This window comes from Balaenoptera borealis (assembly GCF_965194805.1).
Source record: "Balaenoptera borealis genome assembly, chromosome: 7".
NCBI classification, from domain to species: Eukaryota; Metazoa; Chordata; class Mammalia; order Artiodactyla; family Balaenopteridae; genus Balaenoptera; species Balaenoptera borealis.
Window position 1 is genome coordinate 103,319,135 of NC_138864.1, and position 121,896 is coordinate 103,441,030.

The 121,896-nt window shown below is 37.8% G+C and overlaps 1 protein-coding gene and 1 pseudogene across 2 annotated transcripts; one reads left to right on the forward strand and one right to left on the reverse strand.

Annotated features, from left to right (window-relative positions):
* Positions 1-68,922: 68,922 nt before the first annotated feature.
* Positions 68,923-94,825, reverse strand: GPR37 (G protein-coupled receptor 37). Its single transcript, XM_082399558.1, has 2 exons — positions 82,986-94,825; positions 68,923-70,205 (listed from the first exon to the last, which is right to left on the reverse strand). The coding sequence occupies exons 1-2, from the start codon at positions 84,009-84,011 to the stop codon at positions 69,387-69,389; spliced, it is 1,845 nt and encodes a 614-aa protein (XP_082255684.1). The 5' UTR covers positions 84,012-94,825; the 3' UTR covers positions 68,923-69,386.
* Positions 94,826-120,079: 25,254 nt separating this feature from the next.
* On the forward strand, positions 120,080-120,703 carry LOC309632496 (large ribosomal subunit protein uL22 pseudogene; annotated as a pseudogene). Its single transcript has one exon. The product of its transcript is annotated as a large ribosomal subunit protein uL22 pseudogene (transcript).
* The last annotated feature ends 1,193 nt before the right edge of the window (positions 120,704-121,896 follow it).

Sequence of the window (121,896 nt, forward strand, 5' to 3'; positions counted from 1 at the left end):
CCAATCCCCTCTACTGCTCCCCCCAACAAACATGAAATATTTTTTCACTCAACTGTATAAATCTTTACTTGATCATAGGTAAATCTAAAATTATGTCTGTAATCTTAGAAATCAAAAATAGTTGAACAGAATTGTGCATTATGTACGATAAGTGGAGGAGTCAAAGTCAAACCAGGGTCAGGGGTGTCTTCTAAAACCATGCTCTTTCCACCACAGAGAGTTGCTAGTAAATAACAGGAGTGGAAGGCTTCCCTGGTGGTGCAGTGGTTAAGAATCCGCCTGCAGGGGACACGGACTCGAGCCCTGGTCCGGGAAGATCCCACATGCCGCAGGGCAACTGAGCCCGTGCGCCACAACTACTGAGCCTGCGCTCTAGAGCCTGCAAGCCACAACTACTGAGCCTGCGCTCTAGAGCCTGCGAGCCACAACTACTGAGCCTGCGAGCCACAACTACTGAAGCCCGCGTGCCTAGAGCCCGTGCTCCACAACAAGAGGAGCCACCGCAATGAGAAACCCGCGCACTGCGACGAAGGGTAACCCCCGCTCACCACAACTAGAGAAAGCCCGCACGCAGCAACGAAGACCGAACACAGCCAAAAAGAAATAAAATAAAAAATAAATTAAAAGAAAAATAACAGGAGTGGGAGCGCTGTGTGAGGAAAGCCCACAAAGTCTAAATAAAACAAGCAGAAACCTCACCAACGGCTGACAAATATTTAAGGGCTTTCTGAATTAGATAGTGGGTGATAGTAAAGCTCCACTAGGGCAAATTCTGGAAATAGATACATCTCTTAGTGCATAACAGGTGTTGGGATCAAAATGTAGATGCAGGAATGTTTGTACATCAGGGCTGTAATGGAATTCTAAATGGTGTCTTCTGGCACAGCAGTTTTGTTTCAAGAGATGTTCTAATTTCAAAGCCATCATTCCAGAAGTCAGCAAATTATGAGCATGAATACAGAGAAACTGCACCAGAGAATATTGATGAAATCTTTCTCAATCCTCCCAACCACAAATCTTGAGTGTAGCTATCGAGAAAATGTTCGCTTGTAAAACACTTGGAGATAATAGTGAGAGTTCAACTCAAAACTTGGGTGAGGTAAGTATCATTGTTCACCATATAAATGATTGCACAAGCAAAACTAATGTGTTCATAAGAACAGGATGTGTTTGTGGAGGCTGTCTAAGGCCATAAATTGAAAAAGTGGGGGGCAGATGTGGTCTTCCATCACTTCAAAATAGACACAACAGATCTCAGAGATTAAGAGCAAGGGCTATATGGGCAGGCGGACCCAGAGCCATGTCTTTCACCCATAGCTTACTGGTTGTAAGACCATGTGTAGTTAATTATACTACTATTTCTGAATCTTAGTTTTACTATCTTTAAAATGAAAATAAGGGAATTACCTCATTGCATTCTTTTTGAATTAAGCTGGACAATGCATTGTGCATCATTTAGCATAGTGCCTGGCATATATTAAGAACTCATTTAATCTAGATTTGAATCACTTTTCAGTTGTTTCATTTTCAACCAGATAAATTAGGAAAATACAGCAATGATCATTTTGGATCAGATAACCTCTCCCTATATTCTGTCTCCACGTGTAGAATCAGAAGGTATTTTACTCACCTTCCATGCCTGAATACTCTGATAGGGAGCATTATAGAATTGATCAAAGCCCTTATTTTTATAATAGTCATTAAACGGATCTTGCTTGTCTTTCAGACTGACAGTCTCTATAATTTTTTCTTCTTTATGTAAATAAGTGTTTTCATTAAAATGTGTACCAGTGCTCACTTCAGCAGCACATATACTAAAATTGGAACAATACAGAGAAGATTAGCATGACACCGGCTCAACGATGTCATACAGGAAATTCAGGAAACATCCCATATTATTATGAAAAGAGCTCTGGATGTGGATGGCGGTGATGGTTGCACAACAGTATGAATGTCCTTAATACCACTTAACTCTTCATTTAAATTGGTTAGCATTGTAAATTTCATGTTACATATACTTTACTATGATACCGAAATTAGAAGAAAATGTATTAACACCGCTTCATTAAGAGAACACTGAGCTCTTAAAATACTGGTCCCTTGTCAACGATTTTATATATTTGAGTGGTCATAGAATAGCTAAATTCCTAGTCCACTGTTACTCAGCAAAGCAGAGGCAAACACAGCATTAAAATTCTGAATATTGCAAAGACTGACCAGAGCAAGCTGGGTTTTGTTTATTTATTTATGCTTACTGCAATACATAACAATTCAGAAGCATGATCATTTGTAGAATTACCTGTTATCACTGAATATTCCACTATTGTATTTTTTTTTTTTTTTTTTTTTTTTTGGCTGTGTTGGGTCTTCGTTTCTGTGCGAGGGCTTTCTCTAGTTGCGGCAAGCGGGGGCCACTCTTCATCGCGGTGCGCGGGCCTTTCACTATCGTGGCCTCTCTTGTTGTGGAGCACAGGCTCCAGACGCGCAGGCTCAGTAGTTGTGGCTCACGGGCCCAGTTGCTCCGCGGCATGTGGGATCTTCCCAGACCAGGGCTTGAACCCACGTCCCCTGCATTAGCAGGCAGATTCTCAACCACTGCGCCACCAGGGAAGCCCCACTATTGTATTTTTATACTTCTAGAGAGACTCGTGGGACAGAAGAGAGTAATCAAAGCATAATTTTATTTCATGTTGATGCCAAACAGCAATTTAAAATGTTCTTGTATTATTTACTTTTCTATACAGAATTGACTAGAAAGCTTTTCTGAAAACTAAAATGACTGATTTAAACAACTTGTGTATGAACGTGAAGCATGAAAACAAATTTACACCAAGTGAATATTCACAAGCCCTATTGCAGTTTTCATTCTTCTGTGATCTAACATCTCATCAGGCAACAAATATGGTGATGAACGCTTTTGAAAAAAATACAGTTGTTTTCCATTTTTCTTGTAATGTGAAAATAACAACTTCTTGTTTTCTAAATCAAGTCAACCTTTACCTGCATCCATACCCTTAAATTCCACCTTCCCTCCTGTTACGATGGGTGAAGCTTCCCTGTTTCTATCTACTGCTCCCTCTATGGCTAAAACTAGTTGAAATAGCTATTTCAGTTTCCTCACTTCTTACTATCCACTCAACGCACTTCAATTTATCAGCACCTTCATCTTGCCCTGCCCAGTGGTCACCTCTCCAACTTCACCTTTCTCAACCTGTGAGCAGCATTGGACATATTCTTGTTTTTGACATCTACCCTCCTAATGCTTCTGCTTCTTCAGCAGCCTCTCCTTCGCAGCCTTCTTTGCTTGCTCCTTTTCTCCTTCCTGCTTTTAATTACTAGAGTGCCATGAGACTCAGTCCAGGGGTCCATCTCCTCGTCTATCAACACTCTTCCGTATGGTCTCACCCAGACCCCGCGTGCAAATGCTATCTCTCTGCTAATGACTACTAAAGGTATATATCCAGCCCTGACCTCCCCTTGAATCCCAGGCTGATATCCAATAGCTTACTCATCACCTCCACTGGGTGTCTATTAAGCATCTGCCCAAAGCAGCAGCCTTAATCACCCCTCCAGAGCCTTCTCCTTTCAGTCGTCTTTAACTGACTCAGTTGCTAAGTCTGAAAACCCAGAAGCCATCTTTGACTTCTCTCTCCGTCTCCCCTGCAGTAAATCTATCAGCAAGTCTTGTCAGCTCATGTATATCAGAACATTTCCTAAACCAGTCACGTTTGCTGCCTCCCCTGCCACCATCCTTGTGTGTAATCATTAACTCTCACCTCAGTAAATGCAGCAGCCTCCCCGCTAGTCGGCTTGCTTCTGTGCCTGCCCTCCCACACTTCATTCTCCATGGAGCAGGCAGACAGAGCTTGTAAAAACTAAATCCGGTTATGTCACTCCTCCGCTCAAAAGGTTCCAGGGTCCAGGCATCACACTTAGAATAAAACCCAGCTGCTTACTGCCTCCTGATCTGGCCCAGGCCACCTTTCAGATCTTATCTCCTACTATCCTGTTCTCCCATTTTTTTTTACTGCTCTAAGCCAAATCGCCCTCATTATTCCCCAAACGTACCAATGTGTTTCCCACCACAGGGATATTTACTGACACGTAGTTAGTTTTGGATAAATATTTACCAAACAAATGATGGTAAGCTGGGCTGTTTCCCTTCTCCACTCTCACTATAATTTTCTGTCAATATATACAACTTCCTGTACACATTTTTGTACCCACTCTGCATTACATCCAGAGAAAAAGAACACTATCAGTCTTATTTTAGGGTTACTCACTGTGGATTACTCAAAGTGTTTCTTTTTTCCAGTGAGAGGCCTAACGGAAGGGATGGCTATCTTGATTTAAGGCAGCCTGAGGCATGTCTTAAAAAGCAGTTATGCAAGATGATTAAGTTCCATATATATGCTGTAAAACATTGTGGCTATAATTAGCAACACTGTATTGTATGCTTAAACATTTATTAAGAGGGTAAGTCTCATTTTAAGTGTTCTTATCACTATAAAAAACTTCCTACTATCAGATTTGTTAGATTACAGCATATCTAAAACTCAAGTTTTGGGGAGGGGAGCGGTGCTGCCTCTGTAACTAAGCAGATTATAGCCAGGGGCCAATAATTTGCATTTACACTAACATCATATCTATCTTTTCACCCTATTCATAATCTGATTAACTCTCACCGCTGTTTTCCACCCCTCTCCTCCGTGTATCTTCCGTAAGTTGAGTAAGGCTAAAGTCTAGAAATGAGTCTTGGCTTTCTACCATCCTCTGGCAGGCCAGTGGTCTTTTTTAATCAACCCTCTTTCTTCCAAAGCTCCAAGTACATCACGTCTTCATCCCACAAATAACTGAATTCTCATTTGATTTCAGGCATTATGTTGTTTCTGCTATAAAATTTATAGCAAGAGATTGACCTGTGCCTATATTACTGTAATTCCTTTAAGTTCCTTGAAAGCAAACTGCTATATAAATCTAAATATTTTACAATCTTTAACTTATTCTAAATGTCCCCATTTCAACTTGCTCCCTTACTCTCTATTTTCCTGTCTTATAAATTCCTACTACATTTTCATGGCATTCTGTAAGATCTCAGTAAATGATAGTGACTGGCATCTCTTTTGATGTCCCTTTGCCTACATTCTTCAAGTTTGCATCTGCCAAAATACTTTCTACCTCAAATTCAAAAGCCAACCCAAATTCTGATTAATGTAGGAAGACTAAGTGGCAGAGCCAGGTGTTAGAAGGCTTCAGGAATAAAAAACCCAAAGTACTCTGTTGTGAGCATCATGTGTGAAGTACTGAGGGAGACTGCAAAATGAATAAGGCCAGGCATTGTCCTCAGGACCTTATGATCTGATGGGCAGACAGATTCACCCTAAGTATCATACTATGACCTAAGGAAAATCATGAAATGTCAAAATCCCACGCAGTTGAGAGATCTAGCTTCCTGAAGGTGGCATGTGCCTCAGGTGGTTAAACGTGAGCAGGATTTCCACAGGCACAAATAATTGATCATTCCAGACAGAGAGGCCAGTACTGGGGAAGAGCAGGACGAGAGGAAGAATCCCAAATGATGATCCCTCCATCCTATGGCAGCAAATGTCAGGTGCAACCGGGCTTTCTGAAATCTCATTCCACGTGCAGACCAGATTATCTGCCAGACTGTGTTTAATGTTTGTTTGAGGATAATAATGACAGCTGAAAAACACAGACTCACTCTTGTGAGTCGATATATGAGGGGCATTGGCAATATCAAGACAAGGTATCTCTTCTGCAAAGCGAATGACAAGAGAAAAACCATATAAACACAGGTAACAGACATTCTTCAAGGATAACATGGAGCCACGGCGAGGGCAATTCTATCTGTGTCTAGCAAATGACAACAGAAGACAGACTGAGTTTCACAGAGTTTTCACCACAGTAACAGAGATATGTCTTATTTGAGCAGGAGGAGAAAGCCAACATCTAGACAGCAAGACACAGCTACAAACACACACAGAGAAGGATGTAGGCAGGTGCTTCTTACATTTCTCGTCATAAAGCCTTTCAGCCTCATGCACACAGAACATACTCTGTGAGATCCCAAATATGTGCAGAAACTCACAGTGCCAAGTAGAGGGTGAAGGAAGCAGAGTAAGTTTTTGGCTCCCTCTCACATCCTCTGCAAGAGCCCATCTATCCTTTCAGGAACCACTTCCTCAGTCTCTTTGCTTTTCTTTATACCCCACAGCCCCCAAAATTATATTTGGAGTTTTAAATATAAATAGAAGTAGTCCCTTTGAGCTCAAGTTCTTTCCCTACAGCACGCCAAATCAGCAACGGCTTCCTCTCCCTATTTCTACACTTGCCCTATAAATTACATGTAGCAATTTCAAGAGGAAGATTGTTTTAATTTAAAACAAGAAAAAGGACATAGAAAAGCAGCTGTATGCTTTAGCAGGGGACTGTGGTAAGGCCCATGGTATCTCTAAGTTGAATACGCTGATGTGAGTCACAGCTCCACGGGACCAGCTCTTAAGAGCAGAATTGCCCTCTGTTGTTGTAGGATACTGTGGCATAGTAAAGAGTGGTTCTTTTCATGGGAAGTGTTCAGTGCAGGGCCATGTGTTCAGGAGGCATTGCCTAAGAAAGGGGTCAGGTGAGGTCACACGGACTCTAGGACAAAGGTTCTCAGTCTGACCTGAGACTGGGGGTGGGATCTGTAGATGGACGGCAGAACGCCTGTGAACTTTGGAAATTGTACGTGAAGTTGTGGCTATTTGCATTTTTCAAGAGAGAAGTTCCATTGTTCGATTTATATTTTCAAAAGGATACATAAGCTTCAAAATTATGAAGGTCAGTGCTCCAGGGAAAGTATGTTAGTTTGCTAGGGCTGCCAAAACAAAGTGCCACAAACTGGGTGGCTTAAACAACAGAAATTAGGTTCTACCCAACTCCACTGTGACCCCAGCTTAAGTAATTACATCTGCGACAACCCTATTTTCAAATAAGGTCACTTTCTGAGGTACTGGGGTTTAATACTTCAGGATATGAATGTTGGGGGAACAGTTCTACCCATAACAGAAAGCATAGCAGTGGAGTGTAAAGTATCTCTTCTGCCATCCCAAATATCATCTCCCAACTTCCAACCTGAGAAGAGAGATAGTATTAATAAACCTACAAGAATGTTGTAACTTCTATATCCCGACATGAATGTCATGGTATGAACACCAGTCATAATAGGGCAAATGATTTAATTCATGTAAAGCTCATAGAGCAGTACCAAGCTCATAGTATATCTTCAATAAAAACTTACCATCATTTATACACATTCACTGTCTCAGCATTTTCATTCACATCTGAACAGAGATGTTCTGGATTTCTTTGTGATTTTCTCTTCCTTTCTTACAGCCGTAAATTACAGCTTTCTCAGGAGATGGGCCATCTGCTATGCTGTGTATATCACACTGGCCAAAATTCAATAGGCATTCTTAGCCCCAAGGATATCCCTTTACAGTCACCCTGTGGGCAGTGCTGCAAAGCCAGGCCCCAGACCTGATCTGCTGCAAAAAAGGTCAGCAAAAGGCTTTGAACCCCTTTTCTTTCTCTCTCTCTTTTTCTCCCCCATGAGCAGTGTCAAGTATGTATTTTGTAGTCCATTTTTCCTTGTTCCCTTTTCCTGATTCTAAGAGATAAAACTGATTCCATTTGACAACAATTCTTTTATCTATTTTTTCAGAGGACTTTTTGGCCTCTAAACACAGTTCACATTCTTTTTATGTTTCCAAATGGACTTGTTCTTGTAACTTTCTGTGGCATTTATTATAGAATAAATATTTGTACTCTTTCATTGAAATGTATTTACTATTTTCAGCCTGCTACTCTTCTAGTTCAAGAGTGAATTATTGACAAAACAGCTTTTCACTTCTAAACAAAATTCTTTCCCCCTATAAATTTTAATTCTTTTTATTTACATTTTCCTAAGTATGTGATGTTATATCAGAAAACTCATATAAGTTCCATTAAGTAATAATAAGCATATCAATTTAATTCCATTCAATGATTATTGAGTTTCCATCATGTCCTGGGCACTGTGCTTGTCACCAAAAAAAGAAGAAAAAAAAAATAAGTAAAACGAACAAAAAAGCAAGACTGAAGCTTCCTAGAAAGAGAGAAAGCAGAAAAAGAGAAATAATAGCTATTGGAAATTGGAAGTCATCATGCCACCCGATGAACTGTGTGAAAAATTTTACATGTTATATCACTTAATATCAACATGTGAGAAAATAGAAAGTAAAGGACAAAAAAGACTTATAAAGATTACACTTCTAGTAAAGTGGCAAAATTTAATTGCAAAACTAAAGCCCTTTCTACTTTATTGCACTGCCTTATTCATTCTACAAAGATTATTGAGAATCTACTATTAATGCCAGGCAGACTACTAGGCAGTGTGAATAAAATAATAACTAAAACACAGCCATGATCACTACACACGTGACTCTTAGAGTCCAATTAAGGAAGCACGTTAATCAAATAATCAGTCAAATTCATTTAAAATCTCTATTATAAACACATGCTAAGAAGAACAGAAATGCATACTTCTATGACAGTCTCTAATGTTCAAACGACTTAGGTCCTAAGGGAAGTGAGAGGATGTTTTGCAGGTGGAGGAATATTAAGCTAAAATCTAAAGAACAAAGGATATTTTAAAAAGCCAAGGGTCACTACCACTTCTGGGAAAATGGAGTAAACATGTTTTTCCCTATTATTCATGCTAAGTACAACTAAAATTCCTGGACATTATCTACTAGACAAACATCAGAAGGCTCTGAAAGGTATAGAAAAGAAGGCAGTGAGCTGGGGACCACAAGGCCCAAGGAATGACAGTAAGTTCCTTGGGTTTTCTTTCTTCCTTGTACATCTTAGACTTGGAGATGAGAAGCTGATAACCCAGAAACACCAATAAGTACAGACAAAAATCCCCAGTGAAAGCCTGATCTCTAGCGCCCCCAAAAAAATGAGGAAAAGGAAAAAGTAAAAAATAGAAAAATTTTAGACAATAAGCATTCTACTCTAGGCAAATATCACAAAGGAGCTGTAACCATGCCTCCATCCATGCTGACAAAGGCTGAGAGAGGCATCTAGACTTATACCCTCAAGAGTTTGTAACAAGTGCCGCAAACACATGCCAGGTTGTTGTCAGAAAAAATCAGATAGGGAGATAGGACTTTCATTCCCAGGTTTCAGTAATAAGTACCCACCCCCCACTCCCAATGGTGTCAGTAGAAATCACATTGGGGGCTGAGTGGAGGGTCAGAACTTTCACATTAACTCAGAGATAATGAGTTCACATCTGCTGATGTTAGTGGAGACAGCTTGTATCACCAAACTCTCACCCCTGCCCAGCAGTAACAAGGAGCCCACACATAAACACACACACACGCACATGCCACACCTATCAATGGAGGTTGTGTGGGAACCTGAATTTCTACCTCTAGTTGGCAGTAATGAGGTGGTGCCCCTCCCTTCCTTCTCTCTGGAGTGGTGTCTGAGGGAAAAAGTGCTTAAATAAGATCCAGAGTCTCAGAAGATAATAGGAAAATGTCCAGAGTTCAATTTAAAATTACTAGTCATGCCAAGAACTGGGAAGATCTCAAACTGGGTAAAAAAGACAATCAGTAGATGCCAAACAACGATATGACAGAGATGTTAGAATTATCTAACAACAATTTTCAAACATCTGTGATAGAAATGCTTCAACATGTAATTACCAACATGCTTGAATAAATGAAAAAAACTAGAAAATTTCATCGAAGAAATAGAAATATTCAATAAAGAAATAGAACATATAAAGTAGTACCAAATGGCAACTTTAGAACTGAAAAAAATATAATAACTGAAATTAAAAGCTTAATAATTGGCTCAACAGCAGAATAGAGGGAACAAAGAAAAGATTAATGAAATGGAAGTTAGAAAGATAGATATTATACAATGTGAAAAACAGAGAAAAATATACTGAAAAAGATGAACTGAGCCTTGAAAACCTGTGGAACTATAACAAAATAGCTAATATTCTTGACTGGAGAGTTCAAGAAGGAGAAGAGCAAGGGGTCAGGGCTGAAAGAGTACTGGATGAAAGCTTCCAAATTTGGCAAGAGACATAAGCCTACAGATTCAAAGCTGAATGAACCCGAAACAAAAAAAAACAAATAAGCGAACAAAGAAACTCATGCCAAGAAACAATCATAATTGAACTTCTGAAAACTAAAGACAAAGAAAAATCTTGAATGTAATAAGAAAAAAAATGACACTTTACCTATAGAGAAAAAAACAATTAAAATAACAGCAGATTCCTTATCAGCTCCCATAGAAGCCAGAGGAAGTGGCAGGATATTTCTCAGGTGCTGAAAGAAAAGATATGCCAACCCAGAATTCTATGCCCAGTGAAAGTAGGCATGAATGAAGAAGAAATCAACCCATTCTCATATGAAAGAAAACAGAGAGAATTTGTGGCTAAAAGAATGTAGGAGGGCAGTTGTATATTTATATGCTAGCAATTGAACATGTGGACAACAAAATTAAACATACAATACTTTTTTAAATAGCTTTTTAGAAATGAAATATTTTAGATGTAAATCCAACAAAACATGTACAAGACTTGTGTGTTTGAACTACACAACTGATGAGAGAGATTAAAAAGTCTAAAAAAATGAAGACATATACGTTCATGGATGGGAAGGCTCAACATAGTAAAGATACCAGTTCTTCTCAAATTGATGTACAGCTATAATGCAATTCATATCAAAACCTAGGCAAGATTTTTTTCATAGATCTAGACAATATTATTCTAAAATGTATATGAAGAGGCAAAGAAACTAAAATAGCTAAAACAATTTTGAAAAAGAACAATAAAATAGGAGGAATCCACCTACCCAATTTCAAGACATTATATGGCTACAGTAATCAAGATTGTGTGGTATTGCTAGACAAATAGATACACAGATCAATGGAAAAGAACAGAGGACACAGAAATAGATGCACACAAGTATCCCCAACTGATGTTTTGACAAAAGTTCAAAAGCAATTCAAGGGAGGATAGGTGGTCTTTCAATTTATTGCTGAAACAATGACATATCTAGGCAATAAAATAAACCTTGATCTCAGTCTTACTGCTAACACAAAATTAACTCAGAATGTATCAAAGACTTAAAGGTAAAATGTGAAGCTATTAACCTTTTAGAAAAAAAAAATGAGAAAATCTTCAATATCTTGGACTAGACAGAGTTGTTAGACTTGATACCAAAAACGTGATCCATAAAAGGAAAAATTAATAAGTGGACTTAATTAAAAATAAAAACTTTTACTGTGCATAGGACCCTATTAAGAAGATGAAAGGACAAGCTACAGAGTAGGAGAATCAAGCCACATATCCAACAAAATATCTAGAATAAAGAACTCTCAAAACTCACAAGTACAAAATCAAACAATCTGATTAAAACATGGGCAAAAGACATGAAGAAACATTTCACAGAAGACATACAGATGGCAAATAAACACGTGAAAGTTTATTTAACATCATTAGCCATTAGGAAATGCTAATTAAAACCACAATGAGATACTACTAAACACTTATCAGAATGACTAAAATTAAAATTAATGACAAGACCGAATGCTGGTGAGGATGCAGAGAAACTGGATAATGTTATATTACTGGTGGTAATGAAGAACACCGCAGCCACTCTGGTACTGTTTGGCAGGTTAAAAACAACAATAACAACAAAAGAAAACACCTTAACATGTAACTACCATGTAACCCAGCAGTTATACTTCTGGACAATTATCCCAGAGAAGTAAAGATCTATGTTTACACAAAAACAGGTACCCAGATGTTTATAGCAGCTCTATTCATAATAGTACAAAATTGGAAGCACCTAGATGTCCATCAGTGGATGAATGGTTAAAAAAACTGGCACATCGCAATAAAAAGTATTAAACTATTGACATCTTACAGCAACCTGGATGAATCTCCAAAGAATTATGCTGAGTAAAAAAGCCAACCCCAATAGATTACATATTTGATGTTTCCATTTATTCAGCATGCTTGAAATTACAAATCATAGAAATGGAGAACAGATCGTGGTTGTGGAGGTTAGTAGGAGGTGGGAGCACTGGAAGGGAGATAATGTGGTTATAAAAGAGCAACATTAGGGATCTTTGTGGTGATGAAAATGTTCCGGATCTTGACTGTATCAATGTCAATATCCTGGTTGTGATATTCAACTACACTTTTGCAACACGTTACCTTTGGGGAACTGAATAAAGGATTCAGAGAATATGTCTGTATTATTTCTTTAAACATCATGTGAAACTAGAATTATTGCAAAATGAAAAATCTAATTTAATAAAAGGCAAAGGGTGATGAATAGAAGCAGATTATTCCAAACATAGGAAACCATTTATGAAAGGGCCCTGGCAGGAGGAACTAATGTATCACTGATGAACCACAGAAGGCCATTGTGGCTGAAATGCTGAGAACAAGGAGTGTAGGATGAGGGGCAGGAAGGAGGAGCAGATATGTGAGGGACAAGTTGCAAGATGAATACAGAGAGGTGGGTGTACTGTGCAGGGCCATGTGGGCCACCTTAGAGACTATGGTCTTAATGTAAAAGCATGAGGAGTCGTTGCCATGTGTTAAGTAGAGAAATGGCTTAATCAGAGTAGTATTTTGAAAAAATTACGGCCTGCAATTTGGAAAATAGATTAGAGGGACAAAAGCAGATATCTCCCCAACATGCAGCTCACACTTCAATTATGCTGCTCCAGCTACAGAAGTTCAGTCTGTGATAGAGAAGCTGCCTAGAGAATCATGTGATTCATTAATCAGTTGCCTTGAGCAAAATTCTCTTCTGATGTGTCCACGGGAAAATTCCCATAGATTTAAAAAGCAGAAAGCATTTGAAAATTGGTTTGATGTGTTAACTATTTTAATTCCTCAACCAGGTAGGTATAATCAAAAGCAACCTGAGCATTCTTTGTGACCTCTACCAAAAGTAAGGAAACTCTTATTTTAGTTTCTAAAATAAATCATTTCACAGAAGCATTACAAATATCAGTGATAACAGGATTTTCTGTAGTGTTTGCTAGAGATTTAATGCATTCCCACACATTAAAAGAGTTGTCCATGAAAACTTACAGAACATGAAAAATGATGTTATGTTACAATTTATTGTGCCCCAGTAGGTCACGTTTTCTAAAACAAAACTATTAAACATAATTTTAAGATTCACCATCCTACTTGTTTATTGCCTACCACTTACCTAAGGAAACAATCCATGCCAACGATTGTAAATTAGGATTTATTTGTAGTAAGCAACCGATTGTTTCTATTTTCCATCTTTATAAAAAAAAAATCAGTTGGTCTAGTTTTCCTCAGTGAATTGAATAGATTGCCCCTTATTTTAGCATCATAAAGATAATGGCTAGATGTGCAAGTACCAGTTTTTCATACTGAACAATCCTTTATTGAACATCATTCACTTTCATGTACATTACTTCGTTTAATCATACAATGATGCAATGCGGTATTCAGAGCAGGCTGCCAGTTTATGGAAGATTTTAAAAGTCACCAAGACAAGCATCAGAGTCAGGATCTGAACCCACAGCTCCTCCAAATATTTAGCCACTAGCCATGTGTGGCTGTAGGACTCTTGAAGTGCTAGTCCAAATTGAAAGTTTTATAAGTGTAAATTACACTCTGGACTTTGAAGATTATTAAGTATCTCATTAATAGTTTATATATTGATATGTGTTGAGATGATACAATTTGGATATAGGGTTAAATTAAATATATCATGAAAATTAATTTCACATTTTTCCCTTTAAGCTTCAAATTATACATGTGGATCTCCTTATATTACTATGGAACAGCACCGACCCAAATTTTGTCAGCTGTCTCCTACATTCGCCTGAAATCCCTGCTCTTCTCTCCATCCCCACTGACAACCCCCCAATCCAGGCCACTTGTCTCATCTTTCTCTGAGAGAATGATCTCATTCTTCTCACATCAACTTTGCCCACCACTGCCCATCCACACTGTGCCCTTCAGTGTAGCCAGAAGATGTTTTTAAAATATAATCTGATCATATGACTTCCCAACTTCAACCTTTTCAGGGAACTCCTGTTGCCTTTCCATTTAAATGCTGTGTTCTTACCATGGTGTATGAGACTTCGTGACTCATTTTTGCCTATACCCAGCCTCATCTTTCCCACTCCCAGCCTGCTAAAATTCTCTCCGTGAGACAATACTTCAGGTTTCCTTCTGCCTTAGGCCCTTTATATATTTGGTTCACTGACACTCTTCTGCCAGCTTGGCCTATGACTTCTACTCATTCCTCAGACTCCAGTTTAAATATTATTTCCTCAATTCTCTACAGCAAAATGCACCCCCTTTGTAGAAACCTATATTCCTCACACTTACACTTACTTGCTTAGTATAAACAAATCACACTTATTTGTTTAGTACTCCTATTTCCAATAGACTGTAAACTCTATTAAGACCAGAACCCTTGGCCTCATCCACCAGTGTATTTCCAGCACATAGCTGGGACTATGCTTGTCAAACAGAGAATGTTAACAAAGTATCTGGTGACTGACTGACATTCTAAGACATTACATACAGCTACATTGATTGAGAAAGCCAAACTTCTCACAACATGGTTTATCAGTCAAATTATAAAATCTACATTTTGGTCATATGGAAGAAATTGAAAGGTTGCAGGTCTCATTTATATATTTATTTTTTCATTCTCAGCTCTGTCAAAGAAATACAAAAAAGAGATCATTTAAGATCTAATGATAAAAGAATCCATGCCTGAAATTGTGGAGCAAAAACCCAAACTTGTAAAGGTTTTTTTTTTTTTTAAAAAAAAGGAAATGTGTCTAATTTATAAATGCATAGACTTCTTTCTCTACTAAATAATTGACTGAATTCAATAAATACAATTACTATAAATAATATCTGAGAACACACAAGAAGACTTTGTATTTAGTACCTGTTGCCTTGATGCTTTTTTCTAGGACTGTGCTCCAGTGCTATATGAGGTGCATTCTTAAACGTTATTTATTTAAAAAGAAACCTTCATTGAACTCTGTTTTCTCCTCCAGGTCCCATTCTATCTGCAACCCTTCCTTGGCCGTCAACTTTGATATTTACTTGTGTACAGGGCTTGTGGTGTGCAGAGCCCCTCCACTGTCTGCACTAACTCCCTCCAACACTTCTCCTTCGAATTTCTACTAAGTGCACTGCTCTCCTTCCACATCCAGGACTGTTCACACTCTCACCTGAAAGTCGCCAATGACTTTCTTCTTAGGCAATCTACTCCCCTTGCTCTCTGTAGGACTTGACATCTTTGGCAGATGTCTTTCTACAATTTCTACAATTTTTACATGTTTTTCTGACTTAAAAACAGTGTATGGTTTTTCAAGAAACTGGAAAATACTGTAAAGTCTGAGCACAGAAATAGCCATCCGTAATCTCATCATCTCATTAACCATCTGAACCTTTTGATATCACTCTGCTTACTCCTTTTCTGTGCTTCTCTAAGACCTTTTTTTAAATTTAAGAAGATTTTACTAAATGTTGACATACATTTTTCTCTTGTCATTAAGAACATTTCGAAACATAATTTTAATGTTGCATGTGATATTATTTCATTTACCATTCCTTATTACTAGAGATTCACATTATTTTAAATATTTCAATATTATGAACTGAGTTGTTTTAAACATTTTTATACATGAATATTTTTCATTATTTCCAATTATTAACAAGGAATCATTTTCTAGAATTGGAATTAATAGATCCAACACTATAAATAGTTTTGGTTTTTGATGTAAGTTATTAATTTTTCCAATACACCCCCATTAACAATGTGGGAATGGGCTCTTTTATCTACACATTTATCAACATTAAATAGTATATATACATTTTAGTTACTGATTTTGAAGGCAAACCATCCTTTTAATTAACATCATACTAATATAGTTAAAATGTCAATATAAAACACTGTTTTTCCTCTTTTTAAATTGGCAGTTCATATCCTTTATGTAATTATTTATGGGGCCTTCAACTTTTTCTTATTGATTTTTAGAAGCTATTTACAGTTTAGACTAATTATTTCTTTTTTAAGACTTTTTTTTAAAGAGTAGTTTTAGGTTTACAACAAAGTTGAGAGGAAGATACAGAGGTTTCTCCTCCACCCCTGCCACCACACATGTATAGCTTCTCCTATCATCAACATCACTCACCAGAGTGGTATAGTTTTTACTGAGGATAAACCTACATTGACACATCCTAATCACCCAAATTCAAGTTTACCTTAGGGTTGACTCTCAGTGTTGTACATTCTATAGGTTTGGACAGGTGTATAGTGACATATATACATAATCATAATATCATACAGAGGATTTTCACTGCCCTAAAAATTCCCGGTGCTCTGCCTTTTCATCCTTCCCCCTGCCCTTCCCTGGCAACCACTATTGCCTTTTCCTCAAAGTCATATAATTGAAATCATACAGTATGTAACATTTTCAGATTGGCTTTTTTCACTTAGGAATATGTATTTAAGGTTCCTCTATGTCTTGTCATGGCTTAATAGCTCATTTTCTTTAGCGCTTAATAAAATTCGATTGCTTGAATGTACCATAGTTTATTTATCCATTTACCTACTGAAGGACATCTTGGTTGCTGCCAAGTTTCAGCAATTACGAATAAAGCTGCTATAAATATCCACTTGCAGGCTTTTGTGTGGACATAAGTTTTCTACTCTTTTGGGTAAATACCAAAGAGCATGATTGCTGGATCATATGGAAAGAGTATGTTTACTTTTGTAAGAAACCACTGAATTGTCTTCCATTTTGTATTCCACCAGCAACGTATGAGAGTTCCTGTTGCTCCACATCCTCACCAGTATTTGGTGTTGTCAGCGTTCCAGATTTTGGTCATTCTAATAGGTGTTTAGTGGTATCTCATTGTTTTAATTTGAATTTCCCTGTTGACATATGATGTGGAACATATTTTCATATGCTTATGTGCTATCTGTATATCTTCTTAGGCGAGGCATCTGTTAAGGTCTTTGGCCCATTTTTTAACTGGGTTATCTTTTAGGAGTTTTATAGTTCTGCATTTTTACATTTAGGACCATGATCCATTTTGAGTTAATTTTTGTGATGAGTGTAAGTTCTGTGTCTAGATTCTTTTTTTTTTTTTTAACATGTGGATGTCCAGTTATTCCAGCACCATTTGTTTTTGTTTTTTAATTTATTTTTGGCTGTGTTGGGTCTTCGTTGCTGCGCGAGGGCTTTCTCTAGTAGCGGCGAGCGGGGGCTACTCTTTGATGCTGTGCGTGGGCTTCTCATTGCAGTGACTTCTCTTGTTGTGGAGCACAGGCTCTAGGCTCGCGGGCTTTGGTAGTTGTGGCGCACGGGCTTAGTTGCTCCACGGCATGTGGGATCTTCCCAGACCAGGGCTCGAACCCGTGTCCCCTGCATTGGCAGACAGATTCTTAACCACTGCGCCACCAGGGAAATCCCCCAGCACCATTTGTTGAAGAGACTATTTTGATCTATTGTATGTCCTTTGCTCCTTTGTCAAAAATCAGTTGATGGCTAATTATTTCTTTGTTGTATATACTGTGGTTATACTGTCTCCTTTCCATCACCCCGGCCATTCTGTCAGCCACCAACCCTCTACAGTGTTCACTTCTGAAATTCTTATGTGTTCTTCCATCCCTTTCTTTTCTCATTGACTCAGTTTCAGGTCCTCACTCTCATTACCCATTTTCTGAATTCACAGTCTCTGAATCGTCTTCCTATCTCAAATTACTGAGCCCTTTCAATCCATTCTTCACATTGTTTTCAGTTTTCCCAAAGTTCAATGTTGAACATGCTCAGAACTTCAATTATTCAAACTCCACATTTAAGCATTTAGACTTCTCTACAATTTGACCTCTAAATATACTATGTCTTATCTGTTAACAGTATGTGCCTGAAACTCCAGTCCCTAAAGTCTATTTGCCCTTTGCTAGATTGGCATATGCTTTTTTCATAAGTTCTACATGATTCTCAATATCCACTTTATAATCCATGTCATCCACTAAGCTTTCAAAGATTCCCCATCTCTATAATTCCATAGTACTTTGTATATTCCTCATAGTACTTGGTGTAATTTTCCTTATGTGAGAACAGTTTTAACATGTATGAATAAATATATTTTATATATAATTACATACAATGTTATGCAAATTTATGTAAATATAATATTTTTTCTCATATATATTGCTCTCTATCCTTAGGCGACTATATTCTGTGCTTGTAGAAATGGGATTTTCGTATTTGTCTCAGTACATAGTAGTTGTCACTAATGGAATGAACTAGCAAAAAGCAATTGAGATGACTAATTCTGAGGAAGAGATTCTGATGGATTATTCAATAGTTCTCAAATAAGTGAAAGAATTGCAAGCAGATAACAATAAACAGTCGTTCTCCATTTTTGCTAAGGTCCAAACGAGAAGTAATTGAATGAAATTAGAGGGATGAGAAAGTTAACACATTAAAACTTTGCCAACTACGATACTCTAGAAGCCAATATATTTCTGTTATCTCACAATAGAGATATTCAGCTTAAATGAAGGCAAACTTGAATAGAGTTATAGAAACAAAACGGAAGTAGCACAGAGCTGCTTGTTTACTAACACTAATTTGGAGTAACAAATCCATTTTGATTTCTGGTTCACAAAACTTGGTCTTTGTGATTCATATGTGACAATTGGTGTCTTTTAGTTTCTTACCTGATTTGTACAAGAAATAATAAGAAAGCTAAGGAAACTTGAAGCCAAATCAAGAAATCTGAGTTGTTCATGAATACCTCAATCTATAAGTAAGTCATAAAGTTTTTGCTGTTTAGAAACATCTGTTTGTAAAAAGAAAACGAACTAGGTATAAGGTAGTGGTTAGTACACATTAACTTAAAATCTTTAATAGAAAAGAGTACCATTCATTTTTGTTCTTTTCATGTATTTAAAAATATTTATTGAGAACAAACTGTGCTAACTGCTAGAGAGAGGCATAACAGTGCAGTTTCATTGTACCTCCTTACATAAAGGTCCAAATGTCTTTGGATGTTGACAATGATTAAAAAGTACACAAAGTAAAGTGTTACCATACCAGTACTTTACAAAGGACGTTCTGTAGAAAATTATTCTGTGGAATGTAAATAGATATTATTTGGGAGAAAAAGATACAGTTCCATGGTCAGACAGAACTGGGGAATTCTAAGATAAACAAAGTTAAGAGGTCCATGTTCTAATCCTTGGAACCTGTGAATATATTACCTTACGTGGAAAAAAGGGCTTCTCGGATGTGACTAAGTTAAGAACAATTGAAATGAGTAGACTGCTGTGGATCTTCTGTGTGGGCTCAGTTAATCACAAGGGTCTTTAAATATGTCAGAGAGAAGCAGGAGAAGAAAGTCAGAGGGAAATATGACTAGGAAAGTATGGTCAAGGAGATACAACACTGCTGGCTTTGAAGATGACAGAAGGGAATGAATCAAAGAATGCTGCGGACCAGTAGAAACTCAAAAAGCCAAGGAAATGTATTGACCTCTGGAGCCTCTAGAAAGAAGCACAACTTTGCTAACACATGGTTTTAGCCCACTGAAACTTGTGCTGGACTTCTCATCTAAAGAACCATGAGATAATAGTTTTGTAGTTTATAATAATAAAATTTTATGAGATAAAATTTGTGTGGTTTTAAGACACTAAGTTTGTGGTAATTTGTTACAGCAGCAATAGAAAACGAATGCCTTCCCCGAAGAAACTCAGACCAGAGCTGATGCTATTTGGTGACATTTCTACAGGCAAACAAATTAAACAACAGAAAGAGTCAGGATCAGGAATTCTACTTGATATCAAGTAAGGTGGACCAGAATAAAAGGTGCATTACAATCCCCAGAAATACATTGCTCTACAACAAAGATATTTCAAAGTTTCATCTGGTGGCCAAATTATTTTTAGTAAAATCTGATTAAAAGAAAATGTAATAAAACCAAGGACTTCGTGATAAATGTCAAGTTATAGTAGAGAACGTGGGTTTGGGGATTACCAGAAAACTTTCCTATATCCCCACCTGAAACTCCGTTGCAGCATTTGATAAATACCACACTCCCACACACAGTGTTTAAAGTTAAATAGTCAACTCAGAAGAACCCAACTCTCTTCCCCTATAATAATTCCATAGTCTTCCAAAAATAATTTAAGAATCTCCTTAAAAATTTTCTCAGGGATGTCTTCTGAAATCATTTACCTCAAAAGGATGACTTCAAAGATTTATGATGTGTAAAACAATGTTTGGGGCACACAAAATTAGCCTCATTCTGTAGTGGGTTCACTTTGAAAGAGTCTCTTAAATACCCAACCAAATACTGTTTGTTCACCATGAAACAGCGCATGGTCCCAGGCTCCTGACCCAGACGTACCTTTCTCTTTCATCTCAGTAGGAAGCAGAACAGTTCTAAAACATTGATTAGGAAACAGAGAGCTATCTCCAGAATTGTCACTGATGGTGTAACCTCAGTAACTCCTTTACACATTCAAGATCTTTATTTCCATTTTCCTATAATTCTTTTAATTTTCTACTAAGAGGTCAAACAAAGGTTTTTACACTTTCAGCAGCATGCACTGTGGTGAATGAGGGAGATGCATGATTTCAATACCATTTCCTCAATTACTGCTTAACAAACTAACCCCACAGCCTGCATATTGAAGCACGGTTTCAAACAGATTTGTTCTTGTGAAAAAGGAACTCAGAACTAAGGTTCAGGATAGGTTTTGAAGTGGGTGGTAAAGCTTTATTTATCCTGCAAATAAGCATGCACTTATTAACAAAAATCCACATTCTTGTGACAGTAATTTAAGCAAAGAAGAGATTAAAGACTGAGTCCGTTTAGTCAGTAGAATGTATTGCCCACAATAACAAACATTGAGTGAGATGAAACTACATTAAATTACAAATTGCAGTAGTATTTAGAAGAAGCAAGATTAACAACAGTTGCTTCAGCAGTACTTTCCCTCAGGTAAAATGTATATTAAAAGTTTCCCCTTTTTTGGTTCCAAAGGGGATCTTTCTATCTTTAATAATATTAAAACCACCCTTTCCAAGCAGGCTCCTAAGTTCAGAATGAAGGTGGGAAAATAGTGCTTGTTTTTATCTTTTACCTCAAAGAGACCTACATTTTATTTTCTTTGATACGTTTCTTTTCTCTATCATAAGGTTTCTCCATAATATAACTGTCTACCATAAGATTCCCTCAAAATGTATGCCATCTGTTTCTCAAGTGAGTAAAACAATGCATAAAAGAAAAGGAAAAATCAGAAAAACCCAATGTGTTGAGTCACTGAGATGTATTCTAATTACTTAAGCCGTGGAAGAAATTTTAAAGAAAATAAAGACTGAAAAAGGTCAATTTACTTAATTCTTACAATTTCTAATGTTAATGAGCATGGACCATTTGAAAAATTTAATACATTTGTAATATACATTTTTTTGTAATGCGCGGCCTTGTCTTGTTAAAACTGTTGTCTCTTAAGCCCCTGCTAGATTTTTAAGCTTCAAAAGGTCAGTCCTATATCTTGTGTTCTTTATTCCCCCAGTACCTAGACTGATGTTCAATGCTAAGGTACCGAGATATTGTAAAACTTAAGCCTAAAATATGTCTAATCAAAAATATGGACAGACTGTTACAGGTATATTTTTTGTCTACTCAATATCTATTTTCCACTTCCTTGTAATTTACAGAGCCCCCTGTTTTTCAGGTTGGCTTTGTGTCCGTGGTAAAGGCCATATTTCCTAGTCTCACTTTCTGCTAGGAAAGTCATGTGATTCTAGCCCATGGGATAGGAACAAAACTGTGCTTGGAATTTCTGGCAGTGGTTTCTTTTCATTATAAAGGAGTCCATGCTTCCTACTCACCACTTTCTCCTTTTTCTGCCCACTGGAAACTCTGACAAGGGGCTAAAAGTAGAGCAGTCATATTGCACCAATGAGGCAAACCCTGATTCAGAGCCATATGGTAAGGATCACCGAACACTAAGTAAGACAGGAGACCCAGGCACCGTGACAGGGAAGTTACTAACTCTGCCTTGAACTACCTCCCTACTTCCTGTTATATTAGAAAATTAATTGCTATTTGGTTAGGCTACCATGTAGGATATTCATTACATGCACCCAAGATCACATAGTTGATGTCATGTATTTTGCCTCAGCCTTTGGGTTCAGGTGGATTATGCTATGGAAGCATGCAACATTTTCCTAGCTGAAAGCAGAAGCTTGTGTTCTCTAATTCAGCCTGATTCAGTGAATTCAGTCCAACATTCAATTGAGTCTGCAATTTTCATAGTATCCTGCTCCTTCCCCACCTCAAAACAAAAAGTAAAGTTGACTGCTTGAGTAACATTTTCACATTCAGCCGGTCTTGTGAACAGCATACCTACACTTCCTCAGCATGGTGTTTGTGACACCAAATGTCTACTTACACCTTGTGGCCTGGGTCAAGATTACAGAAGCCAGTTCCACGATACAGGGCCTAGGCTTTCTGCAGTCTGTAGACAGACCCTGTTTTTAAGCATCTATCAACATCCAACAGGAGTGAATATCCTACAGGCCAAACATGGCAGTAATAATAATAAATTTAAAAGCTGATCTAATACCAGTGGAATGGTTTGAATCCTGCTATCCATGTATTAGCTGGGGTATCTATGTACAAGTTTCATTAATCTCTCTGTGCCTCACATTTGTCTTCACAGGGTTGTTGTGAGGTTTAAATTAGTTGATACATGCAAAATGTATCACAGTTCAGTTTTGAAAACCTGAAATAAAGCAGAATTGCTTTTATAATAAAAATATACAGTTGACCCTTGAACAATGCGGAGGGGAGGTTAGGGGCACTGACCCTCCCACAGTGGAAAATCTTTATATAACTTACAATCAGCCCTCCCTATATGCAGTGTGGTTCTTCCGTATCTGTGGTTCCCAATCTGCAGATTCAACAACCTCAGAATCCTACAGTGCTGTATTTATTATTGAAAAAAATCTGCATAAAAGTGGACCCACGCAGTTCAAACCCGTGTTGTTCAAAGGTCAACTGTAGGGACTTCCCTGGTGGCGCAGTGGTTAAGAATCCGCCTGCCAATGCAGGGGACACGGATTCGAGCCCTGGTCCGGGAAGATCCCACATGCCGTGGAGCAACTAAGCCCATGCGCCACAACCACTGAGCCTGCACTCTAGAGCCTGGGAGCCACACTTACTGAAGCCCACGTGCCACAGCTACTGAGACCTGCACGCCTAGAGCCCGTGCTCCACAACAAGAGAAGTCACTGCAATGAGAAGCCCGCGCACTGCAACAAAGAGTAGCCCCCGCTCGCCACAACTAGAGAAAGCCCAAGCGCAGCAACGAAGACCCAACACAGCCAAAAATAAAATAAATAAATAAAATTTAAATTAAAAAAAGGTCAACTGTAGTTACTTTGATGTAGTATTTAGGTAGAATTTGTTTGTGTTTCAGTTTAAAAAAAAATGAACAATCATTTTTATGAAAAAGGTAAGCTAAAAGATAAAAATATATTATTGAATTGTGATAATATCTTTGTAAGTTTATGTTCTTATTCACTTGCTGCCTGTTGTCATTCAAAAAGCATGTGTTGAATGCCCACCCTTCTCCAGAAGTGGTGATAGGAGTTATCCTCATAATGGATAGGGTTTATTCTGCCTGGAGATACAGATAAGAGGGACATTTTCAAACCTGGTCAACTTTTTGAAATTTGTATGTCAAAGATATCAAGGAACTTTGACAGAATTCTCCACAAAGAATTAGAAACCATTAAAACAAGTAACTATATGCAACACTAGTTGGTTGATCTACTTTGTTACTTAAAGTGGACAAAATAATCAGAGACTGAATTGTCTTTTGATCATACACAATACAATTAGCTGCTGGGTTGGTGTCAGTTGACAGTTATATAGTCATTTGAAAATCTGTAAAAAGAAACAATTTCTTATGTCCCTTACTTAAAAAATACTTTACACTGACTTTTAAGGTAAACCTTAACTAACCATTGTGTTTCACTTGGAGTAAGTCATGTCAATGAGAAGTGGAAAAAGTTAATGGCAAGTAAGAAAAATAGAATGATGTGAGTCATCTATTTTAGGAGAAAATGAAAATTTTACTCATTATTCATTTAGTCAGTAATATTAATTTGTACTTCTTATTATTTAGTGGAATAACTTGCTTTTAGAGCTCACTGCATTTAATGGCTTAGGTCACATGGTTTAGCTCTTAAGAGCTCCTTGGCAGAATGTAAATACAATTCACCCTGAGAGCGGCTGTAATATCCTCCAAACTGATATTAAAACACTTCTGTATTGCAACTCATCCCCATCAGGGTAATTAGAACGTAGTTGTCTGTGCTGAGAATTTCACATGCCAAACATGTTTACTGCAATGAAACATTTGATTTTTTCATGCAAATAAAAGTATTTTTAAAGGTAGCAATCATTCATTACTAAAAAGAATGTCTTCTTAGGTGATAATTGGAAAATAAATTATCTGAAATGGTTTTTAACTTATTTAAGAGAATTCTAAAGTTTAAAGTGTCAGAATTAAGAGTTCTTATATTTAAAAGATCATCAATTCCAGAGATTCTTACATTTTTAGTTTAAAAGAAATCTTTAGTTTCTTTTTTTCCAACAAAATTTTGCTCAGAACTTGATGTAAAATAGAAACATGTAACTGCTATGATCGAAGGCAAACCAAGAACTCCATGAACCCTCTTTTAAGAATACCACTCAATCACTCATTCCTCTCTCAACTACAAGTGTCCTAGGAGCACCACTTTAAAATGACTACAAATTCTGAATATTTATACAGTCGGTTCTCATGATTTGTGGGAGTTATATTTTATAAATTTGCTATAAACATGAAATTAGCAAATACTGACCATGGCTCCTAGGGAAATACAGGGTTAGGTTTCTGTGAGTCTCTGACCACATTTTCATCAACCTATCAAGTATAACCTTGTTTTTTGTGTACTTCTGTTTAAAGACACCTTATTTAATATATCTTTCTTATAAATACAGTGATTATATACAGTATTTCTTTATAATAAAACACTAGCCAAGAAAGGTTTAACAATGGTTCTGACCGTGGCTTTCTCTGGCTTTCAGACTCACAAAAAATGCTATCTAATGTACTTTTTTAAAAAAATCAGTTTTCATCTCATGAATCCACAAATTTTATGGCTTTCCATCTTTTCCTTAGCTTCATTGCACACTGTAGATGTTAGTTTAGCACTTTCCGGAGTGGCCTCACGTACAGGTCCGCACATTTTAGCTTCCTTTTCCTGGATGTACTGTATTAGTGATTCACTAACATTGAGCTCACGGACAACAGCATTATAATTCATGCGTGAACGAAGTTTATCTAACACAATGTATTTGGTGCCTAACACACATCACAGCCTTCTGTGCTTAGGAACACCAGACCACCCTCCAGCACTATGCTTAGGGAACTATTTTAAGCAGCAAAATCACCAACAAAAAGTACAAAAATGTAAAAAAACACGAGACTAAATAAGCTGCAAAAAGGACGCTTATTTACAATCCGAGAGCTGAAACCAGAAGGCAAAGCTCAGACTTAGCTCGGTATATGTACTTGAGGTGCCTCAAATTCTTCACCACTCTGCATTCCGTCTGTGAATGACTAAGTTATCAGTATTGATTTTGGAGTTATAAATAAATTTTAACAAATAGGCAAATTCGCAAATACACACTCTGTGAATAATGAGGATCAACTATATTTTGTAGAAATAAAGACTCAGAGATATTTAGTGGCTTTCGCAGGATTGCAAAGCAAGGTAGGACCATGACTGGAGTCCAGGTGTTCTAACCCCTCTACCACCCATCATGACTGCTTCTTGGTATTTCTCATGAAAATGAAGGAGAGTAGTGTCAGAAACTACCAATGGGGCATAAGCCACCACTGCCAGAGGAGAATTTAGAATGAATTTTTATAAACAGGACCTCAAAAGTACCTCAGGCTGATGACCCTCAAAGCCTGGCTGCACTCTTGGGAACCGCTAGTAGATTGTATGTGAAAGAGGGAAAATGGTCTGTTTGTACAAAAAGAACCATCCTGCTGTCTACTGAGCTCTTTGGATGAAGCAGTCAATTTCCAAAACCCTTCTTCAAGTGAAATTATGCAACCTGGAGAGAAAAGTAACCCTTCAGAGTGATTCATTTATCAGGCTCCTAGCAAGAAGTAGAGCCCTTGCAAAAGTGCAATAAGTGCCTCAGCTTCTGTGGATGGGGAGAAGGTACAGCAGGAGCGAGATGGGTGCCTCCAGTAAGTCTTGCACAGGCAGAGGACTTCATGAAGTCAGTGGATGCACTTTGGAAAGTATCTAAGAAGGGTTAGAAGCTGTAGTGTGCTGGTGTAGTGTAGTGTGAAGATGTTTAACAACTAGCATAAGTTAAAAAACCAGATTTATAGTGTTTGCCAATTTCATGGTATAAATTCTCCTTCCATGGCTGATTTCAAGCTGCAGCATGATGTCACTGAACATAATTTTGGGAAGAAATGTGCACAATTGGCTCTCATGATCCAGGAGAAGCCAGCTCCAGCATAACACTGAGAAGAAGTAAAAAATAGGGTGACCAACCATCCTGGTTTGTCTGGCACTGAGAAGATGTCAGTGATGATATCACGTCAATCCCAAGTGAAGTGGGACAGTTATTCATTCTGAGAAGTTTCACTCTAACAGAGAAGTTTGCTGAAAGAGGAATTGGATTATGACCGTAATTGTCTAGAGTTACATTTATTTATAATGTTCATTCATTTATTTCTTCAATCATTAGTGGATATTTATGGACTGCTTACTACGTACAAGATAATGTAACTACAATAGGAACAGGACAGCACCAACTTCGGCTGAATTTATAATCCACCTGAGATATAGGTAAGTAAATAGGCAATTACAATATAATGTGATACTAAGTGTTGTGAAAAATAAATTAAGGTGCTATGGGAACATATGGAGGATTTAAGATCAGGTAGAGTTTTCCCACTTTTTTCTGATTACACTGACCATCATTTAAATTCAAACTCAAGAGTCACCTTCAAGAAGCTTCTTTGGGCTCCCCCAACCCCCTCCCTAGTTTAAGTTAAGCCTTCCCTGCTCTATGTCCTCATTAATTACAGGGGAACAAGAATGAGGGCAAAGATTCTATTTCAAAAGCTTCTTGAGGGACTTGAATAATCAATTATAAAAGCCAGAACCAAGAAACTGCCAGCATTTTTGGAGAAAAGAAAGGAGATTGGCTGTGAATAGGCAAAGAGGATTGCCAGATTTGCCATGAACAAGATGCTAAAATGCTCTGAGCTTAGAGTCCTCATTGGTGAAAACGAGGAGTTGGTAAAGCAATATTCCTTAAGATTTTTTGTAGAGTGAAAATTCTATGACAAGTACAAGACAAATTAAAAATGCACATATTATGAGTCATTTTGCCATGACGTATAATACCTTAGCCTTGACAGTCAATTTTTTATTCTGCTGGGAAAATCCAAAATCAATTAAGAAATGAATACTTTAAGAGAAATTCCAACTGATTGGAAAGCGTACTTTTGAAAAAAATTTTAAGGACTTTAATTTTGGAGGAGACAATGATTAAACAGAAAAAATTCTTGAGTCTATTCTGGAATTGTCTACATCTACATTACTACCGGTATTCATAATAGCCATCAGTATAATAATACTTCCTTAAGTAGTATGAGAACAAGGCAATAAGGTGACTTTCAAGAACACAGAAAGAAGAAAAATCAAGTTGCCCTTTGATCTTTAGCAAATTCAAACAACAGATGTGACTATTATGAGAATTAACTAAATAGCTGTCTTTGAATGTGTCTTAAGAGTTTGGAAACAACTAAAACTCCAATGAATTTGATCTGAATGTAATTACAGAAAGACAAGTCTGAAATGTGTTTGCAGATAGTAAGCAAAAAGAAAGAAACTGCATTTCATCCTGCCTGGAGAAAGACTGAACAGAAAGAGGGATTGTTAACCTGGAGCATGGAAGAGGAAAGCTGAAACAGACAGCAGTTGACAATGTTTATCGAGTGCTGTGCAAGGGAAAGAGTCACCAAATAGTTTCCTACTGTTGGGGAGGTGAAGAGGATTCACTGGGTCTATCATAGCCTGGATAAAATATCTCTTAGAAGAACCACTGCACTGTTTAAGCAACCACTTAAAATTTACCATCACTGCAACCTGAAAATGGTTCAAGCAAGAATCATCAGTGTATGATAAATAGTGAGGGAAAACTTTAATGAGGAGCAAAGTATGGTCTTAAAGTGTCTCCCTGTAGATTGCTTATGAGTGCCAAGGGGACAATAGTATCTCTCCAGTGGAGAAACAAAGTAACAACTTGGCCAGATGATCAAAATTAGTATCACCAATGAGGGTTACCTCCACATATGATGTCCTGAGGCCACTATTATCAGTAGTGGTGTGTAGATTCATGCCAGACACACATAACCTTAATATAGTCATGAGCAAACATCAGATAAACCCAAATGAAGACCATTCTCTAAAAAAATCAAAAGAAAGAAGGAAGAAAAATCTGGCCTGTGTTCATAAAAAATGTCAATGTCAAGAAGGACAAAGAAAGGCTGAAGAACTGTTCCAGATCAAAGGAGACTAAAGAAACATGACAACTAAATGCAATCTGTGATCCTTGACTGAAGGAAAAAATATATATTTAAAAGTTTACTGTTGGAACAATTGACAAAATTAGAGTATGAATAGTAAAGTATTGTATCAATGTTAAATTTCTTGAATTTGATAACTGTACCAAAGATTTTGTAAGAGAATATATTTGTTCTTAGAAAATATACACTAAGTACTAAGGAATAAAAGGTCATGATGTATGTAACCTACTCTCAAATGGTTTAGAAAAAATTTTATATACATATGTATGTGTGTGTATAGAGAGAAAGAGAATAATAAAAACAAGTAGCAAAAGGGTAGAAGAAAAACCCAACAACCACACTCTAATGTATTTTATAAATGAAGAAAGTCATTTTCTCTTTACAAAGTTCCCATGCTTATATCCTCCCTGACATCAGGAAGCTGATGTGCTGGAGAGGAAGCGTGAGCATTCTGGTCATTAAAATTTGGGAATTTTCTTCCTGGTTTATAGATCAGTAGGTTTTGAGTTCAGTCAGTTCACCTGAGTTCAAACCAATCAGAGTTTCTCCCTATGCAAAGACTGAGAACTAAACCCTCCATCATGGTGAATTTACCTATGTACTGACCCCGAAGTCTCTAGAAAACTGAACAGGTATCCTCCCCCGGATACAACCCTACTTGCCGCTATACCTTGCATAAGTCTCCCTCCCAATATCACCATGAAATTGTAAAATATTTTATAATTTAAAGAACATCTTCACATAGGTCATCTCCTTTGACATTCAGAAATCCTGCAAAGAAAGCAAAACATATACCATCTCCATTTTAGTTATAAACTGAGAGGCAGAAACCTTAAGTTGGCCAACTTAGTTGCAAGAAAGTTAGTTGCAAACAGGTCTGTTAAGTCAGCATTTGTTTACCTGATACAATAATGCTTTTTCATTATACACTGTCATTCATGTTTAAGAAGATGAATCCGAAGCAGTTAAGATCATGCAACAAAAAGGGGTTAAATTGCAACTACTATTATTAGAGTAGAAAAGCAAATTAACGTATATTAAGTGAGTTTTTAGTGTCAGAAGATAAATTCTGCTTAACTATGAAGTAATTAGGAAATGTTCATAAATATGTTTGTAGAATGTTGGCTTTACAGAATTTCTGCTTGAATGAGGAAATATAGTTTATGTTTCCTACGTTTCTAGAACTCACCCTGCTTGAATGGGAGGCAGCATGGAATGGAGCCTAGAGGCCTGGGTATTACAGCACACTCTGTATCTAAGCACCTGGGTTACTAGTACAGACGACAATCCATCTTCTCCATAATCAGTCCACAAATTATTAATATTAAAAGATTGAACTAGGTGATTTCATGTGATTTTCGGGTACAACATTCTCCAGCCAAACAGACACACTCTTTTAAACTCTGATTCTGGTCTTCTTGATGACCTGAGGTTTCACTTAAGTGATAACAAAAAAATTTTTATTAAATCCCCTTGTGGTGAATTGTGCCAATATTGTAGGCACATCAAAAGATAAAATCATTTTTTTTATAAAAAGAAACCAAATGGAAAAATTGTGGCGATAAGAAAACACAAGTTAGCCTGCAGTTTGGGAAAGGGAGCAAAACATAAACTTTCAAATAATATCACTTATAAAGGTTAAAGGTCTTTTATAAAAGTGAATTTGGTTCATTACTACTTATTGAAAATAAGTTACTTAAAAATTTCCAGACAGTTGTCTCCACACTAAACTTATTTTATTCCTTATTAAAATTACGTGGCCCCAAAGAGATGCCCATAATAGAAATTTTACAGTTTCCTCTTTAAATGCTAAAACTAGCACATGAATTCATGGGCCAGGAAATCTCGAGAGTGTAGAGGAGCAAATCTATAGGAAAAACAACATTAAGGAGTCTGAAAATCTTTTTATAATTCCTTGGCATCATAATATTTTCTCACAAAATACCCACTCAGACTTATTGTCTGCAACAGACAATTTATACGATAGTATTTTTTGCAATGAAAGAATATTAAACCTGTTTCTCAAGTCACCAAACACCCTCCTGCCACAGCTATTCCCAAAGCTTGAACAGATATTTTGTTGTACTTAAAAAAATCTTTTTCTACTATTAATCCCTTTGCCAATGTTTTACCCTTAAGAAGGAGGAAGTGATGTAGAGATCACAGCTTCCAATGAAGAAAAGTATGGCTGGAGAGTAGGGCCATCTTCCTCATCTTCTTTACCGTTCAGCCAATGTTAGTTATGTGTCAGACACTTTTTCGTATATAGTCTAATTTGATGCTCACAATGACCCTCAGAGGTGAGCATAATCATTATCCCCATTTCACAACTTAATATATAAGGGAGAGAAAGGATTTGTGATGGTGGTCCTAGGAGGTGAAGGAGGAGAAGTCTTCGGGTCTGCTGCCATAGGACGAGGGGTGCCTTTTCTCCCATAAAGAGAGGAAAGAAAAGAGAATATGCTGATGTGGTGAGTCATGGAGGTGAAAGAATAGGATTCAAGGAGTTCCTCTCTGATTAATTTCTCTTTGAAGTAAGAGGCAATTTCATCTGCTTAGAGTAAAAGAGTAGGAGGGAGGGCAAGAGGTTTGAGAGCAGAGAGTTGGCTGAGTGAATTGAACACAGAAATGTTGTAGGATTGGCAGGCAGTGCTAAAGGTACATTTGCATTTGATGACCCTCTCGTGTGCCATTCTTAATGGATTAGGTTGCTTGGGTAGGTAAGTAAACTTGATTCAGTGTTGGTGTTGGGGCATATAATGCTCTGTCTTTTACTAATTGTAAGGTCTTAGGCAAGTTACTTACCCTCACAATTTCCTCATTTGTAAAATTGGGAAGAATAAATCCTATACCTATAAGACTATTTTGAGGATAAAATGAGATTATATTTTTAAAAAACACTTAAGATCCCTGGTATACACTAAGGCTCAAAATTTATAATAGCTTTTATTATTGTCATATTATATACTGATTGAGATATCTTACATATTTGAATATATAGTTATATACATAGTATTATTATATATAATACTATTATTGTTACTGTTTCACTATTATTATATTTAGGCTTGAGGCTAAACCATACCTGATATCTAGTAGGTATCTGAAAATATTGTTCTATTGAAAGTCACTTGAGATAAATGATGAAAAAGCCACAATTTATTATGATAGAAATATCTCTAGAGAATCATCAGAAAAACCATACCTATGAATCTTAAAAAGGAAGCCAATTCCTATCAGTGTCAATCTCAAGAAACCAGAAATTATATGCACTCAAACTCTGATGAAAATAGAACTACAATTCATTTTTTCTTTGAATTCCAAAATTGCCATTGGAGCGGATATGTTGAGCATTTGAACATACATTTCTTCAAAGAGGTAGCGTCAAAGAAAAAAAAAATCTGGCAGTATTTCATGTTGGTGTATTTGATTTCGTGTATTTATAATTAATGTTGTTGTCACTTCCTTTTTGTTGTCGAACATTCAAGATGAGTTTATCATGTACAAACATGAAAGTCTTTGCCCCAAGGGCATTCAGTGTAAGCTGACCCCCTGTGATCCTGAGTACCATACACTGCACAGACTTCCTTTCAGTGATTTTCTTTGTTTTTATGTCCAAGTAGTACATCTTGTGGCACTTTCCACTGGAGCCAAATATGTCTCCTTTTCTCTCTACAAGCCAGAGTACTGAATTTCAATGAGATAACCTTTATCATTCAATTAATTGTTCCATTGTCCCAACTATTACTATATAAAACATTTCAGAGTTACACAATTAATAGCCATCTGGAAAGGGAAAGAAAAACTAGTAAATTACTACATCATCCTCAGTTTACATGTCACGTAAATATATTAATTGTTTACTTGGGTAGCAAATTATGCCTTAAAGACGGGTAAAAAACATAAAACTAGGTTTTAATTTCAGGAGCATATTTGCATTTTGTGGTCTTGCACTTCACTCCCTCAGAGCTCTGCTCATCCAACTTGAAAATAGCTGAGGACATAATATTATGATATGTGATTTTTTTTAAATTAGCATTTATTCATTGCAATTGAAATGTGTCCATATTCCTACACTTCTCTCTGCCTTTGGCAAAGTTACAAGATCCATGCTTGCAGAAAAGGGCATCCACGTTCTCCACTTAAGTTACTTTTCCTACTCTCTCCATCTTGCTGTATAGGCTACAACACAGATTTTACAGGAGAAAAGAATCTAGTCTTCAAATCTTACCTAACATAATCTTTTTGTTTGTTTGAACCACAGCTTACTCCCAGTTCAAGCAGAGAATATCTAAATGTAGCCAACAGCTAATATAACATTAAAGAAAAATTTAAGAGACACTCAAGACAGTTGTATCTTAAGTCCCAAGGGAGTAAGCACTGTCATTCCAGGGGTAGAGTCCCATCGTGGACTTGAAAGTTCTGTGCCCTACCTCCCGCCTCTTTCCTTGTACCTTTCTCTTTTCCAGCATCTGTTATGTAGGAAACAGATGTTAGGAAAGGCTCTCACTGGAAGGCTCAGAATCATCCCATGACCCATGGCAACCCTGTCTAAAGCAAGAGATAGCCATGAGATATGCCCTTTCTACCCTTTTTCTAAAAATATATACATCACAGTGTATAATTACCAAACAAAACAGAGTAATTGTCACTGTCTCAGGTCCAATCATGGTTATAATTAACATAATTATAACTAATCAGACCAGTTTTACTTGCTGCCAACCTTATATTCAGTCATAGTTCCCAGTCTGAATCCTAATTCTCTTCCCTAAACTCCTACACCAACTCTAGCTTGGTGGCTGGGGACATTGGAGATCTGCTTTCTTTTTGCAGATTTGGACCTGGAGCCAACAACCTATAGACACATCTTAAGGACAGTGGTGTGCTAGCTGACTCTTGAGTACCAGCCATTATTTTGCTCCACCTGTCTGACTGGAAGCAAGAACTGAACACACATGGAGGCCTGACTCTCAAGGCTGTGCTTCTACAGTCAGCCTCTGCTGTTGGTCAGTTCCATCAACATTGGTACTCACGCCTCAGTCCAGGCATCACATGGTGCCCTTTCTTTCCTGCTTCACAAGTCCTGCCTTAGCTACAATGCAAATGAAGCAACTACAATAAGGGTTCTTTGGGGCCTGGAGGAAAACCTGTATTTCTTCTCCCATGTAAGTCATGAGAGAATTGCCTCAAAATAGACCAAACAAAGAAACCATGTTTAACCTTTGGAGGTTGTTATGAGAACAAGGGTAAAACTTTCTAATCATAATCTATAGCCAACTACTATGATTAAATTGATAGAACTTATTATTGTTGTCATTATTATCTTTATTAGCAACATCTTGTAGACAGACTGAAATTGAATTGAAAAGGACTATTTCTCTCATGATTCCCAAAAAATTAATGAACACAGGAAAATAAGAGGGAATATTAAACTACCAAATTGAAAATTTTTAACCTTTATTTCCAGGGGAAAAATGTTTTCTTTAACCATATTGTACAAATTACAATTTTAGCTATATGGATGCCATCGGAGGGAAATCTTGCTTTCATATCCTTTTAAACTAGAAAGCCATTATTATAAGAGGCTCCCTGCAGAGGCATAAGATTAGGACTCTTATTTTGTTTTTGAATAATCATACAGAGATGTTGCAATAAACTTCCCTGCAGTTTTCAAACAGAGGTTTTAAAAGCCTACTCAAAATATGGGATGTTTTCCCCCCATTTTCCTAGTGCTTAGTGATTTCTTCCTTAATGCCCCTTTATGAAACTTTGACCTAGCAAAAGCCTTTTGAACAGCTTACCGACAGTCAAAAGGCAAGAAGGATTAATTATCCACTCCAACACCTCAATTTGCATCCAATAAGGAGTCTGCCAATGAGATGTCAGAAATATTTATAGGAAAATCCCAACATTTCTGAGAGCTGTAAAGGAAGGTAATTTGGACTAATATAATCTTGTTGGAGTCTGGTATCATTTGGATACAGGTATTTAATGAAGTGTTGTGATGGCTGACATTGGGTTCCCACAGCCAGTCATAGCTATGGCCCCCTTTCAGAAAACGTTTTCTATATGCACAAAATGAGTTGTTCACTCCAGTCCAAGACTTAATGGAGAGCTATCAAGACTTTAAGAACTGCCACTGAATTTGCAGTTAAATCATAACCTGTAGGCTTAAGTACACAACATGTTAAAAGTTTATAGGTCTAGGGTGACTGGCCTCCTTCACAAGACCAGGAAAAGGTTTACTAGAGGTAGGAGGTATGGAAGTCCAGCTAGTCTTTGTATTTACGAAAAATGACTTTACTGTTCGTGTTTAAAGTAATAAGTATGTAGAAAATGAAATCAATCAGATAAAAGATGTGTAGTGCTTAGTATAGTGTCTCATATAAATGGACACAGCATAACCGCTAATTAACTTTCTGCACCCTAAATTGCTTTTAAGTAATGGTGAATCAACCTCTTTACTGTTCCCCTTTTACAGATTCCAATCTATATGATCACATAACTAACCCAAACAGGGATTAAAATCGGAGCTTCATTAGCAGATTTGGTATAAATGGACACAAGAATTTCAGACCTCCAAGAATCTAAACCTTTTCTTAAAGGGAAGATGGATAAACTATCTCTTTGAGCAGAATAGGAGAAAACTTGATATGCTTATATTAATAAACAAGGCCTCAAACAAGGAGTCTGATGAGATTGCATTTAATAAAGGAAGAACACTTTCTTATGACTCAGTAAATGTGAACACTACCAGGTAAGTCTATTGCTTTTCTAACCACTCTCCTAAGGGGCTAACACTTTTCTAGTGGCCTTAGAAGTAAGAAATCATGGGCGATAATGAATGACCTCAGTGGGAGAAACCAATTTTTCCCCAATCATTCATTGTGACTATAGCTGTCCTGGGAGATGACAGGATGACTTCCTTATTGCTCACATATGCAGCGCTAAATAGAAGACATTAAAGTCAGACAGGCTTGAGCGTCCATAATGCTTTCAGTACTTTCTCTCCTAATAGGAAATTCAAGACCTTTTCGGCTAACAGATAAATCCTAGGGAAGGATTGTTTAAATTATTAAAGTTTTTTCTTTTTCCTGGTGTTTTTAAAGGAAGCTTTACTCGGTGGATTGAATGAACTGGGAGTTATATTCACTCCTACTAATTCTATTATTTCAATTATGAAAAGTAGTGGCTTTCTCTCTGCCTACTATATGAAAGTGTCTAAGACTTTTATTCATAGGGCTCCACATTTAAACCAAGAATTTTGGAATTCAATGTAAAAACATACAAATATGTGAGACCAAATTTTTCAATGGTCTCAGTTAAACTTCAGGTATTGGTTTTCCACCTGCCATACTGACAGCTAAGATTATAACAGCTAATTGTGGACAGATCTAGCTAATTGCCAGACACAGTAAAATGGCAAGTGATCATTTAGTACCTTCATTTTTATAATATAAATAATTGTTTGTATAACAAGAAGGCACCTTGGTAGCTGGCCTATAAATTATCTTGCTTCCCAGAAAGAAACAGTATATATGAAACAGAGCATTGATATTGAGTTACAAACCAATTGATGTCTTCATATCACAAAGAGAAAAATGTCATAATAAGAATTATTGGAGCATTACTATATTCCTAGCACTGTCCAGTGCTCTTTAGATGTCTTAATTTACTTCATCCTCACAACACTGTATTGTATCAAATTAAGTTTAAGCACAAAGAAATAAAATAATTTGTGTGAGGTCACACAGCCAGAAGTTGTAAAGCCAAGATTCAAATCTAGACTTTCTGAATCCAGAAGCTATATATTTTATCCATTCATTCATTCATCCATCCATTTATTTATTTACACATGGATGTAGGTCTTTGTATTGCATTATAATTTACATACAGTGAAATACACGGATATTAAGTATGCATTTAAATGAGTATTGAAAAATGTGTACACCTGGGCCACCACCTGCCCAATCAAGGTAAAGAATATTTCCATTACCCCCAGAAAGTTCCTTTGTATCCGTTGCTTATTATTTCCATACCACCACCCCCCACCAGAGGCAATTACTATTCTAATTTCTAACACCATAGATTAGTCTTGCATGTTTGTAATCTTCATGTCAATGGAATGTTATAGTATGCGCTATTTTGTTTCTGGCTTCTGTAACTCAACAAAACCTCTGAGCGATCCATCCGTGTAGTAGTCTCCTGTTCTTTCTATTGCTGTATAGTATTCTGTTGTATGGTTATATCTCAATTTGTTTGTCTATTTGCTTGTTTCTTTTTATTGCTGAGTAGTAGTCTATTATATAGATATACCTCAGTTTGTTTGTTGATGACAATTTGGGCTGTTTTCTGGTTTTATTGTTAAAAAGAAAGCTCTCAACATTCTTGCACAATTTTTTTGACATATTTCCTTGTATGTTAAGTAAATTTTTGTACGTGGAGTAGAATTGCTGGGTACTATATGTTTAACTTTATGAAGCTATTGTCCGAAGTGGCAGTACCACTTTACACTCCCAGTAGCAGCATGTATGAGTTCTAGTTGCTTCATATCCTCAATAATTTTGATGTTGCAGAGATTGCACTGCTGCAAATTGATTCTGCTGAAAACATGAGATGACATTATGCATGAACATATAAAAATTATGTCAGGGAATAATCATCTGGTGAAAATCGCTGTGGCCACTTAGGCTTTATTTAATATCCTAATTCCAAACCTTTGACATCTATTGCTTAGTCATCCACAAATTGATTTCTTATCCCCATCTATCTTTAAAAACTCTAGACAAAGAATAGAAAAAGAATAAAACTTGGGACCAAGTTATGGAGCACAATTTAGGAGTTATTTCAAAGCTACTGACTTGAAGGTGTACAGGGAGCATTTCTACCTTAACACTTTTTGCACAATTATAAAATGAAGCTCAAATCAACTCATTGTACTAAATTCCAGAGTAGATAATCAACCAATAGAGCATAAAGATATAGGTGGTAAAAATACACATTTGAAAACTTTTGCTTCAGAAGGAGATATATGAATACTGATTATATAAGCAGTTTGTCTAGTAAATATACTTGACATAAGGACAAAACTATGTGGGTGTTCAGATTCCCATGGGGCTCCTGGTCATGGGTAATAAATATAATTGTCTCAAACTAGTGTTCGCTTTGAATACACCTAAATTTGGCTAAAACATATACTTTTGCAATTATTTCAGAAAGGAAATAACTAATAAATGAAATTTTTTCCTTAAGTCGACCAAATCTACCCTGAAAGAATGATACATAGGTTGATATAAAAGGTTTTCTAATTATGTCAGAAAACCACTATGACTTTTCATTCCGAGGTTCAAAAGAATATAATTCAGTCTGGCAGCTAAAATTTTGAAGTCAATTTGCAAAAGGCATTTAACTAGCAGTTAATAATCACTGACAGGATCTTTGAGTCTTCATGATATCAGTAATAAAATTTTTTTTCTCTTACTTGACCATATTATAACATCTTCCTTTTTATAGAAAACAGTAACATTTTAATGATCTTGTTAAAAATGATGTTTTAATGTTACACACACCAAAACTTCCAAAAGAAATGAACAAGTTTTAATGCATTATATATACTCTCCCTGTCATTTGCTGCAAATTCTTGAGTACTAAGGGAATAAAAATAATAGTTTGCTATAATCTAATATTCTAGAATATGTCAATTTATATGTTCACGTAAATAAGTTTTAGTACTTATTAATGGTGTTTTAACAATTGACAGTTTAATTAGCAAAATAATGCTTCCGATCAGCCAAAAAGAAATCCTATTTTAAGTATCTAACTTGCCTTTTAAATTAGAAAACATTATTATATTTTCAGTATCCTGGGGCACAGACTGCATCAACGGCACCCTATGGACCTTGCTAATTAGCCCCTAAAGGTTATAGTGATTGACTCCGCAACTGCTTCCTCAGATGGAACTCCCATTCATCATCTTTCTCATTTTCTTTCAACTATTCATGCTCTACTGTGGCCTTATTGATGCTTATGGTTTCTCTGCAGCCATGGTTAGCATATATCATGGCACATGAATGCAGAAAGCTTTTCTTTTTAGAATAATCATATCCTATATATGTTTGTGTGAATGAAATACGTATTATGAAAGGATGATGACACAGACATTAACCTACCTTTGTGTTACCTTTCAGTTAACTTGGTCATCCTTACAGAGTGTAGCTGCTAAGTGGGTCGGTTATATTTCTATTTAATTGCTGAAGAGTCCTTAAAGATACCCCACTTTGAGCATTAATGGAGAGTTAAAAAAAATAAGACCTATATAATTTTCACCTATCTTTCCCATACTAAAAATTCTACATTTTTAAAAACACACTGAAACAAGTGAGGATTTTGTTGGTTTGCTTGCTGGTTTTTCTAGAGACAGGAAAGGATGATTGTCAGGGAATTGCTTTAGCAATCTGTGATAGTGGATTGAATGAGCCTAGTGTCCTGTCTCTTCCAGGATGTAACTAGTGGTTCATTGATTAAATTAACCACCTGAAGGTTTTGTGTAAAGATAGGTTTCTGATAGTCCTCTCCCATGATTTTGATTCTGTATGACTGAAGTGAGACCCAGGAATCTGCATTTTTAACAATCTCCCGGGTGACTATAATCAGGGTGGTTCACAGCCATATTTGAAAACACTGATTTTATCTGTAGTATTGGCACACACAAGATAGAGTAACCGTATGAACTAACTGGCTAGAGAGAGATACAAGGGGATGAGGAGAGAGGTTACTGTGATGTCCAGGACACCATTCTGGATTCTTCCTGCCCTCTATTTCTGGCTCACTTTCCCTTTGCCATTCTTAAAATTGACCCTTCTCTTGTGTCTTAAGTAGGGGGGTGGGAGTAAATGGTAAATGTCTCAGGACAAGTGCTAAGTGGTGAAGTTAGGAAATAGAAAAAAAGAAGCACCCATTTTGTGATAAGGAAGTGGTTATGGCTATTGGTGGATACACAGAAACATATGCAGGTTGGGGGAGAGGTGCTGAAGATGCAAGAGAGGGCAACAAACACCCCAGCCGGGACTCGTCCGAATGGAAAGGGCAGGAAGGCAGGGGGTATCGGCAAGGGGAATCCAGTAGTTGTGACTCCTAAAATTGGGTCTCTACTCTGCACAAGTAAACAGAAAAATACCATACAAAAGGGACGAGTTATATTTCTACTTCTCATCACAGTTAGCATTTGACCACAATTTGATTTCTCCCAGAGCTCACCTGAATTTCAGGTCTTGTGACTGCAAAAGGATGTAAATATATACCATTAAAATGGACTAGTAAATTCATAAAGTGACCCTTTGGCCTTCTAGCTGAGTCTGTAACCACCATCCCCTTGATTTTCTTACTCCCAAGTTAATGCATCTGCCATCCAATTAACACCTCATTTAACTATACACCTGAGGCTTTTGCTTCAGAACTCTATTTTGAAACAATTAGCTGTCTACTGCATAGTGTAGTGTGCTTATAATTAGGTGGGAGACAAAGAACAGTGTGATTAAGCCTTTGTGAAAATTCCCTTAATGCAAGTGGGGGTCACAATAAAGAGAAACAAATGAAGTTAGGATAAAGGCAACTTGCTTTTAAACTGTGAGATGTTCCATACACAATATTACTTACCTTACTTATATTACCAACACATAGAAAAATAAATTTCCTTATATATCACCTCCCAAGCACGAGGACCTTTAATGTTTTGTTTGAAATTATTATCATATATTTTGGTCAAATGAAAACCTGTAAATAGTGCTACCTCTGAATTTCAATTTTCCCTGGAGACAGTTGGGATTATCTGTAATGAAAATACGGTGGTTTTATAAAACTGAGCGATTTTTACATGTGAACATAAATCTAATTTCCCTGTAAGTTTTGGAAATTAACCAATCAAAAACATGTATTTATATTTTCACACCTATATGGATATTTTATTCTAGTCTTTTTTCGTATTAATCCTTTCTACAGCAGTGTTTCTCAAACTTTAGTGTGCATAAGAATTGTTTGGGGATGTTTTTAAAATGCAGAAGCTGATTTATTAGCCTTTAACTTTGCATTTCTAACAAGCTCCTGGGTGATGCACATGTTGCTAGTTCAAGGACCACGCTGAGTAGCAAGGCTTTGTCTGGAATATACCTCTTAAGTAGCCAAGATAGGTTTTCATCGAAGAGAAATATTTTAGTTTAAATTTTATATTTATGAATTATGAATTATCATTGGAACAGAATTGACGTTACGTTAACATAGCAGAAATAGATACATTAGAGACCTTTGAAAGTATCTAAACTTTACAACACATGGTATCATCAACTGAGTTCAAATTTTTCTCATACTGTACATGAAAAAGCTTATCACTCTTGCTATTTCAGATGAGATGTTTAATTAGAATTAAAGAAATACAAATAACTTGACCATTCATCCTCTCACTTCCAAGCTGTAATCATCTTAACAGCAAAACCCATAAAATATTTATTTGGTCACTGAGATGTAGGAACGAGTGAGGAAAGACCCTTTCTATGCCCTTAAATTTGCTAGTAGTCATTACACAAATATGTCTTCTCTAGGGAAGAAACGGCTCACGTGTGCTGATTTGTAAAGGGTAAGACACTTGGTTAACTGGCCAATACAGAAAATGAATAGCAAGAGAGAGAAAAGAGAGAGAGAACCCACACATGGTCATAAAAACGCAGGGGGAAAAAAAAAAAAAAAGGAAGAGTGAATAAGAGGAAGCCAAAAGTGAGAGCCAGTGAAACAGAAAACACTGGGGGTTTCTAATCCCATGGGTCCCGCATAGATGTACATGTAGGAAGTGTGGGGATTTCAGAACTTACTTATTCTCCTTTCTCTATCCTGGAGAAATAAAAAACCAAGGGGACGAAAACTGGTTTCTTCAGTGACCAGGAGAGTTTAGGGGAAGAGCTTAAATTTGGTTTGGAGGTAAAACAAAGAGGATCTGAGAAAACATAGTTCAAAGAAAACCAAGAAAACATGGGACTTCAGCTGGGGTGAGGCAAGACTTCAGCGTCTGGGCAGAGACTTCCCAAGCCTAAGAGTAAGAAGGAGGAATGACCCTGTGCTGGCCATCCCTGGACCATGTCGACCCTGTATCAGTGTGCGTTACGTAATCAATTCCTCGAAAATTACGTCACTGTTTATTTATACGTTTATAGGGTGGACACTTTGTGCAGGAAGAGACATTCAGAGTCACCCAGTCCAGTTCTTCCAGGCTGTAATTTAGTGAATTAGTTCCCCAAAAGGCTAGATGACTGGTCCAAGGTCATATTTAAGGCAGAGCTAATTCTGAAACCCAGTTTTCCACACTGCTAGTCTCGGCTTGTGCTACAACATCAAAAACCTCTGAACTGTGCTCCACTCAAGCATGAGATGAGACAGAGGAAAGATGAAGAAGAGAGAACCACATTTACAGGAAACCCCTCAAGTTCCCCCCTGTCCTGCCCTGTGTCTTAGAAATGGACCATACAAGACGGCATGAGCTGGCTTGTCATCTTAGTATGGCCTTCAGTGCTTACAAGGAAACTGTAATTAAAGAGATAGAGATACAATAGTTAAGACGAGCTTCTATCATTCTCTTTTTCACCAAGATCTCAGTCAGATTTTAAATCATTTTACGTACTTGCAAGAGTTAGATGTGAATATATACATGTAAACTTTTGTTATTATTAAGGGTACATTTTTCCTTTACAAAGACTTTTTTTAACAGTATGATCAATACTTCCAGTAGTAAAGATATATGTTTCATTTCACAGAACATTCTTATTTTCAGAACACATCTTAATATATGTGCAACTTAGGAGAGTTCTAGTCAACAATTCAAAAAGCAAAGCTTTGTTCCAATATGATGTAAGACATCGTGTATTAATGACGGGCATATTTGTTGGTTCCAATACTTGCTTCCCCCAAACAAAACAAAGCTGTATTCATTTTGAACACAATTATAAAAAATGAGAAAGCCTAAATTACAGATGAGGAAAAATTGTGGCAATTTTTTCCCCAAAAGACAAAAGTAATTGTTCTACCAATAGCAATTAATGAAGAGCATATAAATTCAGATATTAAACTTTACATCATAGGCTACATTTTCTATTCAATTTATGGGATAACTGACTAGGCTTAAAGAAACTTCAGACTTTAAAACTGCTATTATTTAACATATTCAGGGTTTAACAGAAAAGTTGTAGTTAGGATATCTCTCCGTTTAGGTACTTAATATGTGTACCTCTTCTTTTTATAAAATTATTTCATATACTTTTTCCTCCAGTAAATCCTCCAAATAGCAGAACCCTCTGAGGCAGAGATTATTCATCAACATTTAGCCTTAGAAAGTTCAAGTGGCCTAAGATGACAGAATTATCCTGGACATCTCCTCACTATACTCGTTTGTGAAAACTGATACATATACCAGGATATTCAGAACAGCTGGCTCTCACAAGTGTCAAGTTTTCTTTCCTGTATTAACAGGCAGAAATCTAACATTTAGATTTTTTCCGTGGAATAGCCAGCTTTTTGGAAAGGTAAAAGGAAGATACCAATGTTAACAGGTAGGAGAGCATTTGTAAAAACTAGAAAAAAAACACACAAGTTTAAAAGGAACCGGATATATTGAACATCACCCACAAGAACACAGAAGAATCACATCAATTATATTAACCATATTCTGATGCAGAGTTCAATAGGGCATCAGCACTGGAAAAGAAATAGTTATCCATTTGTGAAAATCTAGTAACTATGAGACATAACCTAGCTTAAGGGGTAAAGATGTGCATTCTGGAATCAAACCTCTAGTTTAAATCCTGGTGTTGTCACTCTCTATGTGACTGTGAACAAGTTACTATGCAGAAAATAATAGCACATACCTTGATAGCAGAATAATGTCTCCCTAGAAGATGGGAAGATGGGAAGATGTGAAGATGGAAGCAGAGGTCAGAGTGATGCAGGTTCATGAGCCTAGAAATGTGGCTTATGAGACAGAAAAAAAAGTCAAGCCTCCAGAAACAGAAAAAAGGCAAGGAAATGGATTCTCCCCTAGGGCTTCTAGAAGATACACAGCCCTGTTGACACCTTGATTTTAGCCTAGTGAAACTGATTCTGACCTCCAAAACTGTAAGATAATAAGCTGTGTTTGTTTTCCTTTATCATCTTTATTGAAGTATACTTGCTTTACAATGGTGTGTTAGTTTCTGCTGTATGACAAAGTGAATCAGCTATACATATACATATATCCCTATTTCTCCCCCCTCTTGCGTCTCCCTCCCCCCCTCCCTATCCCACCCCTCTAGGTGATCACAAAGCACTGAGCTGATCGCCCTGTGCCATGCGGCTGCTTCCCACTAGCTATCTGTTTTACATTTGGTAGTGTATATATGTCCATGCCACTCTCTCACTTCGTCCCAGCTTACCCTTCCCCCTCCCCGTGTCCTCAAGTCCATTCTCTATGTCTGCGTCTTTATTCCTGTCCTGCCCCTAGGTTCTTCAGAACCTTTTTTTTTTTTTAACTCCATATATACGTGTTAGCATACGGTATTTGTTTTTCTCTTTCTGACTTACTTCACTCTGTATGACAGTCTCTAGGTCCATCCATCTCACTACAAATAACTCAATTTCGTTTCTTTTTATGGCTGAGTAATATTCCATTGCATATATGTGCCACATCTTCTTTATCCATTCATCTGTCGATGGACACTTAGGTTGCTTCCATGTCCTGGCTATTGTAAACAGAGCTGCAATGAACACTGTGGTACATGACTCTTTTTGAATTATGGTTTTCTCAGGGCATATGCCCAGCAGTGGGATTGCTGGGTCGTATGGTAGTTCTATTTTTAGTTTTTTAAGGAACCTCCATACTGTTCTCCATAGTGGCTGTATCAATTTAGTAATTTGTTACAGCAGCAATAGGAAAATAATATACTACCTTATAGGGTTATGGATGTAGTAAATATATATAAAAATTAAGCACTTAGAATGGTGCCTAGAATATGCTAGGTGCTATGTAGCATCAGCTATTTTTAACATAAATCAGATTTTTAACTTCTCTGCTTAAAAATCTGCTGTCTTCCCTATACCCTGTGAATGAAATTAATTTGCTGAATTTTGTCCTCTGAAGTGTTTGTATGCTTTAGTTCTTGCTGATCTCTCGAAACCTTTCACTGCCAACTTCTACCTCACTCACTACTGGCCAGCCACGCTAACCTTCTTTCAGTTCCTCCAAAAATCAAGTGCCTTTGAACCTCAGGATCTTTGTAACAGCTGTGCTCCCAGCATGAGGAGTTCTTTCTGTCATCCTCATTCCAGCTAAATCCTACTTACATTTCATATTTATTAAAATAACTTGTTCTCAGAAAGGCCTTCCCTGAAAATAAATATTCTCAGAATATACTATTCTTAATGCCCAATAAGCAAATGAAGAGATGCTCAATATTATTAGTCACCAGGGAAATGCAAACCAAAACCACAATTAGACCCCACTGTATACCAACTGGGAAGGTTAAAATATAAAACAGACAATAACAAGTGAAAGCGAGGATGTAGAGAAGTTGGAACCCTTATTGGTGGGATTGAATATGGTGCAGCCACTTTGGAAAACAGTTTGGCAGTTTTTCAAAACGTTAAACTTAGAGTTATCATATGATCTAGCAATTCCACTCCTAGGTATAAGCACAAGAGAAATGAAAAATATATGTGCACACAAAAACCTGTACATGAATGTTCATAGCAGCATTATTCACAACAGCCAAAAATTGTTAACAACCCAAACGTGTATCAACTGATGAATGGTTAAACAAAATGTAGTATATCCATACAATGGAATATTATTCAGCAATAAGAAGGAATAAAGTACTGATACATGCTACAATATAAATTAACCTTGAAAACATCATACTAAATGAGAAAAGCCAGTCACAAAGGCAACATAGAGTATGGTTCCATTTATATGAAACGTCTAGAGTAGACAAATCCATAGAAGCACAAAGAGGATTAGTGGTTGCCTGGGGATAAGGGGAGTAAGGATTGAGTGACCGGGTGCTGGAGTTTTTGGGGGATGTCAACAATAGTCTCAAATTCTGGAAATGGTTGCATAACTCTGCGACTATACTGAAAAACACTGAAATGTATACTTCAAAATAGTCAACTTCATAGTATGGGAATTATGTCTCAATAAAGCTGGGTTTTTTTTTTAAAGATTAAAAAAAATGCCCCATTCTGTATCATAGTAGCAATTTGTAATCACTTGTAAGGTCCAAAAGGCCAGGACCATGTCTGATTTTTCTTCATTGCTATGTTGTATTGCCTCTGCCTCTTATCATGCCAAATGTGTAGTAAATGCTCAATGTTCGCTAAAGAAATTGAAAGGGTTCTGATTGGTATGTGTAAATGACAACGATGATGATTATGATGTTAGGAAAGCAGCCATTAGCTGTTTGTGACTAAGTGAGGAAACTGAAGGTAACCTTGAAAGCCAACTCTGTTTCTACTTGTTTCAAAATCTAATTCAATTGGCATTATCTGACTCCTATCCACAATGTTCATTTCTGAACTAGTTTCAGAGAAGCATAGAATGTTCTTTACGGTCAGAGAGTAATTTCAGGCTCATCGTCCTCATGACCCTATTGACAAGGATGTTTAGAGCCTCAATCTTCAGGCAGGGTTTTGGCTTACAGAACAGACCCAGAATAGCTGGGTCTTGGCTGTCTATCAAAGTATTCTTTGTTCTTTCACATATTTATTCATTCAACATTTATTGCATACACCCTTTCCCCAGGTGATAAAAATATGAAAATTAAAATCACCATATGTGCCCTCAAGAAACCAAAACATGTCCTAGGAAGACAGATAAAGGATTGAGATCAGTTTTGTAATAGAGTTTCCTGTGGGAGTGTAGAGGGAAACGCTTTTAAAGAAATGCCTTAGTAGTTTTGCCACATCTGCCACGCACTTCCAACCAGGCATAGTATGAAGTACCATTCATTTATGATTTAAGACATTTTATTAAAGGCCTACCATGTGCCAGCCACTGTCCTGCCGGAGCTACAGCAACAAAGGAAAATGACTGAAATTCCTGCCCTCATTGAGCTAACACTGCAGTGGTGGAGAGTGAGTCCAAAAGTTAATAAGGAAAAATATGCAGTATTCCAGATCGTGATAAAAGTTGAGAAAATGAAGCAGGAGAGGGAGGTAGGGAGAGTGGCAGGGGCTGGGGGCAAATTTAAATGATGGTCAGGGAAGCCTTTAATGAGAGGGAGATATTTGATCAAAGACCTAGCGAGCCTGGTGAACTACATAGGGGAACGCATTCCAGGCAGAAAGCAAGAGAACAAGGGCAAAAACTCAGAGGCAGAAGTGTTCTGGAATGTTAGAGGAACATCAAGGAGGCTGGTGTAAAATGAACAAGGGAGAGATTAGTAGGAGAAAAGTATCAAAAAGTTAAGGAGGGGGATCCAATCCCACAGGCCATTACATGGACACCGGCTTTTACTTTGAAGAAGGCAGGAAGCACTGGAACACTTTAATCGGTGATTAGCTTCATCTTACTTTTTTAAAACTCACTTTGTTGGGGCTTCCCTGGTAGCGCAGTGGTTGAGAATCTGCCTGACAATGCAGGGGACACGGGTTCGAGCCCTGGTCTGGGAAGATCCCACATGCTGCGGAGCGACTAGGCCCGTGAGCCACAATTACTGAGCCTGCGCGTCTGGAGCCTGTGCTCCGCAACGAGAGAGGCTGCGATAGTGAGAGGTCCGCGCACCGCGATGAAGAGTGGCCCCCACTCGCCGCAACTAGAGAAAGCCCTCGCACAGAAACGAGGACCCAACACAACCAAAAATAAATAATAAATAAATAATAAATAAATTAAAAAAAAAATCACTTTGTTGTATTGAAAACAGGTGTTGTAGGGAGGGGCTATAATGGGAGGTTGAAGCAGGGAGACATGTTAGGAGGCTATTGCAGTAATCCAGGTGGTTTATAATCCAGGTGACCTGACCAGGGTGATAGCAATAGAAGTGATATAAAGTCATGAGATTTCGGATACACTGTGAGGCTGGATCCAATGGGATTTGCTCACTGAGTGGATGGGGAGGTTATTGGTGACCATAACAAGAAAATTTTTAGTGGCATGGAAGGAACAAATGCCTATTTATAGTGGGTTTAAGAGAACTGGGGAGGAAATGAATTAGACACAGATTATAGACAATGCTTCTGAAAAATTTTGCTTTAAAAACACAGTAGATGGAGAGGAAGTGAGGTCAAGGGAAGGTTGTTTGTTTTAACAAGGAGAAACAACAACATTTTTTATATTTATGGGAATGATATCGCAAAGAGGGGAAACTGATGGGAGAGAGAGGACATGATAGCCAAAGCAACTGACTAGATGAGAGAGGATGGGAGCTAGTGCTCAACAAAAGCAGCTGTTCAATTAGGAGCCAAGACAGTGGATCCATAGTGATGATGGGAAGACAAAGGATGTAGGCTGTGATGATGTAGATGAGCAGGAGTCGTGTAGTTCTGGAAAATTGCCTTCATGTTAACTCATGAAATAGGAATCAAGGTTTTCATTGGAGAGTGAGGGTAGTGGAAACAGAGTTGGCCCTGTGAAGAAAGAGGTTAGGGTAAGAGGTAGTAATCTACGAGAGAGAGAGAGAGAGAAAAAACTCAATATCCAGGTGTAAGTATGGGAGTAGGTGACTGAGGTTGTATGAGGGACATTATTGATAGATAGTCAAGGAAATTAGAGTCCAGAATATCATGTCCGGTTATATTGAGATCAGTCAACAAGCATCATAATACAAAGAGTATTATTAAAGACAGTAAGCCAGAGCTAAAATCTTCAAGTTTTGCTATAACTGTTTGATTTGATTTTAAACTTCTGTTTTTATTTTTATTGAACACTCAATCACAATTTCGAAAATGTTTATCTTTTTCCAGTTATTGTCTCGCTTTCTTTTATAGTCCTTTAAACAATTAAGAATGGGGCTTTACTGGGACGAAGTGAGAGAGTGGCATGGACATATATACACTACCAAATGTAAAATAGATAACTTGTGGAAAGCAGCCGCATGGCACAGGGAGATCAGCTCAGTGCTTTGTGTCCACCTAGAGGGGTGGGATAGGGAGGGTAGGAGGGAGACGCAAGAGGGAGAGGATATGGGGATATATGTATATGTATAGCTGATTCACTTCGTTATAAAGCAGAAACTAACACATCATTGTACAGCAATTATACTCCAATAAAGATGTTAAAAAAAAAAAAATGGGGCTTTATGACTAGCCTGTGCCTAGTATGTTAGATGAATTCGTTGAATTATAAATTCAAATTAATTATAAATTATAATTTATAATTAATATATTAAATATATTAAATATAATTATAAATTATACCCTAGAATGCATCCAAACTTGAAACTGTCACCCAGGATTTACACCTGCAAAAGAACAATTTCTATAGGCTAGGTGAGGGGAAAAAAAACAGTTTTATTTCTTTGATTCACAGTTTTAGAGGAAAGAAAGTTTTAAAAAGATATGGCGGTAAATGTGTGCAAATTTAAAATGTTGCATTGAATGAGTTCAGTGACTCCAGCTGGTGAATTTCCAGCTAGAGAAGAATGTTAAGTGAAATAGTCAAAAAACAGTCATAAGTGAAATCCATCACAAACCCATCATTTCACATTGGGCCATTAATCTTCAGCAAGATGCCAACTGTGAATCACATGAATATTTGGATGTGAGAGGGCATCATCTATAACACCCAGTGTTAATAGAAAACTGTCAGGCCTACGCTCAATTGCCCACTGGTGATGGTCATTGATCTGCTCTTATGGCAAGACAAAGACTTATGAATTCTGGACACTGTTTTGAAGCTGGTCTCTACTTACTGACCCTTCAGACACCTGCAGGATATTAATCAATTGATAGCTATTTTTAGTTTCAGATGGTTTAGTCCTTTCCAAATTGGATACTGGGGAAGGGATATATAAGATTAATGAGGGACCTCAGTCGATACTGAAGTGCTGAAAGCTAAACAGCAGAACAGAGATAAAATTACTTTGGGCTCTATCTGATGTCTGATCCCTAAAGTGAGAAATACAAACCAAATATAGTAAGATTTATTGAGAGTTGAGGACCCCATGGACCAACAGAACTCAAATATCTTCTTTGTGAGGGATCTCAATCTCAACTTAAAGCATGGGGAATTACATATACTGTGAAATTTCTAGAATTAATCTTTAGTCCATACATGGCAATGACTAATTTTGTTTAAAGTAAGCATTTTCATTTGCTATTTTTAGAAAAAGAAATTTAATGTGAAAGAAACTCAGGACAATTTTACAGTGTGTACACACTAAGAGAATCAAACAAAAATACACCACGTTAGAGGAAAACATAAGAGATTTGGGGAAAGGGAAGTGTGATGAACACTACAAACATGTGTGCATGGGTGGAGAAAGGCATAGAGTGGTTTACAAAGCTTGGAACACATGGCCCACCACCCATTATTTCCATCTGCACTGTAGAAAAAACTCCAAAAATAAAATCACCTGTTGTTCTAACAAAATCTCACTAAAATTGATATAGTAAATAAAATGACCAGCATGAATAGCTTTTCTCCAGTTGTGTGTGAGGAGACTGACATTATCTCATGAATATTATATGATGTTATACATTTGTGGTGAAGCAGCCTTAGTCAGGTCTGGCTGCCAGAACAAATCATCATAGACTGGGTGGCTTAAACAACAAAGGTCCATTTCTCACGGTTCTGGAGGTTGTAAGTCTGAGATCCCGGTGGCAGCATGATCAGGTTCTCACGAGAGTGCTCACCTGCATTGCAGATGGCTGACTTCTCATTGTATCCTCACATGGTAGAAAGATGAGTGAGCTAGCTCTTCAGCCTCTTCTTATAAGGGCACTGATTCCATTCATGAGAACTTCATGCTCATGACCTCTAACTAGCTCTTGAAGCCCCCCACCTTCAAACACCATCACGCTGGGGATTAGATTCCAACATATGGATGCAAATATTCAGTCTATATCATAGCTGCTGATCCGTAAGAGAAACAGAGACAAAAATGTATTAGAACCAAAGGGAAAATCAGAGGGAAAAATGTGAATTGGAACAAAGCCGCTGGAACAAGAATGTTGATGTTTGTTCCTACATACAGAGGGTAAGGGGGAATTGAGTCAACCAGGAAGCAGCTGCTAGAGGAATGGCTTCTGGAGTTTGACCCTGGGTTGAAGGACAAGGAAGAAACTGATTGGGAAGGCTCTTCATGTAAAATTAAGGGTGAGGAGCACCTAGTTCAGTTTCGTTTTGTTTTGCTTTTCACTGAAGCTGAGCTTGTAGGTGCAGAAATAGTAGTGTTATTTCAGGTTAGTTGTTGCACTGGGAACCCAGTCAGAAAAGGGCCTTTGTTTTCCACCAAACACTGGTAGCTAAGGGAAGCAGACTAGTGGGACAGAGAATGAGATACATAACAACCAAGAATTCAGAAATCTAGTTTAATCTTTGCAACAATACTATCAAGCTATGCTCTTGCCTACCTGCATATACTTCGAATACCAACATTTCCCCACTTATTCTCCCCTATTCATGAAAAGCTAAGTATATGATATTCCAAAAATACTCCTGGGAGTCAGTGAGAGGAGGTTGAGGTTAGATATGGAAAACTACTATCGTGTTACTTCTCAAAATTTCCTATCTTCATTCTGGATACACAGGGTAATTACACTTCCTTGCCTCCTTAAGTTTAGAAATAACCATATGACTTTTCTTTTGAAAATAGAACGTGAGTACAGGTGATGTGTGTCTCCTCTGGGCAGATGCATTTAGTTGCCTTTGGAGACTTTTCAGAACTCTCTTCCTGGCTACTGCAATCATGGAAGCATGTCTTGATATGGAGATGCAAAGCTGAGCCATCACATGGAGGACAGGAGCCTGGGGGTGGGGAGCGGTCACTAGACGTACAGTACACTTTGAACAAGAGTTAAACCTTTGTTTTAAGGCCACCGACATTTGGAAGTTGTTTATTGCTGCACCATAACCTAGTCTAGCCTGACTAATACAAGCTCCAACCTCTCTGAAGACTTGGAAGAAACAAAAGAAATGTCTTAATTCTTTGGCATCAAAATTAGGGGACAGTTATGTTGACAGGGAGCTCTATGTTAGAATAAAGCAATTTGCAACTTTATCACCAAAGCTTACAGTTTTTTATTAGTTTAATATTTTTCAGTAAAGCATAGCACTCAGTGCAACTATTTACTGAAAGTCGTGTGTCCAGTAAGGTTAGTTAAAAAGCAACGCTCTACTGACTGCATCATGTCATATACTCACCCACCTCTACTTACCAGGTTTTCTTTGAATTGCAAGTCCTTCAAAGGAATGCCAAGTTAGCCTATGACCCTAGGAAAATTTCTTCCCTACCTTTTAATTCAGATGTAAAATAGGACTGCATCTGCATCTTCTGCCTTGAATTCATTTCACAGGACTTCTTTTGAAATACTTCTGCTATAGATCTAGGGTCAAGAGGAAAAGTGGGCAAGATAGTAAATATTTTCTTTGTGGGTCATATGATCTCTGTTGCGACTCCTCAATTCTGTTGTAGCAGGAGAGCTTCCATAGACAATACACAAACCAATAACTATGTCTCTTTACAAAAATAAGCAGCAGGCTGATTTTGACCCATGGGCCATAATTTGCCAAATCTTGCTTTAGTCATTATTTCCAGTTTAACTCACAACCATATAATTCCATATTATCAGCTATCATTACAGCATATTTGGGGACTATATTAATTAAATCGGCATTCCATCTGACGATTTATCTGATGCTCTCCACAATCATGAAATAAAATACATACCTTATTGATGCTCTGGGCTTAATATTCTTTTTTAAAAAATAATTTCTCACAATACTAGTTCTGTAGGGCTAGATGTAAAAAAAAAAGAAGAAACTAAAATAAATGTTATATCTTTGTAGGATATTCAAAAGCCCATTTTTCCCTGATGTTATAGTTTAAATGGACTTTTTAAAAATGGAAACATATTTATTTTTGGTTCCTTACAAATACCAAAAGATAAAAATCTTAGTGAGGTAAAGGAAAGAAAAAGATGATAGTAGCCACTGCAGAACAGAAGTAGATCTGTAAAATTGTTTTTCAGAAAATGAAATCATGACTGACATGATCTAACATCTCTCCACCGGGTAAACACTAGCCCCTGCCAAATTTGGTCTTTGTTTATTAGTTCAAAATAAAATGTCACTAAAATGCCACATATACAGCAGACTGTTGGAAAGAAAAGGAAGGGAAAGAAAAAAAATACATGCATGAATACCTGCATCTCCTAGAAGGAAAACAAAACAATTTTATCTTTTAAATTTCAGTCTCAAATTAATTTCTTTTAATGCAATATATTTTGAATTACTGGGGCAAAGAAGCAAACAAGGAAGGCAGCTATGGCAAATGGATTCAAGCACATAGTAAAATAAGGAAATGAATTATGAGAAGACCGAAGCCTATCTTTGTTTCCTGCTTTACATAGCATGTGTGTGGAGGGGGAGATATATGTATCATACAATAGTACAGTGTCTCAGTGAGCACATCTAGCCCACTAATTAAAATCAATTTTATTGGCTTATAAGAGAGGTATGTATGAACTTTGTCTTTTAATGGACTTGGTTAGTTTTTTCCTGTATATACTTCTGAATATACTGGTCAGTTGGTTTCTAAAGAAAGTGGGATAAGTTCTCCTCTTGACTGCTTCGTTGCTCACTCGGGATGTATAACCAAGGACAAGACCTTATTGAAAGGGAGGAAAATTGATTGATGCTGACTGAAATGGTTCAGACATGAAATAGATTGTAGTGTGTCCCTGTGTCCCACCAGAAGGCGGAAGTGCTTCTGTGTTCAAGTGGTTTTGACTGCGGTATAACTGCCAGGTAACTGGAGCTGTCACTGAGACACTGGACAGAACTGAACACTGAAAGTCAAGTGGCCAAGAGAAGGTGCATATGGACAGCCTTCGGATTAAAGCTGGCTCTGCCACTGCAATCCATATGAGCTTGTACAAATTATTTACTCTTTCAAAGTTTTGGCTTTCTCAACTCTTAGGCTGAGCTATATGAAACTGCCAATATTTGACTGTTTTCATCTATGAAATTGACAATTTCATGACTCATCATCTGTGGCTACATCATTCTATGGTTGTGATTAAATGAAATGTTTCTATAAACTTATAGGTACAGTATAAGTGCATTTATAATTTTTTTACTTTCTCCGAGTAGAATTATTGATTAAAAGGTATTATTTAATGATAGTTGCAATTAATCACTTTATTGATTTATATAGACAAATTGATAACTGATAATTTAACATTTGTCATTAAAGAAATACAAATTGCACTATAGAATAATGTATTCAGTTATGTGTATGTACTCTGTGATCCTGGGATCCTAAAGTTTACTTCATCACTGGTAGAGCATTTGCCCATTGTCATACCATCAGGTTGGACAAGTTCTGGCCCAGCAATTATGCTCCACTGATATATACTCTTAGTGCACATATTTGATACCTGTATTATTCCAGGTTGCCTTGCATTTATAAAATTAATTTAATGATACTGGCAAATTCTGTCAAGATGTTCCAACAATCTCCTTGTGACCTCCATCTCCGTAAGCAAGTCTCCAGGTGTAGAGTAGAGCTCCACTATTACTTGGAATGGGATCTGTATCTTACACATGCATGCAGAGCCAGTAAAACCCAGCAGTGCAGCTCTGAAATACCCAAAAGATGTTTGCTTAAAACATACACATCCATAAAGTTATTTAACTCTTAAACTGAGTGTGTATTTTTACAATATTACAAAACCTGAGGATTTTGATCAATTATTCATTTGATTTGTCTTAAGACTGAATAAACCGAGGGTGAGAATTGAGTGTTTACATAGGGAGAGGACAGAAGCCTAACAGCAGAAAATGGTCACTGAGTCTCTAACTGTTATTAAGTTTATTAAGAAACCTCTAATGGGTAGTTTTAGAACTGAAGAAACAAAGCATACTTCATAATTCATAATGAGATGTGACAGATTTGCTGATAACATTTATAATTACTATTAAACTACTTAAGCAATCAGCTTCCGTTGGAATGGGGCAAGTGTATTTGAGTATGTAGCTGCAGTGCACCTCCTACTCAGATGTCTCAAAATGTTTTTTAGATACTTTATTAAATTAAGAACACTCAAGAAAACCAGTTAAAGTTGGGAAGTACACTTGACCCTTCTCTTTCATATGTGGAGTTGACCGAAGGTGACATCATCGAGAGAGGCTATAAACCTCAACAGTTTCAATCATACACTGATTACAAACTAGACCATGCTATATATTTTATTGCTCTTTCATTCTCATCTGTTCCATAGACTGCAGATTGTTCTCCTGGAAATAACCGGAGATGTAACCTGAACCTTGGTAGATTTTCTGAAGCTTTGAGATCCACTGGAAACTATGCCAAGACCAAAAATCTTGACAAACTTTCAAGAGAAGACAAATGTTCATGGACACAATTTCCCTCCAGACAGCCTCTTCTTGTCTTGCACTGAATATCGCCTACCCTTTAGAGTCCCGGTTCCAGTTCTTTCTTGCTCCTTAAGCAGCCATTGTCCTGAATGGGTCTTTGGTATCTATTTTTACTTTTACACATTAGTTCACAATTATTTCATTATTTAAAATAATGGTAGCTAATAGAATAAAGCGCACCTCTCTTGGTAATAATTACATTGTATCTTCAGAAGAAAGTCCAAAAGAGTGACTAATGATGTAAATTTTAAGTACCTTAGTAAACTGATAGGACAAGATATTTACAGGTAGATATCTTGAGGAATTTTCAAGGTACCCTATTGACATGGTCCCATATTTCTGCTTTACGTAAGGTCACTCCTCTTACAAATCAGTCAAGAAGCATTTATTCCATGACCAGTACTAAGCTAGGTGCTGTGGAGCATTACAGTATAAGATAAAGCTCTGCCGAAAAAAAATTCTAACTTTCTTTGACCCTTCTAGATATCACAGTGTCATTTGGGAATGCCCATCTGCTGGAAGAAAATTGCCCAGAAGCCAAAACTTGCAGCTTGAAAAAATCTAAGCAGAGTACAGTGGGAGCCTTTGGTGTTTATCACTGTATAAAAATCCAGCAGAGATTTCATTCAAAAAGCAGAAGTAGTCCAGAATAGCTTCACAGAGAGAAGCTCAACAAAGAAGGAAGGAAGGAGATGTCACAGAAGAAAAACCTGAACATCATAATGTGTCTCTTACCCCAATTCTCAACTCACAAGTATTTTGTGGAAGGAGCATTTGAAGAGATTTGGGGGGTGGGGGGAGAATTGTGTTTTCCTCCTTTTTCCAAGAACCACGTGCGGCCACCCTCTGCAGCCTGAGTTTCTGGAGGTAGTTTAGCTTCATAGTCTAAGCCTGAGGAATAGGTACAGCAGTGTGAGTCACTGCCTGAGAAAAATTCTCCCCAGGGCTCCTCTTACCTTCTCCCTGACACCTCCCCTCTATAATTAAATTCATGCTAATATGAATAGCAATGAATGGCAGCATGAGGGGGAAAATAATGTAGAAAATGCAGCAACCCGTGGAGTGCACAACTGTGAGTAAAGAGAACTTATTTACCGACAATGAGGTTATGAGCTGATAACCTTTCTTGGAACAGAAATGGCAAACAGACCACCATGGGACAAATTTAATCAACAAATGGGTTTTATTTGGCCTGCACAGTGTTAGATTACAAAGTATTTTTTTAACTTTCTGAATTCATTGCAAACTAACTTCACCTAAAAATCAGGATTTCTAGTTCTTTGGAAAATCAAGTGGTCTGACCACCCTAAGCCTGCATTTCCCTTCCTCACTACGTTGGCTGGAACAGAGTATCAGGTGCCCTCTTGGATCAAGCACATCCTCCCCAAATTGCTGCCAACCCATCCTTCTTATTGGCTCCGTAACCATGCATCACTTTTCTAGCACTTGTAGGTATATGAGAATAAGCCTCCCAGCTGGACCCTTACATGCCTTTGCTCATCATCCAGCAAACCAGCTACTGTCTTGCTTGGGTGCCTCCAAAGGAACTGTGGCTCTAAACCTATAGTCACTGCCTACCAAGGCTAGCCTCCCCATTGGTGGAGCTTGTCCTAGTCTAGGCACTGGCTTGGGAAGGAACAGGAGAGACAATTTTTGGTGTTTCTGCACTTGAAGTGCTTAGCTGGTTGGCTTACTACCTGACAACTCTGAATGTGCAGGAGTACATGCATCAGCCTCCTGTGGGGTAAATCTTTCTCCCATACAGAAAACCTGATTAATGTTATTGATTTTTCTTGAACTGTATGTTTGATGTGTCAGGCACTGACTGCTGGGTTTTACTTAAGTGATGATTATAATAATAACAACTTTTTGAGCACTATGTCACAGCCATCTCATACGTCCTATCTAATTTAATTTCCCCCAACAAACCTGAAAGGTAACATAGAGAACGTCTGTTGTTTTTAGCTGCCCAGGGTCCTTCTGCCTTCTCTTGGTAAGAATATCCCTGCTTCCCTTGAGAGAATCTCCCACCACTTTCCAAACCCTATTATGGCAACCGTGGGGGGCTGCAATCACAGTACTCTCCTGTAAGCCACAGGGTGGGCACATGACCCAACCAGGGCCAGTGAAGCTCTGTCGAGATTTGAATCTTAGAAGAGTGGTGCTAGTGCAGAAAAGAGTTTGGTCAGATTCATCTCCATGGTGCTTCCCAGAAAAGACCATTAGTTCCTAATCTGGATCCCAGAGCTACCATGGTTCCAGTATTTTCAGATATAAGCACCCTTATCCTTTCAATAAATTTGTCACTTAAATTAGCTGGAGAATCTTTCCATTGCTGTAACTCCTTGTGTTATTATGAGATAACTGACTTGAAAAAATCAACTGCATTCTTCAGAAGGGCAAATCCATTACATAGTTAGAAAGGCACACAATATGGGATTAGAACTGTCAATAGTTGAATCCCAAATTGAGCCACTTACTAGCTGTTTTAATCTCGAACAAGTTATTTCATTTTCCCTGAAGCTCAGTTTTGTTAGTTGTAAAATGGGGATAGTAATACTATAATGCTCACCTTTCACGATTGTTGTAAAAAATCATTTATACAATACACAAATGATAAGTATTTTTAAATGACTGTAGTGTTAGTTGTAGTTATTTTCATTTATGTTCTTATCATTACTTTCATTATTTGAAGATTCATCTAAATAGGGTCAAGCCCTAGCAAGCTTTTCACACAACGCAGAGTACTAACAACTATATAATCACGGCAGGCTTTTCGAAAGGATTTAAACTAGTGTTTACTACTCAGTTTTCATTATATATTTTCCTCCTTGAGTGACAGAAAACTTTTTTTTCTCATTTCTAATTTTCATGGCCATGGATTTTTATATCTGCCATGGATAAAGAACTGAGCCAGTAAGTATATGACCTGAGAGAATGGTTTATTGAGAGTAGGGCAGTGTTATAATTTCATAAAGAAATTGATAGGCTAAATTAGCATAAATTTTGTCCTAAATTTGATTATGAAGAACATTTGGAGGAGAAAATAATGCTTGTTCACATTCTAAACTCAGGGAACAATAAATAAAGAGGAAAGGAAGGGAGGGAGGGAGGGAGCAAGAAAGGAGAAGAGGAAAAAAAATAAAATAGGAAAGAAATTACTCAAGCTGGAACTTTCACAACAGAATAAAATATCGGATTTAGTTAGCAACGTACCCAGTTTAAGATAACAGTGTGATTTACTTTAAAAAGGTAGTTACTTTAGGCTACACCATCTAAGGTATAATACATGAATAAGAAGGCTCACAATTTATTTTATTCTTTTCTAAAACCTGGCCTGAAACATTGGGATATTGTGTTCACTTTGGGATATCACATTTTAAGTACACTGATAAGTCAGAGTCTATCCATAGGGATTTTAAAAGAAAATGAGGGTATTTAAATAAAGAAAAGAAGGATTCAGTGACAGAATTTAAGTGTATAAAGAGCTGTCATGTAATACACTGTTTATACTATTCATGTGCAGAGAGTAAGGTTAGAGCAAATGAATGGGCTGCTTTAAAGCAGATTTAGACTTTCTGTGACAAAGTGATTTAGTGATTAGAGCTGCCTTTCTACAGGATGCAAAAGAGTGTATTTTCCAAAATGACCACAGTAATATTAATATTTGTGGTCCCATATACTCCCCAAACCCATATTCTGGTCCAAAACTGCCACTCCCCATCAGGACGTGGAGTCTATTTCCCCAATCCTTGAATCTGGGCAGGCTTGTGACTGCTCCAACCCATAAAGTAACACTATATGATTTCTGAGGCTAGATTATAAAAAAGATGTAGCTTCCATCTGGCTCTACTCGGGGTACTGACCCTCAGAACCCAGCCTCCCCACTGTGAGAAGCTCAGGTCACATAAAGAGGTCACAAGTAGGTGTTCAGCCCATAGCCCTAGCTGATGTCTTTGCCAAGAGCCAGCATCAACCACCAGATGTGTGAATGAGTGATCCTCCAGATCACTTCTGCCCCCCACCCTTTGAGTCTTCCAACTGAAGCTACAGACATCCTGGCACAGAGACAAGCCACGTTAAAAGAATGCCGAGAAAGAAATATCAACATTACAGTGAGCCCTGATAGTAAGGCTTCAGAAGCATTAAGTTCCTCAGATTTGCAATTCTTTTCCTTTTCCTTTTCTGTACCCATTTCAAACATAAATTTATCCTGACACCCTCCATTGCAGCTGCCTGAAGAAATAACAGGAATGCTGGAAAATGAATGAAGAATTGGATACTACACATTGAAGCTCATTGCCTCTATGAGCTCCACATGGGGTTCTGCAGGGCCAGGAGCTTTTTGGGGAGCGATTACTCAAGAAGCGAAATTTTAGGGCATCCAATAAAGAAGTCTCCTTTTGGCTCCCTGACAAGAGTATTTCTAGAGAATTAGGACAAAATGGAACTCTTTTACACAATTTCGATTTGATTTTAAATTTACCCAAACTTAATAAAAATTCTATATTGAGATTGCCCTGCTGCACCTCTATTTTTTTTTTAAAGCAACACATTGAATTCCAATGGAAAAGATATTTTTATTCAGTTTGAGAGGTTTGGTGTTTATTCTCTTCTATGTAACTGATATTGACTATTGTGGCAAGGTTTACTTTCTTGTTGATAAATCAATACAAAATTTTTCTCAGACATTTAATTAAAAGCAGACATAGTATTCTAAGAGAACATAAAAAAAAATGTATCCTCCTGGACAACTGATTCAAGGCTTAAATGCCTGCCTTTGCAGTCATTATTTTCATAATATTTATTTTTAAACCATCGTATCTTTAACTTATTCTTATGAGGGAAAAAGCATGAATTTTAAAATATTAAGTGTTAAAACCTAGTTTACCTCTAAGCATTATATGACTTCAATCTTTTGAAAATTTTGTTTGAATCACATGGTAAGACTCCTGCCAGTAGAACTTTTGATAATTTTTTAAAATCTTCCTCAGCCAGCTTGGAAAAAAGTCAATATTATATTATAAGTAGTAAAAATAGTTTAAAATTAAGTTTAATATCACAGTCAACAGAAAAGTATTAGGGATCATAGATGAAGAGATAATTTGTGTGAGGAAACAAAAACTACAGAAACTAATGAGTAGTTTTTTTGCAATATTTTACTAGTGTGTTTCTGAAATATGTTGGAGATGATTATACACTTTTATTATTAAAGATTTTTAAAATACCTGCACTTCTACTTTACTCTTTTAAATATATGATTACAATTTCTATTCTCTTACTTGATTTAAAACATTTGAAAACCAGTGATCTCTGATGTTAATAATAATCCTGGACTTCCCTGGTGGCTCAGTGGTTAAGAATCCGCCTGCCAATGCAGGGGACACAGGTTCGATCCCTAGTCCAGGAAGATCCCACATGCTGTGGAGCAACTAAGCCCGTGTGCCACAACTACTGAGACTGCAAGCCACAACTACTGAAGGTCTTACGCTCTAGAGCCCACGCTCCGCAACAAGAGAAGCCACTGCAGTGAGAAGCCCTCGCACCACAACCAAGAGTAGCCCCTGCTCGCTCCAACTAGAGAAAGCCCGTGCATAGCAACGAAGACCCAATGCAGCCAAAAATAAATAAATCAAATAAATTAATTTTTAAAAAAACCAAAGACCTGTTTTCTAACACTTTATGTTTATTTCCACTTCTGGAATACAGTGAGTACTATAAATATTTGCTGTTACTGATGCTATGTTACCTCTATAATGAGTATCTGCTGTAAATGAGATGGCTCTGAGTTTCTTCCAGAGTAACCCTGAGGTATAAGGAAGACCTTTCTCCTTCTGAAGGTAAAATTAATGTCAACCCTAAATAGGAGGTAACAGATCATTTCTTAGACATGCAGGGACAGTAAACTTGCCTAGAAACAGCATTCGATTCAATGAGTGAAGGGAACACAGAAGTAAGTTCTTGCAGCTTCTCTATCACTTTCCAAAGGGAAGAATCCAAGAGACATGGGCATCTCAGTCATGAAAGGACTTTGCCCAGGCATCGCCATGACCTAAGGGGACTAGCCATCCAGACCTGTCATTTCCCTTCACTCACCAAACACCCGCGTGGTGGTTACTAATGTAAAGCCTCAGGTCTTTGATAGCAGGACACAGCGCCGTGGAGCTTGTGTATACACCCCATAATACACAAACTAATTGATATTCTATCACATCTCAATCAGTGAGTTTGTCAAACCAAGTCACATTGTCCCTGGATTATGCTGAAATAGTTCAAGGACATGAAACAAACTTTAGACTTTGGCAAATTCATCTCTCTAGGATCTCTTACCGGATGGCACTCAAAAAAAATCTACGATTTGTTAAATAAATTTTGAAGATATAGCCTAACAGTTTCTATGGAAAAGTGTGTATAAAGTTACAAATAACTAATTAAAAAAATAAAAACCCTCTTGGGATAATATTTTTAAAGTCGGGAGTTATCTGTATGTATTCTGTAATTTTAGGATTGAATGTTTCTTTTTAAATTCTAATTTTCATGAAACGTGGTAAACTATGGGTAGTGGCTATGCCTCTGTATTTTTCAGATTATTTCAGTAATAATAATACATTACGGAGGTTCGCAATCTGCTTGATCTGGCACCACGCCTTAGCTTCCATGGGACACTTGGAAATATGGGGGATGGGGATGACAAGAAAGGAGCTTTCTCTAGGACAACTACTCGAAGGGTCCTGGGGGGTCAGGTATACTAAACATGCGGCAATATTAGGAAAGTCACACCTAACAGAGAACAAAGAACTGTCTTGTCGTAAATGCCAATTGTATTTCTGTAGAGAAACATTGCTCCTAGTCTCTTATGATGTAAGGATTGCTGGAGACTTTCTGAGATTATCATTTAAAACAGACGCTGGAGGTTTAAGTGCATTTACCACAGCTAGATCAGGAAACGGTATGACCAGCTTAACTATCCATTTCTGTATCATTGTACAGCAGCGTGTGTGTGTGTGTGTGTGTGTGTGTGTGTGTGTGTGTGTGTGTGTGTAGCTGGCTTTGTATGAGTTTCTCTACTCTCCAAAAGACTCTAACATAAAATTTACTGTCTCTCCTTTTTCAGTGGCTGGAGCCTGATGACATAGTCCTTGGGTCTGGAGGAAATGAAATAAAGATTCTGTAAACTTTCTAGTTAACTTGAAAAATCGAAGTGGCCGAGTCAGATAGCTCATCTTGGCCACAGGAAGTTTCAGCACTGGAAACAAAGTCACGGTCCTAACTCAACTTCATCTGATCATTCTGTGTTTTTCATTATTCACATAACACTTCTTTCTACTAGATTTAATCATCCAAAGGTAACAGTATAGGGGAAACCTCTGAACACCCATACATTTTCTCAACCAGATTACAAAGCCCAGCGTTATATGCATACTTTGCTGATGTAGAAATAGGTTGCCATACAAATACGGGCTGATCAAATATCAGAGGGAGCTGACCATTGACACAAAGGCATTCATTCCCGGACCACTGCAGCTGGATCTCACAGGCCTGCCCTAGACAAAGACTCTTCAGCTAAAATCCTTTATGAGTGAGGTTTAAACAATCACACAATCAGTGGGCATTACAGCATCCCATCTTTTTAAACTCGGTGACCAAAGATCAGTCCCAACCAGTGAACTTTCTAATTGTTGCAAATGCCATGTAAATGCCCGGCTTGTCCTGCCCAAAGGTTTTCAGGAGATAAAAGTTAATTCAGAAACCAAGTTTTATGGAAGTCAGTGAAGCCTTGTAAAGAAACACTATTGAGATTTTTTAATCTCTTGCCAAAATGAAAATAAAGAAAAAGTTAAACTTCTGTCCAACAATCTCAAAATCAGCAAGACAAAGAAAAATAATCCACCCCCCAAAGCCAACAAAAGGTCCATTTACTCTCTGACACCCTGGGTGGACTTTCAAGCCACACTTCTCCAACAATCACTGTATTATGCCCATAGAATAATGCCAACCTGTTGATGTGGGGTTTGTGCAATCAATTTGGAATTCAAATCAGAGTAATTCAGGACAGAATGCTACCCCAACACCAAGTCACTAAGGCTAAGCCAAACGTAGAGAAACAAACCAAAAAAGGTCTTCTTTCTAGGAGTAGCGAAAGCAGGAATAAAACTTAATAGAACAAAACCCTGTCCACAATAGCATAACTATACGGTACAAGAGCATATTTTCAAAATGAAAGAAAACATGGCACACGTGACTTTCAGGGACTTAAGTGTGATTCTTGATGTCCCTCCTGCTCATATACTGGTAATTCACAAAAGAACATATTTGTCTTTATAAACTGTTCTTAAAATCTTTAAACTTGAAATGTCAATGTGATAGAAGCAAGCTGAAGAGTTTTTAAATGTGTCTACATGTTTAAAACATGTTCTTAAAAACACGGGTGTGTTTTTAGAATGACGAAAGCACATAATCATACCTCCCAACATAACTTCCCCATTACCAAAATGCTTCCTGATATAGGTCATTGTTCCATTGCCTTGAAAGCGCTGGTGATCAGAGCCCACTCTTCTTGGTAAACAGAATTAAAAACAATTCAGGAACAAAAGTCATTAGTGAGAGAAGAGGGTCTAAGAAAAAATATGATTATGTCATTTTTATGAACTCTTTTGAAAGCTTCCCTCACACCATCACAATTTCTTCTAGACACCCCAAATGTCCTCTCCTCTCTTCTCTCTCTCTTTCTCTCACTATTTTTCTCTCTCTCTTTCTTTTTCTCCTCAGAGACACTGTCCCCTTAAACTTCCAAATTCTGTCTGTAGCAAACTTTCAAATTTTAGCAAGTTCATCATACTTTATTTGATTAGGGAAAAGAAATTCTGGTAGACCTAAATTTCTAAATACATTATCAATACAAATAAAAGGAATAAAATTACACAAGATTTTTTTCTCTTAAAACTCAGGAAAATAAATATTAATTAGGAAATTTTAAAATGTCTATGGTTATACTTAAATTTGGTGTATATGTAGAGAGAGAGTAAAACAAACCAGTTACATCCCTGTCTATATAGCAAGGCATTCAACTCAGGTTTCTATGGATTTCACAGAATGTATTGCATATGAATTATTTATATCTCTTAAAAATTGAAGAAAAATATTGAATTCAGCTTGTGGAATTGACAAGAGTTGGACTAACAGGAAATGAAAATGTTTCATTTAACAGCCATGCAACTGATTAAAGTATTACTAGTTCAAGAGAATGATCACTTTGAGATTGATTACTATAACTATTTTTTAAGTCAATCTTTAAATTCTGAGCACTGGAAGCAAAAGACTGCTAATCCTCTACAAATTTGCAAATGCAATGGACAATTGATTTAGCACCAGAGTTCTAGGAATCAAAGGTCTCATAACTTGATAGTAAATAATTATCTTCTACTTATAACAATACAGTCTCTTCAGTTCATGAATTATTATCCTACTTCATATTGCAATATTTGGGGTGAAAGTGTGGAAACACAATTCAGTGAAATATAATAAAAAATCAAACAATTGTGAGGCTGTTATATTAAAATATAAAAGGAAGTCAATTTACTAATAACAATGATAAGTAGTCTCCCATGAACCACAGAAGGGCAGTCTAAGATTGATGAAGTGAAGTTACTCTACCCATATATAACCGAAACCCTTTGTAGATGAACAGCAATTTGTTTCCTACCAACTCTGGTCTCATTCTGCTCTATGCTTGCCTTTGCTTTTTGCATGCCAGACTTCTTGGTCCTTCTTGGTTCCTGGACTTGCTCTGTCTGCATCCACACAGAGCCTTAATACACTCCCTTCCTCTACCTGAGCTCTTTCCCAAGGGAATTTTCTCTGACACTACCATTAGGTCAGGATCCCCTATAACAAACTCTCAGAGCACTTTTCTTCCTGAACTTTTCTTTCTCAGCACTACTCACATTGTCACTAAATACTTGATATAGGGAATAATCTATGAGTAGGGAATAATCTTATGTGTAGGCACTGCACATAATATAAACTCCAAAAGAGACTGAATTGTATCTAAATCACACACTATTCTGTCCCTAGGATTTAGCACAGTGTTTGGCATGTAGGTGTTTTCAATTAGCAATAACTGTGCCTCAGATAAACCTCATTGGCTACAATGCTGCCACTGCACAAAGCCGGCAATAGGCGTTTAACTGAATGAATGGAGTGAATGATTGAAGGAATAAAATGTGCAAAGGACTAACGTGGCTTCTAGAATACCTGGACTTAATAACTTTGGGATAGAGAGGTTTGAAAAGCGAATTATAGCATCCAGTTTTTATCATTTGTCCAGAACATATATATACCATGTATATGGCCATAGATATTTACATAACTTGATTAGTGCTGGACCGCTAATTTTATGGTCTGAACACAGTTACCAAAAACTATATTTTCTTACTTTTCCTTTTGTCACACCTTAACTCAGAGTCCTGGTTTTCCATCTGTATTTTTGCTAAACTGTGTTTTCTGAGTGTTCTTTCATTTAAAGATTTGTTTATCCTTTCACTGAGCAAGTACTTATTGAACACTTACTATATGTTATCTTAATCAAGACAGTATTTCACAGACTGCTGTGAGCCAACTGATTAAGTAGAAAAGAATTATTATTTATAATCCCTAAAAGGAGATCTTCTATTCTTAGAATTTTCATGATAAGTCAGTATTCAACCAGGGTCAAATTATGTGACCTTGGGTAACTCAGTTAACTTCTCAGAATATCAGTTTTGTACATACAAAAAAAGAGCTGGGTAATTAATACTGGAAGACTTTGAGATCACTTTGAGCTCTGAAGTAATGTAATTCCGATCTATTGTAGGCACCATGCTGAATGCTTTGAATTCGAAAACTAACAATCTAAGTAGCAAAGCAAAACTGGGGTTCAGTAAATACTCCTCAATTGCTTTCACTAAAAGACCAGGACAAAGAAAATATAGCATATATTTTTCTACTCTCCAGAAAGAAGGAGAGAACACTCATAAGAGGATATGGGGAGAGGGAAGGGTAAGCTGTGACAAAATGAGAGAGTGGCATGGACATATATACACTACCAAACGTAAAATAGATAGCTAGTGGGAAGCAACCGCATAGCACAGGGAGATCAGCTCGGTGCTTTGTGACCACCTAGAGGGGTGGGATAGGGAGGGTGGGAGGGAGGGAGATGCAAGAGGAAAGAGATATGGGAACATATGTATATGTATAACTGATTCACTTTGTTATAAAGCAGAAACTAACACACCATGGTAAAGCAATTATACTCCAAAAAAGATGTTAAAAAAAAAAAAAAAAGACATGATAGTGAAATTGTAGAAACTTTTAATGTTTTCTCTTCCTCTTTCTTTATGAGAAGGGTTACCATAATCGGATATACTGGGAATATGCTGCCTAGAAAGAGAACAGAGAAAGCCAAACCAACAGAAGGTAATTGAAGAGGATTTAAAAATGCAAGATGAATTCAAATCATCAGGAAGAAACCTCAACCTGTTATCTTGGAGAATCCTTGACGATCAGGAAAAGTCCATCTAATTTTTAAAATGACAGGGAAGGGTAGGAGAAGAATATTTCTTGATAGAAGTATTTTAAATATTTCTCAGAGGAATCAAGCTGCCTACAAAATATTTTTCAGTTCAGGACCAGGTATGAATGCGGGGAGCAGAAGCTGCTATGCCCCACTGCTAATGAACACATTGTATGAGAGTACGGGGGACAGGGAGGGCAGGGCTTCTCATGTGAACACAGAGCATCTGGAATGCCAAAGACATAAAGCCATACCTTTTTATCATATGGTCTCACATATTTTCATCAGTATTCTTCATGAGGCTTCTATTCACACATAGCATAGGAAGCAAACTGGACTATTTATTTATTTATTCTTCAGTCACACCCCAGGATGCCTTCTTCTATTCCTCTGCTTAGTAATCTCTCTCCTCCTGAAGTGTCCACTTCTCGCACTGCCTTTCATCGACTCCTTCTGAAGGTCTGTCCCTCCAGGTACCCCAGAAAATCTTTCATGACTTCCTCCCATCCGAGGCGCTCTCCCTGAATTATCACAGAACTTTACACCCTCCCAACCGGTCCCAGCTTACATCATAATTGTTTACATATGTGTCTTATTCCTTTCTTCTCATCCCACCCCTGTCTGCTTTTGTAAAGTCCGACACTAAGCTCTATTTACTTTTATTTACTGCAGATTATAACACAGAACCTTTTCTACACCATATGCTCAATCAGTTTCTTGATCTATAAAGTTGACTAAATATCATGAGAGACACTGTGGAGTTATAACTGTTGATCTGCTCAGCAGCCAAAAGCTAGTTTAGGCATCCTCAGTTGTTTTCCAAAGACCTATTACAGGGAGCTGTAAGAGGACAATGGTGCCTTGTTTTTATTCTTCCTCAAACCCCTTAGAATACAGACAGTAGGGGAAAAAATCCCTTTGAAGAGTACTGGACTGGGAAAAAGGAGATATTCTGGGCACTGTCTTTTAGTTAATCTGGGTTTCATGCAGAAGACCAGTGGTCTGAATTAAGTACGTTTAATTTTTCTAGTACTAAAGTTTAACGATTTAAAGAACATCATGTTATATATAGTCTGGAAGAAAGAAAGTACCAGTTAAGCTGAATAGTACAGAAATTGACAAGCAGAAAACACATAGGGCAGTTTCCAGCCAGAAAATTGGGTTCCCCTATATGATTTTTCTGAAGACAGCAACATTACAACCACACTGTGTCGTTCAAGTCACTGCCTCTGCCATCTGATTAGGCATGTGTCCCACATGGCAGGCATCCTACACAAGTGCTTTAACTTGAACTCCTTAAGGGGTTCATATAATTCAAATGGAGAGGGTTAGTTTTTTGTTGGGAGTTTATGGAATATCAGCTTAAAGGTAGTATTTGAATATTCAAGTGTTCTAATCAAGATGTATGAATATTTTATTATTCCACTACTGTAATTTCTTAAAGAAATTAAGTCACACAGATTTAATCAAGTTCATTTTTTAAAAGGAGAAAAATTAGAATTCAAAGTGCTTCACACAGAATTCATGGTGCTCCAAAGGTCAGTGTTTAGATGAAATCAGATGACAAGTGGGTTGCTTTTTAGTCCTTGGTTCTGTTCATAATTCTTCATGGGAAAACCTGTAGCTCTACATGCTAGTTCAGAGGTGAATTTTTTTTAAAAAAAAGATAGTTTCTTCCTACTCTGCTGTCTATCTATTCATATTTTATAAATATTTGGAAGTAATTTTATATCTCCAGCTGAATATTAAAAATACAATTTTTTAAACATACAGTAGAGTTTTATGAATCATGCATATAAAATAGTACTGTTAGGAAAATGTCTTTATATCATAGTGATTGCCCACCTTAAAGGAAAATAGAATTATAAAACAATAAGGCTGATTTTAAATGTGCATAGAATCAGTAATTGTGTATTTAAGGCAATTAAAAGATTTATTGAATCTTGGTTAAAAGTAGATTGACAATGACGTTAAAGAATAAAGTGTAATTTATTTGGTGCTACTTTGTGAATGCTTCTTAACTACAACTCACCTCACGATACCATATACAATATACTTTCGATCACAACTCAAACATAAAATAGCCTACAAAATCACATGGCTATAATCAATATACAGTGATTATATTTTTAAAAGAACAAAAGAAAGTTAGCAATTAATTAAGGTGCAGTCACTTTTTTCAAATAAAATATTAGCACCATACCAGATAAAATGATCTAAAACTATTGGCCTCCTCATACTTCTTAAATAACTAAATATAAACTTTTTTTTTTTTCGAAGCACAGATATTAATTTGCAAAATCAGTTCTACAGTAGTTAATATTTCTCTCCTTTTTTGCATGTTTTCCCACTAAGGAAAAATACGAAGTAAAAACTTTCACAGGATATGAAAATGAAACAAATAAAGAAACCTAAGCAAACCAAAGGCTGTGCTTCAGCAATGAGTTCCAACGGACGCGAACGTGGACATATCCCGGCGTATGGTACTGAAAGGTGACAGCTCCAGTTCTGTGGTGTATTCGTTGTCATTGTCGTCACTGGTCACCGTGGAAGACTTCTGGATGCAGTCATCACAACAGCAGCAGCAGCACTCCATAAAGGCCCGGCTGAAGGGTTTGCAGAGACAGAAAAGTAGGACAGGGGTCACACAGGACTTAAAGAACAAAAGGAACTGGCTGATGATGTTAAGAAGGTCCATTGTCTGCTGGGAAACCCCTGTAGCCATGTAAGCAGTAACAATGTTGCAGATATTTTCAGGAATAATGCAAAATCCATATAAAATGGTCAAAGCCACGACTGTACAGTTCATCTGGCTTTCTAGCTGAATCTGCCGCTTATTCCCCCGGGTACAGGCTTTCTCGGCTTTGCGGATTTTCCTTGCAGTCACTAAAGAGCAGGTGATGGTGAAAAGTGTGGGCAAACAGAAGTAACAGCCGAAGTACCACCAGAGTCTGGCGCTGTCGTAGGTGAGCGCTAGCACATAGATGGTGTCGGGGAGATCCGGGGAGATCTTGATGACGCAGCGTTCCGCGGGGGCGCGCCCGCTGAAGCCCGGGTCCTCCTTGCTCAGCTGGCGGAGCGCCACTTCCGGCAGTGCCAACAGGAGAGCACCCACCCATATAACGGCAAGTTTGGCGGTTGTGGAGGAACAGTTTTCTATCATTTCGTAGTACATCTGGACGTTGGTGGCCGCACGGAAGCGGTCTATACACAGAGCACATAAGGTGAACGTAGTAACTCCGAGAGAAGCAGCCTGCAGGAGGAACACAGAATATATTTTTCCTGGGTCATCTCTGAAAGATCAAAACGTTCGGCAATAAATACAGATGGGCAAAAAGTACGGAAAAGAAAAAAGAAAAAAAGGAAACAATTTCCTGGAATGAGGCATGAGTAACCGGGTTGGTGACTTCAGCTGAATCATTGTAAGGACAACAAATAAAACTAGAAGAAAAAAAAGAAGAAGAAATATAGTGGTTCAGGGTCATGGAGCCAAAAAATATTAAAGCTGGAAGGAGCCATGAAGATCAGCTAGGTCATAGTCAACTTAGAGGGGCGAGGTGGTTGTCAAGTCACAGATAAACACAGTAATCATCTGAGAGCATCAGATTTACCCCACTGTTTGGGGGGAAATTAAAATAACTTCATGTTTAATAAATAGAGTTTTTATTTATATATTTAAACAAGGACAATGGATAGGATGTAAAATGTTCATGAGGGTTAAGATAAACCAGGAGACTAAAAGAAAGTTCCCTAGGTGGATGGATGCTTTGGGGTATAGCCCAAATACCTGCATTCATTCTCCCCTGCCCGCTAAGTGGGAATGTTTAAGAAGCACAAGCATAAGTCATGCCTTGGCAAAGGGGCAAGGAAATATATACATACATACATATATATAATATACATTAATGTCTACATATTTAGAACTCGAAGGGATCATGTTGACAAAAGGAAAACCATTTGTCCTAACAATTTTAGTACTCAAAACATTCATTGTTTATTTACTACATTCAAGCTGTCACTCTCCCCAGAACGATGACAACTTGCCTTGTGGATTCTACGAGAGTTTCAATGTCAAACAATCTCTCTTCTTACACACTACACATTAGTCAGTGTCTACTAGTTCTCATGTGGGAAATAAGGACACTGTATCCACGTCCTGACTATTCTCATAACTTGGTGGAGACAGTCTGAAAATGAGATATAATGAGGGGTTAACTGTTTGAAAAGCAAAAATGAAGCAAAATATGACCAACAAAGTCTAGATCAGGGCAAATCAAGAGGACACGGTTGAACTTATAACCACAGTTCTTGTACTACAAAATTCATGAAGTTTCCCATAAACACGGGTGTAAGAAACATCAATCTAATATGCCTGCCATGAAAAAAGAGTCATCTCTACATTCACATTTTTAAAATTAACTTTCAACTTAGTGAGTTGTTTGACTTGATGGAAATATATTTTGCATCTCTGCTAGAGACTCAAAATAATTCTAAAATTGAAGTCCACACTATGCAACTGTCTTAAAATCAGATTTTGTTTTAATTTCAGTAATTTTTTTAATGTCATAGTTTGAATGCAGATCTGACAAGGATGTGCCATTTTCTAAAGGTCTGCATCGAACAGTATTATTGGGAAATTGCTGTATTTTATTTTACAGATTTTTGAAAGTTTTAATTTACATATTAGCTTTTCAGATGTTTTGATTCATCTCTCTATAAGACTGTAAAACAAAAACAAAAAAATTCTCGTGCCATCAAATGTACACAAATCCTCAGCAAGGCTTTCTGCACTGTCTTCACTGAGGCAAATCTTGTGCATGTTTCCTTGTCACTCTGTATCCTGAGTCAGTCCACAAATACAAAGCTACAAAAGTTTATGCTGTGCATTCTTTTTAAATTATGAATAACATTTCTGATAAAAGGACAGCTTGGTGATTTGAAAATACGAGACTCTGAAGAGAAGCAATCTCTTAGAGGCTCAGAACATCTATGTGCTTGGTAATTTTCTATCATTCCTTACAAAGAACGCACAACACACAGGAGATAGCGTCTTCTCCCCAACTAACCTCTTTAATTTTAAATCTAGAGATTTAAAATCTGGACCAATTATCACAGGAGCTAGCATTTGCATACCTATCTCCAAGTCTGTTACAAAGCATTTCATGAGAGGTAATAGCAAAGAACAAATGAATGTGGGTGGACAGGTACCAAGACAGGTGTGTTAGATTACCACTCCTTAGATATCATAAACGGTGCTGCACATCCACTCTTAATTAAAAGATGTTCAACTGCTTCAAAAAGCAAAAAAAAAAAAGGGGGTGGGGGGGTTCTAGCTTCTGTATAATTCATCTCACAAGATTTAAAAAAAAAAACAGGACAAATTTTAAGCAAGAGTAAGATGTGCCTCAATTTTTCGCTCAGGAAGCCTTCTATACTGTATCTTATTTGAAGACGCTCAGTTCTTCAGCCATACTCCCAAGAGCTTCAGTACTGAGGACCTCAAACATATTAGACGAATCATGGATTGAGGGAACCTTCCCAGTTGTCATACACAAATTTCAGGAAGCTCCTGTGTCCAGCTTCCTATTTTCAAATTGTACTTCTCTCTGATAGGATCCTCTGCAATTAGGATCCAGCTGAAACGGGGTGAACTGTCCAGGAAGGTCACAAGAGCTACAGAGAGTTGTTAAAGGAACCGCTGAGGCAAACACCGCCCCAAATGCAGATAGCACTTACTGCGCAGTTGCCAACAGCAACTACAGCCCAAATGCCAGTCCCACATAGCTACTCCCTCTTGCTGCCACTGCCTGCAGTGTTATTACTCCAGATATTTTTCTGTAAATTCACTTATACACTTGATTTTATGATGTGAAAGAGCAAAAAGGGTACAAGGTCCCAGCTCAGTACTTTCCCAAATTATTTACAGGAGACTGTAAACCTTTGTAAAGGCTTAACTGCATGCCTCAGAAACTAATTGATAAAAATCATCTGGACAATGGGTGGTGGGCTAATTTCTGCCTACTCAGATAGGGAATCTATCCATGTAATTAGAATGCTAAATGCTGGGGTAACATGAAAAGATTTCTATCACAATTTTTAAATGTACTTGTTTACATACAGCTCATTAGAAATTCTACCAAGATGCATGGTGCGATTATATACAGTTATAAAACTGTATCATGAAGGCTGGATCTTCTGCATTTAATGACCATATCTGATTGCTAAAATTCAATATCACTAGGAAATACGCTCTTGGGAGTAAAGCAGTTAAGCATTAGCTTAGATGGGTAGTTCTTTGAAGCAATATTCTGAGAGCTGGAATGAGTGAGATGCAATCTGTTATTAATTAAACTGCAATGGAAGGAATAATGAACATCAACAAAAGCAGAACTGTAAACACTTTGAATAGACAAGACTATTAATTGTGAGAATCAAGATCAGAGGAAAGCTGGAAGCAGAAATCTTTAACTAGTGAGGAAAATAAGGTACTGAGAATTTTGAGGGGATTGGCATCAAAATACAGACACTAGAGAATCGAAATAAACAAAATAAACAAAATCTAAAACAAAATCTAAACAAAATCTAAAATCTTTTCTTCCAACAGCAATATTCTGCTCTTCTTTGTGTCCTGGAATAACAACAGTAAAGCTACTTCAGCCCCTGTCCAGTCAACATCCAGAGTGGTAAGGCTGTGGGCAGCTGTGGTCACCTGTGGTCACCTGCAGCGTTGCTTCAAGGCACTGGACAGGCACAGGGCAAGTGGAGACACTCACGTGGGAAAGAGGCAGCTCCAGTGTCAAAATGTTCTCCTCACTGCTCAAGGTGCTAACTCAATACAAACATCCAGCCTTGAGGAAATCCTGGCCACCATCTTTACCTAGTACTATATTAAGTTCATTCAAAATGAGGTGAAGAAAGAGCACGTGGATACTTTATGAAAAACAGTCGGGACTTCCCTGGCAGTCCAGTGGTTAAGACTCCACGCTCCCAATGCAGGGGGCATGGGTTCGATCCCTAGTCAGGAAACTAAGATCCCACATGCCGCATGGCGTGGCCGAAAAAAAAAGAAAGAAAAACAGTCATCTATGGAACTCCTGTTTTAGCCATTGCTCCATTTCTCAGAAGCTTACTGCAGACAGACAAATAGGAAACCTTTATGAATGAGGTTAAGCTATGAAGGTACAACTCATACCAAATAAACAGTGTCTTTTGCTAAACCCTCTGATCTACATCAGTGATAACACTGATGGGGAAAGAAAAGACCGATGTACTTCCAAGCAAAAATTCTTTCATATGAAATCAAATCTACATGCTTAAGTGCAGTGAAGTGGCTGGAATACACTGATTTTTATAAAACAGGAAAATTTCTAACCAAAGTCATGACAACTTACTCTAGCCTAACTTATATTTTACCTCAAAAAGATGTTTAAGTGCATCTATTTATGTGCTGTCCTTTGTATACAAGTAACTCTCGAAACAAGGGCGTTATTGTTAACAAAACCCATTCATTTGAGCCATGAATGATAACCTATTATAAGTCCATGGTTAGAGACCTAACAATCGGTCAGGAAAAAAGCACGAGGAGCACAGGGTAGAGTTTCCTTTGAAACTCTAAATGGCTTGAGCTTGTGTGCCCTGGCTTCCTCTTGCATTTTCCATATCCTTATCCTTGCAACACTTCAGGGCAACTTCCCCACCAGAGACACTTCTTTGAGCAACAGTGGAGACAGCATGTTTCTCAGAGCCCCTGTTTATCAGACTGCTGCGAATGAGATGGCCTTTATCAAAAGGTCTTCATTTCAGAGTGCATGCAAATCATCACACTTGCATTAGTGTTTCCAAACCAAAATATAGAGTAGGAGAGATTTGTCTCAACCCTCACAAGGACATACACATCTCTGAAATGAAACAGAGCCCTTCATGGCCACTCTTCCACCGTTGAAAAGAAGGTTTCTTACCTTTATCAGTATCACTGAGATTTAATCTGATACAGTCACATATCATAAATATCTATCTATTTCTATTATATCCAGGCTATTTCATCTATATGTGATTTCCAATGAAGATATCAACTGTCATTATTGCCTCATTTTCAACTTTCCTCCCTTTTTTTTTAAACTTGATAACATGCTCTTACTTATTTAAAAAACAATGGAGACTATTTAAAAGCCAGTATATCATCCTAAAATTTGTCTTGACCCTATAAATCTTTCTTTACCTTTATAGTCCCACCTTGACATTCCTACCAATGACAACTTCTGACTTCTGTAGAAGTACATTCCTTTTCAGTTAAAAAAAAATAATCATTTTACTACAACTTATCTAAAATGTTATAATTTAATTATAAATATGCCAATGCTCATTAGTGCAAAAATGCAAATGAAGCAAGATGAACATCATTTGTCCTAAAATGGAAGCCATCTATTGGAATCAACAGGTCTTAAAGCATTTATATATTCCATATTTATTCTCAATAATTAGAAATTCATTTCAAAATGTAATATTTCCCACAAGCTCAAAGTCCACATTTCAACCCTTGATATTATTATGATGTTTCTAATCAATCTTAAAATGAACTGGAATTTCTGTTTTGCACCTAAGGGTCTGACAAGTTTCCAAAGAACAGTAACAAATTTTCACCTCTTTTTTTCTTGTGACTAATGAAATTGATTTGCATGATGGTGAACCTAAACTAAAGACAAAATCAGAGTTGGCCTCATCCATTTGTGCTTGGGTAATTATGAGAAACCACATTTTAAGACAAAATTTCTCTGTTCTTAACCAAAATTCCATTGTCGGTAGTAGGTTAAGGAAGTACCCTTTTTTTATTCATTCCTCTTTCAAAGGCATGTATCTCTAAATTTCACATCTTACTGTGAATTAGTTAACAGATGCTTTTCCTCTATAAGAGAAATCCGAACCAAGGAGAAGACAGTAAAGGTAGGAGGAAAGTTCCCTGAAGGCAGGGAGTGACGAGAAGGGAGTAAAAAAATGGCAGCCCTGCGTACAGTCATAGACCTAATTGAAACGACTCATTCTAGGCTAGGATCAAATCAGTGACCTTGGCATCATTCACGCTATCAACCATTCAAGTGTGCTGACAGGGCACATTGAAAACCATCATAAATTCACAAACTGAAAGTGTTCTGTCTCAAGAATAAGTCTGGAATTGTGATGATATCCGGTTCTTCTGGAGGTTTTGTGGAAAGTATCTGTACCTACTTTGCAAATGGAAAGGGCCCATATTTGAGGTTGTAGCAATTCCATTCTCCACTCAACCTTGAAATTATAGGTGAGATCATCTCTTCTGGCGCAAAGAATACCATTCTCATAAGGATACTTAAGAGTTAGTCTTGGCAACAAGGTTGAGTTAATTATGGGACCTTGGCAGGTCAATTTGTGGTTAAGAAAAAAAAAAAAGACAGAGGATCCCTGGAGGATGGACACAGAAATGCAGTGCCAGAGACAAACCTCCCTGCATAGCTGTCTGCCCACCCTCTCCCCACACGGTCCACATCCCAGACTCAGATCCCTGTGCTTCCAATGGGACACTGTTAAACCTAGTTGCAGCATGTAGGAAGAGCTATTAAAGGTGGGATCACTCTCTCAAGGCCCATGCAGTACAAGGGTGAAGGGCAAGGTAGACCCTTACTTCCTCAGCCTTGGGTACACTCATAAGCTCAGATCTATTTTGCTTCTGTGGAAATATTTGCTTCTTTTTCACTCTTGAGAGATATTTTGTTGATATAACCAGATACACTGGCAGCCCTCAGGAACTGAGGATACGTCCTCACTTTGACTGTGGGCTTGAGAAATTAATCCGGTTCTCAGGAAGGTCCATTCTTTATGCTTCCCTTTCCCCGACTCTATAATAGGGTCTAAAGTCAGCCTTTCTTCCTATGTTCTCTAAGGTCAAATCAAACGAGAGGTACGTTTTAGAGATTTTCAGAAGAAAAGGACTCAATTTAATGTACTGTTATTACATTGCTAATTAAGCAATTCATTTAAATAAACTTTAAAAAATTTGATTTACTTAATGTCCTTATGGCTAATAAGGACGACTAATTCTAAAGCAGAAATGGTTATCTCAGGCAGTGTATTCTAAATAATAATTTAATATTTAATAATATTTAGAATAATTCTGTATTCTAAATGAAATTTCTAAGACTGTCCCATCTGCCCAAATGTCTTATAGACCTCCTATCCCAGGAAGAATTGAGAAAACAAGAATTAAAAGACTTTCATAGTTGTAACTTTTCACCATGGCTCTAGGCTGTATGCATTTATGAAAACTAAGCGTAAGACTATGCTTGAAAAAGAATGAGAGGGAACATAGTTTTCACTTGAATTTCTCCATCTTTGGTCATAACTAAGTATAAACGTGAGCTGACCCATTCCAGAGCCATGCCTGAACTTCCATAATACCTTGTTTAAGCCTACTTTATAGTATTCATCACACTGTAGCACATGATTTCACCTGTCTATAATAGCAGTATCATATCTATGTTACTCATCTTTGGAAACTTTTTCCTCTCTTTCCCTTCTTCTTCCACTCCTGTTCCCTCCTAACATAGTATCTAGCATAGCAGAAAAGCCCAATAAATGTTTAATGAATGAATGGATAGTATATAAATGAATGAATGATGACATCTATGGAAAAGAACTATAGAAAATAATGAATTATACAAGCTGTTCTTTAATCAGTTATTGGGTGCTGCTGTTTTGTGTATAATCCTTAAAAGCTGAATGCCAACTAATATCTCTAGAAGGCAAGTAAAGAAAAATCCATGTTCCTGTTTATACTTCATTGGCAAGCTTTAAAAAAGGATGACATTCTTATTACAATCAATAGTCAAGGAAATTATTTGAATTTCACATTTGAGTATCATAAAGCTTTTATTTCTTATGTGGAACCCAAACTCAGTAAACTTCACCGTACACTGTTCATGAATGGAGTTATACATAGGAGCACACTTTATACTTTTTTTGTTTTCTGCTGGAGTTATCAGCCAAATACTGTCACTTGCATGGGAATGTGAAAATTATTATAAAGGGATTAATAGGAAGTCATACAATATTTGTTAAGCACCATTCTCACACAGTGTGTCTATTTTCCCTGATAGTATTATTAGCAACTTTCAAGTGGCTCACAAAACTGTGTTTCCACTTAAAAGTCTATCAGAATACCCAATGGCTAATCCACCCCTCAAGCAAATTTACTGTCTGCCGTGATCAATGTGCTAGTACTTGAATCTAGGAGTTTTAGGGAAATCTGTGTAGACTCACAAAACTGTATAGCAATATCATCTTCAGCTTCAGTACCCTTCTTTTCGTATCTGTCAGTGCCAGCTACAGTCTAAGACTATGAAAAAGTCATTTGCTCACTCAGTTTAAAACCAGTATTTCTAAAGCCATTGGAGAATCCGGCTTTTTTCATCACGAAAGATTCTAGACCTTTCACAAATCATCCCTGGTCCAGAGGCCCTGGTGAGATGCTTTCCCTTTATCCACCCCCCACCCTCATGCAGGAATCTTGTATCCCAGGAAAATAAAAGTACAGTTAGATCTGGGGTTAACTTAGAACTATTTGAAGCCTTCTTCCTTCCCTACCACTCACCATGAAGCTTTGCGTTCTTTAAACTAAGGAGCTGTCTATATTATTCAAAATGTCCAATTAACATCCAAATGGAAATAGTTAGCAGTGGATCTGGATCACGTGATACACTGACTCTGGTTGGCTTTCATCAAATAATTAGCAGAGAGCTGTTCTAGTAGCCACATTCAATGCCTGAGTTATTTGGCTTTAACCATTTTTTAGATCCCTAAGAGAATGGTGTGGTAGGGAACTCCTCTGCCATTCTACTACTGCAATCTACACCCAGACCTCCATATCCAACCCACATCTACACGCTCTCTCTCTACATACAACTATTGCTTTGAGTATAGTTTTTTCTGGTGAGTCTCTGACAAACCAGTTTAAAATGACGTGGCTGTTAGGATGGCCACCATCCACCCAGATTTCCTTCTCTCCTATCCCCCTTTCCTACCATTCCGTCTGCTTTATGGGACTTATCACTAGGCCACAGAGACATCATAATCCTGGGACAGAAAGAGAGAAATTATCAACTACAAATGTTCCTACTGTGTTCCCACTCATAGCAGTATTATAATAAACCTCTCTTTCTAGAGGGAGACTCTGGAAGCTGGGTGTTCTCCTTAAGCTTTGGTCAACAAATTGAAATAAAAAGAAGAGTTGAATGCGAATTGCAAAGACCTATAATTTCTGCTGAAGAAACACCTATTTTTCTACACAAACCCAACTCTCCCCCCAATTCTACTTCCTCCTTAAGATTATGCTAATACTCAAGCTGTAGAAAAAACGAACTGTGGTAGAGCAGGAAAAGAAGGCAAAGGAGAAGATGGGAGAGAAAAATTGTAAAGATCAATAAAAATTAATCGTGGTTAAAATTTTTAAGTAACTAAGAAAAATTTAAAAATAAAAACATTGAAAAAGGCAAAAAAGACTACTAGAAAAATGGTAAATCATACATTATAAATCAATAAGAAGGTGTGTGGTGGGAAGAAAAGAATATCCAACAAGTAAAATAAATATAAGAGACTAGAAAGTAAAGAAAAGGCAAAATCTAGATAATAAAGGAGATAAAATGTCAAGTAAGTTTCAGAAGTCTTGTGGTCAAGAAGAAAAAGATTTGGAATGAGGGCAAATCAGGGAGAAAGTTTTCAAAAAGATTTGCAATGTCCTCCCTAATCTAGAACACTTTGTGATTTTTAAGAACATAAAATATAACCTATGTATCTTTATTTGATTATTAAAATAATCATGTCTGGCACATGAAAAAATGCCATTGTCTCAGATTATTGCAATTTTTTAAAATTTAATGAGCTACCAACTATGGAATCTATGGGAAACGATGAAATTTAAGAATATAAAGAGCTACAAATTTCATCATATAACAAATGATGTTAACGGGGCTTATTATTTTTCCTGTCTGTTGGATACAAAAATCTTTCTAAAAGATGCCAAGGAGCAGAAAGAAAAAGAAAACACTCACTGGACACTGTTTTGCCTCATAGATGTTTGCCTACTAAACAAATATCAACATCAAGTGTTGAGAACAAGGGTCTGGTTGCCATTGACTAAATATGTATACGTAGGATCGTCATTTCTCTTTTCTGAGTGTCATGTGTCATCTTTAAAATGAGGGGGTTGGGTTAGAATGCCATCTGGTTCTAATTTAACGTGGTAATTCAAAAGCCACTGTAGTGGCTGCTATGGTTCCCCACCCAGATTGCTTCTTCCCAAAAGTCCTTTAGGAATGAAATGCTGATCTCCCCCAGCTGCTGGGACTACGGGTGGTTGATGGCTCTTAGCTGCATCCCTCTCTAGGAATTGCCCTTAACCAAAGAGATCCACCCAGCTCAAGGTTATGCCCCCTTCCTGGGAGCAACTTGCATCCAATGACTGGTCTGTTAGGGGCTATAAAGGCTGGGCCGTCTTGCCTCCATTCAGGACCTCCCTCTAGGACCACCCCAGCCCTGAGCTCCCTGTGGTGTCAGCTGAGGTCTCTGTGGCATCTGCATCACAGTTCAACGTCCCTCTCTGCCCAGTCCTGCTTCCTTCATTCCCTAACAGGTGTTGAACCTGAGCTCACACCCCAATAAACTTCCTGAAGCAGATCTCCACATTAACATCTGTTTTTTTCCAGAAACCCAACATGGAATAGGCATTAGATCCCTCTTACTTCTGTGAAAACAGCAGTGCCTCCTGGAAGTAGAAATGCTTTATTCTGAGATTTGGATTGTCCTCATAATCAGGAAGTATGGAGCTGATACTACTGTCTGATCATCATTTTCACAGAGTATGATGAAACATTATAGAATTATTTCAGAAGACTAGGATTAGGTACGGATACAGAAACACTAAATCTTAAGGTTTTTATTCATTATTCTAACAGTAAAAATGTACATTATAGTTTAATTTTTCAAGAAAAAACAAATGAGTGAATCTTTTTCTCCAAGCCTTTGCTTTTCCAGGGGGAAAAAAGAGCCTGGTACCAATAATTAAAAAATAGAAAAGGGCTATGAAGAAGGGGGGAAATAGAGAGTAAAAAATAATAATTGTTTTTCTTAAGGAGCTGAGAATTAAATTTAAAAATGAAATACAAATGAAAGTATACATTTTTTAAAATCCTCAGAATTAGAGAGAAAGAAAATTAAAACACATACATGATAAATACCATCACTCAAAACTCATAGGTCTCATTAAACTAGCCGAAGTTTGTATATTCTTTTCTGACTTTGAATGGGATTCTTTTCTTTTAAAGTTTTTTTCAAGAACTTTGGTAATTTTTTTCTTTCCCCAGTTTCTTTTTTCTATCCTTTTTATTGCTTTTCCCTCTAAGGTATAATGATTTCATCCTGTCCAGTACATTTAAAACAAGCCAGTATGCTTCCCTCTTATTGGAGGTAACTCTCCTATTCACTTTATAGTTTACTTTTGTCTCTTTTTTGCATACGTCAATTTCTTCTGCATTATTCAAACAATCAGAGAAATCTTAAATTGAAATTGACCTTGAAAAGGCAATTGGTAGACACATATTCTCTTCCATAAATTTCACTTCCTTCTCTGCAATTCAAAAATGAGCTGTCTACCAAGTATTTCAGTGTTTCGGAGCTACTTGGAGCTTGGCAACAAGAGAAATCCTAGATCTTGGTAAAGTAGCAACAGCTGATTTAGCAAGCATGGAATGATCCTGCATCTGATCCCTGCCAGGATAACAGAGGGTCTTATTTACAGTCTCTTGCCTTGGCCCTTCTAAGTAGGTATGGTTTTCTGTTTACTTGTCCCCTAGCATTAGGTCCTGGAACAATGTTGAACATAGTGTCACTGGCCCTGGTGCCAGACAGGATCAGGGGCTCTGGAATATTTACAGTTTCCCTTCTTCTGCTTCCATAAATGAAATGGGCAGTGTGAATGGAGTAAATCAAGGGCCAGCTGGCTAAAAACACAACTGGCAACAAAGCACTTGGGCTCCTTCCAAGAGCTGGTGTTTAAAAAAAATGCCATTTAAAGAGCAAATTCCAACTACCATAATAACGGTTAAGGACACTAGCTGTAGGATGTTAACAGTCAAATTTTACTCAAAGATTTTCGTTTCCAAAGTTTGGAACCTATTATGTGTCCCCTTCTTCTTAAGAAATTGTCTAGTCTTGGAAAAATAGCCAATCCCTTATACTCTAACAAACGACAAATATATACTATATACTTTGAGAATGTTAAATAAATTCTGTGCCATGATGTACAAAGTGTTATTTTTGCTTAAGCTCATTCATACAAAATAAATAAAATGGTTACAAAATTGAGAAGGAAAAAAAGAGAAACAGAAATGACATACGAATTTAGGTGGGATAGCATGGCAGACAGCCAGACAAACTAACTTGGGAGGTTACTAATATATCCAGGCCAAGTGACAAACAAAGAAAAGCAGATTTCTTTTGTTAAATAAACTATTACTGCAATTTTGATATTTAAGAAGAAATGTGATAATATCCTTGGGGAAGAAATCATATTGGAGCACTAGAAACCTAGTAGATAAGTGATGCAGGGGTTTTTTTTCTTGCTAGGTTCTAATAATGACAGTCATGGACTGGCTACTTATTAACTCTAGAATCTCTGATAGTCTCCAAGTCAGAAATCTATATGTATAAAACCATAATTCAGAGAGATAAATTTAAAATCTAAACAATTCTATACATTATGAGATCATAATTATTTCCCAATCCTGGAGCAGATGAGTTTGAAAGTGAGTGGACAAAGCTGCTCAGGTCCGCCCCTGTGCCCAGTATGTAAATACCAATGTCTATAAATGATTGGCAAGAGAAATGAGGGAGGGACCCTGAGAAAAAGTGAAGGGCTTCAGCAGCCAGGTAGGTGCGTGGAGCAGCCGGTCTGATGCTATCAATCCCGGAAATGAATAAAGCCCGTAGCTTGAGACCCCCTGGACGGCATTACCTCTACATAGGGCACGACCTTGCAGGAGAAGTCCTCCAGCAGCCACTTCTTGGTCAGCTCGTGAAAGATGACGAGCGGAAGGCAGAAGAAGATGATGAGAAAGTCCCAGAAGGCCAGGTTGGCCAAGAGGGAGTTGGAGATGCTCCGCATGTAGTAGTTGTGACACACGATGCACATCACCGCCAGGTTGCCTATGATGCCGGTCCCGAAGATCACCACCGACAAACACATGACCGCATAGGCTCCGTATGACTCCTGGCTCAGTGGGTAGAAAGGGTTCTTCAGTCGCAAGCGCGGGTTCGTGCTGTTCCCCCGCCGAGGACCCCCTCGTTCGTGAACTCCTTCGAGGGAGGACCCATTCAGAGCCAGCGCCCTGCCAGGGGGTGCAATCGTCCGCCCTTCGTGCCCCGACGGTCCATTGACCGTCTTGGGTTGGGGGTCGTGGTGGGAACCCTGGAGTTTCCCGGCTCTCCTTGGCCAATAATAAAGGTCGCTGGCTCCGGGTTCCTTCCTCACACTCTGCTCCTGACTGCGCCCAGAAATGCCAGCGCCTCTGGGACCCTTCTCCTTCTCCTCTGAGGTGTGAAGGGAGAGTTGGAGAGCCGTGGGGTTCCCTCTCCCCAAAGTACCCGGGGGCTTCTGACCCCGGGCACCTTTCCACCTCCAGGCGCCAGGTGGTCTGGCTGGAGGTCCCGAGGGCTCCGCTGCCGACGCCTCCGCCCCTCTGCCCGCACCTGGGTCACCGCCGCGGGCCGCGGGTGGGTCCCATGAAGGCGCCAAGCGCACCGCTGCCTCCAGCTCCTCCTCCCTGGGCGCACGGGTTGGCAGAAGGTCTCCTGCAGAATTTCCCGGTCCCCAAGCGTCCCTGCTGCGACGCTGGATCAGTGTAGGTGAACAGCTTTCCCCCAGACAATTTTCGTTCCCGGGCGCAGGGGCGGACCCGAGGACAGGAGAAGCGGAAACCTCCAGCAGTAGCAGAAGCAGCAGCCGCGAGGTGCGGGCGAGAGGCGCGCCCGCGGCCCGCATGGCTGGGCGAGGGCGCACCCGGCAACGGCGGCTCCTGCTTAGGACCGACACCTGCTGCCAAAGTTGCCGCTGAGAGTTAGACACATGTCACATACTAACCCCCGCCCCTGCAGCGGGGGACGGGAGATTAGGGGGAGGTTGGGGGGATGGGTCTTGGGGTCACAGCCCTTCCCCTCTACAATCCTTCCTCGTTTGGTGTCCTGTGCATTTCTCAGCCCAAGCCAACCCGAGCGCTGCGTATCCCCAAGATTCAGAGAGGGAATCGCTGCTGCCGGTGGCTGACCTTGAAAACTTGCAACCAACGCCTGACTGTTGATTAATGTTGCGACTGGGAGAAGCCCGGACGAAGCCCCACGCTCCTCCCTGCCTTTGGGGCGGTTGCCTTCCTGTTAACAGTTGCTCTGCCTATTTACACGCTTTCGATATAGCTTTATCCAGCAGCAAGACGAGGGCGCTTCAAGGGAAAGAAAAACGAGCTCCCCACCTTCAGATGACTAGCAGCCACACTCCCGCTCCCGCTTGCTGGAAACAGGTTGCCCACGGCCAGACGCCGCGCAGACGCGCCGGGGAAACTCTCGCCCCACCTAACCCCAGCGACTCGCGAGGCTCCTGCGGACCAGGAGAAGCGGGATGCGAAGCCCGCGGCCACGGCCAAAGTTGTTTGTCCTCTTGCTCAAAGTTGACCAGGGGGCGGCGCGGGCTGCCGGGCGGCGCGTCTCCGCGGAGAAGGGAGTCGGTGATGGGGAGGGCTAGCTCTGCTCCTCGGTGGACAGTGCCGGCGGCCGCAGGAGCTTGTGGCGGCGACAGCGGGCGCAGCCCGGGCGGAGAGTGTGGCGCCCGGAACCGCCGCGGGCGAGGCGGTGCATGGCCAGGAAGCCCCTCGCCGCCGCTCCAGCCGCAGCGCGGGCCCGCGAAACCCCGCGCTCCGCTCCTCGCCTCCTCCCCCTCCTCAGCCTCCTGCGAGAGATGCGCTGGTTTGTGGGGAGACGGGATCCCCTGGTGGCTTACGAGGTCACTAAACCCACACACGTTTCATTCAAGCCCTTTGTAGCGGCTTCCACGCGTAGGAGCTGGAAGCGGCGAGGGAACAAGGGCGGAGGCGCGGAGCCTGCGCGGCTCGAGGCTAGGGATGGGCGGGACATGTTAATTCCCCAGATGTCTGAACCAGCCTGACCGGTCCCAGAGCCGGGTTGTGGGGAGAGATCCGTGCGTTCGCCTCCAGGCCTGGGTCCTCGAGGGAGTCGTAAGGTGAGGCGCTCGCCTCCTTAGGTATTTCCAAGAACTGAGGACGGGAAAGAAAGGAAGCTCAGAGGCTTCCATCATAGAGAATGAGCAGTTCTGGGAGTGGGACACAGAGTGGGGATGCGAAGGATACCCCTTTCCCTTTAACACGGGGTTAGGAGGCATCCTACCAGGGGTTACTTTAGAACCACCCAGACCACAATGAAAGTAGTTTTGTTTGATGAAGTAGAAGGAAATGATACGTAGGGGGAAATTAGCTTGAACAGAACTTCCAGCCTGGCTGACCAGGCCTTTCCAGCCTTTTATACTATAAAACCCCACACTCAGGCCACAGCTGTCAGGATATAGCTAATACGACAGACAAATATCAGACAAACTGATTAAGAGAGAGCAAGTGATAGAGGAAGAAATAAACACATTTTGAAAAAAGGGAATATGTAGAGAGACAGGAGAAAACACAATGAGAAATAATGCCTATTGTGGTAGGTAGAATAATGGCCCTCCAAAAGATGTCCACATCCTAATTCTTAATACCTGTGAAAATGTTACTTTACATGGCAAAAGGGACTTTGCAGATGTGATTTCTCAAGGGATTCTCATCCCCTTGAGATGGGGAGAAGATCATGGATTATCCAAGTGGGTCCATTGAAATCACAAGGGTCCGTGCTAGAGGGAGGTAGGAGGGTCTGAGTCAAGTGAGACCCTGAGCTAAAATAATGCTGGAGAGCTCTAGAAACTGGAAAAGGCAAGGAATAGGCCGTGCCTGATCATTTTTAAAGTTCTGACCCCCAGAATGATAAGATAATGAATTTGTGTTTTTTAAGCCACTTTAAGCCACCTATCAATTGCAATGGAGTTTCTGGGAAGGGTGCAAAAGCTATTTCCTTGTTGAACTTGAATTTCTCTCTGGGTAGAGGTGGAAATTAGTGACACATTAATGTGATCTAGAGTTTAAAAAAAGGATTAAAAAAATAGCTCACATGTATAACCAAGACTTAAAATTAATGAGATGAGAATGGGGCAATATCTCTGGTTTTATTTTGACAACTTTTTTTTCTTGTTCACAACTAACCCAGATGACCCCCTCCTGAATTTTTTTTTAATGAAGTATTACAGTTAAAGTAGAAGATTTCTCTCACCCTATTCCCATCTCTCTATCACCTGAGGTGACTAATATTCTGAAGTTGATGTGTATTTCTTCATCCACATATTTTGTACTTTTATGCTAGATCATATATGATTTATCATGCTGTTCTGTGTGCTTTTTAAGAGTTACACAAATGGTGGCATGGAATAGTTAAGACACTGAATTTTGCTCTTTTCCTTTTACACTTATAATTCTGAGATTCAGCCTAATTGATACATGTAAGTCTAGTTTGTCCTTTTTATGAATATGCTATAGTTAATTTTTACATTCCTACATTGGTTAACATTTGTGTTGTTTCCATTCTTTTTACTCTTAAAAGCAAGCATAGAAGTTTCCTTGTGCCCACATGCAAGAGCTCCTCTAGGGTTTATACTTATGCATGATATTTCAGGTTCATAGGATATTAACACCATCAGCTTTTTAAGGTATTGACAAATTACTTTCTCCAAGAGCAGGATATGAGAGCCCCCCTTTTCTTCCTATCCCCTCAAAGTTTTGTTTGGATATTGTCATTGTCATTCATTTTTGCCAGTCTCATGGAGGTAAAATAGCATTTCATTGTTATTGTAATCTGTAGTTCTATAATTATTAGTGAGGTTGAGCATCTTTCCACCTTTTATTGGTAAGTTGGGTTTCTTCTTTTGTGACATTCCTGATCCCATCCTAGATAGACACTAGATCTCACTACTTCTGCACCACAGTCTGCTTCCAACTTGTCGCTTGATTTTTAGTTTGTTGATGGTGTCCTTATTGGTTCAGAAATGTAAAACTTTTAGAAATACTTAGCATTATTGTCCTTTATACTTTTGCTTCTTGAGTTTTGCTTATTAAATCTTTCCTACTCTGATGTCATAATGACATTTTCCTAAAAATTCTTCTCAAAGTTTTAAATATTTAGTGTTCATATTGAGGTCTTTAATATGAAATATATTTTATATATAATATGAAGAAATATATATAATTTTATTTTTACCTATATGGGTTGTCAACTAGCCCAACCGTTCCTACCATTTGTAATGACAGTTCTCTTATTTTATTGAACTCCCACATAAGTTTACGTATGCTTTCCTGTTTTCTGTTCTATTCATTGGTTACATTGGTCTATTTGGCTATCCTTGTACCAACATCATGCTATTTTTATTTCTGCAGTTATATAAGTCTTAATATCTGGTAAGGTACATATGGTAGCTCTAAAATTTGTTAATAACTTTAAATTTTATATGTAGACTTAATTAATCTACAAATAACACCAAATTTATTTCTTTACAACAACCATTTGTTTTCCTTGTCTTATTTCATTGTTAAGTACTTCCAGTACAGTGCTGACTAAAAGAGGTGATCCATGTCCTTAAATATCTCAATTTCATAAATTATTTTAAAAATGTTCTGAATGTTAAGCTAGCCTAGCATTCCTAGGGATAAGCCTTATCGTATGCTATAGTATTTTTTTTAAAAACAGATGGTGTTGAATTCAATTTGTCAAGATTTTCTTTGGGATTACTGGATATATGTTTGTAAGTACTCAAAAATCACCTTATTAGAAAGGCTTTCACTGACCATCCTTTTAAAGGGACAACCTTTCCCCATCCATTACTCTTTTCTCTTACTCTCTATTTCCTTACACATTTTGAAGTGGAAAAAAAAAAAAGAATATCTAGAGAGACAGGAGAAAATACAATGAAAAATATGTAATTGGCTTGAGTTGGGCATCATTCTCCAAGTGGTAAGCTGGAGCACTGAGGTAGCCAGCTTGGAGAGAGGTTTAGGAAAATCCTGGTGAAAGGGCTGTCCGTGCTTGTCTGAAACAATACCTTCTTATTCATAAGTAGCTCCCTCCTTAACCTGAACAATGATGCCTTCCAGCTTGGATGTGCCATGCTCTGGCTCCTTAAGACTTATTGTGACCATGAATAAAATCACAGACACCTCCAACCACCCTGTTGGAGTCTGGGACAATGTCAATCATTTATCTTTTGGGAAACACAATTTTCTTATCTGTAAGACAAGGCTACCCATATCTCCTCTCAGCTCTGCCCACCCAAGTTGTTATGATGATTACACAGATATGAAAAGACTTTACAAATGGACAATATTTGTGTTGTTGTTTTTAGTAGTTCAACTATTTGTTGCTATTAGCAACATTTAAATGCCGTCAAGAACATGAAAGCCTTGAAGGAGATCATGCTTGATACGTAAAAGTCTAAAGTGGGCTTATTATATAAGAAAAGTTAGAAAGCATTCACTGCAAAAGAAAAACAAGTCTTTCAAATCTTTTCTCAAAGCTTATCTCATATGTAACTATAATTTTTAAAATTGGAATAGTCACAATTTATCTATTTCTGTAGTTTCTGTTTTAGAGAAATAGATCAGAAAAGATGTTGGCTAATCATTGTCTGGTTTACATCAGAGGTCATTTATCTGTACAAGAACTGATTTGAACATGGATTTTTCTGTGTCAGCATCCCACAGGGTTTATAATATATAATATTGACTTTATATACAAAAGAGAACGTGTGAATTGTTACCTGTCTTGGCATTTCTATACAGTCTATTACACTTCATTTAGTGTTTGAAAAAAGGCACATGACAAAATAAGAGAAATTACTATTTCAGGTTCTAAGATACATCACTGAACAAGGGAAGAAGTTTTACTCAGCACCCAATTCACTTTTCAAGTAATTTTTCTTTCCTTTTGTTTGGCTTCATAGAATTCGAAGGGACCACTTTCTAAAAGAAACTGTAACATGCAACCAGCAGACTATTATGTTCTGAGATTCAAAATACCTCTTTTTACAAACAGTTTGTGGTTGCAAACTCTCTGTCCCTAAATTGCAAATTGTTAGTTTAGAAGCCTCTATTGACTACCTGCTTCATCCCCTCCCCGTGCCACATATGAGAGCTCAACTAGAATTAATTAATGGGAAAAATGGTATTGTTTGGGATAAAACACCAACATGATCATGTCTACCTTAAAAATCAAATATCAATGTTAAAGTATTTAAATTTTTAAACGAATCAACAATAATTAAAATAGTTCTTTAACTATGACAGAAGAAAATGTAGCTGTTGGGATACATAAAATGTTTAGAAAACTACACTATATTGCATAATCAAGTCTTTTTTTTTAATTGGAAAGAAATTTGAGGACTTCCCTGGTGGTGCAGTGGTTAAGAATCTGCCTGCCAATGAAGGGGACATGGGTTCAGTCTCTGGTCTGGGAAGATCCCACGTGCCACGGAGCAACTAAGCTCGTGCACCACAACTACCGAGCCCACGCACTGCAACTACTGAGCTCGCATGCTGCAACTACTGAAGCCTGTGCGCCTAGAGCCCGTGCTCTGCAACAAGAGAAGCCACCGCAATAAGAAGCCCGTGCACCACAATGAAGAGTAGCCCCCGCTCGCCGCAACTAGAGAAAGCCCACGCGCAGCAACAAAGACCCAATGCAGCCAAAAATAAATAAAATTTAAAAAAAAAAAGAAATTTGAATGTAAAGGGTACAAAGGGTAAAATTGAAGATTCATTGACACATACATAAACAAACATTCTAACCTTTCTCGGCTCTTTAGAGGTAAATTCTCTGTGAAATGCAGCCCCACCTTTTGATGGTAATGTGTTGAGAAGCAAAGGTACTTGGTTGGCACTGAGTCAATATGATATAGCAGGAGACCAGACCACCTCGGGCTTTTGTCCCTCATAACTTCTCAAATAATACATTTTCCCTAGCAGTTACAACACATTAGTTTTAAATCCTGTAAATAACCACAGTAGGCAGAACTTTTCAAGTTACCCAAAGAAAATGTGATATTATAACGGTACCTATTTTACTTCCTTCTTCCATTATTTGGATCCAAGCTGTATTTTGTATCAGTAAGACTCCTTCTAAGACTCTCCTAAACAAATCATCCTATTCTACTTTTGCTCCATCTCTGACCAAGCAATATTCTGTGTAATGTTGATACTGAATGATATTCGAGTATAAAAGCAAGTCAAGCTAAACCACAGAAGCATGGTCTTTGTTTAAAATTTTAAAATACTAGTAAATTTGAATTTTTAGCAAATTCACTAGAATGTAATTTTTCTGTACAAAGCCAGTGAGGAAGAGCATGCATTTCTATATGAAAAGTGAAACACTGAGATAGAATCATTTTTAAAAAGAATGCATCATTGATTGGCTCTCTTGGCAAGCTATTAAATTTAGATCCAGCAAAGAAATCGATCCAATGGATTCATCTAAGCCTTGAGTCTTGGCACTTTTAGCCATTATTTTCTTGATTAGTAGTTGAAATATACATGGTGCCAAAACAATGTTTGCTTTGTGAGAGTCATAAAACTCTACCGCAAAGATTGGTCAACAAAGAGGAAACCATGGTCTTCTCCAGTATAAACTTTCTGATTTGTGTTCACTTGTTTTAGAAGGAGATCTGCTTTATATTTATTTTTAACCTAGTGTGTGGAGAGGGTGGGACTGGGTATTATTACCACAACAAATTGGTCTGATGACAGAAATTTTGAATGGTCAAGTTAAAATGTTAAGATGTGGCCCAAGGTAATCAAATTTGGATACTTGAGACTACTGGTTCTTTAGTGTTTGCATTTTCTGGTTCCCATGCACAGCTACTTCCAGGGCCCCAGCTGGTCCACAGTGTGCTTTTTCAGGACTGGCTTCATGTTCACGCCTTTATGAACTCAATCTCCTTCCTTGAGCATCCCTTTTAGGAGAAGGGAAGGCTTTCATTTCCACTTGCAGATAACAAAGAAGCTGATTAGCTCCTCTTGCATCAGAGAGAGGATGCTTAAGTGATAATATGACCAAGGCCCCTTGCAGTGGTCTACCTTCTGAGAGAGGCACCCCCTGGTGATCACAAGGGTGGCCTCTTTTAGGCAATGTAGGCTGGGGTAGTTTCCATGATTCCAAGATGATTCTTAGCTCACTGGAGAGAAGATACATTCACTCTCTGACAAGACTTCCATTAATGGAGAGATTGGACTTCATAAAGGAATTTCATGTATAAACTAAGAGAATTTGGCTGCTAAAAAAGAAATTAAAGATGATTAATCTAGTTCAACCCCTTCATTTTAGAAATAAGGAAACTGAGGCCAAAGTGGGTGAGTTACTTGCCCTATATCATGCAGTGCGGTAGAAATCGAATTTGAACTAAAAACCAAGTTCTTTGAGAGTGAAGAGGAAGTTCCACCAGTCAGTGGTTCAGAGAGGCTTCCTGAAGGAGATGGAAGGTAATAGGGCAGGAGGGTGGGCGTTAATTACTGAAGTGTAGGAGGAAGAAACCATGTTGTAAGAAGAGGGACTGACTCCAGCCAAGATGGGGAGAAGAGAAAAAGAAGGAAGTGTATAGAACAAGTGGTTCAGTGTTGCTAGGAATAGTGTATGAGAATTTTTGTTCTTAAAAAGAGCTTAACATCAATTTTATTTTTTGAAGAGTGCTCAATCACAATACTTAGGAATATTTGACTTAGAGATCTCCTTACTCTGTGATATTAAAATATATATTAATCTTTTATTTATTCAAAGATACTTTTTGCTTGCCTGCTCCGTGCCGGGAACAGTGCTATGTGTGCTAGATGTATAGCGGTGAGAAAAACAGTTATGATCTGTATCTTCGAGGAGCTCACACTGTAACAGAGAATCCAGTCAAGCACGTAGGCATTTAATTAGAATATACGATGACAAAGTTAGCTCTAAAATAGGCAAAGTGAGGGTTGCTTAGGAAAACATAAAAAGGTGTTTTACTCTGACTGGAGGAGGGGTCAAAGTTGATGCCCTTGAAGAAGAAAGTTGTAAACCTACAGATGAATGTTGGGGGGGTAGGGAAGGCAGGGGAGAAGGGGAGGGTTGGACATCCAGGGAAAACGAGGGCAGAACTAAAACTCAACGTGATAGACTTAAAATAGTGGCAGTAGTACAGTGTGGCTGGGAATAGAGTTGAAGGTAGAAATGGAGAGAGACAGGTCAGAGAGGCAATAAAGGGAGGTATTATGAATGGACTTGAGAACCAACCATTTTCAAAGGGCACATCCCTGCAAGGAGGGCTTACAGAGTGCCCTGAGGATGGGATGGAAGTGAATGGAGGCACAGGAAACTAATCCGAACCTTGATCCATCCTTTGTCTCTGCTTCTTTCTGCCAGTTGCGATTTTTTCTTTCTTCCAGCATCCCAGCTCTTTTGTCACCTCAAACATATGATAAAATACACCTGCCGACACCTTACACATTTACACATTAAAGAATTCAATCATTAGAGGGAGAAAGATATTAACTTCCCTTTTCTAGTTCCAATATCTGAGGAAAGGACCCGACATGGTCAGATAATCATACCTGGGTCTCTCAGATGTGGTCAGAGAGCATGCACAAAACTGAAATAAACAGCTTCCACAGACACCTGCAAGTTATGTTAGACAGAGAAGGGAGTTCACAGAAGAATTATGGGGGCATTTCCCAATATGAGAAGGGGTTCTGACCAGGAAAAGTCAGGGGTGATCACTTTGTTGACTTGCAAGTTTGCTGTAATGATTGAAAAGGGAATGTATATAAATTCAAAGCACACCTTGACCTGCAGCAGGTCCTCGGTAACTGTTGGACTGAGTTGTTTTAGTTGCTTGAATATCAATGAAGAGATTGAAGTTCTTACAAGGGCCACTTGTTTGTCTCACCACCAGCTACACACACTTTTACAGGAAGTACAACCACACGATTTAATTGTCCCAGGTCCTTAGCTCAGGACAACAGTTCTACCTGACTCTGGCACTGAATATGGGAGGTGTGTGGAGAAAGCATTTCTTTCTTCCACGCTCAAGATGAAGAGAAATAAAATACATACAACATTTAAGAAAGACTTGGAGATTCTATTGAAAAAAAATGACTGGAGGCAGTCAGTCAACCAACAAGTATGCACCATTTTATGTGACGCTGTGCTAGGTGCGTGATGAAGTGGGCTGAGCCGAGGTAGTTCTTAACTTGGAGTTGTCTGCAGTCTAAAACTGGGCTTCAAAATTATGTACCAGACTTTGGAGGCAATAACACAGGGCGCTTTTACTTCTAACAAGTTTGAAATTCTTTTAATTTCAGGTACCATTTTGAAAAAGCAATTCAGGGTTTTGTTTTTTGAAGATATTTTATTGCTGTTCTGTAACTGCTTATAAAATTGCTATAATTTTTAATTATTAATGGGAAATATATTTAAAGGTATTAGAAATATGCCATTTTATTAGAGGAAAGTACATTTAGGAAAATACATACCCTCAGACCATTACAGCAGACTGTTCACCTAGATCATGAAGACTAGACTTTTCACAGGTACCAATATATATTACAATATGGAGAAGAGATCTGGGTTTTAATTCTGACTCTACCATTAATTACCTAGCAGGGTAATCTTGGGAGTGTCTCTAATGTTACCCATGTATCTTCATTTGTAAATGGTTAAGGCACTGTTTAAAGAATATAATATTCAAAAAAGTAATAAGTGTTTTAAATGTTTATATAATTTTCATATTAGTGATTCACATTCTTTATATAGTTTATAAAAAATCTTTCTTTTGTATAGGATGTTTATGGAAGAGAAGGAAATCTAGAAACTCTGATTTTAGGTCCAACATCACTACTAATATTTATGAGCTATGACAGGCTCATTATAAGTACATATTGTTATATCTTAGGGTATATTCATACATGCACTATTAGCTAAAAACATGGACTATTTTTTTAAACTATTGTATTGTATGTGATCCATGCATAAAAGAACTTTATGGATTTAGAATGACTGAAGTAATGATGGAGAATATTTAGAGTGATTTTCCAGGTGGTGCATTGTGTTTGTGTGGTTTTTATTTTCATATTTTTTAAAATTTCTATAATTAACATGTTATCTTTAAAGTAAGGAAAAGTAATTTTTTAAAAGAAAACTGTTTGATTAGAACTAACCAAAGTTGGATTCACTAATGCTCTTCATTCTACCTGTAAAACACAGGCTGCAGATGACCTGTCCAATTGCTGATAGACTGTCCTCTAGGTAACCTGGGCTCTTCTGCTCTCTCCTTGCTCCTTGACCTATGTTGCTTACCAAAGTCAAATTCAGTTGTGCTTGTTTCTTCCCCTGTGAAAACCAGTTGTTCTTGTCACTGTAATTACATAAATTAACATTATATAAAAATTGAGATGTTTCTATGAAATAAAGATGTTTCTTTGAATATTTTATAAAGAATTGATTAAAATGCTGTTAAATTAAGTGCGAGTGAGACAACTGTAAAATATTATGACAAAAACTTAAAATGTTTACACTTTTAGATTGCTTTACAAGTGTTAACTTCTTTTTCTACTATGATGAAACTCAAACTGGAAATGTGAATGATGCATTATGGGTGTGGTTTGTGTAAAAAAGAAGATGAGGACCTTCAATCAGAAGACACCACTCGGGGCTTCCCTGGTGGCGCAGTGGTTGAGAATCTGCCTGCTAATGCAGGGAACACGGGTTCGAGCCCTGGTCTGGGAAGATCCCACATGCCACGGAGCAGCTGGGCCCGTGAGCCACAACTACTGAGCCTGCGCGTCTGGAGCCTGTGCCCCGCGACGGGAGGGGCCGCGATAGTGAAAGGCCCGCGCACCGCGATGAAGAGCGGTCCCCGCACCGCGGTGAAGAGTGGCCCCCACTTGCCTCAACTAGAGAAAGCCCTCGCATGAACCGAAGACCGAACACAGCCAAAAATAAAATAAATAAATAAATAAATAAATAAAGTAGCTATAAAAAAGAAAAGTGCTAAAAAAAAAAAAAAAAAAAAGAAGACACCACTCAAATTCTTGGCCTCATCTCAAAAGATTGGTGACTAAACAATATATTTGTATGTTTTAATATTTTAATATTTAAATATACAATAATATACAATATTTAATATACAATAATATACAATATATTTGTATGTTTTGTATGTTTTAAATTAAAATACAATATTTAAGATATTAATTAAATTAATTAATTAAATATTAATCACTTTTTAATGCTTCCTCACATTCACTGCTTTTCAGTGATGTAACCAACAACAGGTTCTACTCACCAGGTAAGAGACTTTCTATTATAACTATTTATTTAGATGCCAGTGTATTCAGTAATCATTCTGTGGCTCCTTTCTTACTACATCTTACACTTGAACCTCTAATGTTTTCATTCCTTTCAAGTCCTTCTTTAATTATCAACGAAGCATAGGTACACCCTGAAGTATAACAACCTGAAAGAAAAGATCCTGAAGACAATTATCTCAGAAGTACCCATTAACAATCTGCTTTGAATCTTGACTATTATTCTCATAACTGTTATTTTCAAGAGAATTCATTCTTGGTCAAATTAGTCCATTCACCCAACTTGGTTGCCCCATACAGACCAAAGGATTATTACTCTAGTTGATAGTTTTGAATAGTAAAAGACATTTTTGTCTTGACCAAATTAAATGAAATGTTACTGTTTCTCAGAATGATTTATTAGAGGAGAAATGTACAGATTATGTAACTATTTTAAGTGCTTACTAATTCAACAAATATTCACTGACGGTTATGCACAAAACAGTGCAGTGTGCTTGCAGGTACATTTTAAAAAAAAAGAAAAGAGAGATCTTATCTCAGGAAGCTCCGTATACCTATTGTCCTAGCTTTAGGGAAGGTTTCTTTTGATGATTTTAAAACAAGAAATATGAAATAGACTATGTAAAAAGTGAAGTGAAATAGTATAGCTAAAAAAGTCTCTGATGAAAGCATCTTTCCCTGAAAAATATGGGGGCAAATGCATTAATTGTTTTAAATTGGCAAGAAAAACAAGAAACTAAAAATGACAAGGGGAACTCTCAGGATTTAAGTTAAGGGTTATTGTTGTTTTAATCTGTAATCAATATCCTGAAAATTCTTCATGGTTTTCTGCTAAAACCTGTACGTTGAAACAATGCCTGCCATGTTTTCTCACTGCATGTCTTCAGCATTGCATGGCTGCAAGTGACAGCATTTGCTCAGGCTTCCCTGCAGGAGATCTACAGCCTTCGGGGGGGAGAATTTTCTATAACAGCAGACCTGCCACAGCTGATCTGTCAGGCAGAGTCAGACAGGCATTCCGCTCCCCGAGGACAACAAGAAAACAAACAAAAATTAAGCAAAATGCAAATATTTTCATCCAAGGCACTCGGCAAATGATTCCCTAAGGAATCAAAAGCAGGGGCAGGAACAAATCACCCTTCATTCGCTGAAATCTTTACATTTCAATACTCCAAACAGATAAATTAAACCATCTATTATGTCTTCTGACGTTCAATTGCACTAATATATGAGCTGGAAATTTGGCCAACATTACATGCTTTCACACACGGCTCATATTCACCTTTCACCCTTTCTACAAATATTTATCAAGCTCCTCCAAAGCACAGTGCTGGGCTCTGGGGGAATGTGATGGTGAGCAGAAACTGACAGGACTCTCCCCTACAAACCCCACGGTCTAATGGGGGTGGGGAAGCTGGCAAAGGAAGCGTTTGCACAAGCAAATGTGAAACTGCAGTGGAGACAAATTTGATGGTGAGCTATGTGATGCTTAGACTCTCTGAAATCCTGAAGGTCAAAGAGAACTTCTATAAAGAGGTTCTGAAGAATTCTTAGAACTTAACTACTCAGCAGGGGAAGGGAGGATGCACCAGGTAGAAGAACATCCATGTCTTAAAGGTACGGTGGCAGGAGAGGGTATGATCAGCTGAGAGACTGAAAGGAGGTCACTGTGGCTAAAGCAGAGAGTGCCAAGGAACTGCAGAATGCAGCGGGGCTGAAGAGCAGTGATGGAGCCAGATCATGAAAGACCTCCCAGGCATGGTAAAGGGATTTGACTCTATCCCGAGACATGTATAAAGTCAACGGAGTATTTCAGGTGTGTGTGTGTGTACATGATGGTGTGTGTTTGCGTGAGGTGTCATGCTATTTGAGTGGCGTGGCATGATGAAGTTTGCATTCATACTCTATACTTTAATCACTTCTTAATTTTACTGACAGACAGCAGTCCTTATTAACAGTTTCTTCATATTATAAGAGTAATTGGAGTTGAATATAAAGTGGTTTTATATCTAGATTGTGGAAAACATAAATATGGCATCCTATATAAAGAAAGTACTGGGCTTCCCTGGTGGCGCAGTGGTTGGGAGTCCACCTGCCAATGCAGGGGACACGGGTTCGAGCCCTGGTCTGGGAGGATCCCACATGCCACGGAGCCGCTGGGCCCATGTGCCACAACTACTGGGACTGCGCTCTGGAACCCACGAGCCACAACTACTGAAGCCTGTGCACCTGGAGCCTGTGCTCCGCAACAAGAGAAGCCACCGCAATGAGAAGCCCGTGCACTGCAACAAAGAGTGGCCCCCGCTCACCACAACTAGAGAGAGCCCGCGCACAGCAACGAAGACCCCATGCAGCCAATAAATTAAATAAATAAAATAAATTTATTTTAAAAAAAGTATTAAAACCGTATATATAAAAACACAATCACAAGTTCTGCATGTTTTCATTTGTAATGTAAGGCAACTGAATGGCTTTTTAAAACATATGATTTGCATTCAAAAATAGTATAGTTTGCTATTCTTAACATGAAGAAAATCAAGAGGAAGCTCATTCTGACTAAAACCAATTAAATATTTGAATAATCGTCTTTAAGCATACACGCTGTTGTTCCTGAGAAAAATAATGAATAAAATATTATGTAACCACCAGTATTAGTTACATTCAAAGATGAAGTATTGCTTTTTTAAGAAACTTGGGGTACAGTAAATGTACGAGGTTGGGAATATGAAAAATCCGAATGTACTCTAAGTATAGTATATTAAATAATAATATACAGAATAACAAATAATAATAAAAATAACAATAATAACTTGCTGTTAGGAGTGACTTTAGCAATAAAGAGAACCCAGTTCACAGACTATTATCTTTTCTTGTCGTTTTACTAATATAGTAATATGACCAATATCATTCGTGTCACGGAATTCTAGTTTTTAATTGATTGGGTGCCCATCATGGGCCGGGTGCTTTAAACGTTTCCATATCGGATCTTTGTGAGCTAGTTGTTTGCGGGAGGGACCCTCCTAGAGCTTGAAGCCCAGGCCTGCTGAAGCTTGATCATGGGTAATAGAACCTCGCTTCATCCCACCTCCATGTAAACACTCAGGAAGGTGCTAATTTTGTTTTGTGCTAGTTATTTGCAGCTAGTCTGGAGGCAGGCATATAGCCAGAATCTCCAGGACAGCCTGACTGACACCAGTAATAGGGTATTAAAAAACTCTTGAAAATGGCAAAGCAAGTTTCTCCCAGCTGGAAGGATCCTCATTCCATTCAGGCGGCACCATCTGAAGCTGCATGATCTCATTGGAATGTGGGGCCATATGAGAAGCCATCCCGGTCTCTGAAACCTCACTGTGTAAACCCTTGCTTTACGTAACTATTCTCTGTTTTTCCCGTTGCTGTAAATTTCCTTGCCATTTGCCACTAAAACCTTACGTCTCTCTGTCAAACACATTACCATTCCATTGTGACAACATAGAAATTTTCACACTCGCTTTAGAAATGAAGACACAAGGCTCTGAGCATTACAGTAACTCATCCAAATTAACGAGTGACAGTGTTGAGGTCCTGATAACACAGCTGTGGTCTTTGCGGATATAACTGTTGGAAAAGGTCAGGGAAGCTGATGGAACAGTTATAGGATAAGCATCGTGAATAAAAGAAGAAATCAGTTTCATAAATGTGTACCTGTGACACTGAGTGGAGAAATTTTCAATTGTTTCTTTTCATGTTGCACATAAAAACCATATGATCTCATGAATATATTTATTTTACCATCAAACTAAGTTCTATGAATATGGGAAATCTGTCTATGTCATTCATCTGTGTAAGGCCAGTATCAAGCAAAGAGCCATGCACGTCATAGTCATGTAATATGTACTTAAATTCTTAAATTTTCAAAATGTATTTGATCTGAAATATTTCATTATTTAATTAAGGTGTAAAGATGTCATTTGTCATTTGGGGGATATATTAAATGTGATGTTTCTGTGAGGGTGATTTTGGGTGAGATTTCCATGTCAATTGGTGAACTTTGAGTAAAGCAGCCTGTCCTCCATACACTGGGTGGGCCTCATCCAATCAGTTGAAGGCCTGAAGAGAACCAAAGACTGACCTCCCCCAAGCAAGAGGGAATTTTGCTGCAGACTTCAGCTCCAACTGGTGGACCATGCTGGTAGCTCATTAGTATGCTCCTGTCTGGAAATACCTGCCCCTGCTGCTCCCACATGTACTCCAGCAGAACATCTATTAGGAAGTATTCTAAGGAGATAAAGCAACTGCTTACAATGCTTGGAGTGTGACATTTACATTGAGTTTGAGCTAGATTTTATCGAGTATCGAATGAAAAAAAAGATAAGTTCAATCCATGTCGGCCACCCACAGTGGTGGAAAAACATGTCCAAACTAAATTTTCATCTCCATGAGGTCAGAGGCTATGACTGTTGTTTGCCAACTACTTATCTCCCTGAAGCTCCGTGCCAAGCCTGACACTTAGTGGGCACTGAAAAAATATTTACTAAATGAATGAATACATGAGTGAAGGTTGCTGTGTCCACCAGGTTTCCAACAGGCTACCTATGACACACTTGAACTAGGATAATTTGAGGAGGGTTTATTTATCAAAAATCTAATTAAAAGGGGAAGTGAAAGGACAGGGCAGAAACCCAAGCTAAAGAGATGGTGGGAAGTAAAGTTACCAAAACTCAGAAAGAAAGGGTGGGTCAACCGGCACAGAGCAGTGACCTTCTTCCTGCATCCTCCCAGAATTCCCATTTGCTAAACCTGACTTGAGGGAACAGGATGTCTGTTGACTTCGTTCAGGCAGATTAGCCTCAAGGGGGTGTGACCAGCGGAGAGGAGGGTGGAGCGTGGATCCTGAAGAGCAAACAGAGACACTGCATTGTTGTCTCAACGGAAGAACTGCACTGCTCTCCCGAACAGATATCCGATTAACAACACAAGTGCGGTGTGCACGCTCACACACTCACGTGGGTGTGCACACCCGCACGTTGCACAGAGCCTTCTTTTAATTACTGTGGTTTGATTGCTGTTTTAAAAGAAACATGGAAACAATTTACCCTATTTTGAAATTAGAAGAGGAAGCACAATTTTATTCATTTATTTTTAAACTATAGGTCCATTTTACATTGTCCTCAGTGAAGAAACAAGAAAGGAGATAGACAAAGGGAAAGGGAGAGAAAAAAATAGAAAAGGCAGAGAGACAAACTAAGAAACAGATCAAGAAAGATGGTAAAGGAGACTCATGGATCAGGGGACTTCCAGGAAAGAACAGTGTGGGCCTAAGGAGAGATTGTCGGGGCGGGGGAGTGAGCCAGGGAAAGAGAGGGTAAGGATGAGGGGGAAGAACACGGGCAGGAGGGGGAGGAGGAAGGGAAGGGGAGGGGCCGTAAGACATATCCTTGGACCCAGGAAATAAATGGGTCAGTTGTTAGGAGCTGTGCAAAAGTGTAGGACTGCAGGCAAAGCTGCAGCCTTTTAAACTTGAAAAGATGTTGGGGAAAAGTGCTTTGTAAAATTTATGTATTAGTTTCTGGAAAAAAAATATCCTTGACATTTTGACTTAAGTAATTATGTCAAAGTAATTCATTCAATTTGGAAATGGAACAAAACGTATTTCCAAGGGACGAAAATAATTCTTACATAATTTTTTTTCCTTTTAACTCAAGAAACTTGGAAGCAACTTTGCCAGGAAAAAATAGAAGAGCAATATTACCCACAAATTGTTTTTCTCCTTCCTTTCTTACCCTTTACTTCCTGTTTCACCATATTGCCTTACTGGCCACGTGTGTGTATCTATATCTATCTAAATCTATCATATAGGCATTAGTTTCTTTATAGCTATATAAATATAGATACATATATATATGTTTTTATTTGTTCTAATAAATACCATATAAGTGTGAATAATTTTAACTCCTCAGATGACTTTTCCATCTGCAATGCCCCATCCTGCACATTTGACAACTCTGTAGCCTGAGACTCAGAGTTGGAAATAAACATCACAGTGATACAGCTAATTAATGGTAAACCCAAGACCCAGGGTTCCTCACTTTCCTGCTTTTTCCTCTAAGGCACAAACTGCCTCCCTAGCTAAAGATTTTAGTTGAAGAATAGCTAGAGATCAGTTTGCCAATAAATGCCTTTTCATTCCATTTTACTTACTTTTCTTTGAAAACATACATAACCCTTCAATTATTTTCTGAATGTTAGAAACCTATTGAAAGATGTATCATTTCAACATGATAACCTATGTTTATAGATGATTTTTTCATTTATTTCTGAGAACAAATGTGAATTATTTAACTCATCCTATCACAATTAAGTGTCAACCCTGTTTTTATTTTCAGCCTATTGTTGAAACTAAGAAATGCCCACGGATTTGCTAAAATCAAGAGCATAGTGCTCTTTGGGCATTAATAACAGCGATTGGGATAAAAGGCTGAGCATCTCAAAGCCTCCATAATGTAGAGTTACATAAAACTAACTCAGAGGACAGGATTAAAGGTAACAGTTCAGTTAAAAATAGACCTAAAAGTTATTGGTATAGTCACTCACTCTTAAGGCTGGGAGTATGTGAATCTCCCTCTCATCGTTAACTAAAATAAATAAATGTTTCCATGCTATCAATACTACTTTAAGAAATGAGGCTCATGACAATCATAGTGTAATTTAAAGGAGGATAAAAATAATGCAGGAGAATTCTAGCTGTTGAGTTCCCAAAACATAGAGCCAGAACCATTCTTTAAAGGGCAGAGATAGTTCAAAGCTTCAACCCTCCAGAGATCATGAACTTTAATGTTGTATTTCAAACTGTTAAAGGACATGTGAAGGAAGGGATCCAGAATTCAATGTCTACTGCATTTTCAGAGTTGTGAATTCCTCCACCTTCTAGAACCCTACTCAGGAGTAAATAAATGCTGCCCTAATTACCTAGGGAAATCTAGTCAGAAAGCATTCATCGAACACTTAAGATTGCTGGCTGGGAATGCACTTGGATGCACTTACTGGGTTGAAACCCTCCTTTTTTTAGTTCTAAGTGGACAGTGTAACTTCAGTATTCCTCCAAAGCCATTTGGAATCTCTGAGAACCTCAACAGAACTGGGAAAGGTTCTCCCGCCCGGAGCTGTGACAGGTTTAATTTAGTTTCTCAAGGTCTCCAATAGGACTCCGCCAAGATGCTGCTTGAACTTGTGCGGTGTTTCCTCTGACTGGGCTGGCTTCCCACACCTGATTTGCCCCTGGAGGATTAAACCAAAATACTGTGGGGAAGAGCGCCCTCGCCTGCCTTACGGTAGGAAATGCACTGCGTCGGATTGCCAGGGTGGATCCATTCACCGCTTCCCGCTGCCAAACTGTTGAATTTGATCGCATGAGGTTTGCGTTTTAGTTTGGCTAGATCTTTTTTATATTTATAGTCCTTGATTTGGAAATCCAAGTTTTATGTATAAACAAATGCATAATTAAAACATCAACTATATAAACAAAATGTATAATTTGCACACTGGCTACAGATTTTCTTCAGAAAAACAACTATTATTTCATATGAGGTTTTGGAATTAATAGAAATCTGTTCAGTTGTGACTTATGTGCAATTCCAATCTGAGATTGTTACAGAGGAGATTGTGACAGTTAATCAACATGCAAATGACATGTTTATAGATGAGTTAAAATGAATTCTGACAGATGTACTAGTGCCAAATATTAAAATTTAAAGCTTTAATCTTGTAGTGAAAATGACACAAACCACAGAAAGATCTGCTTACCTGTAGACATATTGAAGATCAAGACAGTTTAACTAATACGTGTCAGATAATTTTTCATTTATTGATAACAGGTGAAATATACAGAATAAATACTCAAAATGCTGGAAGTAAGAAAACACTCTAGTATTCAAAACCTCACCTGCCACCACCGTCACAACTCATTGTTATAAGATTTACTCCAGTAAATAGAGGTTTTGGACTTGTCTGCAGAATTAAAGTGACTATATTTAAGTGACCATTCTGTGACAGAATCATTTTTTTCAGTTCATAAATATTTGAAACTGTACTACTCTTTCTGAATCTTAATCACGAAAGTTCAACTTTCATTAGGAGCATTACAAGATTCTGAATAAAAGCAGGGAATTGTTCTGGGAAAGTATGAGATTAAAAGATAAACACAAAAGTAATTAATGTTCACTAGTGTCACTCATCTGTTCTTTATTTAATTCTCATCACTTGTGGAAGATCCTCAAATTAATATGAATTAACACTGAGTGCTCCATAAATACTAGCTGCTATTATGTACTAGGCACTGTGCTCATTGCATTACACTCATTATCTCCTTTAAACCTTGGGATTTCAAGAAAATTTAAGCAAACTGAGATCAAGCGAATGAAATAACTTGGCCAAGTTCACACTTCAAGGAAGTAGTGAAGCTGTGTTTTCAAGCCAGGCCTGGCTCCAGACCCCATGCACTTAACCACTACATTGTACATTTCAGACTGAAAAATGTGCTAACAACTGTGCTTTCTCCCACAATCCTTTGCCATTCATTCATACTGGTTAATGAATTCGGTGTGGAACTGAAGTTGGAGGTAAGGTCCAGGATAGCATCTACAATGCCAAGAAAGGGTTCAAGGTGGAGAAACACTAGCTTTTGATGTGAAAGACAAGAGAAAGTCAAAAGAGGATAACTAGAAAGAAAATAAGTGGATCTGGGCAGAGATTAACTTAAATGATACGTCTTCAATGAGATAGCAAGGTATGAAGTAGAGAATGGAATGGGTATTAAAAATGCAGAATGTCAAAGGTCAAATGTATATTAAAGAAATGTAGCTCTGAAGTGAAGAAGAAAAATGAACCAAGAATTGGAAAGTGGTGATTGGAAAGAACAAAGAGAGAAAGGAAAGGATGGGAAACTAAAATGTATTTAGAATTCTTCACGAGATAGGCATTTTTAATATCTTCACTCCATTTAATTTTCATATTAACTGCTCCAAGAACAAAATATCTTAAAATATTTTTCTTCATTTTTGTGGGCGGAGGTACTAAACAACATTTTGGAGACCACCTAGCTGATAGAATTTAAAGAGCTAAAACTTGAACCAACGCCTTTTGATTCCAAATGCGGACATATGTTTAAGCACAAGGAGAAAGGGAGTTAATAAAGACAGATGTTGTATATGATCTTGAATAGATATCATTTGGTTGCTATATTGGAAATATTCCCTGTGTTATTTCTAATTGTAACCATTGTACATATTTATTTAAAGAAATGGGAAAAAGAAACATTTTCTAAAATTTCCTACTGCTCATTGCATTCTTTTTGAGAAGAAAATATTTGTACTTTTCTTTTTATGAATTGGAATGTATTTTTATAAGTCAGGTGATGACCTTTTTTTTTTTCTGTTTACTCCATCTTTTTAAAGGAAGATCTATTGAAATGGGGTCTATCAGATGTTCGTATATACCCGTCTCAATCTTTTGGGTCCAGAGGAAGAGGAAAGGAATAAATCTAGGCTGTACGTTTACTTGACCAGCTAAGAGATTCAACAGATAGGAGGAGGTGAAGAGGTGCAGACTTTTTCTTTGAAGATGTTATTTTCCTTGTTATGATTGGCAATGGGGTGTTAATAAGGATAGGGCACTAGCTTATGTGCATGATAAACCAGGACACGATAAATCTGGTGGATGCATCATATGCACTGTGACTTTAGCACCAAGAAGACCCCAGGTTCCCCAGATGGTGAGCATCAAATATTTCTTTGAGATCACCACTTATTCCCAGGTAAGCTTTGGTATAACGTGGCCCCTTAGGTTTGCCCTTCATTCTTCTTCTACTTGCCCTACCTGGAGTGGAAATCTCAGTTTCTGAAGAGTGGCTAATGCTATTCCATATTTAACTGCACTAATGAAGGGTTTCTTTCTTTCTTTTCCTTCCTTTTTGGTTAAATAATCCATTGGTCATTTTAATGGCAATGTCCATAGTGGGAGTTAGACATGTGGAAATTCTGCCATCGTAAATCTAAGTCTCTTTTGAGAGGACCATCCTCATACATTTTTAATGAAGTAAACTTTAAACCCTTCAAAACTAACAAACGTCTGTGGGAAATCATCCAAGTAATTATGTTTTTGCATATTTGCAAACTTAGAGTATATCTGAAAATACATTTAAATACATTGTACAAATGAAAGAATCAGATTGTAAATGTTTGTTTTCAAATAAATGGATCGAATGTTTTTGTCTGACATGTAATTATGTATCACAGACTAAAATCTTATGGGGCCTGCCTATTTAGGGATCCAAACATAGTGGGTCCTCAATACCTGTTTTTGCAGAGTCTATGAAAGAGTAGGAAAAAATTTTTTTCCTTTATTTATTCAAATTACATATTATTTAAAAGATTATTTTTTAAAAATCAGTTTAAAGAATTTTAAGAAGGAATTCAAATCCTATAAAAAAGAAAAAGTTCTAAGCAAATATTATTTTTGAAAGTTTGTTTCACTGCCCATGGGAAGGTTACTGTTCACTTCCTATCCATTTTGTTCCAGGCTACTAAGAAAAAACCACTTAAATTCCCTGTGGATGGATAATCAGTAAGTTCCCCCAAAGGCTGGGAATCATGTTGTTTGGAGACATGCATAAACATTGTCACAACTAATCCAAAAGCCACGGACACACACTTACTGATTACAATTCCTTTCCTTCCTCAGGATTTCCATTTCTCATCTTTCCTCTGAATTCTTTTCCTTTTTTAATTTTCTGTTCCTCCACCTCTATATGTTTTTTGGTCTATCAGTTTTTTTTCTTCAGGCAGTCTCTTAGTTTTTCCAGCATCTGCACTGTGTGTGTTTCTCCCAGTCTTCTTTCCTTTTGTATTATCTGACATTTACCCTTTTGTTCTCTTTTTGCTCATGATATTACCTGCCATTTCTATCTTTTTAAAATGTTATTGAAATACAGTTGACATACAATATTGTGTTAGTTTCAACTGTACTACACAGTGATTTGACGTTAGCATACATTATGAAATGATCACCACGATAAGTCTAGTAACCATCTGCCCCTATACAAAGTTATAATATTATTGACCGTATTCCTTCTGCTGGATATTCCATCCCCATGGCTTAATTATTTTATAACTGGAAGTTTATACCTCTAATCCCCTTCCCCTATTTTGCCCCTTCCCAGCCACCTCTCCTCTGGCAACCACCCTTTTATTCTCTGTATCCATGAGTCTGCTTTCCTTTTGGTTTGTTTGTTTTGTGTTTTAGATTCCACGTATAAGTGATATCATGCAGTACTTGTCTTTCTCTGTCCTATTTATTTCACTTAGTATAATACCTTCTAGATCCATCTATGTTTTCACAAATGGCAAGACTTTGCATATTTTTAATGGCTGAGTAATATTCCATTGTGTGTGTGTATGTATATGTGTGTATATATATATGTATATATATACACACATATACATACACACACACACACCACATCTTCTTTGTTCATTCATCTATCAATGGACACTTAGGTTGCTTCCATATCTTGGCTCTTGTAAATACTGCTGCAGTGAACAAAGGGGTGCATATATCTTTTGTGAAAAGGTGAAACTGCTGGATCATATGGCAGTTCTATTTTTAATTTTTTTGAGGAGCCTCCGTATTGTTTTCCATAGTGGCTGCACCAATTTACACTCCCACTAACAGTGCAGGAGTGCCCCTTTTCTCCATATTCTCGCCAACACTTGTTTGTTGTCTTTTTGATAATAGCCATTCTGATAGGTATGAGATGATATATCACTGTGGTTTTGATTTGCATTTCCCTGATGATCAGTGTTGAGCGTCCTTTCCTGTGTCTGTTCACCATTTCTATCTTCTTTCCTTGTCGTTCATACTCCCCATTTTCTCCTTCATAACCACAGCCACTCCCTTTATCTCTCTCTTTTTTCCCACAAAGATGAAGCAGTACCATCATTTTACTTTACGTCCCATGTTAAGTTTAATTTTCACTCTAGTTTCTTCGGTTTTTATAGCTCTTTTTCCTTTCCAAGGAATAAACATTAAATTCAAAGATAAGATTCAAATTTATTAATTACTTTCATATTAATTATGATTAGCATATTTTCTCCTATTTAATAAAGGAAGGATATTTTACTGAATCATATAAAATGCACTCAATTTAGATCTCTGTCTAGATCAGATCTCTCAATCACTTGTTGATGAGAGGCAATTTTTTCTCCATGATAATATAAAATGCACTCTTTCTGCGAGGCACATTTCATGTTTCCTTGACACAAGCCAGCCTTTTCTTTTTTTTTTTTTTAATTTTATATTGGAGTATAGTTGAATTACAAGGCTGTGAGGCCAGCCCTTTCTTACCACCATTGTCTTAGTCCCTGATCATACCTCCACACTCATCAAAGACTAGATTCCTGCCTTATCCTGAGTGAATTCGGTAGCTATGCCACACCCCGCTCTATCACTCCCAGTAGCATCCACTCTCAGGAGGTCCTTGTATTTTTTCTCTCTCAGAAGTTGACTTCCTGCTGCTCAACGGTGAACTCAAAGGCTTTCAAGTTAGGTACCCTGAATGGTCCTCCTACTGAAACAACAGAAATACTAGACATAACATCAAAAAATCTTTTAAAAAGCCTAGCAGATCTGGCACAAAATTGAGGAATACAGAGTCCAAATCTGAAGTGAAAGCAAGAACTGTGGGAAGTAAGTGACAAAATTAGCTTTGTTATCAGTGGTTTCTGACAACCCCATGGCAGGACGGGGGTATAAGCAGGCAGGAGGTAAAGGCTAAAGTCTGAAAACAGCTTGGACCCCAGCACACGAAACCCTCAGAGTAAAGGTGGTTGAGAACTAAATCCTCTCTTTAGAAGAGAATAACAAAGAAGTTTGTCTGTCTAGAACCTGATGCCTCCTCTGAGGATTTATAATCATTAGTAAGCTTTCACCTGAGCTTCAGTCCCCATCATCACCACTTTGATTGTCTGAAGAAAGTTTGAGTGGAAATTTTAATTGAAAGTAGTCCTGGCTTTAATTTTTAAAAAATAGAACTTTAAGAAACTGAAAACACAAACATTAAAGTTAGGAGACCCAGTGAAAAGATTATATGGTAGATTTGCATAGCTGAAGAGAGAATGATCAAGTCTGCAGGGAAAAGAAATTATCCAGAAAGTGAAAGCAAGAGTAGGTAGAGGGTAAGACGAAAAGGAATATGCAGCCATTCAAATTCCAAAAAGGATATCAGAGATATTTGAAGAGATGATGGCTAAAGATTTTACAGAACTGTTAAAGGACATCAATATTTAGATTCAAAACTCAATGAATCCAAAGCAGAAAATGCTAAGTAAATTAACACCTCAAAACATTATAATAAAATTGCAGAAACCCCTAAAGGCAAAGAAAAGATAATAAGGCACACTTTTTGCTCTCAGTGATCTCACAGTCTGGACACATGTAAAAGGCTTTGCTTTCCCCATTTTACAGCAGTTACTGTTGGAATAAGAGGCCCTCATGATGATTGTTTCTATAAATACTATTTTTCCCTTCTATCTCACTTTCATTTCTCCCATGCCCCATCAACAGAAAGAGTGACTCCTGCAGACATGATTTCATTCTGGCTCCAGTGAAGTCAGAATCCAGAATCTCAAATACAGCAACTGATCTGGAACAACGTAGAGCATGACCATCTCTTCTCTCAGTACTGCTCTTCATGACTCTCTAACTTCTCACACGCTCAACCTTTAGAGCTTATCTGTTTATCTATATCTACATCTCTATGTCTATAAGTATACTACTGATTTTGTACACTTAGCTGACCTCTCAGACAATGACTCATTTGTTTTTTTCTCTTCTGGACCCAAAGGATCATCATTTCTATGAGCCAAAAACTAAACACAAAAACTGTACAGGTAGAATGACCATCACCTCCCTTAACACACACACACACACACACACATGACACATGCTTGCACACATTTCCAAGGAGCTGTAAATGTTGGAAAAGGGGAAGCCATTAGAGTAGGACTCCAGGAGAACTGGGACTCGAAGGGATGAGACAGTTGTGAGTGAACAGAGGCTAGCTGTGGTCGAAGTGTCACGATGTAACTAGGAAATAAGAGCAGCTACTGCACTCATCAACTTCTGTCCGCGAGATCTGGCACGCAAGGGAAGAATGTTACTGAAGGAAATTTTTCTCTGCTTGTTTCTCCTGAGAAATACAGGCTGGCTCACTTACCGTGACATCACCTGGTCTATGCTAGCCTCTACTCCTCCTTCCCTCTGTCACCTCCTAACTTCGTGGTGACTCCCTCTCATTCACTGAAGCATTTATGCCTGATTCATGATTTTCAACGCAGCCTCAATTTTCATTTAAAAAGAATTTTTTTTTTTAGTGTGGGAATCTGGTCATCCAGTGCTGTGCCTACTGCCTCTCCCGTGATCTTCACACCCCTCACCTTCAGGCACGCGCTCCCAATGCCACCTCCTGGGCTTTATCATCACCTGACAATTCTCCACCTCTCAGATCTTAACCTCAAAGTCCCACCCTGTGTACAAACTGTTTCTCTTCCAGCTCTCTCACTGTGTTACTTCCCTTAACATTGTTTTACTTCATAGTGATTTCAGTTCTATTGAAACCACTTCTACAAACTCCTATGGATATCCACATCGTTTATAACTCAGTTTAGATTCCAATGACCCTTCTCTTATATTGCAAGTCCTGCAATTCTGCCACTTAAATTTTCAGGAATCTGTACTCTTCTATCCCCTTGTCATCACCCTAGTTCAAGTCACCATTACCTCTCATGCGGATTACCTAACAATATCCACACTGACCTTCCTGACCCTGGTCCTTCCAAATCTCATTCCAGGCCATTCTCTATACTGTAGCCAGAGTGATCTTTCTACAGTACAAGTCTGACCATGCCATTCTGCCCTTAAAACACTGTAATCACCCTGGTCATTACAACAAGTTCCTAATATCACTTAAACATTTCCTATGATCTGGCATCTACTTTCCTCACAAGGAAAGTGATAGATAGATAGATAGATATCCTCTCTCTCTCTCTCTCTCTCTCTCTCTCTCTCTCTCTCTCTCTCTCACTAATTAACCTTCTTGCTTTACCTAACCTCTTATTTCAGATAGCCTGAGTTTTGGGCGGGGGGGTGGTTACTAAATTTTCTATGCTCTCTCTACCTCTAGGGTTTTGCACATACTGGTTCACCTTCCTGGAACATTCTTCTGTACTCCTCCTCTTTCCCCATTAATCTTAATCATTCTTTAAGTCTCAACTTAAAGATGACATCTCTCAGGAAGCTTTCTCTGACATCCCAAGTCTGAATTACGTACCCTTTCCTATGTGCTTGTACTTCCCTATCACGGTACTTAACACAGTATCTCATAACTGTCTCTAATTGTGGCCATCCCTGGTTGGACTGAGAGATGTGAGGCTGGAGACAGTATCCCAACGGCCTAGCACAGAGTCTGAAATACATTAGTTACTCAATAAATATTGAGTGGTGGGACAAAATCCCAACTCAGAGAGTCAGATGTAGAAAAATTAAGTAGACATAACCCTAAATCAGGATATTAAATTAAGAACCTAGAGGATTCCTATGAGATTATATACCTGGACATATGGAAACTTATCTGCCATCCTAGAAGGCTACTGGAAAAAAAAATCAGTATTTCCAAAATGATTATAAAATTTTCTTTGTATTACGTTAAATAAGCATTTATGATCCAAAAATTCCACTTTTTAAAAAATCCAGGTTGAGATTTGTACATGCAATCTCCACACTTAGCACATGCACATTACCACTATAAATTATTTTCCTGATTTTAAATCGGCACATTTTCTGAAGAGTTTCCTTTTTTGCCTCAATGTGATGGAAAGTGACATCTCGAGGCACAAGGAACAGGCATATATTCAATCCCTCATGACTTGCCTTATTACACACTGCTGACCCCGCTGGACCAGCATTTCTGACAGATTGTCATCTTCCACACAGCTTTGACTTTATATAAATACAGAAAGTGCCACAGACTTGTGTCCTTAAAACCTCAAGGCCAAACTTGCTCAGGCCACAAATGTGTGAGTCGACAGAGAATATTGATACACCCCCGCAGGTCTCCCTTTCCTGTAAAAATGGAAGTGTCAGATGATGAAAATTCTGTCTCCATCAAATGCCTATAAAAGGCAGACAAATTGGGGGAAGATAAAAGTTAGCAAGAGGTATGTAAGAATAAAAGAGGAAATAGCAAGCTGTTAAACTCTCCAAGGCTTTCATAACTGCTGTCATTTTGATAACATAGTTTTTGCAGACCATTAGGCCATAGCCAGCTTCTTGCAGCTGACAAGTCTGAGGTTCCTGATGCTCTTACAGTTGAGTGATGTGTCTGTAAAGAGGAGCAAATAGCCCTGTGAGAGGCTTTGTGCTTTCATAACCACGGGAAACGTGGTAAGTTCTATCTACACCAGTAGTTTCGAACATGGATATGCAACATAATTAGCGGGGGGGGGGGGGGGGGATGGGCAGGGGTTATTATCAAACATAAATTCCTGAATCCCACTCCCAATATTCTGATCCACCAGATCTTTTTTTTTTCATTTTATTTGTATTTTTTTCTTATGTTTTATTAAAGTTTTATATAGAATAAAAAGCATGATCACTTTCCCTCTTTTGGGTTAGTTAATACTAGTTAGATTCCATTTTAATTTGTTTTGGCTTTTAGTTACACCTCTTTGTTGATTTTTTAGAAGTAATTTATATATAATTATCATAAGCATCTTTAATTTATTACCATCTATTTAGAGTTAATATTTTTCCACTCAATCTAAAATGCTAGAGCCTAATAGCAGCATGATCCTATCTACCCCATCTTCTGTGCTATTGTTAACATATTTCAATTTTACATACATTATAAACCCTACAATACAACCTTATATATAATATTTGCATTACAAGGCAATGGTCTTTTTAAAAAGTTAAGAGAAAAATAAAAGATATTCTTTTACATGTATCTACTTATTTATCCTTCCTTCTGCTTTCCAATCCTTCTTGAAGATCTGAGTTCCCCAATCATTATTTTCCCTCAACCTGAAGAAGATCCTTCAGCATTTCTTGTAGTATAAGTCTGCTGGTGGTAAATTATTAACTTTTATTTATTTGAAAAGTCTTCGTTTTGCCTTTCTTTTTGAAATATATTCTTTCCAGAGATAGAATTCTGAGAGAATTTTCTTTCAGCACTTTAAAGATTTTGTTCCATTATTTTCTGGCCTTCACTGTTTTTGATGAGAAGTCAGTCATCTTTGAATCATTGTTTCACTGTATATAATATTTCACTATACACACACACATGCTTCTGGTTGCATTCAAGATGCTCTCATTACCTTTTATTATCAGTCAGATTATGATATGTTACTCGGGATTCTCTGAGATTTTAAACCTGCAATTTATGTTTTTCACTAAATTTGGGAAATTTCAGACATATTTTTAGTATAGATTCTTTCCCATTTTCTTTTTTCTTGTTAGCTGGGGATTCCAGTATATGTACATTCGACAGCCTAATATTATCCCACATCTGAATATCTGTTCCTTGTTTTTAATCTTTTTTCTTTGTTCTTCAAATGGGATAATTTCTATTGATCTGTCTTCAAGTTCAATCAACTATTTCTTTTGCCATCTCTAATCTACTGTTTATCCTATTGTGTGACATTTTTATTTCAGATACTTTAATTTTCAATTCTAGAATTTGCATTATATTCTGTTTTATAATCTGCATTTCTCTGCTAAGGTTCTCTACATGTTCATTCAGTATAACCATTTTTTCTTTTCAGTCCTTGAAAACATTGATAAAAGCAGTTTTCAACTTGTTTTCTGATAATTCTGGCATTTCATCCATCTCTGGATCTGTTGGTCCGTTTCTGTTGACTGCTTTTCCTCTTGATGTAGTGTCATAATTTTATTTTGCATATTTAGTGATGCTTGTTACATTCTAGACATTGTAGATGATACACTGGTGAGAAGCTGGATATTGTTCTCTAAGAACCATTGCTTTTTTTCCTAGCAGGTATTTACACTATTGGCTGCTCACCTTGAACTTGTGAAGGCTTGCTTTTACATATTCTTAGAGCAGGCCTAATTTTGGATGGTCAGTATCTCAGGGAAAATCCCACAGGGCAAATCCCTGTGATACAGTTTTTAGTCTGAAAGCATGGGTTTTCAGTGGAAAACATAAGGTATTTATCAAGCCATTTAACTTGCCATGACTCACATTCCAAATGATTGTCTTCCTCATGGTGGGCAGCAGCTAAAATCCCTACTGAGCCTTTTAAACTTCCAAGCTATTGCTTTCCACTGAGCTACTTGGATTTTCCCTTACACTTACACAGTCACCAAGGGTTTGAGGAAAGTTTATACTTATACTGTGGTGCTCCTTCCTCCATAACTCTTCCCTTACTAGGGAGAAATTCTCAGCTTTTTAGGCAGCTCCAGATTCTGTCCCTTGACAACTCAACCCCCAAATACTGCAGCTCTCTGCTTGAGTTTTTGCTGCCCTATACTACACAAAGTTGTGTGGAAAAGAAGGGCAAATGCATAAGTTCCCTTATGTCAAGGCACGAATTCCACTTTTGGTCATTCTCCAGTGGCTTCATTTTTCCGTTAAGATTTTGTCACTTCTAAGTATGTGAGGTGATGGATGTTAACTAACTTATTGTGGCAATAATTTCACAGTATCTACATGTATCATATCATTACGTTGTACACCTTAAACTTATACAATGTTCTAAGTCAATTATATCTTCAAAATGCTGGGAAAAGATTTTATAATTATTTGTGGATTGATATTGGGATATATTTGAGGGAGTAGTAAGAAATCAAGCGGAAAATATTTGAGACCAAGGCACGAAGCACCTTGTATATAATTGATGTCTATACCAAATCTTTTCCTGATCATCAGGCTTCAGCAGGGCTATCCCATGCCCCTGTTGTTAATATCGTCAATGTGGTAACAATTTCGGTTTCTTTGCGATTTATATAATTACTCTTGTATAGCAGTGCAACTGCCGTGGTTCACTGACTTTTTTCTTTGATCTCCAAATTTTAAGTTCCTAACTCTCAGCATCATTTAACTAGTCTCTATTTTCACTTTAATTAGCTCAATAGCTTCATGTGTCACATGTAAGTAAAATCATGAATAAAAGAACCACTACGAAGAGAATAAATAAATAAGTTTCTTCATTATGGAAATCGTTTATACAACCCTATAGTCTAAAAGTATTCCCTGTGGCTATTGCTAAAGTGAAGTGGCAATGTAAGGCTTTTGCCAAAAATAAGCTATGGAAAATAGATCACTTTCCACGTGACTTGGTTTGTTTGACAGGATGCATTATTGGATCAATGAGACAGTTGTCATTGATTTAAGCCCCATAGGAGCTCTGACATCACCACTGCATGGCTTCCTTTGGCTGTCCCACAGGATGAGAACAGTGAGAGCAAGGGACTGACAAGAGAAATAGCCTGGGCAGTTCAGTGCAAGCCCATCCCTACTTCTGAAAACAACTTGAATTGCCCTCTGTCCCTGCTCTGTCACACATGCCCTTGTTCCTCTCAGTTCTGCTCTGGATCTTACATTTCCAAGCTTCAGTCACCATCAACAGAGTAGAGGGCAGAAGGAAGGGAGACTCCAAGGTACCCCTTTTCTGTCTTTGGTGGTGGCTACCATCACCTTCAAGGTTCCAGCTCCTTCCAGAAAGGCCCACTAGCTTCAGTCTTCATTCAGAAACTCAAGACCATGGGCTACGATCATACCTCCTACTCGTTTGTCCTTCAGCCTGCAGGTGGTGGGGGCGTTGGCTTTGCCAAGCTTTGGAGAGCCTCACAATCCTCTAGGTAGCTTCTTAGCCTCTTCCATCACCTGATAACCCATTTTCTACATTAAATTCCTGATTTTAAATACTGGTAATGGTTTTTCTAGTTTTTTGTTTGGGCTCTAAACAATTGTGCCCTGCTAACAAAGGTGCAGTAACACTGTCTTTTTAAAATTTTTCTTTGAAGAAAAGAGTTCCTTTTAAAATGTATCCACAAAAGCCCATGTAGACACACACATACACACCCCAAAGAGGAGATAAGATTTTTAAAGGCATTCTAACTAAAATGTTGCTTAAGGTCAACATGCTTTGCTCACACTGAATTCTTTAACTAGATGTATACAAAATGTATACAAGGAAGGAAACTGTAAGACCGCAAGTTCTGTATGTGGTAGACGGAATAGACCCGGATCAAAAACAGGAAGATGATCCATAGACTCAAGCAGCTCAAACATAAATTTTAGATTTAGGGCCAAATGGATTATCCTAACCATTAAAGGAGATTAAAATTGCAAAAAAGCAGGACAGTTTTCTTGAGATATGCATGCTGCTTATATTTGAATACAATTCTTACATGTTAAAATAGATGTGTGGTTTATAATTAATTAAATACAAAGAATTTCCAGGGGCAAACTATAGCATTTTAAGTGAATCAGTGAAGAGATACCAATGTTTAATTGCACAAACCCAATCTTGGAGGAGACTGGAACTGCTGTTAAGTAATATGGTCATCTTTTCCTAAAAGATGTCGTGTTTTGTTTGCCTAAATGGATTATGAAATTGTATGTTATTAACATTTGTTTCTTTGTAGAGTCAATCACACTATGCCTGCTTCATAGAAGATGCTAAAAGATACAATATTACTACCTGATTCAGTAAATGAACTGATGTGGCCTGCCACATATATGTTCTATAAATGTTCACCTAAAATTGCCAACAGAAATATTGCAGACAGTTCAGAATTGCAGTAAAACTATGTAAGTGCTTTCAATAGCTTTCAAGTTACCCTAAATCCCAAACTTGACTTTACGAATGGGAAGAGAAAAAACAAATAGTCTCCTAGACCCTCTCAAGCTTACTGATAAGAAATGATAAAGACAAGAAAGCCTCATCTTTACTTATCTATATTTTTAACAAACATGTAGCCTTGGTCAAAATATTAACTCTAAGAAGCACAGCTTTTTAAAAATTTCTAATTATACAAGTGAAGTCAACATTGCATTGGAGAAAGTCTAACACATCTTAAAAATCTCTTCCCATTTTCCCATTTTATTTATTTATTTTTAAGTGACCATACAGAACTTGAAAATAGTCGTATCAAGAACTGTTTTAGGAAGAGAGCAGAATTCATTACATGGAAAAGTCACACAGCCTTATTTGAAGAGCCTCTCTTGGATCTTCAAAACCAGTGCATGAAAACTTGGCAGGACTTATATACACTGCCAAATGTAAAATAGATAGCTAGTGGGAAGCAGCCACATAGCACAGGGAGGTCAGCTCGGTGCTTTGTGACCACCTAGAGGGGTGGGATAGGGAGGGTGGGAGGGAGACGCAAGAGGGAGGGGATATGGGGACATATGTATATGTATAGCTGATTCACTTTGTTACACAGCAGAAACTAACACACCATTTTAAAGCAATTATACTCCAATAAAGATGTTAAAAAAATAAAAAATAAAAAAATAAAAGGAGGCAAAGAACTCAGAGCCCTGGCCCTCCTGGCTCACACTAACCCCATGGAGGCGTCCTGAGCCTCTGGCCTGCTTCACGCCACCCTCAGGAGCAGCTGTAACATATTTATTTATCTTTAAGTGCCCATCCTAAGCTGCAATGCAGAACTCATGCAAAGGAAGGAGACAGACTACAACATTCTATAGAGAGACCTCCACTACCTTAATAATATGCATATCAAGGTACTACGGCTCTAAACACACACCACACTCCCCCTTTACCTTCCCCATAAAACCTTCACATTCTCCTAAGTATTATTACTCAAAAGTCTTGGACAAAGAGAAGCCAGAACATATTACAAGCCATTTTTGCTTCCTGCTCAGTCAATGTTTCTGAATAAATGAAACACAGAACTGAGACTTACTTGAATTGTGGATGGGGGAGAGAAAAGATAAAGGAAAAACATAGAAAAAACAAATGATAATCTCAAAACATAATCTGCTCTCACTGATATTTAAGGAAACTCATGATTTGGGAATAATTAAACTTTGTTCCACCAGTTTGCTGAGTTGTTGTGATTAGTTCTGATATTTAGTTTCTCAGCACTTGGATTTTCTAATGTCATAAAGATTTTTGCAAATATTTAAATTTTGTGTTTTCTTTTCCTGTATTTATACTACTGGTTCTGCTTCATAAGTAAATACATTGGCCATGATCTCCAGAACTTTAAGAAGCTATAGAATCATTATGCATACTTTTACTTTTCCTAAATATAACAGAAGTGCTTCCTATAATTCTCTATTATTTATGATGTTGACTATGTTTATGAAAAAGGTATTCATTGTCATAAGAGACCAATAGAAAAGAATGGGAAGTTCAGTTATAGACAAAATACACAGGGTCTTGTTTTTTGTTTCTGTTTTTTTTCATATGCTAGAGGTGACATTCTAATAAGCTGAGGAAGTTGTAGTTTACCTCATGTCTTACACCAAAATAAATCCTAGGTAGATTTAAAAAGAAATAATTAGACTATAAAATTACTTGAATAAAATTATGGAATAAATATGTTGTTCTTAGAGGCCTAAAAATTTTCTATGTATTATATAAAAACCAGAAAGAATAAGTGATTTTTAATAAATTTAACTTCATAATACATTATCTTGCATGACAAAATAAATAAAATAAAACCCCTAAGCAAAGTGAAAGTGACAAATGACAAATAGGAAACATGGATGAAGTTCAGTGTTATTTTTAAAAATAGAAATGTCCTGATAGAAAAGTGGGCAAAATATATGACAAATGCATTTGAAAAGAATTTCAGCCTCACCATAAATCAAATACAAGTTAAAATGAGCTTCTTTTAGGTCTTGAAAATTATAAAGTTGTAAAATTTTGTAATATGACTGACATTGTTTGAATTCTAGTATGGCCACTTACTAGCTATGCAATGTTGCTTAACATTTCTCTGCTTCAGTTTCTCTATTTGATGAAACCATTCCAGTCACACAGGGATCCATCCACCCTGTATACCAGTATGTCATCTGTAATACAGTGTTATTTTCCTTATGGCTGTCCTGTGAATTAAATTAACATATGTAAATACTTAGCCCTGTGCCTGGCACAGTATAAGCATTCAATTAATGGCAGATAACTGAAAAGTCTAAAAGTGTAAATTGATTAGGAATGGGTGGATGCAGCTTTAAATAACAGAAAACCGAAAGAGAAGTTTAAGCAAACAGGGATTCATTTTTCATACAGAACAGTAAGTCTTGAGATGGGAAGTTAGTTCAGTTTCTCAAAGATGCTATGCGGGGACTCTGGCTCTTTTTTAACGTCATACCCCACCGTCTTCAGTGGCAAGGCTTATGTACTCATACTTACTGCCACCTGATTGTAAAGTGATGCTGTGTATCTGGGTATCAGGTCTGCATTCCAGACAGGAAAAGAAGGAACAAAAGGCATAAAGGTTAGAATGCGGTGCCAGATCAATGTACCTCTTTTTATCAGGAAAGCAAACCCCTCACATAACAAACTTCTACTTATATAGCTCTGACCCACAAATGTATTACATGGTCATCACTAGCTGAAATGGATGGGTATTGGGTCAGCCAGTCAGTAGTGTTTGCCATAAACAGTATTGATGGAAAAAAACCCACAAAGCATTAAGACACTTAGCAGTGGCTTTAACATTTACACTCTTATTGAAAGTCTTCATTGCTTTGTAACAATAAAACTAATTATTAAAAAAATAAAAGAACTCTGATACTTACATTTCTCTCTCCACTCCTCTATAACTCTCTACCCCAACACATATCCCTAAAGAAGGGAAAGCACGAGGAAGATATAGTTTTACTAGTATCTGACATTTCAAAATCATTTTGGCACCTGAAAACATCCATAAATTTCAGTCTCTATTGCCTGTAGAGTATTAGTGACATTTTTTTGTATTTGTGAGGTAATAAGAAAAGAGTTGAGACCACTCCCTTGTATCACGTGCATGCATCTTTCTCTCTTTTGTAATAAATATGAGAAAACAAGACAAAAAATTGCACATGTTCTCAACTGATTTCTTTATTAATGTTTCCCTCTGTTACAGATACCCACTTCAAGTACAAAGACCTGAGGACTTTCACACCTAAACAATGAATAAGTATTGGAAAAGATGATACAAATGCAGTTTCTCACACAGAATTTTAACCTGATTCATTTTAATCACATACTCTCTCATTTCTAAGAAAAGGTAATCAAAGAAGAGAATGTATAATGGAAATAACCAGAGCTCCAAAATAAATATATTAAGGGAGTGAAGAGAAGTCTCACCAATCGTTAAGCATGGTGAGAAATATATAAAGAGTAATTATTTGATGTGGCAGAGGTTTTAGCTAACACTATAGTGGTAATCATTTTGCAATATATAAGTGTATCAAATCAACACATGGTACGCCTTAAACTTACACAATGTTATATGTCAATTACATCTTAATAAAACTAGATTTAAAAAAGAATGATTGTCCTTTTCCGGTCAGCGGCCTGAGGTGACCTCTCAAAATGGTTTGCTATTAACTTGACCCAGAAAACCCCACAAAATCATGCAAGTCGAGAGGTTCAAATCTTCGTGTTCACTTTAAGAACACTCGTGAAACAGCCCAGGCCATTAAGGGTATGCATATCCGAAAAGCCACCAAGTATCTGAAGGATGTCACTTTAAGGAAGCAGTGTGTGCCGTTCCGTCGTTACAATGGTGGAGTTGGTAGGTGTGCCCAGGCCAAACAGTGGGGCTGGACGCAGGGTCGGTGGCCCAAAAAGAGTGCTGAATTTTTACTGCACCTGCTCAAAAATGCAGAGAGTAATGCTGAACTTAAGGGCTTAGATGTAGATTCTCTGGTCATTGAGCATATCCAGGTGAACAAAGCCCCCGAGATGCGGCGCAGGACATACAGAGCTCACGGTCGGATCAACCCATACATGAGCTCTCCCTGCCACATTGAGATGATCCTTACTGAAAAAGAACAGATTGTTCCTAAACCAGAAGAGGAGGTTGCCCAGAAGAAAAAGATATCCCAGAAGAAATTGAAGAAACAAAAACTTATGGCCCGGGAATAAATGCTGCAAAAAATAAATGCAAATAAAAGTAAAAAAAAAAAAAAAAAAAGAATGATTGAAGAGCCTATGGACAGCTATCAAACTGTATTAAGCTATCTCTGTCTCTGCTTATTTGAAATAAAATCTATTTCAAACAAACCAATTTTCTCAACAAAATTTTTTCCTTATATAATGGTACACATCTATAAAATATTTATTTTGATGTTTTGTTTTGTACTGGTATTTAGGACAAAATTGTGAATAATCTTTGTTATTTTGATTTAAATTATGGAGAAAATTTAAAGGCCAAATGTATTTGCATTTGAGATCAGAAAATGAAGATTTCTAAGATTTTGAGTTTTCTGCTGACTTTAACGAAAATGCTTTGCAATAATTTTATAAAAGGCAAATACCCTGGTAAACTTCACAGAAGCTTCTTCTTTAGTTCTTATAAAAGTTCACTACAGAAGACAGGTAGTACTTCAGAAGATGGCAAATATATTTATACCTGAACTTGAAAAAAAAAATGTAGTCCAAGGAAGCAGTTGTTCGTGGTAGATCACATGCTAAATTTATCCCAAAACCACCAAGACATTTGAGTCTGGCTGACTCTTCTCAGTTACAAGAACATTCCTGGCTCACTGGATATTTCCATTCTTGTTCAGAATCTCACGTATACAGAGTTATTCAATTTGTTCTTGATAATCACAGTGGATTATGAATTATTATTGTTACATGGCAGATTCATGCATATATGTTAAATGAATGGACAAAAGACTCACCTAAATGCACCAGGTAAACTATCCAGTAAAATTCATTGCCTGACAAAGCTTTTATGAAGAAACAAAAAGTTTCTAAACCCATCTAAATTCATTCATGGTTTTTAACTTTTAGACAGATATTGGCTTTCCAATAGACACAATTTTTTTAGCTTATTTGTTCTATCAGGATAAGACAAGACAAGAACAAGGACAATTTGGTTTGGATTTAATGCAAGATTGATCTCATAGAACTTCTGATATTTTTACTCAGATTTGAGATCAAAAGATCTTTAAAGAGATATGGATAGTGGCTTCATAGGAAAACCAGTTAGTATTCTGACATTCTCCCTCATATTCAAGATTGGAACGTTACGTTTCAGATACAAAGTCAACATTTTAAGCTGTTGAAGTTGAAAGCAGTATTTGTAACATGTGCAATAAGTTTCTTTAGAATTCACAAGCCCCAAATTCATCCCCTTCTCCTTTTGGAAAGCAGTTGCAAATGA

What these genes read in the sequence shown, in the direction of transcription:
- GPR37 (XM_082399558.1), bottom strand. Translation starts at nt 84,011, where the DNA reads ATGCGGGCCGCGGGCGCGCCTCTCGCCCGCACCTCGCGGCTGCTGCTT. An exon ending in AGGTCGTGCCCTATGTAGAG is followed by an intron (nt 70,206 to 82,985) that starts GTAATGCCGTCC and finishes TTCCTCCTGCAG; the next exon opens with GCTGCTTCTCTCGGAGTTAC.